Below are 144,179 nucleotides of genomic sequence, written 5' to 3' on the forward strand. Positions count from 1 at the left end.
ACCTTGACCTTTGACATACTGACCTCAAAATCAATAGGGGTCACATCTGCTGGTCATGGCCAACCTAACTATCAATTTTCCTGACACTAGACCCAAGCGTTCTTTAGTTATTGCCTGGAAACCATTTTACTGTTCCTGGTCACTGTGACCTTGACCTTTGACATACTGACCTCAAAATCAATAGGGGTCACCTGCTGGTCATGACCAACCTCCCTATCAACTTTCGTGATCCTAGGCCTAAGCGTTCTTGAGTTATCATCCGGAAACTGTTTTACTGTTCAGGATCACTGTGACCTTGACCTTTAACATACTGACCTCAAAATCAATAGGGGTCATCTGCTGGTCATGACCAACCTCCCTATCAACTTTCATGATCCTAGGCCCAAGCGTTCTTGAGTTATCATCCGGAAACCGTTTTACTATTCAGGGTCACTGTGACCTTGACCTTTGACATACAGACCTCAAAATCAATAGGGGTCATCTACTGGTGATGACCAACCTCCCTATCAACTTTCATGATCCTAGGCCCAAGCGTTCTTGAGTTATCATCCGGAAACGGATAGGTCTACATTCCGACCGACCGACCGACCGACCGACAGACCGACATCTGCAAAACAATATACCCCTCCTTTTTCAAAGGGGGGCATAAAAACCTATTCTATGTTATTTCATAATGCAGATGTGGATAGAATTTGAAACCATTTGTTCTAGCAGTTTGCATTCAAAACTTCCACAACATTACTATAACTTCAAATCACTTGACCCTCACCGATGTGGGTTCGAGCCTAACTTGGGGCGTAGAATTCTTCATGTGAGGAAACCATCCGACTATTACATTAACAACAGTATGTATACACATTTTAAAGGGAGACTATCAAACTGACAATTAGGGAAACAGTCCTCAGTAAAAGTTACCGTCCAGAAATGGTTTAACTGTTCTGGGTCACTGTGACCTTGACCTACTGACCTCAAAATCAATACTGCTGGTCATGTACAATCTCCCTACCAACTTTCATGATCCTAGGTCTAAGCATTCTCGAGTTATCCGGAAACAGATTGGACCAACCGACTGACATCTGCTTAAAAGTGGTACAATTTTAACAAGTGTTAGAAGTTATTTAATTTGCCCTTTGGGGGTCAACACATGACGTTGAAGATGCGTGTTGAAGGTTTAGTCTGTTAAGGTTTTGAGAAACCTACTTACACGTAAAACTTTTCAAGTTGAAAAGCATACAACTGTGGCAAAATAAAAGCTAGATATAGAACTTTTCCTGTGACATTACTAGTATCTCATGATGTCTAAGACTTGTGTGAAAATTGAAAGCATTTGGCCTTGTTAGTTTTGAGAAATCTGCTTACCAGTACATGCAAAACTTAACCAAATTTTCTGATTAGTAAATAAAAGCCACTTATGTAACTTGTCCTTTGAGCTCATCTCAGTATACCAGAGACATGTTTAAGTTTGAAGGCATTTGATCCTGCAGTTTCTAAGAACATAAAGATCTTATGCACGAGTTTTCCCAAATCTGATAGACAGCGTGGAATGGACCCCCAACCCCCCTCTCCTCCGCCAGGTGCCCCCATTTGAACAAATTTGGAAGAAGACCTAATACAGATGCTACAGACCAGGCTTGCTGAAAATCCATCTAGCTGTTCATGAGAAGAAGTCGTTTAAAGATATTTCTAATTTTAGCTCTAGTGGCCCTTCAAAGGGGTCAAGTGTCCCAATTTGTACTAAAATGGGAAAGGTCCTTATAATGATACTACAGACTAAGTTTGATGAAAATCTATCACATAGTTCATGAAACTAAAGGTTTTTCTCAACAAACTTGGTATTGGTCCATGCCAGGTTGCTACTGACCAAGTTGGTGTAATTCTGACCAGTAGTTTCAGAGGAGAAGAATTGATGTTCAAGTAACAAGCAGTGTTCCAAGAAACCCCCAAATGGGGGGTTTTCACCCCCAGAATGGTACTTTGCACCCCCAGTTTTGGAGACAGCTGTTATATATCTCTTAGTGAGGGGGTGCAAATATGCAAGAAAAACTCAATTTTCACCCTGAACTTTAGATGCCAGTGAGAACACTGACAAGTAAAAATGTTGACGCAGGACAAAGGACTATCCGCCTTTACTAATAGCTCATCCTGAACAAAATTCAGGTCAGCTAAAAAGTTTGCCATTTCATACTTGTACAAGAAAGAAAATTAAGCATCTGTATACAAACTGCTGTATACAAGTAAATCTCCATGTTGAAGATTTAACATTTATGTTTTACAAGAATGTTCTGGAGAGTGCATAGATAATTGTCAGAAAATTGTAAGATTCTGCATTTTGAAACATGTAACTCAGATGTTTATAGAAATTATGAAATCCTACATATTATGTGTACTTGAACAAGTATGTAATCACAACCTACATCTAATACGACCTAATACAGGTAGTAACAAGTAACAGAAACTCAATTTTTCCATTTTTTTTATTACTTCCTATTTCAAGTTATGATAAAACAATAACTTAGGGATAAAATTTTGCCACTTCTCAGCACATTGGACAATTAACAGTCTCGGCTTATTTATAAATACAAAAATTAACACAACATCATAGCTATATTATATAAATGAACATCGAAACCCACTAAACAATTTAGGGTGTGGCACGTTACAGAACCACGCCCATTTCCACCAGATCCCCATGCTTTGTCCCTGCACAAGCATAAGCAAATCAAATGATGAGTTATAGATAAAAAAAAACATTTCCTACAGTGGTGTGCTATTCACATAAATTAAATATCAGTAGTTTTTAAAAGCAAATCCAATCTCCGCATCAAATAAACTGCAGCCATTTAATTGCAAAATACAAATTTCCAAATTTAGAAAAATATAAAAAAAATCTTAAGATTTCCCACCATCACTTCTTTAACTGTTCAACAATTCCACAGTATTATCATTTCTTTATCAATTCCCTATTAGTGTCATTTCTTTTTAAAGGGAAGACTATCAAACTGACAATAAGTTAATAAGGGAAACAGTCCTCAGTAAAATCAATCATGTTATTCATTATGTTTTACGTTAGAACAGTGAAACATCCAACAGTGATTACTTCCCCTACATTACCATCGAAGGGAGACCTCTGTGTAAGAGACTGAATTGATTGTCTCCCAAGATTTAAAAGTAGGGTGTCCTCTGCATACCATTTTAGCTTTTCATTATACCTTTGTAAATATCATTGATTTCTGCTGTTGACCAAATAAACTATCTATCTATACAGCTACCAGGAAACATGTCTACATTTCAGCTGCCACATTTAAAAAGACCATTCAATTAGACTTAACAAATTGTGTAATCTATTTTTTTCTACTTAATTGTTGGGTCTAAGTTTTGAGTAAAAATTCTGCAAAAAAAAAAAAAAATTAAATAGTAAACTATCTCAAATCTTTTTCCAATACAATCACACTTATGAGTTATTTAAAGGTAGAGAATCTGTAGAAATTGGCTATCAGCAATTTCCATGCAATTATATATTTCTCTGTATGTGAGTTGTTACAGACAGTTTACGCTAATGGGAGAAGGATACATGCCCAACATAACTGCAATGAAACTGCCAATTGTCTTTATACTCTCACTACCTTAAACAAATTCTTCGATGTACAACAGTGTAATTTGTCTTTTTTTCAAACAAAAACTCTTACGACTTAGCAATGAAAAACAATAGAAAATAGGTCAACAATACACGAATAAATACTAAACACAAAGAAACAACAGAAAGTACAGTATAAGTACTGTATTACAGTTTTTGATTTATCACATGGCAACCAAATAAAAGACAAAATAGGCAATAAGTGTTTGATACATTTTTAGTATCACCAGCTGAAATATTTCAAGTGTACATGCAGGAACTAATGGATGGGAGCATTTGTTATCATTCTTAATACTTATAAATTGATATATAGGTCAACAGCCAACTGTTTAAGTGTTGATGATTCAGAAGCTCTTAGTACTCAGGACTTGACCCCTGCATAAATACAGACAAAATCTACTTTAACTAAGGGAAATTTTTCAGAAAAAACCAAAACAATGTTCATTTATGTTTATGCAAACAATTATAAAAACATGTGTAATATTGCCTCAAAAGGAAGTCAATGACTCTAACATTACTCTCTCTCCCTTCCTTTCTGCTGGAATAATCTCGCAAATACTGCTGGAAAGAATGCTCTTGAAACGCTCTAAAAATGCCCATCTTCAACAACATAATTTGTTGTTAAGTTCAATTTGTTAAATGTCAACAGGATACACTGAAACTGTGCGAGTTCAGGTGAAAAGTTCATCGTCATAATCTTTGATAACAATATCTGGTACTGTTTGATCATTATATTTATTACTGATAGCGATAAAACCAGTCGTGTACGATCCCCGGTTCAGCCACGGATGACATAAGCACTCTTCTGCTGTGAGACGTAAGTTTGGATCTTGACGTAAAATACTTTTTAGCAAACATTTCGCCTTTGACGACAATGATGGAGGTAATGTATACTGGCCCCTTCGTATTTTTGAAAACAAAACTGTTGGTTCCGCGTCATGAAACGGATAACGTCCGACTAATATTGTATAAAGCATGACTCCAAGACTCCACATATCTGCAGCTCTGCCGCTGTAAGTAGGAGTCCCATTTAAAATTTCCGGACTGACATATGCCGGACACCCGTGTTTATCCGATAGACGGTCATCATCTTCATTATCAAGGACACATGCGTCTTCAAGACTATCTAGTCGCAATTCGGTCCTGAAAATAGACAAAACAATTCATTGTGAATGGTGAGTAATAAGCACAACAAGTGACTAGCACTTGGTTCAACTACACTGGCTGTAAAAATACAAAGCAACACTCAGTGCTAATGAAATCTTACACGATTAATGTGAAATAATGAAATAATCAACAACAGGTTTTTAATTTTACCCCTAAAGAATCATGTGGTACAATGATTTCACACTTAATGTCCTGATTTTTTTTAATTTGTTTTGCGTCATGTGAGACCATAAAACTCTTTCATGCAAATTCATTCAAATCATGTATATGCAAATTTTACTTGTCAAGTACGTAAACTTACAAACAAAAAACCTGCATAAAGCCTTTAAATATCAGTCGGTAAGGACAAAAACCTACAAAACATACCGTAGGTATAATCACCCTTATCTCTTGTGATTTTCAAAAAAAAGAAAAAATAATTTGTATATACTTTATAGCACAGTGCTTCTATATATTTTTTGAACAATCAAGAGTCGTTCAAGCTTAAAGGGAATACTTGCCAAAATATTTTACCTACAGTCATATCAACAATATTTTGCGTGCCTGCTGTATTATATCAGCTAACCCAATTTTTTTTATTACGAATAAACTCGGTGAACACCTACATGCATAGTCAGACTTCCTAACAAAATAATTTGACTACTAGTCAGTTTAAGATTTTTTCTTCTTTTGTAATATTACTCATTTCCTATTAAATTCAATATATGAACTAAACCATGTTCATAATAAAACTATGAGGGGAAACTTAGCTTTTTTTTTTCTTGTTAAACTTAAAATTGTTTATCAAAATTTCTTTATATTACAATATTTTTCCACAAGGTCTCTGGCATGGTGATCCTTAAGAATTTCAGTATTTCATGTTAATGCAAATTTAATTTCACTTACATACGTATTAGATACAATAAAGTTATCTACGTCGTTGAGCAATGCCCTTTTATGTATGATCTTTCACTATATTGTTGCAAACGTAATACTGTACTGTTATGTATTTAGGACATACTGCGTTGTTGTACTATCCTTTCACAATCAAATTTAGCCTTTACATAATGGCTATGGGCAGAATGTGTATTTCACTCCATGTTGAAATTTCTCAAATGGCATGCGTAATTTGCCCATGGGTTATTGACATACAAGTTGTGGAACAGCCATTATCAATATCCAGGGTACTTAAACTTCAACCTTTTGACAACTGGCTTTATTTTGTACAATATTATGAAGTAATAAACCATGAAAATATTTCTACAGCTTGGTTCAATTTTATGACTTTAAAACATTGACCACTTTCTGACCATTTCCTTCAATGTTACTTTCAACCAGAACAAAGTGTTTACAAGACCTTAGGCCTCACTAAATCAAAACTAATATTCATTCCTTTTTTTCATCAATATATATAAATTTGCAACAGAACTCTTGCTTCTGCTGTGATATATATTTTACGCCTTTTTAAACCAGTTCATTTGCCATGCTATAATTATTTTTAAACACATTTTGTTCAGGGTATGTTTAAACTATTTTAAGCCATACAGATCATGAATCTATACAACACCAGACTATAACTAATAGATCCGGCATTGAAGTCACGATACTGTATCAGGTTAACCAACTTCCTGAAATATTAAGATCATGTGAAGGAAGTAAAGTTACCTTGTGTTAACAGGTTATTTGTTCTGAAATTCTGGTTTACAACTTTAAACAAAAATCATGACTTTGTTTGGAGCACAATAAACATTCTAAGCTTGTTTTCACTTTCCTCAATTAAGAACAAAGAACACTAATAGACATTTGAACATGCACTCCTTTGCAAATTGTGAATAAACTTAGTCACATTCAAAATCTTACCATACCTTTCCTAATGCAAAATAATCAATGAGGATTCTAGTTTTTATTTTGATCTTTTTTTTCTGCAACAGATTTTGAACATAAAATATACCGTATAGCATCAATTTAAAAGGATGATTGGTATGGCATTGATATACAAACGTATTGACGAAAATATCTCCTAACATTTGACCCAAAGAATTCTTATTAGACTAAAGAAAAGAGATTTTTTTCCTCCAGATTAGAATTGGTTAAATTCAGGTTCAAAATGGGCGTGTTTTTGTCATTAAAGGCTATAAATAGTACAAATCAATAGCAAAGTTAAATAAATTATTTAAATTTCAGCTGATAAAACGAAAATACTGGAAGGTAGGTGATCCGGAGATAACATGTTTGCACTGTACATGAGTTGATACATTCTTACAACGCCCAGTGTTTAAACTTTATACGTATATCATCTTTAACTAGCGATGTGTGCAAAAATGGGTGGAGTACAATTCTGTTTTTACATATTTATGATGTTTTTTGCTGAACACCAGTAAGCTTTTATGCTCATTAAGTTTTACGTCAGTATCTGATTTGTATGCATGAAACAAAACATCACTCTGGTTTCACGACTGTTGGTAATTTGAGCCATGAGAAAACCAACATAGTGCATTTGCAACCAGCATGGATCCAGACCAGCCTGCGCATCCACGCAGTCTGGTCAGGATCTGATTTATACTGTTCGCTTTCAAACCCTATTGCAATTAGGGAAACCGTTAGCGAACAGTATGGATCCTGACCAGACTGTGCGGATGCACAGGCTGGTCTGGATCCATGCTGGTCGCAAATGTTGGTTTTCTCATGGTGCGGCTCATTTGTAGTAAAAGTCCTCCAAAATATCATCACTACAAACAGTGATGAGCATAAAATTGTTGGTTACAAAAGTGGAAATTCCTTAACATAGAAATTCCTGTTCAATTCTTGCTTTTCACACTTAAACCCACTGTCTTAAAAAATACGTGGTAACAAAATTAGTTCAAATTTAAAAGTAAAGTAGATCTACCAAAAAGGTATTTATTACAGTCGACATGAATGGTTTAAAACATTGTATAAACTTACAACAGAAAAACATAACAGTATTTAAAAATATACAAATAAAGTAACTACGTTTAGAAGTGACATTGACCTCTGGAAGAAAGATTTTGCAAGTGTGATCAAAATAATATCATGACAAAGGTCAACTGAAATTCAGTACACGGTTTTTGAACCACGAATTCGTTCTGAATTAACTAGGGTACATGCATACAGTATTCTAGACTTTTCGAATGACGTAAGAAAAAGATAGGACATTTAACTCATTAAACTTCAACTGAAATATTTCATTCAATTTATTTCAAAGATAAAAATGACTGTCATATCAACCTGTACATATAACAATTATCCAGTCTTTTTTTTATCAGGAAGGTTAGACAGGTGGGAAAATATTACTTTATAGTGTTGAGCAGTCTTATGCAGATATGCAAAAAAGATCATTTTTAAGAGGAAACAGAAAAGGCTATGCAATGCATGGTTTCCTATTTGTTCAAATAGAGTGACATACTATAATTTAGACTTCCTTACATTTCTAACAGGTATATGAAATATACAATTTTCTTTTAGTATATAATTGAAACCACCCTTAAAATGTATGAACAGGATATTACTGTTGACACTCATGACATCCAAATTTCTCTTATCAGGATCTTAGGTAACCTTTCAAACGACGGGAAGTATTTGACAAGTTGAAACACAGCACTGGTGTAAAAATAACTGCCCAATTTAGTTATACATAATCTATATACTTGAAAAGAAACATTCTTTCTTCTGGCTATCTTAGTAATAAACATTTCAAGACTATTTGCTGAATGAATGGTCTCGATCAGTTATTTTGCTGACGCAATACAAGTTACAACAAAGTTGTTTACAACAAGCGGCTTAACCTATATTTACTCCTGTACAGTTGAAAACAGGAAAGGCTGTTATGAATCAGTAGTTTATATCCCACACAGTTTTATAGGAACATGCAATTACATAAATTAGTTTTAAGTGGGTTTAAAGTTACATGTAAGCTTACGCAACTTTGAACAAGTGTCTAAATTTATATAATTTATTAACATAAAACAGGATCAATGCATTATAAATCAAACACAGTGACTTCGTTAATTTTGTATATATGCCATGCACGAACACGTGATATCAGCCTGGTATTGCATGTTGCCAGGAATGAAGTTAAAAAAAATAAATTGTTCGTTATGACACATTCAGTTTTTCATATTACTGTATTCTATTTTGGAAAAACAGCAGTAACAGAAACTGATTTAATGGTAAAAAATTATAACAGGTACTACACTCGATCAAAATTAATTAATTTTTCATATAAGTTGGAAGGTTTTTTTTTAACTATACCCATACAATCAGTACTTTAATGATATTGAATAATATTGGATGAACAACTTTCACTGCACTACTTTGTATTCTGACATGGACTACTTTTCTCTGTTCTGTGAAAACAAGAAAGTTTGAATGTACTGGAAAATGATGACAGTTTATGTCATCATCTTAAACTATCAGGTACTGGGTGACTGGGTATGCTATACATACTATATTATACTTGATGATGAAATTTTCACAGTTTGATGTTTACATGTGCATTGCATCATACACTAAGGATGGCATGAAAGCAATACTTTTCCCTTTAAATCAATACATCTCACTTCAGATCAATACTCAGGGCTCATTGGAAAAATGTTGTATCTGCTTACATATATATTAATTCACATAAACACCATAATCTCTTCTACATATATTAAAAATATATGAAATTCACACACTGAATTATAAAATATACATGTACATGTATTTTATCTGATTTAATAAAATTTAACAGTTCCTTTGCCAACTGCAGGATTTATATCTGCTTTGCTTCTACAACAACTAATTTTTACTGACAATTCATATATGGTTAATATGGAGGTATGACAGTGCAATACTGCTATAGGGGCAATCTCAGCACAAAGAAGTAATGGATGACAGTGCAAAAACCTCATATAATACATGGTAACTTTAATGAAGAGTATTCAGGGTGTATGTTTCCATTAAAGCACAGTCATGCAGTTCAATATTATACATTTACTAGCTGTTAAAGGTATGAAGACATGCTGCAACGGGCACATTAAAAATTCACAAGGTATACACATTATTAATATAAGTCATAAAATGTCACGCCCCACCAAAAGGGAGTACATTCAGGATTAATATTGTCGTATAATTAAACTAATTATTACTTGAACTAAAATTCCTTTTAATTGAAATGAGATAATTATTCAAATTAATGAAATCAATCACACAGCTAATTTCCTCCTGATTTGAAGTCATGACTTCCTTTAGAAGTTCCGAGTAAGTTCACCTTTAGCGCATTTCCTCCACTGTTTATGTATATTTTGAACATGTTAATTTTTGAGCAGGTTTTAATGAGCTATTGGCATTTCAAACTTCTGTTTTTAGAATATGTATCATATGGTTCAAAGAAAATGTATTTTTGTGGTATATGAGAATTTAAATCCTCATCCATACAAAGTTCAAATAATCCCAAAAGGAACCTCTATAAATCACTATTGTGTTATTATATACACGCTCTGTTCGCGTTTATCAAATAATTAATTAAACACCAAAACGAAATAGATGCATAATTTACATTATAATTTTTTGAAATTGGTTGAATGTCAAATGTCAAATTTCAAAATATGGCTGTCAATGATGATACAGTCACGACATATAAATTAAGTTTAAAAGACAAACAAAAGTAATCAAGCAAACTGTCAGATCTCGAACTATTTGTGAAATTTATCGTTGCAAAACACAAAGTGTAGGTTTATTTTACATTTTGTTTGGTTCAAGACCAGTCCTATTTCTGTTATATCCCCTTTCCCCAGACCCTTAATGAAACCCTAAAGTCTTATCTGAAGTTGGATGATAATTAGAGCAAGACTGAGACGATAAAGTGGAACTGAGAAGCCTGCAAAAAATAAAACTCTGATCACAATTGAAACGGCAATGCAGAAGCCAAGGCGAGTACAACAGCCCATCTTATTCTTCGGAAAGGTTTTGGACATTACAATAACAAAAAATATCATATGCCATTGTTCTTTTTTATACACACCTTTCTTTGTTTTTGAAGACAAATTTGCGTAATTTGAGATCACGTAGAATCACACCACTGTCGTGGCAATGTTTGACAGCTGCAATTATCTGTCGGAAGAGTCGTCGTGCCTCGTCTTCCTTCAGCCTTTTCTTCTGTCTAACGTAAGAATGTAAATCACCATAGTGACGATCGAAGAACACATATGCCTTCGTTTCCCCGAGAATTATTTCAGAAATACTGCTAATGTTCTCATGTGCATCAACCTGCCAATACGCGCCCAGAATGTCACGGTATCTGTTTATTTCAAATACCTGAAATGGATGGAGGAATAAGACTATTAATTCCTAATTAGGTTAAAAACTATAAATTTCTAAATTAGAACTGTATAAGTATTTAGAAAACACCCAGTGCAATGTCTTCATATTATTGCACTATTGGTTTTTCACAGAGCAGATCAATCTTCAATTCATTCAATGACGTCAATTCCATTCACATGCTTCTTTGCATGGTCAAAAAATAACAGACATTCCCTTAAAGCCTCTCTTAACACATCATTCTTGCTGTTATTAGCTGGATGAGAGAGGGAAAAATATGAAACGAAGGAGTGTCCTTACAGCTTGTAGCATGTTCAATAAAATGTGACAAGATAATCATGAGTTTCTAGGTGCAGATAATAATCAATGAAATTCATACTGACATAAAATACAGTCACATTTATAGCAGGGCTGCTGTCTAAGTTACATTGTTTCTATAAGATGCCTAAAAAGTGAAACCTGACAGACAAATTTAACTACATACAATCTCAACTTTTTATCATCCTCATATTTTCAAAGGTCAAAATCATGTTGGCATAAATGCCATTTCTGCTTTAAAATGCTATTCAATTAGTTATTTAGCTTATTGCACACTTGATGATTGACAGCCCTTCAATAACTTTTGAACTTACTGACCTAAACAAAAGTTGCTCAACCTCTGTCCAAATCTGTATTTAACGGAAATGAAATCCATCTACTTTAAAGGTCATTGGGTCCTAAACACTTAACTTACCCTAATACACCACTTGTACATTTACCAGCTAAAAAAATCATCTTACACCTTTCTTTTGAACACCAAACCCCTACATAATCCCTATGTTATTTCTTTATGTATCTGATTTGGCACAGGGTCAGTAATTTGCTTGTAAAACATCATTTCATATATAAAAATAAGAGAAACAGCCTACCTTAAAATTCTTACTCAGCATCAATTCCAACATATTTTCTAAGTATTCATAATACAACTGAGTAAACAATAAAGTTATATTCAATATTAATTATATTTACTTCCTATTATATGTGAACATATCTTGTAAACACTGAAACACTAGTGCACACAGAAAAGTGACATTCTGAAAGGCAGGAATACTGCAACCTTCACTAGATTGCCTGTTTTTGTGTGTACATGACAATTCACACATCCTTGGAAAAAGATACTGTGATGCAATATAAACAGATCTAACTTCTGTAAAATGACTAAATAAAGGTCATGTGGGTCATGAAATCAGCTGGGTTGCAAATATACATGAATGTAAGCATGTAGGCAATTTTTTAAGTATCATTATGTATCAAATCATTTTTCTCTTTGTTTATGTGTTATGTACACTTCAGCAAGGTTCACGCATTGGACATTTTACAACATACTTATCATGTCCCCCTAGGGCGGGTCTCTGTATAACATATCATAATAAAATTTGCATGTTATCAACAAATAGATGTAATGTTTGCTATAACTTTATAATGTCCGTTAGATTACTTTGTTATGACCAATGCAGAGAAATTTATACATATGCCAGGTCAATATTTAGACCCCTAGGCAAATAAGATTTTTCTGATATGATTTAAGTCGTAAGAAATTTTAAATTTTAACAGGTACATTCTTAAAATTAACAAAAAACAGGCGAGTCTAAGGGAGTGATCATTTATGTTGCATAACATTTCAGTGAACAGGAAAGTAAACTTCAGTTATTTTAAGCTGTATCAATATAATTCTAGAATGTTGGATAAACCTTGTAATTCAATATTAGAAGTTCTTCTTCTAGGACTAAAACTTCTACATGATTTTTCTCAGGAGTGTGTATTTTCCGAAAATTCTAATGTTATGCAACTAAAAGCTTACAAGCATTAATGAGTCATGTTTACTCCACTTTCTCTTCTAGTACGTCCATTAATTGACATCTGATGCTTATAAATAGCTCTGTTTCAATTTTTTATCATACATGACAAATAACATAATTATTTGCTTAACATCGCAAATAGTAGTATATCCCTGCAATGTCACCTAGAGTAACACAAAATATGTATGAGTAATACATTAATAACTGAACAAAAGAAATATTCATTGGCCCTAACCACATGGCCCCTAACAAAGGGCCCAAGTGAACAAAGGGTTCTGTCCCTTGCATGTCTTTGTTCACTTAACTGTAGTGCAGTAGTTATAAGGCATACCTGTTCATAATTCCAAACAATAAACAATAGAATTTTTTAATAAGGGTACAAAGAATGCAAACCCTATAACTGAATACGAGTACTGTTAACAAATAAATTTGTAATAAAAGCTAGCTAGCACAACCAATGCATTGAAAAATTTATTGTTACATTACCCTGCATATTTTTTCATCCCTGGTTTGGCAGTCGCATGCTTTGTAAGTTTCAGCTTCAATATGTTCTAACAAATATCTTCCAATCTTGTAGATTTTACACTGTTGCTCTGGCTTTGCTGGAAAAACTGGTGGATTGGGTTGAAGATCTGGAGTTAAACATCCTCCATTTGCAACTAAGTCTTTGTCTGATTGTTCAAGATTTCTTTGTTTTGGCCCATGACTAAGGATATGAAGTCGGGGCCTTTGTCTTACTAGACTCATAAAGAAACAGTTATCACAGATTATATGTTGAGAATTGCAACTCAACAACTTTCGCTTTCCATTTGATATCACAGTAAAGAAAATTAAAATTAAAAATATTTCATGAATTTGTTATTTCTGGTGAAAATGTTTATATGAACTCCTAAATGATCAGTTTCTTAGCAATCAATCACGCCACGATGATCAGTTAAAAGTTGCGAAACAAAACAATTTCGTGAATATACATGTACAAGTTATGACGTCACAGTCTTCGAATTATTTCTGAAACAAAAAGAAATGTTCCAAAATTCACGTGCGAGTGAGAACATTCAAATGAAACAAAAGCCGAGTCTGTTAATGATACAATGTGCTAGAGATACGTGACAAAAGCCTTATTCAGAAGTATTTCCATACCAAGTGTAATCGAGTGGTTTCAAAATATGACGAAATTACGCCGTACGATGAAAGTAGGTTAGAAATCGACCGGTTACTCACACACTGTCCTCTTTTTCGCAAAATTATATCTCTCTTTCAGATTATTTAAATTCCGTTTCTTCCAAAAAATATTAACTTCAATCGTTGATGAATTCCTTTTGCTAGTTGAAAACTCTCGATGTACACCTGGGAAGGGAATCCTCCCCCTCTTAATTCCTTCCGTACTTCGCAGTCGTGTAAGCCGCCATTGTGGAGTTGGCAACGTGTGAAGAGTGGAGATATTGGAGACCGAACAACCTTGGCGTATTTATTTTGTGTAATTAACTTTTGCGCAAATAGATTATAAAACATTTGTTTAATATATGCAAAGTCTGTATTTTGCAATAAACTAAAAGGATAACAATATATTATGTTACTAATCTCTCTAAACATGCATTGTTTTAAAATTACTGATGTTAAATTTGAACTACTTTGCGAATGTATAACATTTGTAAGACGAACATTCGGTTTAATGAATGAATCATGCAAATTACCTGAATGTGATTGGCGAAAACTGGAATATACCTTTGTGACGTAGTAAATACATTTACCATATATGGAATACAGTTAATACGAATCAGCATTTCATTGGATGATAAAACACTGGTATGTAGTTTTCTATAAATAAAAAAAGGCATTTCCTCATATATTTTGTCCTAATTTATGACGAAATAGGCCGAATGGTTCGAGAATTGTAAACATATTGTTGTGCAACTAAGGGTTAATAAGCAGACCTGTTTACACAAAAAACTAAAAAAATATTCTGAATTGCCATTTATTAAATTGCCAAAATGATATAGTGTTCGTTTACCTGGGATTTGTGTCTCAATGTGTGTACGAGGAAGCAAATTTTTGTTATTTTTGAGATATTCGCATGGTATATACTGGGTATACCAATTACCGTGAGTCTTATATTCAGTGTACTCTATTTATAACAAAACGGATGTATGAAAGGATAAATTTTGTTCTGTTTAATTAATTTATATTTTAGCTTTAGACTTTTGGCAAAAAAATCATCAAAACACCAGGTAAAAGTTCCACTATTGTCATTTAAAGAACAGAGGTGGGCAATTTTAGCATTTTCTGGCATATACCTATTACCGTGAATTTCAACTTTCAATCTAAAGAAGTTGTTAAATTGATCTAAGACAAAGAAAGCAGTTCTATTTTACAATAGGCCAAACTAAATATGAAACAGATATGGCAGAAAAAAGCAACTTCATTGAAAAAATTGCGGAGAAAAATTGCAAAGTTTAACTATAATGACCAGTCAATTAGCTAAATTCCTTATTTTCTGGGATCATTGTGAAATAAAGAGAAAGACACTCCAATTTTCAAAAATAGTTTTGCTAAAAATCTAAGCACATTGAGCATGAATAATGAGAGAAAAAATATAAAGCACTTTTCATGTTAAGTGTCAAAATGGGACATTCGCGGTAATATGTATATCCCGGTAATTGGTATACCCAGTATACAGACTGTGAGTGCTAATCTGAATCAAATAATTATTGAAATACTTCATATTTAAAGGACAAAAAAAAAACATGTTTCATATTGCTTATTTTCACAGAAATGTTTTAGGATGAATTTCAGAAATATCGACCGAAAACCAAAACGCAACGCCGTTTCGAGTGGGTCACTAGTCTACGCAACTCGGTGGATACCGTCCTCATACTTGCCGAACCTTTTCCCTCATCATGGAAAATGTCATTGATATGGCCCTCTGACACACAAAATAACCTAAGAACATTCTAAATATTACGATGACGACCATGCTATTCTACTTGTATTTGCATTTTTTAAATAAAAAATAAAAAGGATAAATGTCGATATACCGAAAACACAGCCTGCAGAAATTGCAGCTCTCAGCATGTGCACGTGATCATTCTCATCCATCAGAGGGTCGTCAAAATCCCGAGACGAACGGGGAACCACGGTAGACCTCTGGTATGCGAGAATGGCACGTGATAAGATAAGATAAGTTTTATTTTATGTCGGCAAGACATATAACAATACAACATAAGCTCTGACCACTACTGAAAACAAGTGCAAACAACTAGCAACAAACAGAATCTATATAAGAGCCTGTAAATAAAATAATTTCATTAGTACATGGCCTAAAACAAATTACAGCATATAATAATCTGCATAAATTCATAAAATGTAGTTTTTAAATATCGGGAGTTTAAACAAATAAAATAAAACTTTGTTAAGATTACATCTATCCTTAACTACACTACTAACATAAACGAAAAGCTAACAGACAAGGCAAAATAAAAGATGTTTTTTTTTGTTTTGTTTTAAAAAAAAAAAGCAAGCATCACACGAGAGCTTATTAAATATTAACTTCTTATCAACTCTATTACTGGGTATAGTTAGCAGTACCGCCACAAGAACTTGGCCATTTTTTTTAACAAAATGCACAATACATATGTTTTTAAGTACAAGGAGGATACTGTATAATTCACTTTTTTAAGTACATAAATATGTCTTAAGCCAGAAGCTAACTTAGTGATCAAGCAATCATATCAATCATATCACAGGGCTCTTACTGACGTTTGTATGTCTAATCTGTCCAACCAGTGTACTCGTCCAGTTGACAACAGATAGGCTTTCCTGTGGTAAATAGAGAAAGCACAAAGGGCGCCAGTGACAGAAGGAGATAAGCAATAACTTAAAAGCAACATGAAAAACATTACAGGAAACACAAAAAGCAAGTGTAAAAAAAGTTGAACTGAATAAAACAGGCAGCAACAGAAGGCACAATACATGCTGGAAAGGACAAACATATACCAAATATTCAAACGTAAACGTGCACACGACAAGCAAACGTACAAGGACAAAACGAGCAATCAAAGGAAGTGCTTTGCCTTTTCTCAGTCAATATTGAAAGTATGGAACAGAACATATGCAATATCGTCAACTTGATATAACTTAAAAGTTACATGATATAACAATTATCGGTCATATCACACTTTCGAATTAAACATTTCGTTCACTTTTACACCGTTAAAACAACACATCGATTTAGTGTGCCATTATGAAATAGATAAAATGTGACCCATGGTACATTTGTTTGTGGCGTCAAGCATTTTCTTGCTTTCGAAATAGAAACTTTAATGTATCACCGATGAAAACAGGTTATTCTTGCCACCAGCTGTCACATTGATAACATAGGACACACGGCATTAGCATGATGTCACACTAATGTGCATAAAATTATATGCATGCGTAATTGTGTTATCATAGAATTGTCAGAATGCCGCAACTACCTTCTGAATGTTACTGTTTTAAATATTGGTTCTCATTTAGAAAAAAAAAAACACCCACATTTTCGAGCTTACTTTGGTTTAAATGCTAAAAAAAAACAGCAGCAACAGTAACAACAATCAAATACATAATACTTATTTGTATCAACCCTGAGTGTACGTGGTTTTTATTAAAGATCCAACGTTTCCCCCAATACGGTCGTAAGAGAACATATTTATGCATATACAAACCAAATAGCACCAGATCTAGTGTACAAATAAGATTTAATTTCGTCGCAAGTAATGACCGAGTTTAAAAAAAAGGAAACCAGTGCAACCTCCGGAATGTTTGGACCGTATACTATAGCTTTTTCTTTTACAAAGCTAAGCTTGTCCATCTATAAGACAAAAACAGTATACATTACATACCAAATATACAACCATAGATAGGTAGTGAAATACAGATTTCCTAAAATAAATGTGGTGGATTGTATAAATTAACCTGCACTTGCTGACAAAAAAAAAAAAAAAAAAAAAAAAAAAAAAATGTGTTATTATTTAAATACTTTCTGAATACATATCAAAGTCATAATTTTCATGAACACAATTTATTAAAGAAAAACCTTTACTTTTAGTAAAAAGATATTTTTCTTCAAATTCTCTCATATTCCTAATCTGCGGAACTTTCAATCTTTTCTTATACATGATTCATGGAGTAAACAGTTCAGATTCAAAAAGCTTGTTTTGGATATAAACCCATTTCTTCTCTTACATCATTAATATTGGCTGTTATTTAAACGGAAATGCAATGTCGTTCTTATTTTAATTCCATCTGCTAGGATTTCTTATTTCATTTAAAGAAGTGAAAGAATTTTCAAAATCGGCTTCAAAATGAGAAAGTTATCAGCATTTAAATATTTGATCAAAATGGTGGCCGTTTTGTTTCCATGGCAATAAAAAACAAAATGGCGGATTTCTTTAATTTCTAGGTACATATTTGAACTGTATTTACTTATTTCTGTAAAACGATTTCTCAACTGTTTTCAAGATATAATGAAAGGGATTACCACGTTTTACATCTTACACTCAAGAAACAATAAATTAGTCTACTTAAAAGGGTTATTTGGTAGATAAAGAATTCAGCAATGTGTAAATGACGTCATAAACACTAAAATGGCTGCCTTCATGATAAGCCATTTTCTTAAATTTCAAACTGCCATATCTTTTTCAATAGTGGTCCGATTTTCAGCGTTATGAAAGGCTTGAGAATGGCTTTCATATAAAATTAACTTAATTTCAGGCTTTCCTTACCCTTTAAGCACCTAAAGTGTATTTAAAGATTCTCTCGTACTTCCATATTGCATGAGAAATAATAATATAATTTTTGTTTTACTAGTTTACATTCCCCGAGAGAGCCCACACCCTGATACGGGCACGCTGTCTAGCATCGATGCCCAGAGTGAGCAAGAACTTTGATAGACGATCCTTCCTTTGCGCGTTTGGAATAGTCATCACTGCGGTGTATAACGCGTTATCACCATCGTACCATCGCGGTTTCACCATCGTACCATCACGTTTTCACCATCGTACCATCGCATTTTCACCATCGTACCATCGCCTTCCGGTGGTCACGCACAATGGTACAGTATATGTGTCAGTGAAATACAGGCTTGATACAATCTCATTTTCACATTGCACTGTGTACCTTCTACATCCTAACAAGAATAAGCTGAGCTTAAATAATACCATGTAACTATTACATCCAGCTTTTTATTTACTTTCATGCATACATAAAATACAAAGGACGTGGCCTTGAAGATTTTACAGTTTTAATGAACTGAGCACTGAACATTCAGTAAAACATTTTGCGAAACAGTAGAATCTAAATGGTAAGTTTCGTCTCACAAAATACATTGAGATACATTCATCTATTGTTGACAAAAATAACAAGTGTACGAAACTACGCATTTCTAACTGGAAGACGATGGTACGATGGTGAAAACGCGATGGCACGATGGTGAAACCACGATGGTACGATGATGATAACGCGATGGCACGATAGTGAAAACGCGATGGTACGATGGTGAAACCACGATGGTACGATGATGATAATGCGATGGCACAATGGTGAAAACGTGATGGTGCGATGGTGAAAACGCGATGGCACGATGGTACGATGATGAAAACGCGATGGCACGATGATGCGATGGTGAAAACGCGATGGTACGATGATGAAAACACGATATTACATCGACATTTCACCATCGTACCATCGCGATTTCATCATCGTGCCATCGCGTTTTCACCATCGAACCATCGTTGTTTCACCATCGTGCCATCGCGTTTTCACCATCGTACCATCGTTGTTTCACCATCGTGCCATCGCGCCATCGCGTTTTCGTCATCGTACCATCGTGCATCGCGGTACAATATTAAATAAAAGGTCAGGACTATCCAAACGGAACACCGTACATTTCAAAGAAGAAACGACATTTTATATGGTATACGTGAATAATATTTCCAGACATGAATAAGATTTCACTACAATAACGTTTTTGTGTAAAAGAAAATAACTATCTTTAAGTCAGTCACATTATCTTTACTTTATGTATAGGTTAGTGTTTATTAATGTGTATTTACAAAGTTTAATCAGCTACGAGCGGCGCAGCCGCGAGGCTGATTAAGTTTTGTAAATGCACATTAATAAACATTAACCTATTTAATGTTTGAAATTATTTTTTGTTTTCGGACGACGTCAGAGCAAATAAAATCAATAACACACCTCTTGTCCCTTCTATACACATGACTAACCTGATAAATAAACGACTGCAAGTTAATGCTGATTTACTAAATTAAATTTCCTGAAAATTTGAAAAGTACTGCAATGTCATTGGACAAAAAATAATTTCAATCACTGAATGTGTTTAGAAGAAATTTATCAATGCTATCCGTCTTGCATTTTCGTTTATGTAAGATTGATAAATCTGTGGATATAGTATATTGATGTTAAAATAAGTAGCCTTTCTTACATTTCGTTTCGGTAAAATCGGTCGCTTAGCCACAGTCAGTGTTGTTTTTTATGTGTCTATGTATATTAAAGTGTTTATCCGTTTGATAATATAAATGTTACGCACCTGCGTAACTGTCAATCACAATTTTCACCAAGATATGCAGAATTTATAGCTGTATAATTCCTTAAATCTCTTGATATTCTTTTCTCTTCATCAGAATGTGTCTACCATATCAATATTGTATATACAAATGTAGTTGATGTAATTAACAGAAACATTGTAACATAATTTAAATCATTTAATATGTTAAATGAAAAGGTTGTAAAAATCATTTGTCAGACCTTCTCCACATTGAAGTGTATGTAATTATATATATGTTTTCACTGTTCGTCATATCTGTATGTATGCTTGTTATGCCATGATGGGCTAATAGCCTTATGGAATAAATAAGATAAAACTCAACTCTATGAATATTCATTCATATTTAAAATGAAAACAACGTCGGACTTAAAATACAGCCTTGTTCACCCCAGATGATGTTTTTAAAAGTTTCACTTCAGTGATTATTGCATTTAACCGAATAGGACATTTTCTATACATGTCCTCTATCAATTTTAAGAACGAACTGTTTTAATTTGTGTACTACAAAAAACTCTGTTATATAATCAAAGATCAAATCCACAAAACTTGTAAGCTTTAAATGCATTATTAATGGGAATCTTAGCAATTTAGGTTTCATTATATGGTCTCTCCTTTTTTTTGGGTTAAACGGGAAAGTAGAAACACAATAGTCTTAATTACGCTAATAAATAGTTGTTTTTTTTTTTCACAAAATTATTAATATATACCATAGTAACCTAAAAAATCAATCATTTTATACATTTCTCTTGATTTTTTAATGTGTTTTTCGGCTTTTCTACGAATTTACGAAAAACCGTAAAACACAACTGTATCACGATATCAGTCTTTAATACGCTAATATATAGATTTTTTCCCAAAATATTATTCATATTTATGACATTAACCTAAAATCAATCATTATTCACAGTTTTCTTTATTTTTTTATATGTTTTTTGGTGTTTTCCGGTGTTTCCGGTTTTTCGGTGTTTTCCAGTGTTTCTATCAACCGGTTTTTTTTTCTGGATGTAAAATATTTTTCGGCTGGGGATAACTTTCCTAAAGCAACTAGATAGGGACCTCCGTGGCCGAGTGGTTAAGGTCGCTGACTTCAAATCACTTGCCACTTATCGATGTAGGTTCGAGTCTCGTTGAATTCTTCATGTAAGGAACATCGCCCTGACCTATACCTAAATTCTCCACGCTTCTAAGTTAGTTTAAACGTATTTATTCCTAAGATTATATAATATATATTTGTAAAATTACAAATTAGCACCAACTGAAGTAAATCTTAAGGAAAAAATAAGAATGAGAAACATGTCTTATTGAATTATTCTCAGGACAATGAGGTTTGTACAAGATTACTGACGTCATTGCTGAATAATCTCAATTTTGGTTGCGGGTTTATCCCGCTACCAAAGTTAAAGTGTATTTCTGACAATCATAGCATCTTTATTTGATTCCAAATTACAACCAAAGGATGTTCATGTGCCACACAAAATAGTCCCATTTCATGAACAATGCGGAGAAATAATCAATGAATAAGCAGTTCTTATTCAACCTGTATCTACTCGCACTGACCATTTAGATTATATAAGATCTATCAATGATACGTTATTCCAGCCCAAAGTTACATCACAAGCTGGGTCAGGCAGAGTTCATCTTAGATAAGAGTTTAAGAGTTTAAGAGTTGATTTTATAAACAACCAGAAGGTCACAAGACCCATGAGGCAACATTTACATGATAATATGGCGTACAATTGCACATGAAGTGTTCAATATAAATACAAAGTTGTAATAATATTTCCAAAATACGAAATAGCAATGGCTAATGAAGACAATAGCAGAAAGTTATATCAAAGCTAGCACTGTCATTAATAAAAATCAGCTCAACAGAAAACGTATAGTTTCCCTTAGACCGTATTATAAATTGCACTTGTCATTACTGATAAAATCATACGTTTACATATATATATATATATCGTGCATAGTTATTCTTGCATTTTTTATGGAATATGACCATACTAAATATCACAAATCAATAGCGAATCAAGTGATACAATTATTATACAAAGGGAGGGAATGAGCAGACTGAGACTTGAAATTCTGTTCCCCTGTACAACATAATATTCACTTTCATTGCCGGTATGATACACTTACATGGATATATTATAGCATTTTTATACATCTATCTAATTACACAACCGATTCTTAGATATGAGGCACATTAAAGTTGTATTTGTTTCTCATTCATGTATATTCATAGACTGGCATTTAAACAGAATAAATCTACCAAAAACCCGTAACCATCAGACATTTCAAGGCTTCGAATACTTTCGTCATGCGAAGAAGTCATCCACTAGCCTTGCCTTGTGGAAGGTTGGTAGTTATAAGCTTGATATGCACCCGAGCCCAATAAAAGGACTACAGGTGTTTTTATTTTCAGCTTTGCGCATTAAAGTTCCTGACCAAACGAAAAACTGGCAATATCTGCACCTTCATATAAAAGGGTTGTTTGTTTACTCTTTTTGTAATTTAGTGTGTTAAAATATCCATGTTTAGAACTGAAAGTAATTGTGATTTAAGCTTTTTTTCCTTTTAAAAATACGAATCATCTTTAGTTAGTTTTGGTCTATCATCTTGACTCACGTTGTAACCTTGCGTGTACAACACACACTCACAATGTCGTTTTATAAATAAACTGGCTTCATAGTAAAGTCAGTTGTTTGCCATACTTCAGAATGCGTGATGATTGTTACCATTTTTAAAACTTACTAGATGTTAATGTGATGAAATTGCATTTTAAATTTGAGAATATGATTTTCTCTCCTTTCACAAGTATTTTCTACCAGCTGACCTAGAACCGAGATATTGAAGACAAAAACTGTTTCAAATCTTTTAAATACTGGCGCCAAGCAAATTTTATAGAAAAATATCGTCAAAAATGCTTTAAAGTATTCAAAAATGTTATTAAACAAAAGACTGCAACTTTGAATGTAATTCATGCGATAAATTACACGTTCTTTTATTTGGCAGTTTAATATTACATATAGCCGTTTCTTCACAATTAAAGTAAAATAGCAATATTCCTCTAAAATAAAGAAAATAAAACAACCAAAATAAATCCTTTTCAGTGTCACAACACCAGGATCTTTATTCTAACCCATTTTATTCTAACCGTTGCTAAAACCGAGACATCTATCGACATCAACTGATACTTAACTCGTCATCCAACCATTCCGCGTGTTACCTTGTACAGCCTATGTCCTGGTCAGAAATGGTTGGGTTACTAAAGAGAACTTCAATTTAGTAATCTTAATTATGTATGCTGACTAGTGACATTGTATAATTTACGTTCGAGTAAGACACAATTTGTCGACATTTGCATAATATAGGTCTGTTGAGAGCACTACATTTAGTGCAAAGCCGAGTGTGAAGATTTGGAGTTTCTGTTTCCATCGTAATAATACATGTATAGTGGTGTTGGTGGTTTTGCTTTTGTTTATGAGAGTTCGGTTAGTTTTGGATATCTGCTGGAGGCAAAAGGAGTTGTAGTATAAAGTAGATTTAGCATGTATATGTAACACGGATGTCTTCTGAGTTTCTTCTAAAGAGAGTATTGTGAGCTACCAGCATCAGAAACCAAAGATGAGAGAAAATCAGGCGTTTAGTTTGCATGCATTTTATAGAGCAAAGCGAGTTCGTGTTAGTATCTTCTGTCTGTTAGTGGTTTCCCGTTGATTCCCTTTGTAGATTGTGCAGTGAGTCCAGCTTCGTTGCTCCAGCGGTAGTACATGCACATTTACTTTATATTTCATCTAGTTGGCCAAATCTTTACTGAGCACAGCTGCTCTAATCAAGGTTAGTATACTCTAAAACTGTCGGATAAAGATGCATTAATACCTTATAGGGATTTACGGCTGAAAGGCTGAACATTCGCAGGGGTTGATGTTGCTGACTGTTACATTTTCTGGTTCAGATGTCGATGGATTAAAGGTCACTAACAGCTTATCGTCCAAGAAGGAGATTGTCTGAAAGCGATACGGCTGTATTTAGTTGTTCTGCTATTATCTGCTATTATATAAAGGCTAGTGCCATCTGCAAAGATTTATTCAAGGTCGTATTTCGTCTACTCTGTTAATAAAAAAGATTATGAAGAGAAAGATTAAAAATGACCCTTGGAGAAAGAGCCCATGTTGACTACACACTTGGATGTAAATGTATTGACGTCTGTCTGAAAGATAACTCCGATGATAGAATACCGTTGCCAAAGGCTTTACATATGTCAAAGAAGACGACACGGACTTCAAGCCCGACGTCAACAGCTTTAAAAAAATGTGTCATAAATGAGTACCAGTTGATTAACGGTAAAGTCACCTGGATTAAATCCAAACTGGGCTGGTGTTAGAAAGTTTAAATTGATTTTATGCTTCATTCTAACAAATTTTCATCGCTTTCCCACAGCACTGTATTTACAGTACAATTAAATTGTTTATTAGCAATTAGGAGTGACCTGTCGCTTTTATTTTTAGATTTGGATTTTCCAGACTGTTCCATTTATTAAATAAGGGTTTGAAAGATATTTTACTTATCTAAAACTATAAATATATTTCAAATACCGAACAGATTCACATTGCATTGATAGTTTATTTGGTAGAGTTGAGGAATCTTGCTAGTGATTTAACTTTTGCGATTAAGAGGCTGTGGGTTCGAAACCCATACAAGGCGACTTTTTTTATGACTGAATTTGTTTTATTCTATTTTTCATGTTTTTTTTATTTCATTTTATTTCATCATTTCAATTTCGTTTTTAATTTCATTCAAACAATTTCAATACATTCAATACATTTCAAACACACGCGCCACATGGAGCATCCTCACACTCGCTGGCGGCGTCGGTTTCCTCCTAATAAGTGTCATCAGCTAGTTGAATGACTAAATCGTCAAGAGCTATGTCAACCATGTTGAATAATTCACAATCATAAAGATATTTGAAAAACCTGTGTTATATGCGAAAATAGCAAAATGATACAAGTAATGCAATTCAAATACATCTTTAACATTATTATCATTTTAAATGTATGTTACCAAAATATAAAATGAAACAAAAAAAAAATGTAATATATATATATATATATATATATATATATATATATATATATATATATATATATATATATATATATATTGATCTCCGTTGGAATTCGAACTCACAAAAGTTAGATTCTAGAGGCGTCACGCTTACCACTGCACCACGGCGTCTAATTGTCGAAGAGGCAGTCATTTAAATATTTTTTATAAAAATAAGTTATATAAAGGTAGGGTACCCCTTTACTGAAGTGGTTTATTCCAGTAACCTTTCAAATCTATTAATAAAAGCGACAGGTCACTCCTAAATGCTAGTATATTTGGTTAAAAGTCAAAGGTTAAACTTTGTTTTTACGTAAAATTAAGATTAGGGAGTTAAAAGTGTCCTAAAACCATCATAATCAATTCTTCTTACACTAAACTGTTGCAGTACGCTGGTTTTGTACTGTTGAAACTGGAGATAACTTTATCTGAAATAAAACTGCACCAAACTGGCCTGTTTCCCTTTGACCAGTTGGGTGTCACGGGTATCACGGGAAATCGTACTGTTTCACATAAAACGTTAATGAAATACTCGCATACATAAATTTGTAAAGGTAAGAATTTTAACACAATGAACTTTTATTCCTAATGAATGTTTTTAGTGGATCTAATTTTTGGTTGCGGGTTTATCCCGCTACCAAAGTTACAAGTGCATTTCTGACAATCATATAGCATCTTTATTTGATTCCGAATCATATCCAAAGGATGTTCATGTGCTACACAAAATAGTCCCATTCATGAACAATGCGATGAATTATCAATGATCAAGCAGTTCTTTTTCAACCTGTATCCATTCACACTGACCATTTAGATTATACAAGATCTATCAATGATAAGGTATTACAGCCATTAGTTACATCACTGACTTCCAGCTGGCAATTTAGATAAGTTCATGTAAGGTCAGGCAGAGTTAATCTTAGATATGAGGCACATTTGTATTTGTTTTCCATACATGTATATTTATAGATTAGCATTTAAACAGAAAATAAATCTATCAAAACCCGCAACCACCAGACATCTCAAAGCTTTGATTTATGTATATATACATCATCCACTTTGTCCACTATCTTCTATCTAGATACTGTCAGTGAGGATGTTAATACTAAAGTCTGTATAATCTCGATGACGCACTGCACTGCATATATACTTATTACATACTCGTTTCTTTACACTGGTATACTTGAAACCTGAAGTCTGTGAAAGCTGTATCTGTAAGTGCCGAATATACTATTTTAACTATAGATCATCTGCTGCTGTTATCAGTTAAACATAAAACAATAATATCGTTCTCCCTAAAAATGAAAAAAAAATGTTTAAAGGGATTAGCCTACAAATAGTTTCTCTTAAAAATCCATAAAATGTGAGCACTCTGAATGTAACTAGTGATACAAACCAAACTTATTGACATAAGATTTTTGCAAGATATTCTTATAGATAACAAAAAATTATGTGCAGAAGGTAGTAAACCGTTGCAACGCTTTTGAAATAATGCAGAAAATTTATTTTCTAACATTACCAATATCTAACTTTTATTTCTATCCACTTTATCACTTTTCCAGTGTCATATTCTATGCCAAAATTGGTGGAAACGAACATGTTGAAAAATTTCACCCAAGGTTTAAAAAAATTACATTGCAATTTATTTGTTGATTTTGTAACATGAAACTTCTCCATTATTTTCGGGTGCACCAGATTTTCCAGCTGTTGCTTTTGGCTGAACACCACTAAATCCAGCTGTTCTTTATTTCATATAAAATTCCCTCACTTCATAACGGTTTTTCGACATTTTCTAGCATATCAGATTTTCAGAGACTTATATTCCCATAAAGAACTAGATCGCTACTTTAGAAAAACAAAAAGAAAATGGGGTGTTAACTTTTATATAAGAAAACTACAGTTCGTTAAATACAACCCGCTGAATTTACTACTTTTCGCTTCTTTCAATTTCTCTTTTCGTGACATTAAATTCTTACGCCGCCATTTTATATCTAGCATGCAATAGGAACATGCTGATTTCAAAAGAATGCAAAGTGATACATACTGAAACGCGGTAGGGTAAAAGTAAGCACGTTGCTGCCGAGAAAATGCACTAGGAAAGGAAAAAAGATTAGTACTATTTATATTTGGACTACTTGTGACTAGACCTGCGGAGGCTTACATTCTATTTGGTAGTGATCAGCCTATAAGAGAAAATTTTTGTTTGATTTTTCCATGAATTCGCATTCATTTTCAAGGTACACCTATTTTACAATGATTCTGCTTAGTTTTGGTGCAAAATATTGAGAAAATGTAGAGAAATGACAATTCATTACAGGTCACCCCCATCCCTAAAAATATGCAAAATTTAGGCCTGTGCAGGCAATATTTCAATTTATTTTACCTTATTCGTGGAATTTACATTTAACATCCATTTAATCGTTACGATGTTTGTCATTTTCATTCAGAAACATGCTAATTTCAATATTATTCAGGCAACTGAAGTGCTAAAATCGAGAATAGACATTTACTAGGTCTTAAAACGAACCAAAATAGTGCCACCTGGTCGAAAATTTGATCTTAATTCCAAAAACACAAGAAATTTAAGCGTTTATAGCCATTTGTTACCGTTTTACATCATATAGAATAGACTAATGGCATTTCCATTCATTTTCGAGGGGTTTCAGAAAATACCATGTATTGCCCCTTATAGGCTGAACACCACTAAATCCAGCTGTTCTTTATTTCATATAAAATTCCCTCACTTCATAACGGTTTTTCGACATTTTCTAGCATATCAGATTTTCAGAGACTTATATTCCCATAAAGAACTAGATCGCTACTTTAGAAAAACAAAAAGAAAATGGGGTGTTAACTTTTATATAAGAAAACTACAGTTCGTTAAATACAACCCGCTGAATTTACTACTTTTCGCTTCTTTCAATTTCTCTTTTCGTGACATTAAATTCTTACGCCGCCATTTTTATCTAGCATGCAATAGGAACATGCTGATTTCAAAAGAATGCAAAGTGATACATACTGAAACGCGGTAGGGTAAAAGTAAGCACGTTGCTGCCGAGAAAATGCACTAGGAAAGGAAAAAAGATTAGTACTATTTATATTTGGACTACTTGTGACTAGACCTGCGGAGGCTTACATTCTATTTGGTAGTGATCAGCCTATAAGAGAAAATTTTTGTTTGATTTTTCCATGAATTCGCATTCATTTTCAAGGTACACCTATTTTACAATGATTCTGCTTAGTTTTGGTGCAAAATATTGAGAAAATGTAGAGAAATGACAATTCATTACAGGTCACCCCCATCCCTAAAAATATGCAAAATTTAGGCCTGTGCAGGCAATATTTCAATTTATTTTACCTTATTCGTGGAATTTACATTTAACATCCATTTAATCGTTACGATGTTTGTCATTTTCATTCAGAAACATGCTAATTTCAATATTATTTAGGCAACTGAAGTGCTAAAATCGAGAATAGACATTTACTAGGTCTTAAAACGAACCAAAATAGTGCCACCTGGTCGAAAATTTGATCTTAATTCCAAAAACACAAGAAATTTAAGCGTTTATAGCCATTTGTTACCGTTTTACATCATATAGAATAGATTAATGGCATTTCCATTCATTTTCGAGGGGTTTCAGAAAATACCATGTATTGCCCCTTATAGGCTGAACACCACTAAATCCAGCTGTTCTTTATTTCATATAAAATTCCCTCACTTCATAACGGTTTTTCGACATTTTCTAGCATATCAGATTTTCAGAGACTTATATTCCCATAAAGAACTAGATCGCTACTTTAGAAAAACAAAAAGAAAATGGGGTGTTAACTTTTATATAAGAAAACTACAGTTCGTTAAATACAACCCGCTGAATTTACTACTTTTCGCTTCTTTCAATTTCTCTTTTCGTGACATTAAATTCTTACGCCGCCATTTTTATCTAGCATGCAATAGGAACATGCTGATTTCAAAAGAATGCAAAGTGATACATACTGAAACGCGGTAGGGTAAAAGTAAGCACGTTGCTGCCGAGAAAATGCACTAGGAAAGGAAAAAAGATTAGTACTATTTATATTTGGACTACTTGTGACTAGACCTGCGGAGGCTTACATTCTATTTGGTAGTGATCAGCCTATAAGAGAAAATTTTTGTTTGATTTTTCCATGAATTCGCATTCATTTTCAAGGTACACCTATTTTACAATGATTCTGCTTAGTTTTGGTGCAAAATATTGAGAAAATGTAGAGAAATGACAATTCATTACAGGTCACCCCCATCCCTAAAAATATGCAAAATTTAGGCCTGTGCAGGCAATATTTCAATTTATTTTACCTTATTCGTGGAATTTACATTTAACATCCATTTAATCGTTACGATGTTTGTCATTTTCATTCAGAAACATGCTAATTTCAATATTATTTAGGCAACTGAAGTGCTAAAATCGAGAATAGACATTTACTAGGTCTTAAAACGAACCAAAATAGTGCCACCTGGTCGAAAATTTGATCTTAATTCCAAAAACACAAGAAATTTAAGCGTTTTTAGCCATTTGTTACCGTTTTACATCATATAGAATAGATTAATGGCATTTCCATTCATTTTCGAGGGGTTTCAGAAAATACCATGTATTGCCCCTTATAGGCTGAACACCACTAAATCCAGCTGTTCTTTATTTCATATAAAATTCCCTCACTTCATAACGGTTTTTCGACATTTTCTAGCATATCAGATTTTCAGAGACTTATATTCCCATAAAGAACTAGATCGCTACTTTAGAAAAACAAAAAAAATGGGGTGTTAACTTTTATATAAGAAAACTACAGTTCGTTAAATACAACCCGCTGAATTTACTACTTTTCGCTTCTTTCAATTTCTCTTTTCGTGACATTAAATTCTTACGCCGCCATTTTTATCTAGCATGCAATAGGAACATGCTGATTTCAAAAGAATGCAAAGTGATACATACTGAAACGCGGTAGGGTAAAAGTAAGCACGTTGCTGCCGAGAAAATGCACTAGGAAAGGAAAAAAGATTAGTACTATTTATATTTGGACTACTTGTGACTAGACCTGCGGAGGCTTACATTCTATTTGGTAGTGATCAGCCTTTTGTAACAAGAGAAAATAAATACATCACAGCGCAATGCAAGTGAAAAAACATTACAACAACAACTAACAGAGGTATTCAGACAAACAATGTAATTACTATCGACTATATTAGTTTAGGTGATAATTGTCTAAATCATATTGAATAATTGATACTTCTGTTAACGTTATCATTATATGTATAGGTTTTGTTAACTTGTTTCCATTAGGCAGATATTAAGCATGGACTTTCGGTTTCGGACAAAGCATGTCATTTGGTAAGAAATATTTATTTTTGCACGATTCATTATGTTTATATTTCGCTAAAGATATTTAAACGATTTGCCATTTCAAAAGGTTTGTATACAATCATAAGTTTAGATAAAAAATAATAGTTATTATTAACATGTATATTTTGTGTACTGTATTTCTGTCTATCCGATTACATATTGAACATGATATAGAAGTTAAGATATTTTTACCACATGTCATATACATTTTCCTTTATAAGTGTGTTAAAGTGTGATATACTAAATAAATGAAAATAAGAAATTGAAATACATGTGTTTAAGTCAACTACCAAAAAAGAGAGTAGTCTCTCCGAAGAATAACAGATCTGTTATTTTCTTTCAGCATTAGAACTAAATAAAATAAAAAGCTAAGGACATTTGGAAAAAAAGTATACACTTTCATAACCTTATAACTTTTGTTTTTACATGAAGTGGCCAATGGGTGATACTTGCTCTAATACTAGCGGTGATGATTCTCGTGCAAACTTCGTCAGATGTTGTAGAAAAACAAGGTAAGATAACTCACAACGTAATTAAAAGGAATGCAGTTCGCATAAAAGAGATAGATGGTACAGTAGATATGAAAAGATTTAACTTATACATTGTAGGTTACTTAACAAATTAAAGCCTTACTTAGTACAAGATCGGTAACTTTGAAAACTTAATATATGTATTAGTAAATAAAAGATGTATATTACTTAGTTAATATATATCAATGTTAGTAACTTTCGTAACCGTAACACTATCTTCAAATGTAACATACTCCTGTTTAGTACGTCTGTTAGAACAGTTCTATCATAAACATACTGATTGTAATTCTAATAAAACTATTATCAACAAGGATTTTGCTACGTTTTTATTTCACTGAATCCAAAATATTTTTAAGGTATATTTTTGCTCTGCTTGATATTTCTTCTTTAAGAAAGATGGTTAAGTTTAATTCTGTTAAAATTCAAGCTCAGTATAAGACACGCAATGGAAGCACATCAGGAAGTGGCAACAACATCAGAAAAATACGAATCCTTTGCCTCATTCTCACATCTCCTTCCGGTAAAAACAAAATGGACGCCATAAACGAGACATGGGCTAAACGGTGTCACAAGCACCTGTTTATTTACGGTAATTTTACTTACATTAAATATGACTACAAAAAATTTGCAATAGAAAGTACTTGAATAAAACTAACTATGCAGTATCTGTTTCTACTTTTTGCATTATTTTTCAATAGAATATCCACCATTGAGTTTAGCACACATATACAAGCATTTTGACAATTTTTTAATGGAAATATGAAGGAAAATGTCTTCTTTTTAAAGATTTGTTTTCTTAAATACACAAGTAAACGTTCTTTTTCAAGGTCAAACCGAGCGGTCAATGGAGGCGGAATCCATTTTATATGTTCCGGTTCTGGAAGGGCGGAAACATTTAACTGGGAAAGTCCGACATGCTCTAGAATTTGCTTACCGGACATACAAGGACAGTTTTGATTGGATATTGAAATGTGACGATGATACCTACATCATTATGGAAAACTTACGTTACCTTTTATCACAAGCCGATCCAAAAAATCCAGGATATCTTGGATTTCATATGAAGGTGAAAAAGTAAAACATTTTGTGTTGAAATCTTCAAAAGCTTCTGCCTGTTGATGGCAGATTATTTTCAATGCAATTTATATTTGAAGGTCTGAAATGTTGACGATTCTTCTAGTTTGTGAGAGACACGATACTTTAATTGTTTAGTCGAGGCCTATAACCAAGGTAGGTCTGAAGACTCTTTTCAAAAGGGTCAGTTGTAGAAGCGTTAAAACCATTTAAGTTATTTATAAATAAAAGGTATTACAGGAAACTGAGTCTTTAGACCTGGGCTTGCAAATAGTCAATTTACAGATTTATCTCAAAATCAGCCGGTCAGACGCTTGATATTTGAGACTTGTTTCAATACGCTGTTGTATACTCATTTTATCCTGGAAGCCCTCATTTAAAATTTTGCTCCGACTAAGGGACAGTTACAATTGCATATTGGAAGCAGGTGTACATTTGTAATAGCATGTTTTATTTGGGTAAAGATTCTGACTCGAGGAATTAGATAATTATAAACATATCTAATGATGATTTGTACCTGTTATAGACCGGACAGACCAAACGCACCGGATACATGAGCGGAGGAGCAGGTTACGTCATCAGTTCACAAGGTCTAGATCAGTTAATACACGGTGGGTTTGAAAATGGCGGTTGCAAACAAGATGGCGGTAATGAGGATGTTGAAATAGGCTTATGTTTAGCTGTAAGTAAAGTGATTAATTTTCTTTTGGCTTTTGCAAGCTTACTTAAATTCACATGCTTATGTCTGTTTTAAACGTAAGCTCCTTGATAATATTACGTCTGGTTTTAACCCGTGTGTTAATTTTGACCGAATACGCTCATACTTCATACAGTGTTCACAGTGTTTTTGAGGTATCACTCTAAAAGAAAATAAAGTAAAATTTTAAAAATAGATGAATCATCTGCGTACAGAACTTTGCTTATGTATCAACAGAAATCTGGCGTTCCTGTCTTAAACTCGTTGGATACAGATGGACGAGAATCATTCCATCCGGAATCTTTACAACGTCATTTATACCCTCCGCATCCAGTGTGGCTTCGTCAATATTCTTGGAACCAAGTCCCCAAATTTGTAAGTTATTCTATACAGATACAGGCAGTTGGCAAACACGATTTGTAAAACTGTGACAATATAGAGATAGAACCTAATTTTTTAAAGATAGAATAATCTCAATTTAAGTCTAGAAATTGATTTCTAAGTCCTTCCGATAACCGAAAATAATTTAACAAATGTGTTATTTTTGAAAGTTTTGTTGATATTAATAACTGAAGTTGTAGTGACCACAAAGGATGACAACACCTGCTTTAGGCAAGTACTTACGAGCAGAGATATTTATTACTTTACCTCCCTTGCAATTACACAACTGAGGGTTTCAGACACAATATCATATTTTTACAACAAAGACGATTATGTTATTTTCATATATGTTTGATTTACCATTGAAGGACTGCTTCACTGTTTTTATCAGCTTATTTATGGTAAAATATTAATTCTTACTTACTGTGCTGGTTTGTTATATGTCAGTATAGTTATTTTCAAGGGCAAGACCAAATTAGACATTGAAGGATTACCAGTGGATAAAAGTCAAATATTGTTTTCATGCGATAAAACAGTTATAGGACAGGGGCGTACCCTGATGATTTTGAACTGTACGCCAAATATGAGTAGCATAGCTACGAACCAAGCAGAGATGCTGCGAGTGTGGGGTAGGTGGGGGAAGGGGTCTCCATCTCCCGGCGGATTGGGTTTTTGGGGCCTCCCCTTGGAAATGTTGAAAAATTTTCGGCAAGAGATGCGTTCTCTTGCTATATTCCAGCGTTAATATAGTTTGTTTGTAACATTTGTACTGCATATTACAAAGATAATCATTTAAATTCATAGTTTATCACACCGCTCATGCTTACTGGCAGGGATCGTGACAGTGTCTAAAATTGAAACTGGCGCAGCCCCGGATATTTGGAGGAATATAACATTTTTTCGTATAGGGTCATATGTAACTTTACCCTTGAATAGGTGTATCGCTCTGGCACGATACTTGGCCGTAATAATATTCATTAATAATTTTATCTAAGATTTTAAAATGTCTAATATCTATTTCGCAGAGCTTTCATTGAATTACTTCGATACAACGATAAATAACAAAATGAATTATGCCAGACTTAGAATGTTCTGTGAATTGCTATGATCAAATCGCATATTCGAACCGTGTGCAAAGCTGTTATTATCATTATTTATTTATTTATTTATTTATTTTATATCCTCTGTAATGTTAAGATTACATAGGCAATACTCACACATTATGGATATACTAGTTTTTTGTTGTTATCGTTTTTGAAATCTTCGTCAATTTAATGCCTGACTTCTGCTTCCGCATTTTGACATATTTTTGATAAATATATCTATCCACACATTGCAAATATTTCAAGTTTTCTCACGCGAAACGTAACTTTTTTCTAGTTAACGTAAACAACATCTAATATTGGCAAACGCAAATTCAAACTGCGTAACTTGCTATATTCAGATTTGTGTATGGATTGATAGATTTTTGTGCAACCATTACAAATTTTCATTATCACGGCAAGAGTATTATATTTAGCGTAACTTTTTTCTTTCTCGAGACATCGACTGATCATTTTGTTCTCCTGCTGCTCTCTTGATTTACCAATAAAACACAATGTCATGTCATTTGAAACTTGAACAGCAAAGTGAGACGGGTGATCATTTTGTTCTCCTGCTGCTCTCTTGATTTACCAATAAAACACAATGTCATGTCATTTGAAACTTGAACAGCAGAGTGAGACGGGTGTCCTGTTTTTGTGCAAACAAATTTTCCGACATGCCCAAATTGAGTACATCGAGATTCAATGGACATGTATAGTGTAAAATTGGTATGTTTGTAGAAAACGAGCGCTCGGTCTTGCATGTACAACAGATTTGTTGGGTAAGGACCGACGCACCGACACAAATCTATGTCATATGGGAACTTTTATGATGGAGGAAGACCCCAGGTCCCCCTCCGTGCATTATTTCATAACGGGCGGCCACGTAGGTAGAACCACCGACCTTTCGTAAGCCAGCTAGATGGCTTCCTCACATGATATGCACAATAGAATCTCTTTTTTTTTGAAAGAGTATCACAATTTGGAATTTGTGGCAAAATGATTTCCCTGAAATGGTGCTTTAAATATAAAACATCCAGTTAGTATACATGTATATTAAATATAAATCATTGGCTAGACTTTTTGTACTAGTAATAAATATTTATACTGCGTTTAGCTATACATGCATTTTGTCTTATTTTAAACCTGTTGCATAGTACTGTTATTTGTATGTTAACATAAACTATATGTAGTAATTGTTCATATTTTCAAATGTAAAACTCTGATCTAGTATATCTTTGAGATATGGTCTGTAGCTTGTATCCGCTCGTATCTTTGTATGTTCGAAACCCGGCACGAGGTGTCTATTTTTGATAAGAGTAAGCCATCAAGCAGGATTTGTGAACAATTCAAGGCTTTTATCCAGGTACCAGTACATGGCTAAAGTTATGTCCGAAGGAGGCACCCGGGGTCTTCCTCCCAACATTAAACACTTTAAAAATCAGGATAGTTCTTTTGAGACACAAACACGAACTTGTAAATATTTGCAAGTTTACTTTAATTGACCATCTTATACTAAACGTTCTAAACTTTTCAGGGTTCACCTACATATTTTCCATGGCATTAATACACTTTCATTGTTCGAATGTTTCTACTTAAGTTTGCCACTTGAGCACATATCTATGCAAACTTTCTTCTACAGAAAACTTTAACCAAGGGATGCCCAATATACACGTGTAATCAAGATCACATGATATGTTTGTGAAAACCTTTACAAGTTCAATTAAATTTTAAAATACATGTATACGATATTTGAAATAATTAATATACTTTTGTAATATTATCGACACCAATTGTTATGTCCGTACTCGCTATTCGAGGTTTATTCACTTTTGCGCTATTGGTAACAATAATATTGATTCCAATTGATGATCATAATGCAAATATGATATACAGAAAAAACATGTTTCATCTGTAAAATTGCTTGTTTGTAAGCAGTATATGATTTAGAAAGAAGAAAAATATAAATAGATGTACCGTTCGAAGGTGTTGCCACTGGCCCTTCCTGGGCAGTGCCAAATGTGTTCCTTTATCCGTTCGTTTTGTCCTCGCTGTCAGTTTGTGTACTTGTGCGTGCGTGCGTGCGTGCGTGCGTGCGTGTGTCTATTTGTGGCAGGCCTATTTGATGATCTGTGTCTCTGGCTGTGTTTGCTGTGCTCTATGCTTCCAGGATTTTTAAAATTCACGATTATTAAAAAAAACACAAAACAGTCCATTATATCAAAAATGAATTTGATAATCTCATTAAGATGATACTGTTCAATTGAAGAACTTAAATAGCCACATAACCTCCTTAGGCTTTACATTTTATTGCGTTTTTAGCATTTTAAGCCTTTTTATTTTCACGGTGCCGAATTTGAATTGTACGCACAGGCGTATAGGCGAATGCCCAGGTACGCCCCTCTTAGGACAGACACTGTGCATTATCGCAAATATCATAGCATTGGATCAAAGACCTCGATTAATATCTTCGCAGGAAAACCCTTGATTGAACCCCACTAAATTCCATTATATTGACTATAATGCACTCGTATCGGTCATTCAACTATTATAAAGCCGATAATAAAATGATATATCACTTACTCTTTTATAGTGAAAATAATACAGTTTTGCTTTATCAAAATGTCACATTTATGAACATGTGCTGTAATGCCTGACAGGTAGTATGAGTAACGTGTAATCACATTGATTTGTATTCCCTCTGCCTAGACAATGCTGCCCTGTTCATCTCCACAACCGTCTTAAAACAAAGTTAGTTCATGGCTTCTTTTCAAATATCTACTACATTGTATTTCATTAAATTATTATAGCCAGATGTTTTACATCATGTATTATTTATTCTCTGATATTTATATCTATAACAGAATGTCATTTGTGACCAATCAGCAGTTAAAGCATCCGAACCTGTTACATCTCTATTTATTTGTTGCTAACCAAAACATACAATAAGTTGCTCCGATTCTAAGAATTCCGATAGTGGACGGGCTTTACTTCTTTAAACATGCTGAGAGGATTTGGTCAGCGGGAACTGATTCAGTTTCTATAGGCCTACATTGTAATGTTTCCGGTCATGGGCCTTCCTATAATCTAAACTTTTGATGTCAGCTATTCAGGATGACAGAACTATCCAATAAATGTACATGTACATTTTGACCGTCTTCTTGGGCTCATTTTTCTCTTTGAACTCGGTTACCCATAGTCAGACGTACAGTGATTTTTTTTATTTTTCATGAACATGCTCTGTTGATAAAGCATGCCTATTTCTCACACAAAATGCATCATTCCATATAATTTTAGCCAGTATCATGGATTAGATTTTTAATTTATGAAATAAAATAGTTTTCAAATACATCCGACATATTTTACACTAATGGGAGATCACTTTACATGGTAAATACAACCTATACCTTTTCAACCAGTTAGAAGCCTTGTGAGTTGCTTCCAGCTGACCATTTGCCTGATATTTGTATATAACTCTACACTGTGATGCCAATTGAAACGTTAACCGTTTCCAAATTTTGTTCAAACAACACGTATCACTTTGGCATAAACTGTGGCCAATCGTTTGCAATCCACTGATTTGAGCCACGTCAGTTATTGATCGGAAGTACTGCTATTTTGCCGCACAATAACAACAAATATTGAAATCTTTTGAACTAGAATAACAAATATGTATCTATTAAGAACATAAAAGTTGTCTTTCAAGGACGATAACTACATGATTTATTAACAAGTGTTTGAAAAGGTCGTCAATATCGGAGACATTTTGTTTCTCTTCCAGGGCTCAGAGTGCTGTAGCAAATATTCCATAAGTTTTCACCGTGTATCGCCAGAACAGCATTTTCTATTCGAACATCTATTATACAGAACGGAAGTGTATGGATTACAGGGAGATAACCAGGACATACATCCGGTGTTTGATCCTCACCTTGTGAAACCTGCCTATTAGACTCGCCTTGTCGCCACAGTACTTAATGTTCACAAATTTCTGGAATCGTGCAATATAAATTTTACATACACATGAGTTTAATTCAGATTGATTTAGATGTGTATTTATTGACTTTTAAATACACTTTATTTCTTGTGCGTCTATGGTTGTGCGCCCTGGTTGTATCTGAAAAGGAGGTCGTAAAGTATTTCGAAAAAACTGAACTAAGTTCTTTATTACTTGGCTGATGACAAATTTGAAACGTATTTTTGTGCCTATGCCAAGTGACATCCTCCGCTCTATCTCAGTAGCAGTATAAATTTAAAAATACAACAAACAGCGTATGTATAAATAAATGTTTAAATCTTAATTATCTTACTTCACTGATGAAATTTAATATGAAATGATTTTTTAATAGTAAGTATCCTGATGACTAGATATTATATAGGCCCTAATGTCCGTGACCATTTTTAGAATATTGCATGTATATCATTGATTTTAAAGATAAAAGGAATTCGTAGGACGTGTAGTGGGCTGATACATTTCACAGATTGGAGCCCGACCTTTACTCTCGTGTAGTGTCATACTGTTTCTTTGATTCTCGTACTTCTAGTGTCCGTGACTGACAGAAGCCTTTACCACAAACGGTACAAGTGAATGGCTTCGTCTTCGGATGGATGAACCTGTAAATAAACAAGAAGATTGTCCAGATACGCTTTTCGTGAAAAATACCCTTCTTGCATGACAAACTTGCGTAAATAAAGTGTCGGCTTTCTAACTCTTAGACCGTTGGTTCGAACTGCATGTGCTCGGCCATATCTCTTTATAAGGCATCAAGCAGCAATATTTAAGGACTGATGCCAGTCTAAAGTGGAATGTGCATACAACTGAAAATAGAAGGAAGAAAATAAGCCTTACCTGAACATTGTGGTCAAAATTCGTCAGGTTTTCTCGAGCTTTGGCGGTGAAATACGCTCGGCTGACGTAACAACGTGTGGTTAACCACAACAATCAATCAATATGTTTATGTCAGTTGGATTTTGAAAAAAAAAAACTACTTGTTAAACATTTTTGAAAAAATACACGGTTTTCTCGTAACACTCTTCGTAATGATCTTTTATTATTTTAATTGTTTATATTACTTACATTTTTTTTTCATATAAAGCGGCGTAACTCTTTCACTGCAATTGTCTTCTTGTAGCTGTTCAAACAAATTGATACAACACAACACGTAGGCTTATCAATAACACTGCACCCAACGGTTATTTATAAAAGTAAGTAACGTTTTCTTTTCTGCCGTTCAAAATTCTTAAACCAGTCTGCTTACACACGTCCATTCTAACATAGCTTGTTTTTAGTGCAAGTTAAATATCTATGTATATTCTGCGATGAACAACGACACAACATGACGCCCAGTTCATTACGTACATTTTTTGTAGTCGAGAATATTTTTAATCTAAATATTTCAATAAAAACATTCTAGGCTTTCGTTCAGTTTGTTAGGTGAACCACGATGGCGTTGCAATTGTATCAACATCCTTCTGCGTTGGAATCACTTGTTGTTTCAGGCTAAACATGAAAATACATTCACCCAGCCATATCTATCCGTCGTTTCTACTACGAATACTCCACAGACGCGGCATCAGCGAAATACTATTTTCGTCAAGAAATCGTCAACTGCTGTCATCGAGTAAACATATTACAACAATATCGTTCTTCAAGAGAGAGAGAGAGAGAGAGAGAGAGAGAGAGAGAGATTTTTAAGGGACAAGCCCACATGTTTTAAGCGAAAAATAGTTTCTCGAAATAAAAATATAAAAAGTGAGTACTCTGAAAGTGACTAGTGATATAAACCTATTGATATAAGATTTTTTGCTAGGTATTCTTATAAATAACAAGAAATTGTGTGCAGAACGTAGTAAACCGTTGCAACGCTTTTGAAATAATGCAGATAATTTATATTTTTCTTGCATTTTTACCAATATCTAACTTTTATTTCCACAACTTCACCCAAACTGTGGGCAAGTAGCTTTAAAAATCAGGATGTAATTTATTTGTGGTTTTGTAATATGAAGGGGAATTCATACAACGTAATTGCTCGCCTTTACTAGTTGATGGTGATGACTGTCTAAATCATATTGAATAATTAATACTTCTGTTAACGTCGTTATTACACGATAACGTGTTTCCATTTAGAAAATAACATAGGTCATATATTAAAGGTCCATTACTAAGGGAAAGTGAGTTGGCAATTTTTTCAATAGCCAGTGCATAGACTTCTGCAAGACACTAAATAATGAAGATTGGCAGGTCAAAATTTACAGAAGGTCTTTGGAACTCAAAGAAATGTTTCTACAAACCAACTTTCATTTTCCAATAAAATGAAATAGTTTCTGTGCTTTTTAAAAGAAATTAAAATGTTCACTTTCCTTAGTATTGGACCTTTAAGCATGGACTTTCGGTTACGAAAAAAGAATGTCATTTGGTAAGAAATTTGTGATTTTTTGCATGATTTATTCTAAGTAATGTTGATATTTCACTTATAAATGTAAGAATTTTCTTAAATTTATGATATTAAAATGATTTGTCATTTCAAAAGGGTTCTAAAAAATCATAAATTTAGATAAAAAAATGATTTAGTTAATGTAAACATATACATTTTGTGTATCGTACAGAAGTCTCATATATACATATATAGGCCTATAAGTAAAAATATTTGGTTATGTGTCTAGCACCTGTGGATGTAGGGGTCGCTTTTATGAGAAGTTTCACAGGTCATATGCATTTTTCTTTATAAACATATTGAAAAGTGTAGCACTGAATGAATAAGAATAAGAAATCGAAATACTTCTGTTCAAGTCAAATACAGAAAAGAGTAATCCCTCCAAAGAATAACAACAATATCATATCTGTTATTTTCCTTCAGCATTAGAGCAAAACTAAATCATATTTCAGTAATAAAATCTACGAACATTTAAAAAAAAAATAATCATACACTTTTAAAACTTTATATCTTTTGTTTTTATATGAAGTGGCCAATGGGTATACTTGCTCTAATACTAGCGGTGATGGTTTACGTGCTTACGTTATTACAAACTTCGTCAGATGTTGTAGAAAAACTTGATAGCAATATTGCTGAAACAGTGAAACGTAATGTATGTGAATGTATGGATGAAATTTCCGAATGTGAAGAATTTTTGAAAGAGGAATTTGACACTTTTCCAGAAAAGATACGTATACCCCATTTTTACATTTTACCCAAACTACATAAATGTAAAGATAATTCGTTGCCATTAGGATATCCAGGTAGGCCTATAGTATCTGCATGCAATTCCCCTACTGATAACATATCTAAATATCTAGACTATGTATTGCAACCACATATGCAATCATTACCTTCGTATGTCAAAGATACTACGGATTTCCTTTCAAAACTTAAGAACTGCAGTTTATAATCCAACAGTTATTTGGTGACTTTGGATGTAACCTCTCTATATACGAACATTCCACATGATGAGGGTATTGAAGCCTGCAGATTTTTCTTAAACAGGGACAAGAGTCTGTCTGATACTAGTTTGTCCGTAGAAAGTATATGTAAACTTATTGAATTTACACTTAAGAATAACCATTTTCAATTCAATGGTGATAATTACATTCAAACAATGGGGACGGCCATGGGCAGTCCGTTCGCCCCTACCTATGCATCATTGTTCATGGGTAAGTTAGAGCAAGACTTTTTACAAAGCCAGCAGCTGAAACCTACATTGTGGCTTCGATTTCTGGATGATGTTTTCATGATCTGGGATCATTCACTCGACGAACTGAATAGCTTTGTTAAAGCCCTTAATGAATTACATAGCTCTATTAAATTCACGTATGAAAATTTCAACGAAACATGTGTCATTCCTGGATGTTGATCTTACGAAAGATACCAGTAATAACATATGCACCAATGTACATGTTAAAAATACTAACATCCATCAGTACCTTCTCTACTCCTCTAATCATCCAAAGACTTGTAAAGACGGTATTCCCTACAGTCAGGCTAAGCGATATCGTCGTATTATATCTGACGATAATCAATTTGCTAAATCTCTGGACACTCTACGTGAATTTTTCAAATCCAGAAATTACCCAGACAGTGTAATAGATGCTGCATTTAACAAGATGCATAATGTTACACAAGACGAAGCTCTGAAATACAATAACAATTCTGATCAGGTTGATATTGTGCCTTTTGTTACTGAATATAATCCCTCCCTCCCTAACATTGCTAGTATCATACATAAATACTGGGATTTATTTAAACTATCGCCAAATGTCTCAGTCCAACAGTTGCATTCCTCAAGACCCGTGTTAGCATACAAACGTGGTAAAAATCTTAAAGACTTCCTTGTAAAGTCTAGATATTCTGCAATGCCCCCTACCCCCATCAGCGCCCGTTCCAGCAAATGCTACCGACCTAGATGTACACATTGTAGCAAGATAGTAGAAACTGATGAATTCGTTAGTTCTTCTAATTCTTCTATGTATAAACTTAGATTTAATACAGACTGCACATCATCAAATGTCATTTATGTCATAACTTGTAAAAAGTGCAACATGCAATATGTGGGTCAAACACGACAACAGGTTTCTAAACGTATGAACAGTCATAAATTTGACATTAACAATTTCAGCGATCCAGCATATGCTAGCAGTGTGGCTGCCCATTTCAACAGTACTCATCACAATTTAGATGATTTCAGTTTTTTACCAATTGACATTGTCGATAATGATTTAGATAGATTATTACGTGAAACGTCCTGGATTCACCGGTTAAATACCGTGCACCCATCTGGCATGAACACCAGCGTATTGTTTACTGTGTGAATACAGTTAACGAGTAACATTTAATACTGTCTTATATACCAACTTTTTCATAGTATCCCTACAGCTTAAATATTTTCACTGTATAGTATTGTTTTTAATGTATTTTCTAACTTTAAAATAATATTAATAATTTTTGTAGAAGTTAAGAATATATCGGCTCTATTTTCCAGCACTTTGATATTTTATTGCCGTTTTATTACCTCCCCTTATTACTGCTTCAAGGTTCCCTTTTCCGCCGTTTGACTGCATTTTGTCTTTAATCGTATTTTAATGAAAGTTTTTAATTTTTTGATTGTTTCTGTAATTATAATATGTGTGGTTAGCTTTTAAATTAATGTTAATTTACTATTTATATAATTATAAGTAGATCTATCGTTAATTCTCGCTTATGCTTCACATGTATACTTCAAAATTTGTCATGTAGATATGTTGGGTTTTATTTTTTTTCTCTACTTCATATTGAAGAAATATGTTTTCGATAAATACCCGCCGTATCATTATGATCCGTATCTATAAGTACATTAATACAAACATATTCTATATTTGCGCTTTTTGTCACGTTGACGTTCGCGTCCAAACGGACGTGACGTCGTTTGTATTGTACGTTGTTATTTCTGACGAAGACATAAAGGTCGAAACTAGTCAAGAATGTGTTGTCTTGGTCATTTTAAATCCTTTTGATGTAGAAAAACAAGGTAAGATAACTCACAACGTAATTACAAGGAATGAAGTTCACATAAAAGAGATAGATGGTACAGTAGATATGGGTAGATTTAACTTCTACATTGAAGGTTACTTAGATTCAAGGAAACTTACTTTGTTCAAAGTAGGTAACTTTTAAAAACGTAAAATCAGTAAATGAAAATGCATATAAACTATTTAATATGTAACACGGTTAGTAACTTTCTTACGACCACAAGAATAACCATAACATGTTATTTCAAATGTTTCAAACTCAAATTAAGTATGTCTATTTGAGCAATTCGTAATAAATATATTATTAATTGTAAATATAAATATAATCACACGATCATATCCACACATGTATAAAGTGTCAACATTGTGTTTTGCTTCGTTTTTCTTTTCACTGAAACCAAGATTTTTTGCTCTACCCGATTTTATTTCTTCCTTGTGAGAGATGGTTATAATATTCAAGCTCATTATAAGACAGTCAATGGAAGCACATCGGGAAAAGAAAACAACAAATGAAAAATACGTATTCTTTGCCTCATTCTCGCATCTCCTTCCGGTAAAAACAAAATGGACGCAATAAACGAGACATGGGCTAAACGGTGTCACAAGCATCTGTTTATTTACGGTAATTTTATTTACGTTAAATATGACTCGTTAAGTCCAGTAATTTCAAAACTTCCTTTGCAGAAAAATGCCAAAAGTTTGAAAAGTACTTAAATGAAACTGTTTTGATTTTAAATTTATGCTTTTTGCATTATTTCTCAATAGAATATCCACCAATGAGTTGAAAACACAATTACGAGCATTGTGACAATTCTTTTAATCAACTTAGACATTGGAAAAATTAATACAGACGTCTTCTCCCCCCCCCCCCCCCCCCCCAAAAAAAAAAAACACATTTATATGTTCCGGTTCCTGAAGGGCGGAAACATTTAACCGGAAAGGTCCGACATGCTCTAGAATTTGCTTACCGGACATACAAGGACAGTTTTGATTGGATATTGAAATGTGACGATGATACCAACATAATTATGGAAAACTTACGTTACCTTTTATCACAAGCCGATCCAAAAAGTCCAGGATACCTTGGATTTCATATGAAGGTGAAAAATGTAAAAAAACATTCCGCGAGGAAAATCTTCAAATGCTTCTGACTGTTGATGGCAGATTATTTGCAAAATTTAAAATGCAATTTATATTTAAAGGCCTAGATTTTGGCAATGGGCCAAGGGATTTTTGTCTTCACCAGCACAGTTGGGGGCTAATGACCATCACAGTATGGTTCCAATACACAAGGGTCATTGTTTATTGGAGAGTCAGTCTACCTTACAAGTGTATCTATTAGTGAGAAGGGGAAACAGTGTAATTTATTTTAAACTTATGAATAATTGATAACTTTTAAAGTTATACTAGTTGTTGTTTTTTTTTGGCATTTCTATGTAAAGAAAAATATTTGTTGATCAAACACAATAATAAAATAATCAGAAACTTATTTTCACAATAATGAAATAATGAGAAACTAACTTAAAGAAACATGCAAGTTTTTATTTTTTCAAATTCTGTCTGGAGAATTGTGATATTTCTGAAAAATGTGACTTTCGCTCATCTAAAGCTTGCAGAATACTGTAAATAACAATCAATTTCCAAATCGAAAAATATTGTTTGTCAGCACAAAGAACTCAGAAAGTTTTTACTATACTTGTGTTTATTATCATTATTATTTTCAATATTATTACTGTATCTTTTATCATCCTATATATAATATAATAATAATGATAATAATATACTAATGATAATAATATAATAATAATAATATTGATAATAATAATAATTATGATTATGATTATTTCTATTATTATTATTTTAACATTAAAGTAATAGTTATTATCATCTACATAATATCAAAATAATAAGTATTATTATCATTCCACATTTACTGAAGAAAAAATAATTTCTTTCAACTCCACTGCACACATCTTCATGGTCTAGTTGGGGTCCCTGCTGTGCTAATTGCCCTCTAATCAGTTGCTATTACATAATCGCTGATAAGCAGCAGATAAGATGGAAGTTGTATATTGGATTTGGGGGAGGGGGGGGGGGACACTTATATAGTAGTGAATCTAGGCCTTTAACAGTCTACACTATTGATGATTCAACTAGTTTGTGAGAGACACGATACTTTAATTGTTTAATCGAGGCCCGTAACCAAGGTAGGTCTGAAGACTCGTAAGTCCGGCTACCTGAACATTACGTTTAAATGGTTATATAACGTGCAGGAAACTGCGTCTTTAGACTTGCCTTAGAATACAGGCTTGCCAATAGTCAATTTCAAGATTAATCTCAAAGTCAGCCTGTCAGACGCGTGATATTTGAGACTTGTCTCATAACACAGGTGTATGCTCTTTTGACCTGGAAACCCTCATTTAAAATTTTGCTCCGGCTAAAGTGTACACCTGTAATATGTTTAATAAGGCAATGAGTCTAAATCAAGGGATTAGATAATCATAAACACATTTAATGCTACATTTTACCTTTTACAGACCAAGGAGACCAATGAGACCAAACGTACCGGATTCGTGAGTGGAGGAGCAGGTTACGTCATCAGCTCACAAGGTCTAGATCAGTTAATACACGGTGGGTTTGAAAATGGCGGTTGCAAACAAGATGGCGGTAATGAGGATGTTGAAATAGCCTTATGTTTAGCTGTAAGTAAAGTGATTTATTTTGTTTTGGCTTAAATTTACTTATTCATGTCTGTTTTTAATGTAAACTGCTTGATAATACTACGTTTTCTTTTGAGCTGTATTTTGACCGAATATGCTAATACTTCATACACAGACAATGTTTTTCATATAACATCTTGAAAGGAAATAACATACAATTTTAGAAATAGATAAATGATCTGCGTAAGGAACTTTGCTTATGTTTTAACAGAAATCAGGTGTTCCTGTTTTAAACTCGTTGGATAGAGATGGACGAGAATCATTCCATCCGGAATCTTTACAACGGCTTTTATACCCTCCGCATCCAGTGTGGCTTCGTCAATATTCTTGGCACCGACTTCTCAAATTTGTAAGTTATTCTGTACAGATACAGGCAGTTGGCAAACACATTTCGTAAAACTGTGACAATATAGAGATAGAACCTAATTGACCTCAATTTAAGTCTAGAAATTGATTTCTAAGTCTTTTCGATAACCGAAAATGATTTAACAAATGTATAATTTTTGAAAGTTTTGTTGATATCAATAACTGAAGTTATCCGGAGGTCAAATGGGAAATGCAACCATCTTATCAAGTTTAAATTTAATAGTACAATCTATATATTATTATAGTCAAGAGATGGCATTGCTTTGGCCATGACTGACTGACGCGAAAACCAAGACATCGTACACCTGCGTAGATCTATTTCACGAAAATGTAAGATTTGAGAAAAACTTAAAATATGCAAGCAGACATCCTAAGTACCAATAGATTGCCTTCATGTATAGTACCGGGTGGTTTTCGCGAAGACGCAATTGTTACTTAATGATAAACTGCTACAGTGTAAACAATAAGCAGGAAAAAAACTATTATAATAATACAAATGCACATAAATTAGCCTATATGTAGTAAATTCAATTCACATTGTCATAATAATGAGTTATAGGTAACCGTAGAATTGACACATACACAAACCAGTACAATGAGACCATGTCCCAAATCTGCAATAATTGACGTTTGACAAAAACTCATTTTAAACTTGTATGTACTAACGTAGGTCATTCTATTTCCGCATTTATGGTGCGACTTCCAGTTTATATGGTTTCACGCGTGTAACACAATTAGGCCATACCAAATTGATATGTCGTTCGTCGGAACTACCGCACCAATAATTTCATTCCCGAGAAAAAAAAATAAAAATCACCCGCCCGCACGTACATAAAAATCTCCGAAAAAAAATTTTTTTTCCCGATTACGCGGTCCGGAATAATAACGGCAAAGCAGGTTTTATCGCTGTTTTAATGCGTCAAAGTGATATTGATCGGATTTCATGCATCCGTAATACATGTTACTGATGACCAAAACTCAAAAAGTCAGGAATTATGGTGTTGTTCATTATTTGTTTTAAATCTGGAGTGTCTGTGCTAGTGCCACACATGGCCTTCGATGTGTCGGTAGGTAATGAAGTAGGCACGTTCTACTTTTGTTCAATACAGTGAAAGGAACGAAGCACGACTTGTAAGACGTGCACGGGGATGCAGTTAAAAATATTTGGAAATATTGTTCAGATATAGTTTTCAAACCATTTGTTATCAGTTGTTTAGTTCAGTATGTTATATCTAGAGCCCAAAGCTGAGGCCGACTACTATCTTAAAAAAATGTTTGTTCACAGATCCTGACCGACCTATCACATTGTCTAGGCCAAATCTTTTTGAACGTAACTTCTTTAGTACAGCAGTCAGATATTCTATCGAAACGCATTTAGTCAATTTAAAAATTGTTTAGCTTTTCAAATAAGTAGTGTAGATATAAAATCTGTCCTTTTGTAACCCCAATTTTGCCTGTTTGTCTATTACTTGGCTGTGAATTTATAGAACGAAAAAAAAAAACTGGAAAAAAACAGACCTCCCCAACTCTAAATTTCTAGTTCAGTCAAAGCAAAACAAACAACACTTTAAGGGTGGCCATATAACACTTTAAGGGTGGCCATATTGGGAGCATTCTTTGTCAGTCTTGTTATCATTTTTGCCTGACATGAATCTCCACCACAAAAACATAAGCTAGCCTGATCTGTTAAGAAATTATTCCAAAGGGATTCGAGCAATGTCGAAGCATCTGTATGACCAACTCTGTTTGGTCTCACTGGTCAAGTGGTTTGTTACTTCCCTTCACCTCTATGGGTTGGAGTTCCACTAGGGGCACAAAATTGTTCATGTGCCGAAGCAATCTAACTGTGCTTCAGAAGAAATGTTATTCCACACATGTGCCTGTTTTGTCTTAAATATTCCTCATGCTGTGCCGTTAAATAGGCAGGCCTTCAGATTAATGTAGAAAAACCAAAATTAAAAATAAGACACTCATCCCTTAGAAATTATAACTAAAAAAAAAACAAAGTGATTCAGTGAGGTTTGGCAAGAATTTATTTGCAAAATCATTCATGTAGTCTTTAAAACATAATAGAAAAGCTATATACTGTGTTACCCACACTGTAAATGTTTGAATTCTGTGTTATTCTTAAAGAAATGTTAACTTCATGTATAATCATAACCGCCTCCTCAAGGGTCCAAGCTGGGAAAAAAAAATTTAAACAAACCCCGCTCGCTCCATGTAAAATCTACCCGCCTCTGAAAAAATCAAAATTGAGAAAAAAAAAAATAAAAATTTCGCTCGCCCGCTCCAACTTTTTTTGAAAATTTTCCGAAGAACTATTAATCAATTTGGTATGGCCTTATACATTTTTTTTAATATTTAAACTTTGCGTCTATTCTCACAGTAAACCTCGCATACGACTTGGACACTATATACATTTGTACAGTAACTCGTAGTTCTTTGCTGATCTCACATACGACTTGGACACTATATACACATTTGTAAAGTAAACTCGTAGTTCTTTGCTGAACTCACATATTACTTGGCGGCTCTTTCCTGAACTTGCTCTAGTCAGCCATGACGTCAGTACAGAATTTTAAGGCGATTTCACAATGTATCGATTAATTGCACTGTGATGCTAGATCTACCCTGAAATCATAAAGCAGAAAAACGCAGCAATATATCTGACATATGTCATAGGGCATGACAGTGTTGTTCTGAAATTAATTGTTTTACATCTTCTTAAATAAAATATAAAGCATACTAAAATTGTTTTTGTTGTAATTAAATCGAGTACACCCCTTTTAAGATTCAGTGTAACAATTTCACCCAAATATTTTTTACTATAAATCCGTACATCTTTTCCATCCTATAACCCTATACTTGACATAATAAATTACCGTTATCCTTGTCTACCCCGGTCCCCAACCTGAATTGTACTAATCTTTAATCTATGTCTTTGTATTGCAATAATCGAGAGCAAGTGTAAATGCTTCACTGCACTTGCCTTCTTGATGTAAATGCATATATAGAGAGTTTACATAAGAATAATAAATATATTATCTAAGATAATTATTGCTTTGTTTCAGGTTAGTACTTTTACTTCTTTAGTTACAGAGCTTATTTATAAGTGTATTAGTTTTTATGACTTTGATGTAAATTGTTCTAAAATTAGTATTTCATGTAATATTGTTAGGACATCAAGTGTACGTGTATAATTGGAATTCAATGTATTGTATAAATGGTAAATGCTTCACTGCACTTGCCTTCTTGATGTAAATGCATATATAGAGAGTTTACATAAGAATAATAAATATATTATCTAAGATAATAATTGCTTTGTTTCAGTTTCAATATTTGTTCACTGGGACAAACAAGTGATCCCAGGTGTGTAGCACCCAAAGAACCCACATCTACCAGTAAAATATAAATATTTGGCAGAAGGGTCGAGCTAGCCTTCGGGCACGACAAGGAGAGCCCTTCGTCAATTTTTTTTTTTTTTTTTTTTTTTTTTTTTTTTTTTTTTTTTTTTTTTTTTTGTTGTAATTAAATCGAGTACACCCCTTTTAAGATTCAGTGTAACAATTTCACCCAAATATTTTTTACTATAAATCCGTACATCTTTTCCATCCTATAACCCTATACTTGACATAATAAATTACCGTTATCCTTGTCTACCCCGGTCCCCAACCTGAATTGTACTAATCTTTAATCTATGTCTTTGTATTGCAATAATCGAGAGCAAGTGTAAATGCTTCACTGCACTTGCCTTCTTGATGTAAATGCATATATAGAGAGTTTACATAAGAATAATAAATATATTATCTAAGATAATTATTGCTTTGTTTCAGGTTAGTACTTTTACTTCTTTAGTTACAGAGCTTATTTATAAGTGTATTAGTTTTTATGACTTTGATGTAAATTGTTCTAAAATTAGTATTTCATGTAATATTGTTAGGACATCAAGTGTACATGTATAATTGGAATTCAATGTATTGTATAAATGGTAAATGCTTCACTGCACTTGCCTTCTTGATGTAAATGCATATATAGAGAGTTTACATAAGAATAATAAATATATTATCTAAGATAATTATTGCTTTGTTTCAGTTTCAATATTTGTTCACTGGGACAAACAAGTGATCCCAGGTGTGTAGCACCCAAAGAACCCACATCTACCAGTAAAATATAAATATTTGGCAGAAGGGTCGAGCTAGCCTTCGGGCACGACAAGGAGAGCCCTTCGTCAATGGCGCCCAAAACATGGATTGGGTTGCATTAGACACTACACAGATCACTTGAGAAACAGTACTTTCACTTTTGGTTTGGGATTTCCCTTGAGTTTACCTGATAAATCATAGATTTACCTGTGACGTCACTCACGTTTTTGAACAATTTCATTGGATATCATATCCACGTGGTATGGAACACCATTTCGTTTGTTTACTATCGACACGTGCGCACGGATTTTGACAAGTTTGACAGTTACGCATATTGGGCCCTTAACACATCGTTAGCTGATCAGCATCTTTCGGATACTTTTTCTGGATGTCGTCGCCGCCGCGTTGTTGACCTGGATCTTTGGAAATAAGAATGCTTTGACATTCCGAACTTTTGTCTATGCGTTGACATTAGTTAATTTAGTGCTTAGGATATAGTGTGTTAGTGCTGGAATAAGTGTTTCAAAAGTTATTTGGAATTAGGATATGTTTAGTGGGTAAGATTTTTTTCTATTTTTCTGCTTAGTTATAATTAGACTGTGATTGAAATTTTATATTAGCAGAGTTATACATGTATTTTTGACCTTAGGTTATTAGAAGGTTTGTTGATATTATAAACCCTTCGTAGTAATATTCAGTTATATAGTCTGACTTTATTTCCTTAGAAAGTTGCAGTTTAGAGGACTATCTCTTTAACACCTGTCCCGCTCCAACCTGATAAAATCCAATACTCCTATAGTATACCATATAACCTAATAAAATACTGACATTTCCAATAGCCTTGATAGCTCCATCGGTAGCGATGTAGGGTTATGAATGAAACAGATTTTTAACCCGTGGGTTCGAGACGCAAAATTTCCAAATTTTTTTTTCTCCTTACAAGTGTCGTCTTTGTTATAAAGTCATTTAATATAGTCTTTCTATTCTTATTTCTTGCAAAATGTAAGAAGTTTGAATTTGTTTCATAGCATTTATCGGTGTTTTCTCTTTGTAATATTACCAAAGGGAAAATACTTAGGTCTAGCTTATAAAATCCTTGCAAGGTGTTGACAAAAACGTAAAACAGAGGCAAACAGTATTTTATTTCAAGTAGAAAAGTATATCTTCAAGTAGTTTTATTTGAAGTGATACTTCTTTACAGCAAAATAAAATTTTCGCGAAAGTTGATAAAACGTGCACGATTCGGCAATGTACCGCGGCAGCGCATAATTCGATACGGTATAACATATAAACATTCTATAGTGTTACAGCGGAATTAGCTCGGTAGGGAGAGCGTTGGACTTGAGATCTGAAAGTTGGTGGTTCGAATCCCGACAAAGGCTTAAGTTTTTTTTTTCTTTCCAAAAGAAAAGAACAACACTGAACAGTCATTTTTTATTTGTCTTATTGTAAATACATGTGAATGAGAGTTATGAATGCAAGTGTAATAAAGTTTTAAAAACATTTTTTAAGCTATTATACATTATATCTTGCAGTAGGCTATAGAGTGAATGGCTAAGTGAAAAGTGATCTTCAGTGATAAGAAGAAAAAGCAATTTAGTGAAAAGTGAAAACAATAAGTGAAAAGTGAAAAATTAGTGAAAAGTGAAGTAAGAAAAATTTATACAAGCGAACGCTAAGAGAGGAGATAGATGTGAAGTGAAGAAATAATAGAATAGTGAAACATATAAGTAAGTGAATGAAATAGTGAAAATTAGTGAAGATTAGTGAAAACTGAAAGATCAGATACACATATAGAAAATAATTGTGCTTTCAGAAGCTAAGTAGTAAACAGGATAGCAATAAACATAACAGTAAAGCACCGTATAAAATAGTGATGATCATTAGAAAACAGTGAAGAAACGTGAGTAGTGAAGCAAGTGAAAGGTTATTTGACACTGAAAATTAATAGTAAAGTGCAAATTCAGTAACTGGTGGGCACTTTTTAAAGTGAAGAAAAGTGAAGTAGTGAATATTAGCGAAAAGTGAAATTAAGGAGTTATAGCGCTAATATATTGAAACGGAAAGGAACCAAAATCAGAAAAGAGTCAAAAAGTGAAATATGTAGAGAAAAGTAAAAGTGATAGAAGGTATATATGACTGTGAAAGATAATTGAAGTGAAAAGAGTAAACTGTAAAATAATAGTGTTTGAAGTGTGAAGTTTATATGTACAATAATGGAAGATCAAACAACAGATAGAGATATCAGAATGAGACAGCGAGATGCTAGACGACAGGAACAGGAGAGATTAGAGGAAAAACAGAAGCAAAGAGATAGATTGAGACAAGATTTAGCTGAAATAGAAAATGAAAGGCAGAGATTGTTATCTCAGAGAAGAAATCAACAGCGACGTTTAGAAATGATTCATAGTTGTGATCCTTTTTTTTATGAAGTCGAGCGGCCAAGAATAGGTGCAGAAAGGCTTAATATAAGCAACCCTGAACAGCAAATAAATACGGGGACCAGACAAATATTAGACAGAGGAATTGTGCAACCACGTTTCGTGAAGCAACACAATGAGGACCTCGGAAGTTATATGGACCTAATAAGTCCTGAACCAGGAAATATACCAACTGCCACACACGGTATAGGAATAAGTGGAAACGAACAAGAAAGCGATAATGATAGGAGACAAGCAATTGCTCAGACTTATCAAGCAACAAACAGAAATTTAGATTTCGCTTCAGGCAGTTTGAACATGACTGAGGACATACATAGAATGCATGGTGAATTAAACCAAGTCATAGATAGGGATGATATCCGTCAAAGCATTAGGAGAGACGTTTTACATATCGATCAGCCAAGACAAGAGTCTAATTTAGACTTTCATATTGATAGAGAGAGATATAGAGATATAGAATATAATGCAGACGACATTAGTTACAGAACAAGAAGCCGTGCGGCTGAAAGTACTCGCATTGATGCAGAAACTCATGTCATGAGAAAGAAAGATCGAAATGGTGACAAAGTAGATGTCAGTATCGAGACAGATAAACTAGAGGCGAAATTACGGCAATTGAGTATAAGGAAGGACACCAATTTAGATATTAATTCCTTACAAAGAGGCGCAGAACTTCCAGATCATAGAAAAGAACACACGAACATAACTCCCGTAGGTATAGGTATGAATCCTGAAATAAAGGACACAAGAAGTCAACTAAAATTCATCGATAGAAAATTCAGGGAACATTCAGACATCAATGTAAGAGGAGAATTGAATGATGATAATTCAAACACATCTATTAAATCTGAGAAGTTTAGCATCCTGCAGCAGATAGAAAAGAAAAAAATGGAATTGCAAGAGCTACTGTTGATTCAAGAGAACGCAGAGAAACAGCTAAAGATAGATGAAGAAAGGAGACTTATAGAATTAGAGAAGCAACGAAAGATGTTGTATATGTTAACTGAAAGAGAAAGGGTAATGGATGAAAGAGAACAGAAACTTAAAGATGATGAGAGAGAATTGTTATTGAAGTTTGAAGAACTGAAACGGATAAAGCAAGACGTTGTAAAATCAGAAGAAGAACAGTTTGTTCAGTATAAAGCAATAGAAAGAGATATCATCACTAAAAACGAAGCATTAAACAAGAGAGAATCTGACCTTAGAAAAAAGGAAGATATTGTTAAAGAGCTTCAGCAGAAATTAGTTCCAGAAGTAAAGAAAGAGACAATTATTCAGCAAACCCGGAAATTAGTCCATTTCTGGTGACGAAGCGAAACCTAAGAGTGAGGTCACATTAAACGAATGGAAAGCCGAGATAAGAAGTTTAATAGCTACAGCATTGTACCCAGAAAAGATTATTACTCAGGCCGTTAGAAAATCATTGAAAGGTCAAGCCAAGAAAGTTCTGTTAAACTTAGATCCAAATGCTAGAGCTGAAGAAATTATAGAAAGGACAGAAGATATATTTGGAGATATGTCTAGCAAACAGACAATTTACACGGAGTTCTATACTGCATCACAGAAGCCAGACGAATCTATAGCAGATTGGGGCTTACGACTTGAAGAGATTTTGATAAAAGCTTCTACCAAGAAGTCAATAACACCAGATGAGAGAAATGAAATGCTTAAAGATAAATTTTGGAGGTCGCTGTATAGCAAGGATATCAAAAACGCAGTTAGAACATCCTTTGAAAGCGGTGACAGTTTCGAAATGCTCAGACGGAAAGCAAGGGCTGAGGAACACGAAACTAAAATTAGTGCTATAAAGGCTGATATAGCACTGCCTAAACAAGAAGAAACTGCAAAGGTGGCGGATAAGCAGACAGAACTTCTTGAAGCTATGATGAAGCAAATGGCCGAATTAAATAAAAAGGTAGAAGACTATAGAAAAGAAAATGAAAGTAAGCCACAAGATGAGCATAGAAATAGAAGATATGGTGGGTACAATAGATGGAATGGTCCAAGGGATTTCAATAGATGGAATGGTTCGAGGGATTACAACAGAGGAGCAAACAGCTATAGGAATCGATTTGACGATAGGAGTCATAAAGTAAAAGAGCAAAGCCCAGATACCGATAAGAAGCAAGAGGAAAAGAAAGGAGATATGAAAGTCAAAGAGGAGAAGAAACAAAATTCAGAAAAAGAGTTAAACTAGTTGGCGCTTCTGTTGAAGGGCACAGCAGAAGCAGAGAGGAAAATAAAGGCCCAAAAGATAATCAGATAAAGACAAGATTGATCGGGAAAGCAAATGAACATGAAATATTGATTAAAGATCGTGTGACAAAAGCATTGATTGATACTGGTAGTATGATAAGCACAATGTCGGAAAATTTCTATAGAAGTATGACTGATAGGCCAGAACTAAGAAGTCTAGAAGATTTTGATATTGACATATATTGTGCAAATGGACAGGAAGTGCCTTATAGTGGTTATATAGAGCTAGGTGTAAAAGTCCCGTCATTAAGTGACGAAGAAGCTGTTGCTCTAATTTTGATTGTACCACAAACAGAATACAACCAAAGAGTACCGGTTATTATAGGCACAAATCTAATTCGTGAGTTTTCAAAACTAAGTAAAGAGAAGGAAGCTGATGCTATTCCAAATGAATGGAGAGAATCATTTGATGTACTATCAGCGACCACAATTGGTAAAGTTAAAGTCACAAAAAAGATTACATTGTTACCAAGGGAAACCAAAACTGTAACAGGTTTCATACGCAAGCAGAGACATGTAGAATCAGCTGTAACAGAATGTTTGGATGATATAAATTCTACATCTGCTGTAGTCTGTCCACGAGTTGTCTCGTTGAATAATCCTGGTAGAACATCACGTGTGCCAGTACGGTTGTGCAACATCAGTGCTAAAACCATGCATATAACAGAAAAAACTAATATTTGCCAACTGCAGGAAGTCACTGTGCTTAGAAGTATGCCGATCATTGACAATCGTTTGATATCATCTACTTCGGAAGAGACCAACAGTGCGTCTCCTTCCCACATACCAGTAGGAGATGGGCAGAAATATGTAATTCCTGCAAGAAGGACTCGGCGTGATGTAGTGAGATCGGAAATACCAGCGGAAACAGCTTCAACACCATCTAAGAAACCAAATAGGAAAAGACAGAATCCTTATTGGATGAACAGAGGGGACTTTGTTACATATTAATAAGAGGCAGCAGTATGACTGACGATTGTTATCTGTTTTAGTTGTAACTTTTAGTCAGTAATGTTTTATTTCTGTTGACTACATGTATGTGTGCACAATGAGTATATTTCACTTTTGCATTAGTTAATGTTAAAAATGTGTAAGTATATGTATCTATATGTTCTTAGAACATATTACATTGTTATAAGTACAACCATAAGGTAGATACTTACCTTGGATAAATTGTGGATCATGAATAAGTACTTACCTGTAATTGTAAAATTTGCATCTGCAAATGATTGTTGTATTATATGATTGCTACTTACCTGTTGGAAATTCAATGATATTTGAGCTCGATATCACTGATGTTTTTTTTTCCAGCTACCACGTACACCATTGGCATGATATTGTGTACTGTATTTAGCTAGATGTTTTAATAGTACATATACTTACCTATATATAGTATAATTATACTTACCTTCGGTAATTAGTTAATTAGCACTCAAGTACTAGTAGTAACACAAGGCTTAGGTTATGTAGTAATTATACTTACCTTGTATACTTACCTTGATCTAGTTGACAAGTTTTAGGTAAAGTAGTAATTATACTTACCTTGTATACTTACCTTGAGCTAGTTGACCTTTTTCTACCAGTATGTCTTATGTAGATTGCAGCTTAGGTCTCTGACACAAAAGCACGTCATTTTAGGGTACTGCAATGTACTTGTATATGCAAATACCGTAGTAGTGATATATCATGTGTAATCTTATTTGTTTTTAATTATCACATACTTGTACACTTAAGATTTTTTTTCTTTCAGCTCTGGGAGTTAAATGTCGGGGACGACATTTGTTAAAGCAGGGGGAGTATGTCATAGGGCATGACAGTGTTGTTCTGAAATTAATTGTTTTACATCTTCTTAAATAAAATATAAAGCATACTAAAATTGTTTTTGTTGTAATTAAATCGAGTACACCCCTTTTAAGATTCAGTGTAACAATTTCACCCAAATATTTTTTACTATAAATCCGTACATCTTTTCCATCCTATAACCCTATACTTGACATAATAAATTACCGTTATCCTTGTCTACCCCGGTCCCCAACCTGAATTGTACTAATCTTTAATCTATGTCTTTGTATTGCAATAATCGAGAGCAAGTGTAAATGCTTCACTGCACTTGCCTTCTTGATGTAAATGCATATATAGAGAGTTTACATAAGAATAATAAATATATTATCTAAGATAATTATTGCTTTGTTTCAGGTTAGTACTTTTACTTCTTTAGTTACAGAGCTTATTTATAAGTGTATTAGTTTTTATGACTTTGATGTAAATTGTTCTAAAATTAGTATTTCATGTAATATTGTTAGGACATCAAGTGTACATGTATAATTGGAATTCAATGTATTGTATAAATGGTAAATGCTTCACTGCACTTGCCTTCTTGATGTAAATGCATATATAGAGAGTTTACATAAGAATAATAAATATATTATCTAAGATAATTATTGCTTTGTTTCAGTTTCAATATTTGTTCACTGGGACAAACAAGTGATCCCAGGTGTGTAGCACCCAAAGAACCCACATCTACCAGTAAAATATAAATATTTGGCAGAAGGGTCGAGCTAGCCTTCGGGCACGACAAGGAGAGCCCTTCGTCACATATGCAATAATCATTATAGACTAAAGTCTATAGACTATGAATCTGCTTAGACGATGTAGCGAACGATCAAAACATAAAACCATTGTGCAGGGAGGGTGAGTAACAATTTTCATTCCGAAACGACTCAAAAACAGATAAACTACATAAATAAACAAAATAATTCAAATGTCGACCTTCTTGTCCGAATCCCAGAGAGAAAAGAATGGTTGCACGCGCTTCAATGTTTTAACACCAGGCCAAAGCAGCAAGCCCGGAGGAATAATCTCCCTTGTATTACTGAACTCCGTATAACTTTTCATATAATTTGAAAACGAGTTTCAAATAAGGGCATTTGTAGAGACCACAAAGAATGACATCTCTTGCTTTAGGCAAGTACTTTTGAGCAGAGATATTTATTACTTTACCTTCCTTGCAATTACACAACTGAGGGTTTCAGACACAATATCATATTTTTACAACAAAGACGATTATGTTATTTTCATATATGTTTGATTTACCATTGAAGGACTGCTTCACTGTTTTTATCAGCTTATTTATGGTAAAATATTAATTCTTACTTACTGTGCTGGTTTGTTATATATCAGTACAGTTATTTTCAAGGGCAAGACCAAATTAGACTTCCAGTGGGGAACTCTTCTTTATAAAAAAATCTATAGCATTTTGGATAGAAGTGAAATATTGCTTTCATGCGTTTAAACAGTTATAGGATAGACACTCGTGCATTATCGCAAATATCATGACACTGGGTGAAATCTCGGGATTTCATCCGAAGGTATTAATCTCGGTCAAAGACCTTGATTAACATTTTCGCAGGAAAACCCTTGATTGCACCCAACGCCATGATATTTGCAATAACGCTCTCGTATCGGTCCTTTAACTATTATTAAGCCGAAAACAAATTGATATATCACTTAGGCACCTACTCTTTTATAGTGAAAATAATGCAGTTTTGCTTGTTTCAAAATGTCACATTTATGAACATGTGTTGTAATATCTGACAGGTAGTATCAGTTACTCTGTATTTCCTCTGCCTATAGACAATACTGTCCTGTTCATCTCAATAACCTTTTGAAATGTAGTAAGTTCACGACTTCATTTTTTAAAGTATGTATTAGGCCTATTTCACTTATATTATAGAAAATTTGTTTTATCATGTATTCTTTATTCTCTGATATTTATATCTATGACAGAATGTCATTTTTTGTCCAGTTAGCAGTTCAAACATCCAAACTTGTCATATATCTATTTATTTGTCGCTAACCAAAATATGCAATAAGTTACTCTGAGTCCAAGAATTCCCATAGTGGACGGTCTTAACGTCTTTAATCATGATGAGAGGATTGGCCTGATCTTTGTCTATAAATCTACACAGTGATACCAATTAAAACGTTAACTGTTTACAAAACTTTTCAAGCAAGACATATCACTTTGACATTAACTGTGGTCAATCGTTTGCAATCTACTGATTTGGGCCACGTCAATTATTGACCGGAAGTACTTCTATTTTGCCGCACAATTTCAACAAAGTGTATTTGAGGAATCAATTTTGTCTTAGTGCAATATATTTCAAGTCTGCCACATTTGCCAAACGACTGCACGTTGGTTTATTATAGGCTTTTATAGCTATCAAATGGATCTGTAAAATATTGAAATCTTTTGAGATGCATCTATATACAGCATAAAAATAGTTTTCAAGGAAAATTTCGTTGACTTCGGTGACATTTTGTTTCTTTTCCAGGGCTCAGAGTGCTGTAGCAAATATTCCATAAGTTTTCACCGTGTATCGCCAGAACAGCATTTTCTTTTCGAACATCTACTATAGGTTATAACACACACTTTTTTTCGCGCCATTTTTCTTTTTAGTGTCTGTATGCCTATATACAGAACGGAAGTGTATGGATTACAGGGAGATAACCAGGACATACATACGGTGTTTGATCCTCACTGCCTATTAGATTCGCCTTGTCGCCATAGTAAGGTCAGAGGGAAGTAACTAACGAGGCTTCTGATTGGTTGAAAAAGTATATGGTATTACGCGGTGTATATTTACCATAGGCGTAGGAGCAGGGGGGAGGGGGGGGGGCAGCGGGGGCCAGGCCCCCCCCCCAAGCTAGGAAGGGGGGGGGGGGCCAAACTGTAGTTTGGCCCCCCAATATGTTAGAAAAGAGATATAACTTGTAGTCTAATATAACATTTACTTAGCATTATATAATTCTTTTCAACCTGATTTCTGATTTGCATTTGGCCTTCCCTTGTATTCTGACTTGCCTCTTTCCGTAGTGTCAGTACTGAAATATGTACACGCCACGCCAAGGATTGTTTGATTACATTTTATAACGATGTTATATCACTGAGCGCAATCGCTACAGTTCCTGTTTGAGTGTCTGCAAAATCTATGTAGGCCTAACTATTAAGCCTGTTTACGCATGTAAACGTTATGTATTTTTTGTTTTTCATTGTCCATTCAAGGGAAATGATATTTCCACAACTTTATATCACAATTAGACAAATGCAGTGCTAATTAATTGTATGTCCAGGGCTTCAACAGAAGAATGTAAAACAAGAGCTGTCTCCATAGGATGACACATGCCCCCGATGGCACTTTGAATGAATAGTTATGGCCGATGTTAGAGTTTAGGACCTTTGACCTACGGAGCTGGGTCTTGCGCGCGACACGTCGTCTTGTCACACATTCATGCGTAGTTATTTTAGAATCCATGCATGAATGACAATGATATGGACTGGACACGCCCGTCAATGCACTATCATGAAAAATGACCTTTAATGTCTAAGTGTGACCTTGACCTTTGAGCTACGGATCTGGGTCTTGCGTGCGACACGTCGTCTTACTGTGGTACACATTCATGCCAAGTTATTTGAAAATCCATCCATCGATGACAAAGATATGGACCGGACACGCCCATCAATGCACTATCCTTTAACGTCTAAGTGTGACCTTGACCTTTGAGCTACAGACCTGGGTCTTGCGCGCGACACGTCGTCTTACTGTGGTACACATTCATGCCAAGTTATTTGAAAATCCATCCATCGATGACAAAGATATGGACCGGACACGCCCATCAATGCACTATCCTTTAATGTCTAAGTGTGACCTTGACCTTTGAGCTACGGGCCTGGGTCTTGCGCGCGACACGTCGTCTTACTGTGGTACACATTCATGCCAAGTTATTTGAAAATCCATCCATCGATGACAAAGATATGGACCGGACACGAAAATTGCGGACAGACTGACAGACCGACAGACTGACAGACGGTTCAAAAACTATATGCCTCCCTTCGGGGGCATAAAAATGGCACACTTAATTAGAACAATACATAATATGACTAATTAAGACAGTTCAGTGCCTAGTCATATGTGTATCATCAGAATAATTCAATGATTGCTAAAACATAGAGGCTTGAGGGGGCCTATGGCCCATTTGGCCCCTGAGGCTTTGTCATGAATAATGCAACGGGGATACCTTGCCGCCCATTTGGCCCCTGTACAAGGCTTTGAGGCTTTGTCATGAATAATGCACCAGGGATACCTTGCTGCCTGCCCCCCACCCCCCACACCCTCCACGCCGGCCGAAAAGGTTTGCCCCCCCCCCCCAAGTTAAACTCGCTCCTACGCCCATGTTTACAATGTAAAGTGATCTCCCATTGGTGTAAAATATCTTAGATGTGCTTGAAAACTACATGTATATTATTTCATAAATTAAAACTCTAATCCATGATTACTGGCTAAAATTATATGGAATGATGCATTTTTTTGTGAGAAATATGCGTGTTTTATCAGTAGAGCATTTTCATGATTTTTTTTTAAAAATCACTGTCGGACATGGGGTAACCGAGTTCAAAGAGAAAGAAGTGACCAAAAGTGACGGTTAACCTGTACATTTGTTGCAGTTTTTCGATAGTTCTTGGATAGTTCTTTCATCCTGAGTAGGTGGCATCAAAAGTTTAAATGTTAGGAAAGGCCCATGACCGGAAACATTACAATGTGGGCCTATGGAAATTCATTTAGTTCCATCTGACCAATGTTCACAAATTTCTGGGATCGTGTAATATTATTCTCACATATAAATTTATTGCATTCTGATTGATTGATATGTGTATTTATTTTCTTTTAAATAAGCTAAATTTCTGATCCAAGATGGCGTCTATGGTTGTACACACTGGTTGTATTTGAAAAGGAGGTCGTAAAGTAGTTCGAAGAAGCTGAACTAAGTCCTTTATTACTTGGCTGATGACTAATTTGAAACGTATTTGTGCCTATGCCAACTGGCATCCTCCGCTCTATCTCAACAGCAATATAAATTTAACAGGAGCTGTCGGAGGACAGCAACGCTCGACTATTCAACAACTAATTGAATGAATATTAAAGTCGAAAAGGGGCATAACTTTGTAAAATTGCAAAACAGGGCTATGGAACCTGTGCAGTGCATATCAGCTCAAGGCAATGGACAAGTGTGTGAAGTTTCAATCCATTCCCAATAGTGGGTACTGAGAGATCAGCTTACATACAAAACCTTAACATAACAAGAGGGCCATGATGACCCTGGATCGCTCACCTGAGTAATATGAGCTACATGTTTCAAATGTCAAACTGATGCTAAAATATTAAGAAAGTAGGCCAGTAGGTCACATTTATGGTCACTGAAAGTCAGTTTTAAGATTGGTGTGCTAAACTGTACATGTCTTAAAAATTTCAAGGCTGTATCTTAAAAATCAAGTAAGTAGGTCAGTAGGTCAAGGTTACAGTCAAGTGATCCTAATCGCTTGGGGTCATCAGGTAATTATAATTAAGTAGTCTAGAAAATATGATTTGATAATTTTCTGATATTTTTTCCTATATAACTCATATAAAATGTGACCCCCAGGGCGGGGCCTCTTTTCACCCCAGGTGCATAATTTGAATATTCTTGTTAGAGATCCACTAGGCAATGCTACATACCAAATATCAAAGGCCTAGGCCTTTAACTTTCAGACAAAAAGGTCTTTTTCCCTATATAAGTCTATGTTAAACTTGGCACCCCCAGGGCAGGGCCTTTTTTCACCCCAGGGACATAATTTGAACAATTTTGATAGAGAAACACTAGAAAAGGCAACACATTAAATATCAAAAGTCTAGTCTTGCAGTTTCAGGCAAGAAGATTTTTAAAGTTTTTTTTCCTATATAAGTCTATGTAAAACTTGAGACCCCACTGGGCAGGGCCTCTTTTCACCCAAGGGGTATAATTTGAACAATTTTGGTAGAGGACCACGAGGCAATGTTACATACAAAATATCAAAGGCCTAGGTCTTGTGGGTTTAGACAAGAAGATTTTTAAATTTTTTCCTATATAAGTCTATGTAAAACTTGTGACCCTCGGGGCGGGGTCTCTTTTCACTCCAGAGACACAATTTGAACAATCTTGATAGAGAACCATAAGATGATGTCACATGCCAAATATCAAGGCTCTACGCCTTGCAGTTTGGGACAAGAAGATTTTTATTTTTTTTTCATTTTGGCAACCAAAGTTCTGCATGGAATTCAATTATTTGAAATTTTTTTGAAAGGATGCCACCCAAGGAGCATTCCTGTGAAGTTTGGTGTAATTCTGCCCAGTGGTTTTCTAGAAGATTTTTTTAGAAAATGTTGATGGACGGACGACGGACACTGAGCGGACACAAAAGCTCACCATGAGTCTTTGGCTCAGGTGAGCTAAAAACTGCAAAGTCGAAAAAGGAACATAATTTTGTAAATTGCAAAGTAGAGTTATGGAACATGTGCACTGCATGTCAGATCAAGACAGTGAACAAGTGTGTTAAGTTTCAATGTTACATACAAAATCTTAACCGAAAACTGCTTAGTTGAAAAAGTGGCATATTTATGGAACATTTGCGCTGCATGTCAGATCATGACAGTGAACAAGTGTGTGAAGTATCAATCCATTCCCACAAGTGGGTACTGAGATACCGCCTTACATACAAAAACTTGACCAAATCGGGACACCGACGGACGCATGGGCGAGTCCAATAGCTATACCTATTCTTTGACTCGTCGAGCTAAAAATACAACACACAGCGTGTATGATATTACAAATTTATTAATTATATAAAAGTAAATGAATAACTGATACATAACAAATGCAACATACATACATAGTAACAAAATTCAACAAATATAAAACGTTAACAACTAACTTTTGTCATCTCAGTGGAATACGACACTTTGATCAAATCGGACCTGAGATTCACTGTGCTTTAGATTGCATCTGACCTTACACGACCCTGCATCAGCTATGGATGTATTATTCTATATATTCCATATGTTATCAATTAATATCATCTTTGCAAAGTTTATATGAATTTCCATGCACTGAATGGCTGACATGTACTTTTAAAGAAATCCATTATTATCTATGTATTTTTGTCTTCATTGTTTATTTGAAAACTTAACTTACACAATATTTTGAAACAGACATCTAAGGGGTATGAATAATCTTACTTCACTGATGAAATTTAACATGAAATGATATTATTCTTTAAGTAAGTATCCTGATGACCACATAGTATGTAATGTCTGTAACCGTTTTTAGAATACTACATGTATATCATTGATTTTCACGACAGAAGGAATTCGTATGACGTGTAGTGGGCTGACAGATCTTTGGTTTTTCTTTAATAGGCAGATACATTTCACAGGTTCTCGGGCCGACCTTTACTCTCGTATAGTGTCATACTGTTTCTTTGATTCTCGTGTGTAGCTTTATGAACTTGTAGTGTCCGTGACTGACAGAAACCTTTACCACAAACGGTACAAGTGAATGGCTTCGTCTTCGAGTGGATGAACCTGTAAATATACAAGAAGATTGTCCAGTTGCGCTTTTCGTGAAAAATACCCTTATTGCACGACAAACTGATAGGTCTTTTTCTTCACTTGCATTAATAAGGTGTCAGCTTTTTAACTCTTAGACCGTTTGTTCGATCTTTACATGCGCTCGACCATATCTCTCTACAAGGCATCAAGCAGCATTACTTTTTTCAGTTAAGAAGTGGTTACGACAGCGACCAAAAGGGGATACACCTAATCGTGTCAATTCTGATGTTGAGACTGAAACTTTAAAGCTGAGATTATTTCAAAAATGTAATTCCGCATTGAATGACTTTAATTCGGTCAAAGTTCTTAAACTTTTACTTCTGTTTAGAGATGAAGATTGTGTATTGTAAGTTAAACAATGTTGGGTTATCAACCAATCAGTAAAAATAATATAAAAAGATATGTTTATTTTTATTTTCGGGATAAAATTCGGATTTATAATGACCACTATTGGTCCAGCCATTCCACGAAACAGACAGATCTACTTAGAACAATTGAACTTTAGCATTATATCATACGGCGGCTAAATGCACATGACTGTCTCGTTCTTAATTGCAAATATGAGGCTAATTTATAGAACGTATATAATCATATCCTACTGGGATTTTTTTCCGTTAGATTGTCATACGTGATTTTCCTCAAGTCATGTGAAAGATGATATACATTTATTGTGAAAACGGCAATAGAAATTCCTATTTTCTTTTCTTTTTTGCGGTACCTCAAATAATTATGTACTTTAAGCCTTTTAAGTATATTACATATAGTAGTTTTAGTAACCACAAATTTTGGCTTTAATTTTTAATTATAATCCAATCTTGCGTCAACTTTAGATGATATAAATGAGCCGCGCCATGACAAAACCAACATAGTGGCTTTGCGACCAGCATGGCTCCAGACCAGCCTGCGCATCCGCGCAGTCTGGTCAGGATCCATGCTGTTCGCTAACAGTTTCTCCAATTCCAATAGGCTTTAAAAGCGAACAGCATGGATCCTGACCAGACTGCGCGGATGCGCAGGCTGGTCTGGATCCATGCTGGTCGCAAAGCCACTATGTTGGTTTTCCCGTGACACGGCTCAAATCTACATTAAAGAAACAACTCAATTGATAAAACAGATGGCGATATCACTGAAAGCCTTTATTAAAAGTGCGCCAAATTCTTTAAAAAATATGTTTTCGTAGATATAAAAGATTATCGTTTCTGAATCTACCAAAAGTACTAGTGTTGTTGTTTTTTTCTCTAATTTTTCAACCATGCAGATGGTTTATTTTACCGTGACGAGTCACAAATTTAACAATTTAACGGTCGCGCAGCACTGCCAGCTGAAAAGAGGTCACAATAATTACTTTACCTGTGATCTCTGAGATGATCTTGACGCCGGAAAGCCTTGCCGCAAATATCACATGGGAAGGGGCGTTCGTCTGTGTGTGTGCGTTCATGAATTAGCAGATTGTAGCTCTTGGTGAAATGTCGCCCACAGTACTTGCAGATGAACTGTTTCTTTGCTCTGAAAAATACATGGCAAATTCTATAATGATAAATATGTTAGTTATCTGTAAACGGTGGCAATTGTAGCCTACCGTTGCGTCCACAAAATCTGCAACAGTTAGGGCTGATTGCACCAAATAGGAAGTGACTATTCAGTGTTTATACATGTGAAGTAGTCCAAAATGTAGTTCCATGCTGTTGATGAAATCTGGTATAATAAATCATATGAGGATGTTGCAGTTATATTTTTGGCTTAGTTTTATTGCTTACTGTATGGAGAAAATACCTAGACCATTTTCATTGTGAATTTCCAGGTTTTAGTTTCATTCATTGAGAAAATGTCTACATACGCGTAAATTTTCCTTTACAAGTCTATCTAAACCATATGCCACCCGGGGCGGGGCCATTTTAACCTTTGAGGGATAATCTGAAAAATCTTGGTAGAGGACCACTAGATGATGCCATGTACAATATATCAAAACCCTAGGCCTTGTGGTTTTTGACAAGAAGATTTTCAATTTTTTTCCCTATATAAGTCTACATAAACCATGTGACCCAAGGGCAGGGCCATATTTGACCTAAAGGAGGATAATTTGAACAATCTTGGTAGAGGACCACTAGATGATGCTACACACCAAATATCAAAGCTCTAGACCCTGTGGTTTTGGAGAAGAAGATTTTCAAAAATGTTCCCTATATAAGTCTACATAAACCATGTGGCCCCCAGGGCAGTGCCATATTTGACCTTAGGGGGATAATTTGAACAATTTTGGTAGAGGGCCACTAGATGATGCTACATATCAAATATCAAAACCCAAGGTTCAGTGGTTTTGGACAAGAAGATTTTCAAAATGTTCCCTATATAAGTCTATGTAAACCGTGTGAACCCAAGAGCGGGGCCTTATTTGACCCTAGGGTGATAATTTGAACAATGCGGACGACGAACGGATGGCGCCGGACGGTGAGAGATCACAATAGCTCACCCTGAGCATTTTGTGCTCCGGTGAGCTAAAAAGCCGTAAAACCTTGAAAATTGATTTTGTCAAACTGAAAACTGGTATTGTTTTTCATGAGTTTAGGTTACTGGTAAAATTAAAGTGAAAGTTACACTTTCGGAACAGAACAGAACATATACTTTATTCATTTCAGAATAAGTCTGAATGGCTCTTATTCTATACAAACACATTTGATAGTATTATACAAGGTCAAAATATATCATTTACACACACAAATACAGTTTAAATTACAGAATGTTAAATTGCAATACATAAACAAAAAAATACAACATATCTATCTAATTTGTCAATCATATAAACCAATCTAGTAAATCAGTCTAACGAGGTGAACTATCATACTTTTACCTCATGGTATGATAACAGACAGTGACACTAAATTAGAATTAAAATGCTGACATTATGTTCTTACATGAAGCGTAACTGTTCTCATTTTCAACGCCTTTTCAATAAAACTACATAAATTTTTTAAGACTTTGTTATTTTCAGAGCTCAAAAGTTCCAACAGTTTAAACATGTTTGGTCTGATAAAATATTTTTTTGGTATATATTCCTTTCTAATATTTTTGTACTTATCACAACGCAGGATTAAATGATATTCATCTTCAATGTCACCGTTATTGCACATCTGACATTTTCTCTCTTGCCTTTCCAGCCTGTTTCTGCCATAGCGAGCTGTATTCGGAGTATAGAAAGTTTTCCAAAAAAACATGGAAACCTTATAGAGAAAGTATCTGTGCAGTGATCTGCTGTATGAAATAGTGGCTGTTTTGACTTACCGTTTATGTCGCCTGGTTTTCGTACTATCGGTTGAAAGTTGGACAGACTGTTGAATTCTGCTATAAGAACTGTACGGAACAGATAGGGAACTCAGCATGGTATTAAGTCTGCAAATAAAACATTTTTTGCATGTATGTATACTAGATTTATAGCAGGCTTCTATCTTCTTTACATATACGATACTAGTATATAAATTAAAGCATATTTCACGTTTCACGAAAATAATATTGATCTGACTGCCACAATTTGAATGTTTTTTTTCACATAATAAAAAGTTTATTCTTTTGAATATTAGTATATATTTTTAAATATTAGTATATATTTACATGTCGACTTTTTGCATGATTAAAGAAAACAATTCAACTAATAAATGGACTTAGACATTCTGTCTCTGTATTGATTTGTTTTACCTTATTCTTTCCTGGATGAAGGAGGCCACGTGACTCACGATTTGAGCATCATGTGACTTGTTCTCGTCTGCTTCTTCCAAATCTCGTGAGACTGCTTCGGCAAGGTGCGCAAAGTCAAAGCGAGGTTTCTTTTCATCTGTAAGGGACAAAATTCTCAAAGTTACTCGACCATAATTTCATTTACATATTACACTAATCTTCTTTCTGTGAAATGGTATTTATATAATCTCCTATTCTAAAATAAAACATGTTCTTTGTACATGTTCTTCGTACATCTATTTTTATACATGTTGTATTACTTATTCTATCGCAAAAATGGTTAAAAATACCAAGAAATGAAGAGAGCCATTTCCCAGTGATACACGAGGATAGAAATTAAGGATTAGAAATTAAGTATTAGACATTTTTTTCTTCAGCCAAGATTTTTATTCATTAGCACCATGATATGCAAAATAACTCCATCGCACTGTTTTTACAAAAGGAAAAATATCAAGATATACGGGGGTGGGAGAGGGGTGAGGGGTTAGGGGAAGAGGAGGTATTGCAAATTTAGCCTTAAAGGCGTACGCTAGAATTCCCTGTATATGAAACGAGCGAAAATTTTCCCAATAACAGAATTTCTTTAAACTTTGGATATTGAAGGACAATCATCTAAGAAACAAAAAAATGCAAGGGCAGATAACTCTTTTTCGATACCGGTGACCTATGATTTTTATTGCATTTTTTTGTTTCTTAGATGATTGTTGTTCAATATCCAAAGTTTGAAGAAATTCTGTTATTGGGAAAATTTTCGCACCAAATTCTAGCATACGTCCTTAAATAGTTTGTTTTTTTAATTAATTCTATTTCACCTTTTCTCAGTCATGTATGAGGCTTTCTATATGTAACATACACAGAGAAATTTATAAAAATTTAAATGCCAGATGATTTTCAAATGTATTAAAAAAAAATTCCTTTCAATTCTTCAGCGGCTTTACAAAGCCATCACTGGTAAACGGTTAGTGACCAGCAGAATACTTTAATTAAACAGAGAAAATGCTGGTATATGATCTAAATTAGTTTAAAAAATTAACTAAAAAAGAGAGATGAATTTACGCAAGTCCTAGCGTGAGTTAATAATTATCATCAATAGAAATATCGCCGATGCATTTATAGTGTGTTCATGGTGTTGTAATTAATGTTCCTTATTCCTTATTTACCTCTCATCATGGTACATAATTTGAGCCGCACCATGAGAAAACCAACACAGTGCGTTTGCGACTAGCATAGATCCAGACCAGCCTGCGCGTCCGCGCAGTCTGGTCAGGATCCATGCTGTTCGCTAATGGTTTCTCTAATTGCAATAGGCTTTGAAAACGATCAACATGGATCCTGACCAGACCGCGCGGATGCGCAGGCTGGTCTCGATCCATGCTGGTCGCAAACACACTATGTTGGTTTTCTCATGGCGCGGCTCATATGTATAAAACACATTTATAGCGAGACATGCAGTAAAAGAACAGGCTGTTTTTTTTTTCTCTACAATAAAATAAACTTAAACTTAATACTTGTATATATTTAACGATAAACATTGGAACAAAATGTTTTCCTTGTTTGTAATCCACTGACTCATTTTTTTTTATATTCGTTAATAAGAATATAACTTCTTCCTGTTATGAAGATAATGCGCAGCGCAAACATTTTCACTGGCGATGAATTATTATGCGTTTTGCGCATCACGAAGAGAAATCAGATTGAGAAATCAGATTTTTAAAAAATGTTATGGCTATTTGTTGCGTTTTGTGAGATTCAGTTCATTACAAAATACACATTGTCTGTCACAGAAAAGGCTGTGCGCTTTTATCTCGAAAACTTCAGCGCGAGTGTTTCTTTTTACGTGACACATTACTCATATCATATATATATACATTGTCCGTTCATTTTTAAAGCAAGTGGTCTTTTTTTTTAATTTTTTTTTTTTTTGGATTTGATACTCCCAAACCAAAATAGAATGACAGAATGATATCAATACAAAAACTGTTGCATTATATTTGCCAGAATTTAACCTTGAAATTATGTTTATCCGAAACTCATTAGAAAGGAACGTTTGTAAAATTATTATAACCTCGCTTTGCCTATTTTGACTGTGCAACAAAGATAGAGTTCGGAAGTTGTTCACTATTTGAAAACCTGCCTTTCGTTTCAGATTGTTAGTTTAAACAGTATTTTTTTTTTGTTAGTCAACATATCATCAGTCGTACTGACACAAATGCAGTTATGGTGAGGAAACAATTACAAAATAACTTATTTGAGACAGATTATGAAAGAAAATATGAAACAGAATAAAAACTCTTAAATGTTAAATATTCAAATGTCTAACTTGTGCACATGTTAAACTAGAAATTCGCTTTTTAAATACTTTGATAGTAAGGGCAATAACAAAGTTTTATAAAAATAAAAAGTGATGAAACATACATTTCCAACAGGGGTCTAACCCTTTGCAACGGGTTTTCTTGTTCATTGAATAAATCTCTAACAGAATATATGAACACTGTAAAATGAAGCCAAAGTTTTTTAAAGTAATTTATTCACAAATCTACCTTTTCATTTTCTTTTTATTAAATTCTTAGTTGAACATTTCGATTTTTTTAGTTTTATTAATGCAGAAAATGAACAAAATGAAACTTTGATAGAGTGCCGCTAATAAAAAATTCCACGGATTCAGAATGCTTAAAATGAAAGCAACTGGTTAGTCAGTTAAACAGCTCGGAAAGTACATGTTGTTTTAAATAATAAAAGACTTAACATACCGGACTTTTCTGTTTTCGGACTGAAGACCGAATCGGATGAGGAGTCGAGCACAGCACTCTGGTTGCAATCAGAGCCCGGCGAGTGCGGTGAACAAGGCAAAGATGACTTCCGGTAGCGTTCAGGCGTCGACTCGTGATCGGTCCCGTGACTAGCACAATGCTGAAGGTGTTGGAGGTGGGCGAAGTGTGCCTGCGTTGCGTTGAAATAAATGTTGTTGAGGGAGACTGTGTAAGGCAGGGTGAAATTCCGAACTGCTGTCTGTGCCAGGCTAAATTCCGTCGTTGTCGTTGCTGGGAAGTATGGATGCATAAAAGCCGTCGGGATCGTCGGGTAAAGCGGCAGCGGTCTAGAAGGAAATGCTAGTGGAGAGCTCGCCATTTTTTGGTAATATCTGAAAATATAAGATAAATCACTTAATTAAAAAAATTCCCAATACCCATCGTGTCTTTTATCACCTGACTGACACATACACACATACACGCGCATATTCGCATTTGATGAAGACAAAAATATATTAATTAAAAATATTTACGGTTACTTTATAAAATGAAATGAAATGCGTTATTTCATTTGATAAAGAAAGTTTATGTTTCGATGTTTAACTAATAATGATATTATTTACGGTGTTCATTTTTTTTTTGTATATGACAGGCACATATACATGTTGTTACCTCAAATTTCCAGTGTACAGTTTTCGTACAAGTTAAGACTTTTCATGATAAAAAAACAACTGATTTTTTAAAAAAGAAATAATACCTCTAAAATTTATCCAAAAGGTTGTCTCCAAAAATAATGAAGTCCTTTCTTTGCTTTAATTTTTAAAAGTAGAACTAAAAATAAATATAACACAGTGTTCATCTACATTTCCTAGTGTTGTTTTCCTTGTCAAAGTTAAGTGTCTGGTATAACTAGAAGAGGATACTTGTAAGTATTATATATGATTCAGATAAACTTTTATATAAACGAATCGCAGTAGACAAAAACGGCATTGACAAAAGTGATGTCATGTGACCTCCTGTGGAGGCGGAGTCTAGACACCAAATTTGCATAATATATGCATCACCGTCCGAATAACAATGCCATTGCATATTATCAGTGACAAAAGGAATTTACACGAATATACATACTTGACTCTTGCGCAACTGTAATAAAACAAAGATTTTACCTATAATTCCACTTATTCTAAATCCCGTTTATTCTAGCGAGATAATTGTATTGCTCCGCGTTTTATCTGTATCAAAGGTCACCGTGTATATTTAATTAGTGAACTTAATGATTGAATTAACAAATAATTGTTACAACTGTTAAGAATCCTTTATTTGATAAACATTCGTAGCGCTTCTTCTCTATGTACAAAAGTTATCATTTCTTTTTTGTCGGTGACGCCTTATCTGATGGAAACTTAAGGTAGATTAACACTTTCGCACTTTTTTGTCGAAAATGTAAGTAACGGCAATTTTTAAGGTAACACCTGTTTAACAGTCTGTTTTTAATGTCTTGTAAATGGTAGTGTTGTATATTGACCAACGAATCTTCCGCACTTTTTTATTCATGAAATGAATTGGTCGATGAAACAGTCATCTCTCAGAACAACTTCCACACAACCTCAACATACAAAAAGTCGGTCACAAGAAAAAAAATACAGGCAGAAATATTTTGTTTGGTCAGTCCTTTTGTCATATGAAAAAAACGTGTCGTGAAATTTAACGACAATACAACGCGGACGACTTCGCGGCAAAAAAACCCCAACAAACTACGGTACATTCCATTTTTCATAAAAGAATGTAATATTATTTCGCTGGAACATAATTAACAACGAATGAAAGAAGTATAATTATGCAATAATGAGGACGCATGTAAACCTTTCTCCGATACCAAACACCTGTCTGCGTAAGGAAAAGTAATTTTATATAAAAAAGAAAGAAAAGAAAAATGCAACAATCTAAAAAGTTCAGCTTTTGCAGTCCTCGGGAGCAGAACAGCAATAGGTACGTTTACTACAGACATCTTTGTGCTCCATTTTATAACATGATGTCATATGAATCAACAATGGTATTCCATATCGAGAAGAGAACCACGAAAGCTTTTTGGGTGCTTACTCAGTGGAGGAAACCCAACACTTTTCCTGAGTGTACAATGAAACAATAGCGTTTATCTTGTAAAAATCATATGCAATTTTTTCATTTTGTCACAACGTCAAGTGGACATGATTATTTTTCCTTATTTGATATAGATAGTTTTGCAGATAAGTCTAAAAAGATAAGAATAATCGGATTGCTTCCTTTCTTCATTGTCAAACTCTTCAGAAAGGAGGAAAGACGCTCTTCACTTCACAATTAGTCCAACTCATAAATAAAAGACCGTCTATTTAAAAATCAAATTAATGAAATGGATGTAGAAGATTAGATCACTCTATGAATCATATTCTCATTTTTTATAAACCAAGGGATTTACATTTGTCCAAAATTATAAGCTGAAAAATAACTATCAAGTAACTGACATTATAATGTTTATTTTTTTAAGGTAGTAGACTTATAATGAGAGTTGGCAACATCCGTGCGATTACGTATTCTCGTATGACAATTCGGGATTATTCGGACGTAAATATTGTTCATCGCGCATGTCTGAAAAAAAAAAAAAACAACAACGGAGAATGCCAGAATACGTTATTTGTCGATTGTCACTACGGGTCCACTACTTTAAACTGAAGTATTTTGTCTATTTTTTTTTTTGTTATATCATACTTAAAAAATATTAACTTTTATTATACTTAATATTTTAAGGTGGCGTAGAAGTGATTTGTTTCAACTTTACTTCCATTTAAGAGGATATACACCCCCGCCCCCTGCCAATTCACAAGAGAAAACGATAGAATTGTGTGACAAAGTTCCCTAAAAAATGAGTAATGCAAACGTTGAGCATGCGGAGTAGGGGTCACCCCTAGTTATCAAAACAAAACTGATAATGGTAAAACATTTTATTCCCTTTAATGAATAGTTCTGTTTTATTTTTTCTGTGTAGAGATCTCAAAAATCAAAGATAAAACCTTTAAAATATTTAGCGGAATAAAATAGAACATTATACAAATGTATACCACTTTGAAAAGGCTGCAGTTACAGCTTTTTTGAGGACCTGGATGCAAGATATCGAGTCCTTGTTAGCACCTATACCTTCTTTTTTTTTCAATTTTTGATAGCCATAACTTATTTAAAACGATGACATATGTATGGAGTATTTACATGAATTACAAAATTTCAAAAATCAGAAAACCGGATATTGTTCTGTCCTTGTCAAAAAAATGTAAGAAATATACATGCATGAAAAGAAATCAAAACAACACACTGTATTCAAATTGTTTCACGGATCTTCTCTTGCTTACAGGTATACTACATAACACGGAGCCGCCAATTGCAACTGTCGCGTGCGATGGTCACTTTTGTTCTGTTTGCAGCAATTCAGACCGAGTCGCAAAACACACCTTCAGCGATATTCTGTGACACCCGAGTTATAAATAATCACCATTCAGTGTAATAATTGAACTAATTTCATCACTTTTTCCCCTTTTTTCATACCGAATCAAAATCTGTTTGAAAGAACATGTAGCCAATTTGATACTTTTTTGGTTGCTGTTTTTTTTGTTTTTTGTTGTCGTTGTTTTCTTCTTCAGAAAATGTTCAGCATCCGCATATATCCGCAGCGCTTTCTGACAAAATCTCAAAAAGCTAATAAAACTAAGTGGGTACCCGTAATAAATATATATTTTGATATAAACATAATGAACAACTTAAATTACAAGATATTTTGAAAGCCAAAAAAAAGTTTATATTTTGTTGAGTTAGTTTCTCCTAACCGCTCTTCCCGTATTAGTTTCGAATATTAGATCACATCTTCTGAGGTGTCGTCGGCAGAAATTTACTTGTCTTGATACATCATGTCATCAATCAGAGTAACAACGGAATACCTGATCGGTAGAACAGGCTTCTTGTATGCAGGAATAATAAGGTACAGTGAGGTTAGCTAAGATTCTCTCCCCGAACGGCATCCCATGTCTATAAAGGTCTTCATGAAGGCAGACAAATTAGTACTTAAAAATGTTCATGCGTTCCTTATTTTATCACAAAGTATTTTCCGTCCGTACAAAAAGTGTAAAAAATAAATAGATAAATAAAGCGCGTTTTATTTTTTTTTCTTAGTAATAATATGCATATTTTCTTCTACGAAATGACAGTCGAGGTTAAGGTATCAAAATTGAATGAATAAATCATGCACATTACAAAATTGTTTCGTGTTCTTCCATGATTATTTACAGAAATAAGTAATCATTTTTATGATATACAGAAATAATTTTCTGAAATATTTAGCACTGAGCCGGGAGTCTGACCAAGCTTCTTTATCAGACAAAACCCACCCGGTAAGTTTTTCAGGGAGGACAATGGGAAAAGATGTTGTCAAGGGATTTTGGAGTCACTTATCTTATTTGAAACTCATCGTAACTTCCAACAGAGATGTACATAAATAGCAAAGGTGTTAGTCAAGGTAGTAATTTCTCTCCTATCTCATTCTGTGTAACAGCTAATCGTACACAAATACAATAAATACTACAAATATAGATTCTCTTATCAGAATAATTGTTTTATCAAATCCTTTATTTATTCTAATAAGTAGGTGATAAGTCGGGGTTCTTCGGTAACGACTTGATAGCCGTATAAATACGCAAGAGTCAATAGTTGATTGAATTAGAAAGTGTTTAGATATCCAGTCAATTGAGGCTTTTCAAAGAGGTGAAAATCTAATTGTTGTAAATTGGCTATCTAAGTAACGATACCCATTGAATGATCATTGATAAACACGCGCGTGCGATCGGCGGCGTCTTTTATGTTCAATTTCGGTAAATTTCTGATAAATTTTCCTATCGGTGTTATCTTTAGTCAGTAAAGATCAACGGTAAAGGGAAGTAATTCAGTATCGCTGGAATCAAGGAAATTTTCACCGTGTATAGGGAAATAAATCAGTCTTCCACTTAGAATTTTCTTCAGCTTACAAGTCTGTCGGATGTTGTTAAAATGATAAAAGAATATTACTTTTAAGAAAACACTTCATATATATTATTAGATCACTTATTGCGATGTTAAAGAGGGAAAAATACTAAGAGACACCTTCCTCTACAGAATATCACAAAGTAATAAATCTGTATGATGTAAGATGCTATTTTAGGAGTGTGATAAGGCTCAAGAAGAAAGATGCTCTGAAACCTCCACTCCGCTGAAATTTTGCTTATATTTTTTTAAGCCGTACAGACTTTCTTTCAAGTAATACTTATGACTTGTAATTGGTGCACTTTTTTAAAAATGTACATGTGCTGAAACATTTTCAGCACTTTGCCTGGAGAAATACGTTAGACAAACTCTAAAACATTAGCATAACATCTGATATCTTGTACAGAATAGATCATGGACAGCTGAAGTGAAAATTATGATGGACAAAATATATAACAACTTTTGAAGAAAGTCTTCCAACTCTTTTTGAAAATGTCAGAATATATTATGAATGGTCTATGAGATACAGATTTACAAAATTTAAATTCACCTGAGGAGGAGATGTCAAAACACTTTACTTGAACCTTAATTTATTCTGTTTTCTACTTGTTGTACTGTATGACTACCGCTCTTAATACATTTTCTACACATTTTACAGTTTACAGAAATCTGTACTAAATATTAAAACGATCTGCCAAAACCTTAATTAATCACTTCAGTTTTACATTCTATTATAACAATTATACCGTCAAATGAATATAATTCCTAAATTTGAAGCAGAAGACACTTATTTTAAGTCATTGTGAACCACTGTTGTGTACGCACCCCCTTCCCCACTCCCCCTAAATTAGTGAATATTGGTTTAAAGTCTATAGCAGTATCCCACTGTAATGGTTATCTAACATCGCATCTATCCTGCTGTCGCATCTTATTTTATTTCATTTTTTTCTGACATTCGTAGACACTGTATAAATAAGGCATTGTGATGAATTTGAAAACACCGTTTTATATCTTTTATTTGCTTATCGTTATCTCGAATATTGTTTCACTTATAATAAAACACAGAGCGTTTTGTTAGAGAAAATATAACAAAATACTATTAGATATATGATCTGATATCCCACCGTAAGACGTTTATCCCTCCATGCTCATTTCTTAAATGAAACCTTTCAAATTTAGGCGGAAAAAAAAGAAAGAAAAAAAAGAAGGTTATGTTTAGTAAAGGGAGTATTTTACCGCCTTTAAAAAGCAAATATTTTTTTTGTTGATAAAATGGATTGAGTATTTCGATTAAAAAAATGATGCATACTACGCCAAATATACGCTTAAATACAATAAAAATCCACGAAGAACCCAGTTTTACATACATACAATTGTTCATTATTCTAAAAATGACAGCCTGAAAAAAATAACGATAAGTTATCCTTAGAGTCGGGCAAAATAAATAAATAAATAAATAAATAAATAAATAAGCGAATTTTCTGTCTCGACTTCAATATATAAATAAATACATACCTTTTCAATATCAACGAATTTTCTGTCTCGACTTCAATATATAAATAAATAAATACCTTTTCAATATCAGCGAATTTTCTGTCTCGACTTCAATATATAACACAAGCAGTAGATCACATACAACGTAGAAATGTAACATATACAGAAGCTACTTTAAAGGAACCCCTTTTTTATCATTAAAGAAGTCGCACCTGGTAATCACCTGTATGAGGTAGGGGACTTCACACCTTTGATGTGACACCCCGCTGCTGGCAGGACCTTGTGTATTAGAAATACACCATCAATCGCTGACATTTAGGGGTGTCTCTGACACATTGTTTTTATAGAACAGCAATAAAGCAATCAGATATGTTTTTACAAGAAGATTACATTCATTCCCCTCTTTTCACTTATCCCCACCAATAGGCGAAGGGAGAGAGCGCGTGCTGTGGTCCAGTGGTAACACTATATGACAACACTAACAGGGGTCGCGAGTTTTAACACCAGCTCCTCCAACTAAAAATTACTAACACTGGGATGAGAGTCCCGTTAGTGGGTGCGCATTTTTAAAACACAGGATATTCAGAAAAAGTACATCGTATATAAGAACTATAATTTACCATAACCCAAAATTGATTACTCTTTTAATTATTTCCCTTAGATTCTACTTCATCTATTGAACTTTTATCAATAACAAAACTTCAAAGGATTTTGTTAAAACTTCAAATATTGAAAGAAGATGTTCAGAGGAAGTGCAAGGTCTATAACTCTAACATTCTTTTTAAAAATCTCATCTCCCTTTACTAAGTTCAAAAACCTAAACCCTCAAATTCACAGTGAAAATAGTCCGGGTTTTTTTCTAAATGCACTGAATTATCAATAATATAACTACCACAGTCTTGCATGATTCATTATGCCATATATCATAACAACATGGTCCACCTTGGAGCAGTAACTTCCTTTCTATTGTAAACAGTTCTAAAAAAATAACTTTGCCTTGCTTACTTTTCGAATTGTCTCCCTTTACCTAATTTGTTCGTAAATTCATCTGATTATACTTCCAAAAGGATAAAAATAATTTTGTGATAACTTCCTGCAATAGCTAACGGTATTTAGTGTACAAAAACCATATGTCTGCCTTACTTGATTTTTAATTCTCTTCAGTAAATATACCTGAACGAGCGTTGCGAAGAACAATTTAAGGAACTGCAGTATGTATATACCATAACTTGCTTCGTTTCTGCTTCAAACTAATAACATATGATTCACTATCATAAAATATTTCCTCTTTTTTCACCTTTTACATGAAACGTTTGCAACGGCTTTTGAACCGAGTTGTCTTTGAATTCGGACGTATTTGCTTTTTTTTTTTTTTTTTAATGATACCTATAAGGTGGGTGTGTGTCGTGGGTGTGTGTGTGTGTGTGTGTGTTGGGGGGGGGGGGGGGGGGGGGTTCCCCGAGGATTTTCTCTTTTGTCAAATTTAGCTTTGGGGATTTGTCGGTGTTATGTTTTGCTCCAATTTAAGTAGGGGTTTTTAGTCGTATACAGGAATTGGATACTTAATTCATATTTTAACGAGTTAACAATACTCCATTATTCAATACAGAAAGAAGTTGATAAGATATTAACTTGTTTAAAAATGTAATCGATGACAAAAATCTAATCTAACTTTTAAAATTATAGTTCGCAGAAAATGTAATACTGGTGAGGGAAATTTTAAATGATAGTAGATATATTAAGGTTAATGCTCCTTCATCTGATAAAATGTTACGATCTTATCAACAAGTGTTTTAAACAATAGAATCACGTGACATGATGTTTTGTTTACAAGTACTCGTAGGCTGTTATAAAATATCGTTGTTTCTTTTCCTTCGGGTTATTTTGTCAAAATATGTAAATCCTAAGTAGGGGACAGATCATGATATTCATCATCATCATCACCGCCGCCATCACCATCATCAACATCGTCCGTCATTGTCGTCGTCGTCATCATCATAGTCATCATCACCGTAATTATCATCATCATTAGCAGCAGCAATTACAACAACACAGCACACTCACCACCACCACACCACCATAACCACCAGCAGAAGCAAGAAAAACAGCATCATCAGCAGCAACAACAGCAACAACAATAACAAAACCATCATTATCATCATAATCATCATAATCATCATCTTCAACGTCTTATCATCATTGCCATGGTAGTCTCCGCCACCACGAAGAATAAAAAAGAAGAACCGCAACAACAACGATATGTCTGACCAAAAAAACAGATCTGAAGTACCAACATCAGAAACAGCACAGCTAGCAGAAGTAGAATGGACCCGAGAGCAGTAGTTACAGCAGCAACAGTATCAGCAACATCAGTAAAACTTCAATGAAACTAGTGCATAAAGCGTTCTGCTAGGCAAACAGTTGACAGGAAACAAGAATAAAAAGCGAGGCCTAACTATGAAGTAATATTCACGCGGAAAGTGAATAATACAAGCGTGCGTGTTTCACACAGAAGTCATAACGATAGGGAAATACGGAAAAATAATATTCAATTGATAGACTAATAAAAGTATATTAAACACGATACACTAGTGGAGTAGTACTGTTGCATTAAAAAGTCATCTCCCTTTGAATTCGTTTAGAACCTCTGTGAAGCTTTTTTTTTCTAAAAAGAAAATGAGAAAAAAAAGCACAAACAACTAATGATTTTGCAGCCGGTGAATCTTTTATTTTTGAATCGTTCGAGACATTTTCTAATCAAAATTTGTTGTTGATTTTCTTTAAAAGATACTTAAGAACTATAAAATCAAACAGAGTTGGAACGCTCCTAAGAATATTCAGTGAAATCAGGGTAAATCTCAGGATAATCTTGTTTACTGATGAAGACGCTTTTTTACTTTCTACGTTGATCTGGATAAAACGTGATTATTTATGTCTTTAAAACTCTGAAACGTCGGTTCCATCATTTAAAATCATTCTGGATTATAATTTATACCTGAAACTGTGTAAAACTGGTCTTTAGGACATAATATTTACATATGAAGTTTTTACTTTCATTTTGTATGATCCTCAAAAGGAAAGGCACCAATTTTACGATAACGCCGCTTAGTGATAACGTGACGTCCGCGTGTTGCCAGGGAGAACGTTCCTTACACGAAGCCTCAGTTGTTCTGTCTGGTGGACAGAATGGCCATGAAGCAGATTCTTATGTCCAATGTTACGAAATACGTGCACTTTATAAAAAAAAACAACAGACATATAAACCAATGGGAGGGAAACAGAATGTAAATATAAGAAAAAAAAATCGGAGTATATGCGAAATTAACGACAGAATATGGTCAACATTTGAAATGTTGTCGGCAAGGTAAAATCGTTACTTGACCAGACACGGAATTTTTAAATTACATAAAAGGATAATACTTCAACTGACTGGTCGTCAAAATGAAAACTGACAGCCTTGTAGCTTCAACAAAGATATCCTGATAACTTGTGTCCAGGGTGTAAGTAAATGGCAATGGTTTATGTCTTGGTCTCGGGAGCTTTTGAAATAATAAAATCTTCAAGTGCTTTTACAAATTCTAGTACTGGCCTTCACTTTTTTATTGCACAAGTCACTATTACTCTTAACAATTTGATATTTCGACGCACTACCCGAGACTGCTTAAGGGATAACGTCAGTAATTATGTTTCGAAAAAAGGTCCAAAGGTTACATGTCGGTTTTTTTTCATGCAGAAAGGTTGCCTAAGGTGTTAGAACGCATACTGTCTGAAACACGAAGGTGTGTTTTATGTGTATAAGCTAAAGTCAGCTAATACGCGACTCTTTTAGGATTGTGGTTCTCCAGTCCTTGCACTATTCAACCATTTTTTTTCTGATTTTTCAACAATATGAGATAGGAAATTTGCTATAATCAGCGATAGGAAAAAGTGACGTTTTTTTTTTAAAAAATGTGTAAATCAATTCCGAACTGGTCTTCCTGTAAGGATTTTATTTAGTGACCTTTTACCTAAACAGTTTTCTAACTTGAACGTCTATATATTAGTACTTTTGATATGGTAATAATCTAAAAAAAAAAAAAAAAAAAAAAAAAACCACCACTCCCGCCGTATTCAACTTACATGTACCTGTCTGAACATGTTTGCATGAAGTTTATAATAAGTCTTCCTCGTGCATTTTTTTTCACTAATCGAATGAAAATACTTAGTTAAACTGTTTGTGATTTTAAGACAAGGTATGGAAGGTATGAATAAAATCCATGAAAAATCTGTATGCACCATCTGTGGTGCCGGTTGTGCATGTGCATATAGCAAAGACATTTTCACAGCGAAAATGTGAATAAAATACATTAAAGGTTCAACTTTTTCTACTTAAACGGTATAAATTGAAGCAAATACTTTTTCGAATTCGCCTGAAAAGGATTCTTGACCCGCACGCAGCGCCTCAAAGACAGGATTTTAATTTCAAGGTGTATTGTTTATGCAATTAAACATTTGAACAAAACTTTTAAAACAGTTACTTCCTACTTTCTGTTCTGATATTTCTTTTCAGATTCTCATGTGGGAATGATGCTCATGCCTTACTCCTATGGTTGGTATATTTTATGTAAAAAATTCGCATCAATTTACCTTAAAATAGCAGCGCAAAATGTCCATTATTTGCGACAATATATAACAAAATGAAAATGTGTTTTGTGTAGATAAAACTCTATTCCAAGAACACTTGACACCAAATTAATACATAGGTCACATATCATGGCTAAAAACAAAACAAGACTCACCCTATGTCCAAATTTAAGCTGCAAATGGACCCTTTTGCGTGTCCGTGCGTTCAAATTAGATCCGAAAATGATAGAAAAGTCCGTGTCGCACCTATTTCTTAGCTCCTGTTTTCGAACTATGACAGTTTTAAACTTCAAATATTGAAAAATTATCACTTCAATAAAAAAATGGTGGACGATTAGGCATTCACAATCTTAATGAATTAATATCGTCCCAGCTTACACTGCGCATGCGCACAGATTAAAAAACAACTACTCAACTAATTGTCACAGGACTTTTGGAAAACGAATAAGCAAATGATAAAGTTACTGCGATGTAGGTTTTAAGTACGTCTTACAAAATGATTGAATATCTTTTGATCAAAATAATTATGAGACAATGGTATTGTATTATAATGTATCATATGACAAATTTCTTAACGACTTTAAGGCACCCTGCATCTTATGAAGAAGTGTCCTCTATACACACCCATTCAAGTGGTGGAGAAGTATATACACCCTAAGTCATTTAGATACTTAAAGGTGAGTGAATTCCATTATTTTTATGTTCCTCTTCCGTGTGCAGAGTTCATTTATTCCTAGAACCAGGCTGTCCTAGGTCAATGTACATGCATTACAAGTGCATTATGCCTGTGCTGCACGCTTTACTTGTGTACTAACTATAGCTAACACTCTAATTGGCTGGCTTTCTGTATTATGTATAAAATGAACAAACTTAAAAAGGTTGAAGTTAAGACATGTTTTTTTAATGCAACTCTTATTTCTTGAAGCACGTTGTCAGTGCAGTTATGTAGTTATTATACAAATAATGTTTTCAGTTAAATATCCCACAGAATGATTAGTAAAAAGTAGTGATGTTGTGTGAATTAAGTGCACGTGATACTGTAAATATTCTAGCCGCCAGCGATGTGCTTTTTTCTAAATCAATGCAATGAAACTATGGAACAGAGGAAAAAACATGACCTAACTAAACTATTTGAAACCACCATTATACTTTTTAGTTATGCCGTGCTAGGCGACCTGTTGTTTTCCACTTTTTCTATTTTACTGTTTTTAGAGAACTAGGTACATACTCCTTCCTTATGAAAAAGTTTTGGGGAGCAGGAGCAGACCTTGCATAAGCCCCATGTTGTTGTGGTTTTAAAGAATATTTTTTGTGGCTATTTAAGGATAGAAGGCAAAAATATATATATGGATTATTTGTTGCCCATGGCCGTCTTGAAAATTGTTCTGATGACCATGGCATCACTTTGAAAATGGTCTGTTTGATGACCATGACATCACCATGAAAATGGTCTGTTTGATGACCATGACATCACTATGAAAACGGCCCGTTTGATGACCATGGCCGTTCTAAAAGTGGATTATTTGATGACCATGGCCGTCCTGAAAATGGTCTGTCTGATGACCATGACATCAATATGAAAATGGCCTGTTTGATGACCATGACATCACTATGAAAATGGTCTGTCTGATGACCATGACATCAATATGAAAATGGCCTGTTTGATGACCATGACATCACTATGAAAATGGCCTGTCTGATGACCATGACATCAATATGAAAATGGCCTATTTGATGACCATGACCGTTCTTAAAGTGGACTCTTTGATGCCCGTGGACGTTCTGAAATGGCCTGTCTGATGACAATGACCGTTCTGAAAGTGAATTATTTGATACCCATGGCCATCATAAAAATTGTTCTGATGACAATGGTATCACTATGAAAATGGTCTGTTTGATGACCATGACATCACTATGAAAATGGTCTGTCTGATGACAATGGCCGTTCTGACAGTGGATTATTTGATGCCCATGTCCGTCCTGAAAATGGTGTGTTTGATGACCATCGCCGTTCTTAAAGTGGACTGTTTGATGCCCTTGGCCGTCCTGAAAATGGTCTGTTTGATGACCACGGCATCACTCCAAAAATGGTATGCTTGATGACCATCGCCGTTCTTAAAGTGGACTGTTTGATGCCCATGGCCGTCCTGAAAATGGTCTGTTTGATGACCACGGCATCACTCCAAACCTGGTATGTTTGATGACCATGGCCGTGCTTAAAGTGGACTGTTTGATGCCCATGGACGTTCTGAAAATGATCTGTTTGATGACCACGGCATCACTGCGAAAATGGTATGTTTGATGACCATGGCCGTTCTTAAAGTGGACTGTTTGATGCACATGGATGTTCTGAAAATGGCCTGTCTGATGACAATGGCAGTTCTGAAAATGGCCTATTTGATGACTATGGCCGTCTCTAGAGTGGATTGTTTGATGCCCTTGGCCGTCCTGAAAATGGTCTGTCTGGTTGCAAAAGATGGCTATTTGATACCCATTGCCGTTCGGAAAATGGACAGTTTGATTCCTATGGCATGGTCGCTCTGAAAATGAATCGTTTGATGCGTCTGGCCTTTGATGCACTTGGCCGTTCTGAAATAGACTCGTAGATAAACCGGAAGTAATGGCCTCACGTTATTTATCTGAATAAGGTAGAATAAAGCCTGGACTCGGCATACAGCAATGAAAACCCATTTTATTAAATTAATGGCAGTCAACGAGTACATTTATTATAACGACGTTATTACTATCTTTTTAAGACAAAATTTATTTAACCATATTTTATTGCCTATATATACACTCAATACACAACGTTACAACTAAACAAAAAGGCAAATGGGTTGGACAGCAAATTCTTACAACCTTATATTAAGTCCTTCCCAGTAAAGACAAAATATGGTGTTAAGACGTTAAGTCAAAATAATGTCTAAATATGCGGATCTCCTTGGTCATGGACAGATTTCTCAAACACACGAACATGTCAGTTTCATTTCATCGTATTATAGGACATATTTTGTTTGTTGCACCTCAAAACGGTAGCAACGCATATTGGTAGTCACTACTAAAATGTGTTACACTCAACGCAATTTGGTAGTTTACAAAAATGTAGTACCAAAATGCGATGGATATGTACACATCATACGCAAAACGGTATTAATAATAACCTCATGATTTACAAAAAGAATATATTATGACGAATAGACAATATTATTTCTAAGAGAGTCATGATGGAACTTAGTCGCTCATCCGACCTTGACCTTTTGACCTTGAAGATATAACGGCCCAAGATTCAGACAAGCAGGACCATTGGAACACACGCGAGAGAGGTCAATGCAACTCTTACTTTGATATACATCGAGAGATACTGAAGGAACTTGGCACAACTGTTCACTACACTTATTTGATACGTTGTTCGCAGGACCCTGGGACAGGTTTCACAAACGCCCATTAGTACGTATAGACTGTTTGGATTAAAATTCAGGAGATTCACGAGAAAAGGTATACCTAATTGCGAAAGAAGCTTCATTTCTAAGTTAATGATATATTTCTTAGCCATCTAAACACACAGAATCCACCATTTCCAAGCGTTGTCCGGGGAGGACCCAAAATACCACTCGCTTGTATACACCAAAATAAAAATCTAAATCTATAAACGGCGGAGAATTTAGTTTTTGGAAAATTATTCGAGTAAGCCCACGCGCACATTATACCATTCTTTTACTTTGTATTTCAAAGATATCTGTGGTGGACTCTCGAAATCCCTCACTTTTAAAGAGAAAAAAAATCTTTCTTTTAACCGGAATAATTTATCTAAGACCCCTAAAACACGCACAGAATTCACCATTTATGTTTATGTGGGATGTTTTAAAAATATCTAGGTGGAGGACCCACGCGCCATCCTCACATTTATACTTCGTTTTACAGAATTCAACATGTTCGTGCTTTAAAAAATCTCGGTGGACTATCCCTCCGACAACACTAGCACATTGAAACAACAAACAATAAAAGATTATTGCGTAGGAAGCGTCGTTTGAGGCCCCTTTCACACGCCCAGGAATCTACATTTTGGTTGTTTTTATACGAAAACTATATCTCGGGAGGGGAACTCCGAACCCCCTCGGCCTCCCCCGCCATTTGTATAGGAGACATTTCCTCCTTTATAATATCTCTCTCTTTTGTGCGTAAAGTAAAAATGAGCACAGTCCCTGATGTAGAAAAAAACTACCAAAATACGTTCCATTCCATGATACTTAACAGATCATATGTACCATTGCAACGCATTTTGTCGCTACCAAAACTCGGCCGAATTTTGGTAGTGACTACCAAAATGCGTTGCTACCATTTTGAGGTGCAACATTATGTTTATTTACGATTGTGAGAAGTTCCATTAAAATTTACTTTGTAGGCCAATTTTCTATTCGCGAATATCAAAACTGGGATTTTCCTATGGAAACTAGTGTGAGGTTCATTACTACACTATGTTCTTTATTTGCCGAATTGTCTACGTATTTTCTAACGTTTTGAAAAATCAGGGTTTAATCAAATTCTAAATTGTAGATAAAATGCCCCGAACGTGCAGAACTATACCTTAAGATGATCAAACTATTACATGTTAAAAAACTTTCCATTGCATCAGATCAGAAAGAAAATAGTGTAAAGGGTGACGTTGTATACATGCAATCCACTAAGTATAATATAGACATTGGTATATAAGATACTTGTGATTTCTATAAAACATGTAGAAAAACAATCTGCTGCGGCAGTAACACAGTAAATACGCTATGTAAAATAGTGGAAATTCAGTATACTTTCAGTTTTAAAATGTCAACCATGCTGACTTTAAACGATATTAATCTATGAGTTTTGATATTCAAAATTTTGAAATGGTCATGAACATTTAGAGACATGTCCCTTGGAGAAATTTTTGCGGAATGCGTAAGAAAAAAATTTGTTGTTGTTGTTCTATATGATTGTTTTTTATTCTTTTTAGTTCTGTATAAACTTCAACAGATGTTCAATAAAACCAATACAGACTAGATCATCATTCTGATACTTAGCACGAGGAAGACAATATATATCGAAGATAATCGTTAAGACATCGTTTTTAGACATTGAAGTTAATAAATCCAGTATTTTTTTTTCTGTAATGAACATTAAACTCCAGTACTAGTTAGCTTCCCACGTCCGGCATACTATTCCAAGTCTTGCTACTGAAACATAATGATTAGTTCACTATTCTAGCATAAAACTGCTGTTATTGTCACTTTTCGGGGGTGTTTTAACAGGAGAGAAAACGTGTGTTAACAGAGAGATTCTCGCGCTCACGTGCTGTTATAACACCTTTTTATATATCCACGTTCCGTGGCAAAGCGTAAACGCATTACGGCCCCAAAACGGGTAATTCAAAATGAAATGACGTCAACGTGACAAAACAACGTAGACTTTACCGCGCATTTCATGAAAATTCAATGACGTTGAGGGACAATATATTAATTCACCTGTTTTTATGCGTTTTCTGCTAGAATAGCGTTAGCGCATGTTCTTTTCGTGTTATAACATCTTCAGAATCCCTCGGGAATGGTCGTTATCCCTACATTATATCTGAGTATCCTGTTTTTTTTTTTTTTTTTTTTTTTTTTTAAGAGAAAGGCGCACAAGTATAGCCTGTGAAAAAAATGGGTCTGAATATAAGCAAATAGACTGTCTCTCGTCCCTTTTATTGCCCCTGGCTCCGAACATATGTTAATGGTTCAGTCATCAGACAAAATGTGCTATTTTAGAGGCTTAAAAATTTATTATAAAATGTTTGCAATATTTATATATAACCATGCAGCCAGGGAGCCATGCTGATAAACAATTTGACTACCGCCCTTCGTTTCCTTATCTGGGGTCACACCTAGAGCCATTGGTGCGTCCACTCCTCGTTTAAGGGTGCTGGCTTCTAACAACTTGTCACGCACTACTGTCGGGTTCAAGTCGCACCCGTAGTTCGGATGTAGGGATTTTTTCATTACTGGAAGCAATTCAACTGTCAACAGTTTCCCATATCTAATTAAACTCATGCCGGGTTTCTCTATTATGGAAAAAATATAATTGCTGGACAAAGTTCCACTTTCAACTACATAGTTTTAAAGGTCCAGAATTTGCAGACATGTTATCACTTTAACGACGCCAAGAAGTGGAGGAACCGAAACTTTAATTTGATTAACACAATTTGAACATCGGAGAAACTTTTTATCCGGATATTAGTCATTACAACTTACTACATCGACGCCCCAGAATTAGAAGGGCGTAAGTGTTAGTTACGCCCTTTTATGAATCATACATTTTTTGAAACTACACACCAAGGGGCATAATTCTGTAAAAAAAATTTCGTCACAAACTGCTGTGTTGACCAAATTCACCAATAATAAAAGGGCGTAAGTGAAAAGTTTTTCAGAATCCTAGTAACAGAAGGGCGTATCTGCACTTAATTGTTGTACCAGAAAAGTCCACTTACGCCCTTAGAATTAGAAGGGCGTATCTGTCATAGACAGTTTTTTTCGTTTTGCCGAAAAGTATGATTTCCCACTTACGCCCTTCTAATTCTGGGGCGTCGACATGTACTGTATTTGATTATAAACAACATAAAAACAACATATAACCGTCAACATTCATATCTTATCATTGATTAGGCGCATTTCAACCAAGCTAAACACTTGAATAACAATGATTTCTACATAAATTGAAATTAGTCTGAAAAACAGAGTTCTCTTTATTGCCGATTTCAAAACAATCATAAATCTCACCAGAATGCAAATCTAAAAGATCGCTAGAGATTCCAGCCTTCTTAAAAACAATACTGTATAATAGATAAAAAAATGTTTGAAAAATTAAGGTTCCACCGAGACTTGAACTCGGATCGCAGGATTCAGAGTCCTGAGTGCTAACCATTACACCATGGAACCAGTTGAATTAGCGGGTTTCAAAAGATATATATAAACTTTATATAGAAATACGACGAGGAAAAATAATTAAGTCTAAGTTAAATCAGTCATCATTTTAAGTACACAACTTTACTTAAATAATGTTTTATTCATAAAACTAGCAAGAAAACACTTATTATAAGTGTAAATCACATTTCAAAAAAATAAATATCCGATCATGGGCGGAAATTACCGAGTACACTTGAATACGAAGTGTTCTATTTTTAGAACAAATCGTAATTTCTTAAAATAGGTCCCAATATTCCGTGTTTATGCGTGTATATTTATTTGTCATTTTTGCATTGAACTGAAAATTGAATCAAGAAAAAGGTGCTTTAGATATCTTACTTCCATTTCAATATGTTCAAATTAGTTTCTTTTCTTTTGTTACATGAATACTTGTTATATGAGATATGTTAACAGCGTAAGTAAAACAGCTGGTCCCGTGGTGTAATGGTTAGCACTCTGGACTTTGAATCCAGCGATCCGAGTTCAAATCTCGGCGGGACCTCCAAATACTTTTGTTTTAATTGCCTGTCAAAATTTTTTATTCTTTCAGGTCATTAATGTTGGTCTGTCAATTGTAAGAGTTATGAATAAAATATTTCACGTTTACTATATTGTCAAAAAAGTTACAGTAAACAAAGATGTGTTTCCTGAATATGTACGTTTAGATTGTGTATTCCGAACCCCATTTCCTCTTCTTAACGTGCAATAAAAAAGTTTCTACTGGAGTTACTTCCGGTCATTTTATATTATGTTAATCTCTTTTCAATGGCGAAAGAGCCATGAAATAATTCTGTATCACCATAAACAACATGCATGTATTATATAAATTTCGCATTGCGACAACATTTTTCATATAGATTATATAATGCTGAAAATTATGATGTAGGCCTAACCTTGTGATTTTGTTGTTAGTGGAATTCAATAAAAATGGTATTACAAAACACTTGGTTGGTTTTATACTTATTTTGTTATATGACATTTTAGACTTTAGATAGTTAACGATTATCTAAGTTTACATAATTATAACTTATCGTTAGATTATATACTGTTACAGTTATTATTGACAATAAATATGTGATCCTCGATAGTATAGTGGTAAGTATCCCCGCCTGTCACGCGGGAGACCGGGGTTCGATTCCCCGTCGGGGAGCAACATTTTTACATATATTTATAATCATACACTTTTTTTCGTAAATTTCATCTTTTTATACTTTTTAGGCGGATAATCAGCTAACAGATGATCAAATATTTGGTTATATATTATATACATGCATACTTATTTGACTACTGGCATGTATTTTTGTATTCAAACGTTGTTGCTTTTTAATTTTTCATTACATGTATTAAGAAAGACTGATTCAAAATGTCTCCTTATGCCTTTCATACAATAAGTATAAAAGAGAAATATGTTTTCAATGTTGATAATTAGAAATAAATTACTCCCACATAATTACTGTACTAATGTCTATATAAACAATGGTTAAATACTATGGCAGATGGTACAAATAAACTTCACAAAGTCATCTCTTGAAATGCAGTTATGTGTGGTATTTAATAAATAAGAGCTTGACAGAGACTTCTAATCCGTAGAAGGATAACTTCTCCTGGGAATAACGTCCCTCACAATGCATCCGTGTTTTAAAATAAATCTCTAAGTGTCTTGTTCACCAACTGCCTCAAGCTGGTCCCGTGGTGTAATGGTTAGCACTCTGGACTTTGAATCCAGTGATCCGAGTTCAAATCTCGGCGGGACCTTCCTATTTTTATTTTGTTAATGTCGTCAGAATGTCAGCAAAGGTTTTCTCTCAGCTGCAACAACATTACTCAGTTTCACTCATTTTTAGTACGAATCAAATATTTCACGTTGACTACCATTATACTGGAAAACAAGAGCATCGCCTACGGGTGCCGTCGCTCGTCTGTAAATGCTGGACAATATGCAAGAATTCGGTTATGGTTCTAAGCCATCTTACGCATCTTAACTGATGACAAGAAATGTATGAAGTTTTAAAGCTATACTTAGTATTAGTTAGCAGGAGTGGGTTATGGAATTTCTGACCTAATTACTAATCTAATGATAAAATGTAGACGAGTTTACCAAGTTTCAAAGCTTCTTACAGAATTCAAGAAAAGTGGACCTAAATAAATAGAAATTAAAATTTTCTAAGCACATAAAGGAGCATAATTTATATAAAATGTATATGAGAATTATGACTTTTGACCTAGGTACACATCTAATAACGATAAACAAGCTGCAAAGTTTCAAAGCTAGTGTTCTTAAGTAACGCGGACCTAAACAAAGTATAATTTTACCCAAGAACTTCTTGGTCTATTTACTCGTCTAATGATAATAAACAATCGGTAAAGTTTAAAAGCTGTAGCTTTTTTATTGTTTTCGGAAAAAGTGGACCTAAATAAAAATTTTAATTAAGAAAATCAAATTTTCTAAGCACAAAATTGGCTATTATTCTGACAAAATGCTTATCAGAGTTATGGTTCTCTTGGCCTACATGGTCAACTAATGATGATAAACAAGTGTGCAAAGTTTCAAAACAGCAATTGTTATAGTTTTTGAGAGAAGGTGGACAAAACGACACCGACGACAGTGAATTGGCAGTGAAGACAATACCTCGTTGTGTTTTTTTTTTTCAAAAATCAGACGATCTGAAAAAGAAAGTTACATTCAACAACGATGTTTTCCTGGAATGTTTTCTTAATATATACATTTAGATATATACATTTGAGAGATCGAAACAGGTAAATGTGTAGTTTGTATGCACTGTGCAAGTATAATATTTTAATGATCTATGAAATACAATACCATCCCAACAATTTTAGTTTGCAAACATTGTTCTTAATAATCAGGACATCGATTCGGCTTAAAATCTGTAATTTCTAATTAATATTCCCAACGCGCTTACACAGGACGGACCGACCGGCTACCTGACATACCTGTGGACTTTCACTATAAGCAATCCCTCGCTTTTTAGTTACATACTGGTCAGCTTCTGAATTAAGGGTCATTAACAAATGTGCAGTTAAACAATTTCTACTGAGTTACTTCCGATGAAAAATGCTACACTGTCCTAACATGACTTAAATTCCACACTCGGGGTTTCAGCATTGTCCCTGACAACCGCCACTTACGTCTCGGTCATTTTATATTTCAATAGGGTTAATCTATTTTTAATGGCGAAAGAGTCATGAAAATGATTCTGTACCACCATAAACATTATGTATTGCAGTACATAGATATATTGCGCATTGCGACAAAATGTTTCATATATAATGCTGAAAATTCTGTACTGGTCTGAATATGTAACCTTGTGATTATATTTTTAGTGGAATAAAATAAAAATGGTATTACAAAAAACCTATGGTTATACTTTTTAATGATATGATTTAAATTATAATTTTGAGATTAATTATTTAAATTGACGTAAAATATAACGCAAAAATGACAGTATCATGTAACTTATCTTCAAATTATTGGGATCGATCCCTCTACGGTAACATGCGATATACCGAATGAGATATATACTGTCGAATTAAAAAATGTGTACTTCCGGCACGTGCACAGAGCGTCTAACTTCGGCCTATTTTTTTCTTTTGAAAGAATACGCTTTTTCCTTGTGCCTTATAAGCGTCCACATTACTTGTCCGAACCGCAACGTCTTGCACATCAGTACAAATATGGACAGTGTTGTCTTTACCTTTAAATTAATAGGGAATCGATCCTGCACGAGGCGACGAAAAGCGGGATCGATCCCTCTACGGTAACATGCGTACCGAATGAGATATTTACTGTCGACTTGAAAAATGTTTATACTTCCGTCCGTGCCGACTTCAAATGTTATGGGATGAGTTGAAGTTGGATCGATTCCTGATTGAGGCAATGCATTATTTCATATTATACTGTTTAAAAATATTACAGTTTGTTTACTATGCATTCTCGATAGTATATTGGTAAGTATCCCCGCCTGTCACGCGGGAGGTGTTTGATTTCCCGTCGTAATACTTTTTCGTTAATTACATCTTTTTTTATACCTTTTAGGCGGATAATCTGACAGAAGACCAAATATTTGGTAAGTTTAAAATTACATATAGATCTATTTATTTGACTACTGACATTTACTTTTCATTAGTACGAAAGTTTTATTCAAAGTTTCTGCTTATGCCTTTCATATCCTACTGGTAAGGAAGTTTGAACTGTATTGATCCAATTAAGAAGTATAAAAGAAAGATATACACTGTTGATCAAGAATGAGACTGAGTTATTCATGATGTAACTTCTTTTGCTTATATATAGTGAGCAGCTTTAATATTCTTATTTCTTAGCAGTAAGTCGACACGTGAAAAGAGACAGTCTTTCAGTTAACGTCGTGCTATTTTTATACGTTTTAGGAAATTTGCCTGTATCTTTCTTTAAAAATTATAAAACATATCAATACGTGTGTGTGTTTTAAAAGCCTAATGAATGCTTGAATATGTAACATGACACTATATTTTACCGTGACGATTCGCGTCTTTAGATAATTCCGAAAACAATAAGAGCCGCGCCATGAGAAAACCAACATTGTGCGTTTGCGACAGTCTGGTCAGGATCCATGCTGTACGCTTACAAAGCCTATTGCAATTAGAAAAAAAACGTTAGCGAACAGCATGGATCCTGGCCAGACCGCGCTGATGATCGGTAGGTCGGTCATTCGGTCGGTCTGTTGCAAAATACTTCTACGCTTTTAAAATGGATTCCAGTTAATCCCTATACACATGTAGCTTCTGTTCAGGGTGGGTGCACGTATAGGTAAGACAAGTGTGTGAAGTTGGCGGGAAGTTCGACATTCGACATTGAACATTGGATAAGAGAACGGCATTGGACATTTAAAGCGTGAAGTTGGCAATAAGTTAAACATTCGACATTGAACATTCGATTTCAGAACGACATTGGACATTCCAACCAGAACGGCATTGGTCATTCGAATTCAAAACGACATTGGACATTCAAACCCAGAACGACATTGGACATTGGATACCAGAACGACATTGGACACTAGTTACCAGAACGACATTGGACATTCGAACCCAGAACGACATTGGACATTTGATACCAGAATGACATTGGACACTAGATACCAGAACGACATTTCACATTACGTACAAGAAAAACATTGCACATTCAATCTCAGAACGACATTGAACGTTGGAATCCAGAACAACATTGGACATTAGAACCCAGAACGACATTGGACATTGGACATTCGAAACCAGAACGACATTGGACATTCGAACTCAGAACGACATTGGACATTCGAAACCAGAACGACATTGGACATCCGAAACCAGAACGACATTGGACATTCGAACTCAGAACCAGAACGACATTGGACATTCGAATTCAGAACGACATTGGAAATTCGAATTCAGAACGACATTAGACATTCGAATCCAAAAAGTCATTGGACATTCGAATTCAGAACGACATTGGACATTCGAAACCAGAACGACATTGGACATTCGAACTCAGAACGACATTGGACATTCGATCTCAGAACGACATTGGACATTCGAACCCAGAACGACATTGGACATTCGAAGTCAGAACGACTTTGGACATTCGAACCCAGAACGACATTGGACATTCGAACCCAGAACGACATTGGACATTCGAACCCAGAACGACATTGGACATTCGAACTCAGAACGACATTGGACATTCGAAACCAGAACGACATTTGACATTCGAATCCAAAATGACATTGGAAATTCAAATTCAGAACAACATTAGACATTCGAACCCAGAACGACATTTGACATTCGAATCCAAAATGACATTGGACATTCGAATTCAGAACGACATTGGACATTCGAAACCAGATCGACATTGGACGTTCGAAACCAAATTGAATGTCCAATATCGTTCTGGTACCGAATGTCCAATGTCGTTCTGAATTCCAATGTCCGATGTCGTTCTGAAATTGAATGTCCAATGTCGAATGTTTAACTTATTGCCAACTTCATGCTTTAAATGTCCAATGTCGTTCTCTTATCCAATGTCCAATGTTGAATGTCGAACTTCTCGCCAGCTTCACACACTTAGGTAAGACTTAGACAAATATGTACACTAGTTGTTATGTAACACTGGTATCATTGGTTCATGGAAGTTCATAGCCATGACAGTTGTGGCATGAAAATGTGCAAGACATATTTGTTTTGGCATCTCTAGAGATTTTGAAGTTAACCTGTGCATTATAAGGACATGGACTTTTGTTGCGAGAACTTCTAATGGAACTCGTGTGGTCTCTATGTAGCGAAAATGCGCTAACAATTTTTGTCGGATAAGTTGAAACACTGCGCCCTTCAATTGAAACAAACTACATTGTATCTTATTTCCCCTGTAAAAGCGGTATTGCGTGGGTATTAATCACTTTCAGTGATAGCTCTAATTTTGCCAGAATTTAAGGAGGCTTTTGGATTGTTTGACAAAGATGGCGATGGGACGATCACAACAAAGGAGCTTGGCACGGTCATGAGGTCACTGGGCCAGAATCCCACCGAGGCCGAACTCGAGGACATGATTAACGAAGTGGATGCAGACGGTGAGTTTATAAGTGTATTCATAACATAGTTCGTCCGGCAAGAGAAACTGGCCACTGCACTCAAGTTTACATAGACGACAACCATGTCGTCACAAACCTTGATAGCGAGCTCGAAGAGCAGGCCCGAAGGTCCTGCTCGAGAATCGAGCTTTACGGTAACGCAAGTATACTTTCACACATGGTGATGGATTTGAAAAGTTTCGTCGGAAGTTCTTAAAAAGCGCACCCTAGCGGACAGGTGCTCACAGGAAATACTTCTCTCCGGAGTGAATACAGAACTTCATTCAGTTGCTAAAAATTATTCATCACTCAACAATAATGCAAGAAAGATATCCAGTTGTTTGAAAAAAAAATATTATTTTTCATTTAAAAGATCAAGCATCGGCCAGAAAATGGAAAAAAATGTCGTTAATAAGCAGAAAGAAACGGGAACGCGGTAATGACGTCACCGTGACACCGGCTTCCCATAAATTTTGCAACGTATGATATTCACTGTTATAGGTATGGTAACACTAAATGTAAATTTTTTTTTGGTTCTTTCAAGTGAATAGGTTCTCGCGAATTCTTTTGAGTAGTGAATAGTTTCTTTGTGACAAATAAATGATGCATAATATTTTAGCTAAATCCGATTTCTTTGAGCTCGCTTTGAGGCTTTGCCTTATTTCATATTATCTTTTTGCAAACACACAAAATGTCAAAATAAGTTAATACGGGAAAACCGAAGGGTTTTCCGTCTATAGATAATGTGTACGTGTATATGTCAAAGTAAACCTATATACCGATGGACTTGGGAATATTTTTTATACTTTCAGCGTTTTTGTAGTTTTCTACCCATAATTCCCGGAACTGCTGCCGCGGAGTTCGCAGTGAATAATTTTCAGGACGACATTCGATAAAATAAAACTGCTTATGAACAATTATAGATATGTGAAAAAGAAACCAGATTATTCTTATTCTATCGTATTCTAAAGAGTTAAAATATTCGCGGTATCATTGGATTCGGTGTTATTCGGGTTTCTTCATATTGAATCAAGCGTCCCGCTTATTGTTTCCAATATTGAATTACTAATCGCTGATAAGCAGCAGATAAGATGGGAGTTGTATATCAGATTGGGAAGGAGGCGGGGGGGGGGGGGGGGGGGGGCACTTATATAGTAGTGAATCTAGGCCTTTAATAACAAAATCGTCGCCTACTTTATCATTTTAATGTAGGTTTCTTCTTCTTTTTTTTTTAAGAGTTTTTGTGATCACTCGATGTCCGGCGTCCGTCGTCTGTCTGTCTGTCTGTCTGTCGTCTGTCAACATTTAGCTTGTGTTTGCAATAGAGGCTGTATTTTTTAATTGATCTTCATGAAATTTGGTCAGAATGATTACCTAAATAAAATCTGGGTCGAGTTTGAATACTGGTCGTCTGTGGTTAGAAACTAGGTCACTAGGTCAAATCAAATAAAAACATTGTGTATGCGATAGAGGCTGTAATTCTAAATTGATCTTCGTGAAATTTGGTCAGAATAATTGCCTTGATAAAATCTAAATCGATTTTGAATAAGGATTATCTGGGGTCAAAAACTAGGTCACTAGATCAAATCAAAGAAAAACCTTGTGTGTATGATAGAGGCTGTATTTTTCAATTGATCTTCATGAAATTTGGTCAGAATAATTGCCTTGATGAAATCTAGGTCGATTTTGAATAAGGGTTATCTGGAGTCAAAAACTAGGTCACTAGGTCAGATCAAAGGAAAACCTTGTGTATATGATAGAGGCTGTATTTTTCAATTGATCTTCATGAGTTTTGGTCAGAATAAGTGCCTTGATGAAATCTAGGTCGAGTTCGAATATGGGTCATCTGGGGTCAAAAACTAGGTCACTAGGCAAAATCAAATAGAAACCTTGTGTATGCAATAGAGGCTGTATTTTTCATTTGATCTTCACAAATTATGGTCAGAATGATTGCTTTGATGGAATCTAGGTCGAGTTTGAATATGGGTCATCTTGGGTCAAAAACTAGGTCACTAGGTCAGATCAAATAAAACATTGTGTATGCGATAGAGGCTGTATTTTTCAATTAATCGTCATGAAAGTTAGTGAGAATGATTGCCTTGATAGAATCTTGGTCAAGTAATAAGTCTAGATTCTGAGTAACCAAATATTAGTATTATCTTTAACTCATGAACACTATTTTCCATCGTCAGTCTAGTCTTTACACATTTGAAGAAATGATTAGATCTCGTTCATTTAAACCAAACATTTTAAAACATTTTCCTTTGTTCAAAATTTTCATAACAAGAGCAAAAGTCAGGCTTACTGTCAGAGCTCAAATATCACAGATTTCGTATGACTAGGTTTTCCCGTCAGATAGGCAGCGCCTAATTTCATAGTATTTAGACTTAGCATAAATTCATATCACCACATGTAGTACCGGTATATTCGTAGTATTCCATTCAGTTTATTTTAGCTAATATAATTTCACCCAACAGGAAACGGAACTATCGATTTCCCAGAATTCCTCACAATGATGGCGAAAAAGATGAAAACTGATGATGACGGAGAGGAAGAAATTAGAGGTATTCAAATATTAGGTGCCCCTTGCTCAGAAGATTAGTAGAGATTGTATGGCGTGTTTCCATGTAATCACTATACATCTATACATTAATTGTTGAAATGCTACAATTTGAACTTCCTACTTTGACATGTCATTTAATTTCCTACTAAATTTCCCAGATTGTTTTATTGTACTTTTTACGCATGTCATACAATGGTTGCTCCTTTTAATCATATCTTTAACGCTTAGCCGTACATTTTTAGAAAAAAAAAATCAAACAACACTAAATCATAGAAAGAAATGGTTGTTTCACACGAAAATTGGACATCATATAAAGCATGTATAAAACTCTGCAAAACAATTGACAATATACTGATATACATAGAATTTCGGAAAAGGACTGCATAAAAGGGCCATACTACGCCTTAGAAACTCACCATTTTCAAAGAACTGTTGCATTGTTAATCATTTTAAAGGGGGATAACTTTTACAGAATATTTCAAGTATCCACCATACGGGTTAGAACGGAAGAACATGAAATTGTCAGCTAGATTATTGGTAAAGATGTTGTTCGTTTATAAAATATTTCTGTTTTGATGATATACTCCTTAACTTAAGTTTGTATTTGTATATAAAATGTGTTCAACACCTTTCAGAGGCGTTTCGTGTGTTTGATAGAGATGGTAACGGGCTTATTAGCGCGGCTGAACTTCGCCATGTAATGACAAATTTGGGTAAGTTAGCTATCTCACACGCACGACATCTTGCTCCTGCATTCTTATTATGCAGATAGTTTTATCAAATTTATGAGATATAGTTCAAATCCGGCCGCTGTCGATTTCAAGCTTTTCATAGTGAGTAAAGAATTTTCAGCTCTGTCAGGAATTCAGCGAGATGTGATCGGACGGACACATGAAAAACAACCGGACTGGAAGACGCAAACTATTACCCAATAGCGACCAGTCCATTTCCATGAATTTAAGCGCTTTTCGCGCGAAAATTGCTTTCACTGAATTTCGAATAACAGCAGTTTAACATTGACAAATCAATCTGACAAAAATATGCATGGATTTTAAGGTTTATGTCTCTTTGCTCTATCAAAGGAACCTTTACGCTCTACAATTCATAAAGAGCGGACGCAATACTGTCTGGCTACGAAACTAGGGGTGTGAGTTCGAGCTCCCTCTCCTCCAACTAAAAATTACTAACATTGGGATAAGAGTCCCGTGTATGGGTGTTTTATGCCTGGCACGCTGAAGAACCGGAAGCTTCTGGAATTTGAACGTCATCTGTATCTTACACTATCCACCTTCTTATATTACTAACTGTCTTCTGGAGTAGCTGCCCATATGGGTTACCGGTGGCGACTTTTATAAGCTTACATACAAACACATGTACAACCAAAAAATAGGTTAATATTTATTCAGGAGAGAAGTTGACAGATGAAGAAGTTGACGAAATGATCAAGGAAGCTGACGTTGATGGAGACGGGCAAGTCAATTACGAGGGTAATGTATATTATGATCACAAGTCAAATACGTAGATAAGATGTTATAATTGTGGAAAGTAAAATACAAAGATAAGGTGTTATTATGGTGGAAAGTTAAATACAATGGTAAGGTATTATTATGGCGGAAAGTTAAATACGAAGATATGATGTTATTATTGTGAAAGTTAAATACTAATATATGGTGTATTATGTAGAAAGTTAAATACAAAGATAAGGTGTTATTATGGTGGAAAGTTAAAAACGAAGATATGATGTTATTATTGTGAAAGTTAAATACTAATATAAGGTGTATTATGTTGAAAGTTAAATATGACGGTAAGGTGTTATTATGGTGATAGGTTAAATCTAAAGATAATGTGTCATTTTGGTGGCATATCAAATGCGAAGAAAATGTGTTATTTTGGTGGAAATTTAAATGGTTAAATGAGAAGGTAGGATGTTATTATGACATGTCGAATGCGAACATAAGGTGTTTCATGGTGCTAAGTCAAATACTAAGATAAAGTATGATTATCGTGGCAAGTCAAATACGAAGATAATGTGTAACTATGGTGGCAGGTTCAGTACGAACATAAGGTGCTATTATATGGCAAGTTAAATACGAAACACAAGGTGTTATTATGACATGTCAAATGCGAACAAGTACGTATAAGATAAAGTATGATTTTCGTGGCAAGTCAAATACGAAGATAATGTGTAATTACGGTGGCAAGTTCAATATGAACATGTAAGGTGTTGTTTTGTTGGCAAATTAAATACGAAGACGGGGTGTTATTATGGCGACAAATTGAATACGAATATAAGAGGTTATTATGTTAGCAAGTTAAATACAAACAGAAGGATTAGTATGAGTCGTAGGGATGTAGCGATACGCTAGTCTCACAATACAATACATATCATGATACAGATGCAACGATACTGTACATATCGCGATACAAATTGAGCATTCATGTGACAAAGTGCAAAAGACAAAACAAAAGTTCCTACACTTGGAAAGTACTTGAAATTTTGTTTTAAAGTTAAAGAAACTGTTATAAATGATGTTTGGCTGCTATCTTTAACACTGATTTTATGAAAGTCTTCTTTCAATGATTTTACTTTTCACTGTATCGTTTCTGTATCGTGAAAGAGGTCTATGATACGCTATGCGTATCGCCAGACAAAGGTATCGCGATAAAGTGAATTGCGATATATCGTTACACCCTTAAGTATGACTAGTCAGATACGAACAAAAGGCATATAATGGCAAGTTAAATACAAATATGGAACATTTATATTATGTTTGCAAGTCAAATAAGAAGATAATGTGTTATTATATGGCAAGTTGAATACGACCAAAAGGTGTTATTAAAACATGTCAAATGCGAATATAAGGTGTTTGTATGGAACAAAGTCAAATACTACGGTAAAGTATGATTATCGTGGCAAGTCAAATACGAAGATAATGTGTAACTACGGTGGTAAATTCAGTACGAACATAAGGTGTTGTTACGATGGCAAGTTAAATACGAAGACGGGATGTTCTTACGGTGGCATATTTAAAAATACGAACATAAGGTGTTATTATGTTAGCAAATTAAATACGAAGCGAACATAAGGTATTCTTATGGTGGCAAGTTAAATATGGAGATGATTAAAGTGACATGCCTAATACGAGTGAGGATAAGGTGTTATTAGGCTTACAAGTCACATACGGTGATAAGGCATGATGATGACATAGCCTACGACGATAAGGTGTTGTAATGATATGTAAAATACGAAGATTAGATATTAAAGAGGGCATGTCAATTACCAGGGATGTCAATAATAAAATAAAAAAGAACACAATAGTTAATAAAGTGGAACAAAAGTATGGTAAGTCAGCAACGAAAAGAAAGTTAACATGGTTGGCAAGTCAATTACGGAAGTAAAGTAAAACAAGTTGTAAGTCAATTATGAATGTAAGATATTTTGATTGACATGTCAGTCAATCTGGAAAGTATGACTGTACGATATATTATGATGTGAAGATGGGAATCAAATGGGAAGAGGAGTTACTATAATAGAACAATTCAATTAAGCATTTGGGGGCATCATATGTGCATACCGAAGGGTTACATTCAAGATACTGGTATACCGTTTGCCAACTGGTGTGTTTATAGCATTTTATTATAATTACTGTATAGAGTTTTGAAGAGTCCAGTGCTAGAATGATTATAATTTTGTTGTTTTTATTACCTGAATTGTACATAGGCAGTAGACCAAATTCAAAAATAACGTTTAGCTAACGAAAGTTAGAATATGTAGATAATTTGGCATTTGATTTTTCATAGTTATCATCGATATTTAAATTTCCATTTCAGAATTTGTCCGCATGATGGCAGGGGCAGGGGCAGGAAAATTAGGAAAATAACAGAGGAACACGGAAAGGAAATGCAAAACTTTGCACCGCACTGCTGAGCGGTACTCTTTAAAATGAATGTAACTATGCCTGGCTTCGTCTCTACATATAAATACACAAAAGTGTTTGCTTTCTGTTTTTCACTTCTCGACCTGGTAAGAATAATACCCTGATAAGTCTGTCTTGTCACGTTTGCAGTCCCATTTTATTAAGACATTTGGTGGACGGAGTACTAATTCACATAAATAACCGGTGTATCTTGATTCTTGAGTTTACTGAAAAGCGTCTGTTAGAAAAGTAACAGATGTTTAGTAAGTAAGTAGTTATTTAAGAAATAATAAGTATCAAAATAAAGTTTATCGTAGAATAACCCGAGTTTGGAGTTCTTATGCGTATGAGTATACCACGAAGGCCGACAAACGAGGGTTATTATACGATAAACTTTATTTAGATACATATTATTTTGATTCTAACACGACTTACTTCAAATAACGTTAGACGAGAATCAGAAGAGACGTAGCATTTGGCCAAAACACGATGCGCGTGCAGCATGGTTCATGCAGAATAACCCGCGACTGCTCTACGAATATTCTAATAAGCTGTTTATAGTATGTAGCTCTAAAACGAAGATGCTGGATTTTGTGAAACTTAGTGGGAAAGAGAGATTACAGACCAGCGATTTTTGCAAAATCGCATAAATTTGTATTAGACTTACAACAATCTAGCTAAAACCAAACTATACTGATACCCGAAATCAAATTATTAACCTATCTGTATCACACTTGATCACCGGCTATCCTGACGCCCGCTGGAAATGTAACCCAGCTGGAAATGTAACCCAGCTGTAAATCGGTAGGTAAACGTTTTTCATTTATTTCTATTAAAACGAAGCCAATTCTTGCAAATCAACTTGACAGTTTTGTCAAGGAAGGACCATGGCCTATATTTACAATTTCTGGGCCAAATACGATCCTTAAGTTTTGAGATATTCGCTAACAATTTCTTCAGTTTGAAAAATCGAGCAAAAATCCAAAGTTTCTCGCAAATAGTTTTGTTTATGAACAACCTGTGAAAACTTTTATCATCTGGTTTAACCGATGTGTCCTTTCGGAACACCTGTGTAAAGTTTCCGGGTTCTACGTTATTCCTGAAAAAATATATTAGCCGTTAAATAGGCATGGTCGAAAAAAAAAGACTGTCGAAAACGGCCGCTAGTGCTGTCGTTGAACTCGGATGTTAACATTTATAGACTATCCATTAACTCCGATGATTTTGACTACTTTTGTATGTAAAAAGTATTACTGGCAGTGATTTGACGGAAACGTAATTATTTTTTTAAAAATGATACTTTCATTTCAAGAGGCTTTAGGACTATATCTCTTCACACCGGGCTGAATTTTAACCTAGTTCACGCGTTCTGACCATTTTCCGCCATGCGAAAGCCAACCATATATTTTTGCAGTTACACCAAAGCAATATAGTACATGTTGCCATTTTGCCAGCTTTTGATGGTGGAGGAAAACCACTACAGGTGCAACCGGGCTACTACAGAAAGTATTTTCACCTCGGGTTTTGCAAGTGCAAATGATTGCTTCGGTCATCAGTCCTTTGAATTTCGTTTGAAGGGTTCAGTATCTTTAATGAATCTCAAATTCCCGTTCTTGTTTTGAAAAGTGTTCTTTATGGTGGCTGATTTCTGCCATTTCGCGTTTTCGCCCCGCGACCCCGCCAAGCGAAAACACGAGAATTAACAAGTTAAAATGGCGGGGGCGCGGGGCGAAAACTCGCTATTTAGCGGGGGCGTGGAGCGAAAACACGATAATTAGCGGGATCGCGGGGCGAAAAGTCGACATTTAGTAACTCTGATGGCGGTGGCGCTGTGCGAAAACTCGACGTTTGAAGAGCGCTAATTATCGTGTTTTCGCCCCGCGCCCTCGCCAATTTAGTTACTAAATCTCGACTTTTCGCCCCGGGACTCCGACAATTAGCAAGTTTTCGCCCCGCGCCCCCGCCACTGTAATGCTTAAATTTCGCTTTTCGCCCCGCGAGCTCGCTAATTAGCGGTTTGTCGCTCCGCGACCCCGCCATTTTATTTCTCTAATTTCGACCTTTCGCAGCGCGACTTTTTCATTTTCGTTTTTTTTAGTGTTACGCATTGCAATTATCTATGTGGCTGATTTATGCCATTTCGACTTTTCGCACCGCGATCTCGCCGAGCGAAAACACGAGGATTAAGATGGTTAAAATGGCGGGGGCGCGGGGCGAAAACTCGCTGTTTAGCGGGGTCGCGGGGCGAAAAGTCGATATTTAGTAACTGGAATGTCGAGGGCGCGGTGCGAAAAGACGAAGTTTAAGCAGCGCTAATTATCGTGTTTTCGCCCCGCGCCCCCGACATACCAGTTACTAAATCTCGCCCCGCGCCCCCGCTAAACAGCGGGTTTTCGCTCCGCGCCCCCGCTAAATAGCGAGTTTTCAACATCTTGATGACGTCATCATTACACATCGATATGACGGGAGAGGGATGCATAGACAGGGCATAGACATAGGTGGATTTTAGAAAGGTAGGCATTCTACGTAATTTATTTATTTATTTTAGAGAAAATAAGGAAAATATAGCAAACTTCAAGATTTCATATCCTGTACAGTATAGTGTATCGTACGCTTTGAAGTAACTGTAACAATTTACATGACTATTTTTTCATTGTGTTGACCTAGATCTACATATCAAGGAAAGTTCTAGACTAAAGATCTATAGTCAGTTTCTTGTTTGTGTTTTCAGATCAGTATGGACGATATTCTAGACGAAATTGGACTGGGAGACGTTAAAGAAATCTTTAGAAGAAATCGACTAAGTTTTGTTTTTGGCCCATTTCACTCGACTGTACCGTTCGACACGCTTAGGACCTGTTTTTTTTTACATATAAATGTTAGATTCTACATGTCGCATGCTTATGGTGACAGGCATCTATTAGCAAATTAAAACATTAGTACTACATGATCTTGAAAAATAAAATATTAAAATGAATATTGATGCAGTGGTAATTATGGCACACAGTACTGGAGAAATACAGAGGCATATCAAAATTATCCATGTATTTAAGTCGAGCCATGCAATTTGAACACATTGCATGGGCGTAGCTGGTATAACGGCCTACAATCTTTCCCATAAAAATGCCAAAAATAGAATAAAATTGGATGGGAGGGAGGTGGGGGTAACTGGAAAACTAGAAACAAGATATGTTAAGAATAGACAATTCAGGCAGTGATTGTCATTTGACTGGCTTTTTTATTTGGAATCTAAAGTAACATATGAAATGGTTTATAAATGATAAATCCAAGTAAATTGTATTGATATTAATGGCCTAAGAAACATATTAATTTGGACTAAATATACGCCAAATCGCACCTTCGACACTAGTGCCAAATTTTTTACGGGGTGGGGGGATACCCAGACTCACCTAATACTCGGCCTACACATTCATTTATAACAAGGTACGCCCTTGCATTATTGCACAGATCTGAAAAGTCATGCAAAATAGTACTTTTCTGGAAGTCAGGGAAAGTAAGAAATAGCGACTCCTAGATTTATATAAATTAGAAAACAGTCTTTTGAATAAGAAAATCGTTCAAGGAAAGAGAATTTTCATTTAACAAATAATCAAGGCCTTCGAGTGGTTTATCGTCTGATTTACCACGGTTCAGAGTTCAGATGCGTAGGAATTGAACCACGAGGGCGTTAGCCCGAGCGGTTAAATACTGAAGCATCTGAACGATGAATCGTGGTAAATCAGACGATAAATCACAAAAAGGCATTGACTGTTGTCATTCCAACATGCTCATTGACATATTTTAGTAAATATTATGCTTGACTTCATTTACCCGAGGAGTAATGTATAGTACGTCATGTGGCAATTTGACGTTATAATTGACGTCATAATGCTCTCTTACCGGTCTGCGCGTCAACCATTGTTTATCGCAGAATATACAGAGCTTGATTTCCTTCTTTATTTAACTGGAAATCAAACCGAGTCTAACATTTAAAACAAATTTGCTTTGTTATTTTCACTTCTTCATTGATAGAAACGCTTTTCTAATATATTGAAATATGAAGAAGAAAAAACAGGTTACTATAGGGCCTACAGGAAAATTTATACGTACCATTTGGGTATATGGAGAGTCCTATAGGAAATATAAATGTATGTGTGAATTTGCAGAACTTTGCAGAAGATAAAAAAAGATGTAGAATGACATGTTGATATACTTGTAACTGACGTGAAGATGTGACTACTGTTGTATTGACGTAAAGGGTAGTTGCTTGGAAACATTAAAGGCAACAATAAAATTTCTTCTTATTTATTGAGAATTAAGACTATATTTATGGATAAGCGATCTGCATTTACAGAGGTATCACTCATAGAAGCATAGATATAAAATGAACGCGATGTAGTACAACACGTGTTGGGAAGCAAATATTGACTTTGAAACGTGCAGGAAGACTCATTTTCTAAGGGATGCTTTCCGGACCCGTATCTAGAAATATTTGAATTGGGGCACTAGCTAAAAATCGGCAAGGTGCATAGAGTGGGAGGGGTACCTCCAACTCAAAAGACTGAAATAAAGGTATGAAATGGTGGCTTTTGGTGCATAATTAATTCTAAATTTTGACTGCAACTTTGATGAATATACAAAAATGTAGTTCACCTCTCAGCCGACCGTGGGGAGGGGGTGGACACGGACCCTCTGGAACCGTGTCCTGGATCAGAGTCTGTTTTCAATAATTGCCTTTTTTCACAAAATGGGTTCGTTACTGCGTATGCCTTTTTCAACATGTCTTTAGAATGTTATTTTATAGTAGTAAATGACTATATCACTTGTCTCTCCGTATGCATCTGTCAAGTTCATTAAACCTTATTTACAACAATGTCCATGAAAGCCTTATCCGAGTGTTATTAGAATGGATTAATTCTCTCACATTGAACGTACACATGCATTGAATGTACACTTACAAACCTAGGTTAATCCTTATGGACTAAACCTTCTTCAGATTAGAAACACTCAATGTGTGCGTACTTACGTTGGTATGTTTAGGACTTGCATTTTGTTTTGTTTAAGATTGAATTATCTCGTGCGCACGACATCTTATCTTGTGCTCTCGACATCTTATCTCTTGCGCACGGCAACTTATCTCGAGCGCACGACATCTTATATTTGTTCACGACATCTTATCTCGTGCGTACGACACCTTATCTCGTGCGCATGACATCCTATCTTGTGCTCTAAATATCTTATCTCGTGCACAAGACAATTTATCTCGTTAGCACGAAAAATTATCTCAAATGCATGACATCTCATCTTTGCTCACGACGTCTTATCTCGTGCGCACGACATCTTATCTCGAGCGCACGACAGCTTATTATTGCTCACGACATCTCGTGCGCATGACATCTTATCCCGAGCGCACGGCAACTAATCTCGAGCATTCGACATTTTTTCTCGAGTGTACGACACGTTATCTCGACCGAACGACATCTCATCTCCTGTTCATGACATTTTAGCATTTGGAAATTGGCATTGCACACCGGCCATCCAAGCCTAGTTGTGTATATTGTATAATTGTTATGGTTAAATGATTTTCCCTGGAGTCATGGCCCTTACTTTGTGGCAGCTTGTCTGACAAACTCCCAGATGATACATTTCCAGAGCCAACAATAGCCTGCTACAGGGTTGTCACTTCCCTTGAAAAGTCAGACGAAAATGCTGTTTTTTTTTAAGATCAGTGAATTGTCAGGGATATCTTAATAATGGTCAGTGAAAAATGAAATTTTAGAAAAGTCAGGAAAAAGTCAGAGAAAAATGATATTCTGGGTCGATGATTAAAATGCACATATTTCATATTATATGTGCACGTATAAAAACATGTGTACACGTGTAAATGTATACGTCCGCGTGTATATTTTATACATGCACGCGTGAACACCCACATATTTTAAAAGCATGCGTTTTAAAATATACACGTGGACGTATATTTAAGCGTGCATGCACATTCTAGCTGCACTTACATATACGCATGTACTTACACATTTACATGTGTACGCGTAAATATATACGTACACGTGTAAATTAACGCGTGCATGAGTAATTCTGGGCATATTATATTTACGCGTACATCTACATATTTACCATTGTACGCATGTAATTTTATGCGAGCACGCTTGATTCTTGATGCTTGTATATTTGGAAATTTACATGCAAGCGTATATCTATACGTAAGCTTGCAATTATACGTACACGTATATATACATGTGCACGCATATATGGACATGCACGAGTAAATTCTTACACACGTGCACGTCCATATAAGCATGTACCTACATATTTACATTTGCACATATATTTTTATCACATGTTTGATGTCACGGGTATGAAATAAAGCCACTACATGAATTTGATAATACACTAACGTAATAAAGCTTTGACGTTGACGTCGTTTTAAGGTGGAGTGCGACCTTTAAATTTTTTTTAAATAGATCTATGAAAAATTAACGGAAGAAAATTGAGGATATTTCTGATTTATTCCAGTTTTCCGTTTGGCTCTTATTTAAGCCACATTTGTTTGGTGTACTGTCAAACTTGGCCACTAACGGCACTTTTTGGGCGTCATTTCTTGGCGTCATTTTCATTGTTTCTGTACGGTTTTCAGCATATCCCTGTTTTAGCTGGAAGCGGACGCGAATGAAATTTATATATTTTTAAAAGATTTAAAATTTCCTTTCCTGTGATATAAATTTCGTGAATGATCTATGACGTACCTTAAGATTATGACGCATTAAAGCATCAGACTTATACAAAGCGTAACGTAGAGTTTAGCTGAAAAATTGTCCGTTTTTCGAGAATAACATTTTTTCAGGTCGAGGAATTTTGTTTAAATTTCAATCATAAATGCGCAAATATATTTACTTGCGTTTGATTAACAAAAAATTGTATGTCACCGAATTCGTTTTTTCAGCACCACCGATTTTGTTTCCCCACCCCGAGCTGAAATGCGACGTTATTTGGTGGTAGTTTTTAAAATTGTCACAAGTTAGTGGCCTTGAGACTGTTTTTAAGTTTAGTTCAGAATGTTGTATTTAAATTTTAACTGTTAATTGTACCCCTGCCCCCACCCCCTGCACAAACGAAGTTGTAAAGGGGTATACTGGTTTCAGGTTGTCTGTCTGTCCGTTAGTCCGTCCGTAGACGCAATATGTTTTCGCACCATATCTCTGAAACCCCTTGACACAATTTAATGGAACTTCACATAAGTGATCAGTACCAACACAGTTTTGTGCCTAGGTTCTTTAAAAAATGTGGCAGTTATGGGACTTTGTTTTTCTTTGTTACCATGCTTTATGCATAGTCTGCATATGCAATCTTGGCCGCCGAATCTGCTAACCTTTGAACGCAATTTAATGAAACTTCATGCAAGTGATCAGTGCCAATCCTAGTTGTGCATGGTGCATGATAGGTTCTTTCTGAAAAATAAATCTGCAGAGTTATGGGACTTTGTTTTCTGTGACCATATTATTTACATAGTTTGCATATAATTTATTGAAACTTTACACAAATGGTCAGTACCAACCTTAGATGTGCACGGTGCATGTTAGGTTTTTTTTCAGAAAAAAAAACTTGCAGAGTTATGGGACTTTGTTTCTTGTTACTATTTTATATACATGTTTACAGTCTGCAAATTTTTGCAATCTTGTGCGCGTCAAATATCCTATATTTATAATAAGACTGTCTTTTTTTTCCCTACATAGACTTTTTGTGACGTCTTTTAAATGCAATATACTGTGTCAATGCAAGCAGGGGGTATATTCATCACCTTCAGTGAAAGCTCTAGTTAACAGCTGTCATCCACACGTGTGAAGGATTACACATATAACTAATCTTATGTTTCCAGTGGTGTATACATGTCACTTTCGGAGATTTGCAAATTGTCTATGTTAAGAGTTTGTCTATTACGAGACGATATTTGAATCCATTACAAATTTTGAAAGTTTATTGTTTATTCGCCCTAGAAAATTAATGCATGTGTGATTTGATCAGCGTTAGACATGGTATTACATACAGCTGAGTACATTTCTAATGAATATGTTGTCACATAATTGAAACTGATGTACGCGAGTTGCATAGTATCGTGGCATATTTCTGCCGTAATATAACCACTAAAGGTTCGCGAATTAATTCATGTTTAACACATAATAATCACGAAAATTATCTGGTTATCTATTTAGCATTCGTATAAATTGACCGTAAGATAATATGATAACGGAGATAATTGTCATTGCCCAGAACTGCCACCAGTTAAGTTAACTACTGAGAAATCATTAAATTTCGTGGTTTTGGACAAAACGGCAATTTCGTGGGGACATGAATTCGTGGATTATCCCCCAGCAAAGGTGGAGGGGTATAGTTTTAGGGTTGTCCATCCATCCATCAGTCCGACGCCATATCTAGGAAGTGGTTTGGAATATTTAAATAGAACTTCATAAAGATTCTCGGGTAAGAAACGTTAGGCTAACACGATTTTGTCATCATTGAGGAAACGGAGTGGAATGGATTTGTCTGTATTTATGTACATGTTTATTGCGAGATCATTCATTCGAAGATATAATACAACAAAAACAAATTTACCAGCCTTGTATGGCAGCATATAACTGTACAGAGACACAGACAGCCAAACGAAATAACAAACAAACGTTTTATTGCTTTTGAAAGTAGCTTTTTTTGCTAATATTAACTTCTTTGCCATATTTAAGCAAATGTCATTGTATTAGGCTTAGAGTGTATGCTGGGTGACTATGTAGTACAATGATGTTCTGTTGTTTTGGTTCTAAACAGCGGGATTTAAGGCACCAAATACTTCATTTGCTTCATCATGCGCAAATGTTTCGTCTCATTTCCCGTTCAAACTGTGCTTCTGTTTCGCTTATGCACCGTATAGGCCCCGTATAAGCAAAATTCTGATGACACTTGATCAAGTCTCTCTGGTTCAACGTAACCTTGTAATCACACCACCTGGAAAGGGAAAAACATTAAAAATCTGATATCAAGCATCTCTTCTTAGTCGGATTATTAAATACGTAGGATGCTGCGGAAACTTGGATAAGAGTTACTTTGTTATTGATAACTTATTTTCATCAGGAGTACAATCAGTCTGACATTTCGCCAACACTGGCGATGTGACGGCACGGGTCACACGCACATAGAGGTTAAGTAAATGTACCATCCACGTTAGCAAGAATTCACATCGAGGTTGTTTATCAGTAATTCCCAAGTGTCTAGCATTGAGGCAAAAATGCCAGCAGGACGGGTGCATGCATGGTAAGTGATATTTCAGAACTTCATTTCATGTGAATTATCAGATCTTACTAGCGTCAAATAACAGTCATCTGTGGCAGCCTAGCACAAGAAAGAAATATGATTCAGACAAAAATAAACTAGATGCACTGTAGTGCATTTAAAAGCGCCAATGTTCTTTGGAAATCACTATAAATACATCAGGTAATTTGAAAAGTACCACGATTCAATGTACCACTGAACCATAAAAGAAAGAATGACATGCGTAGTTATAAAGAAAAAAATGTTTCAGATCGTTATCCATACGATTAGCCCGCCCGCTTAGTTCCATAGAGACCGCGCAGATCTTCGGATCTAGGGATCGCGAGTTCGATCCCCTGGCGTTGCGTATGTTCTCCATGACGACTTGATAAAAGACATCGTGTTTGACATCATTTGTCCTCCACCTCCGATTCATGTGGGGAAGTTGGCAGTTTTTTGCGGAGAACAATGTTTGTACTGGTACAGAATCCAGGAACACCGGTTCGGTTAACTGCCGGCCGTTACATAACTGAAATACTGTTGAAAAACGGTGTTAAACCCAAAACAAACAAATTATCCATACGATCATAGTTCTTCCAAGTACAGACGCAAGATGAAACGAAGTGCCAGTAAGTTATACAAAATGTATCCTTAGCATTCGTATACCATATCACCCTTGAAACTTCTCACTTTAAAAAAAAAGTATAGGCCTACTCAATTTACCAAACAACTCGGGCATATAGTACATGAGGTCTGGTTTCCCGCTTGGAGAGTCTTCAGGTCCATTTCTCCGTATTGCATGTTGATTTCATTCCATTCGCACTCGGTCAAGCTCTTTCTGTATTATGTCCATGAAGCAGAAACGCACGCATTCTCTGATAAATAGAAATGCAATTTAATGAAGGATATCGCTCAGAAAATCTGAAAGTGTACAGATGCATATAAATATATATACAGTCAAACCTGTCTATAAAGACCACCCTTGGGAAAGCCAAAATTTGGTCTTTATTGAGAGGTGGTCTTTATTCACAGGTTAAAAATACACTGTAAATGTTAGAATGGGAAACAAAACATGTGGTCTTTGGAGCCAGGTGGTCTCTATTCAGAGGTGGTCGTTAACACAGGTTTATATATATATATATATATATATATATATATATAAAAATACAGTGGAGCAATTTATAAAACATACAAATGTAAATGGATTTTCCGTATACCAATGTTGTAGGTAACTGCATGTAGTGGTCTAAAAGTGTTGTTATTTGTGGCTAAAAGTCATTGTGTATTTGGTGGAAAATATAATATTATGGTTTTACTTACTTTACACTAACTTGAATAAGAATAGCAAAACTAACTTTAACGAATATGATGTAGAGTGGTAAAGGCCTCTACCTCTTGCCACCAATGTCAATATTTAAAAGACAGATTAACAATATTTTCACCTAACAATAATTAAAAACGAGAAATGTCACAGTGGGGTGACAAATGCACCCCACACCCACCCACCCCGAAAGATGGTTTCGGTTTCAACAAAGATATGTCTAACATATTGTTTGGAAACAGAATTTACTGGGAGGACCCTGAGACCTTGATCTTTGACCCATCTACTCTATATTCAAACGGATTATCTACCTCATAAGACCACTCATCAAGTGAAATATGGAAGGCTTAAGCACAAATGGTTCTCTAGATACTAACCAGAACGGTTTTATCATCAAGGCCCTGAGAATCTGACCTTTAACCCAGCAAACCCCAAATCAGTAGGGTTCCTCTACTTCATAAGACAATCAATCTGTGAAATAAGAAGTTCGAAGTCGAAGGGTTCTCAAGATATTGATCGGAAACAGTTTTACTATCGCGGTCCCTGTACCTTGACCTTTGACCCAACAACCACAAAATCAATACAGTTCCTCTACTCCATAAGATGAATCACCCTGTGAAATAAGAAGGTTCTAAGTCAAAGGGTGCTTAATACCACGGATCGGAAATGAATGTGTCGGACGAACGGACAATCGACTACAGGATTTTGGCAATTAAATAATGGTTTTTATGAAAGCCAAGAAATCGTGCAATTTGACTGGTTAAAATGCATGGTTTATATGGAAACAATCTAAAATTGTTGTGCGACGGCCCTGATGTTTACAAGATGTGGATAAAATCGAATGATTGTTTCTAGATAAAAACCTTTCATATGAACACCATACTGAAGTGCTGTAATAGTGAAAAATAGGATATACTTCGTTGTTTCTGGATAAATACCTATAAATTGATAATTCGTTTTCATTTCCAGTAGCATGGCGACGGTTTCAATGCAAAAAATTTGATAAAGCAACGGATTTCAAAATTTCAGGCAGAAGTGATAATATACATGTAGCTTTATTAGACATGCCAGAGAGCACGTAAAACGCAAGAACTTTTTCGGCAGGCCGATTTTGTGCTACATCTTTTATGAGGGCAGGACAAAATCAATTTAAAAGACATGTAGCATAGTCCAGTAAGTTGCACGTTTGATTAAAACTATACTGGCCATCTTTCCTGACAGATAGCTTATGTCCTAATATGAAATGGTCCAATTCCAATTGAAAAGTTTCTGGTAATATATCAGTTAATTGATATTGGCTTTATATGCTCACATGTGTAGTTCGTCACTTGTTGAGAGAAGTCCAGCGTTTTCCATATCTTTAAAGAGATCTATCCAGTACTGACATCCACCTTGTCTGTTTGACAGCCACCAACGCTCTATACGCTATAGTGAAAAATAGATTTAGAATTAACTGAAACTTTAATAGTTGTTTTTGGGAACGGTTCTCGCCGAAATAAAGAATTTAGAAACATTGTTTTTGCGACAAGGTGTGTCTTAAAAGTAGTCAGTTATCTGATCAACATACTAGGATTCATTCTCATTACTTTATTCTGTTTTCTCTTCGTTTCAACTGTATATTCTATTGTATAACAGAAGTTTACTGAAGTTTTGAAAATTTCCAGATGGTTCACGGTAAAAGTATACACATTGTAACTGTTTGCTGCAAGCTAGGGGCGAAGCGCATATTGCATTACGCAGAAGCGTCTGTTTACACTTGGTAACTGCATTGACTTGAAAAATAAGTTATGCAATGTTGTAAATGCATATATTCTATGTTAGTGCATGGAGCAAGCCACGTTTCCGTTGTTAATTAGGTATTTTATAGTATTGGTGTACACTCAACAAAAGTTAAAACAGACCACCTATAGGTATTTCAGAAAATTATCAAGAACTATAAACTATAAAATAACTTTTATTTCGTCTCAGAGAAGATTAATTTCCATACAATACGTGAGAATTTCATCGAAATTAAGCAAACATTTTACTCAGTAATAAAAACAATGAGGAGTATCAAAAAGTAAAAGTCACATAATCTGTCTCACTTCAATATCTCGTATATTTTCACAAAGAGATGGATCTTTTCGGACACGAAATAAAAGTTGTTATTCCATAGCTCATAGATAACTTTTGTTGAGTGTATAGAGAAATACATTCTGTGATCAGCGGTCAGACTACCTGATTAGAATGTGAACTCCAAATTATTACACTACGTTCTGCGCTCATGTCATCCGAATGTTCCCATCGAAACGCCATTTGCATGTCTTGGACCAATACATTTTCAGTTCCTGCGTCAGTTCGAATACACCTTGGAACACCAATCACTTATAATGTATACATGCATATATATACTTTTCAATTCATTATCTGGAAATGCATTTCTATTTTTAAGGTCCTTGTAAGACAACTGATCACTTTGCCAAGGAAATAATTTGGTGGAAAATGTTCACGGTCAGTTGTTGACACCGATAGTTATATTTATAAAAGGAAGTAAGAGTACAGTAACTGTTCTGAAGAAATGCCTCTGATAATTAACCCAGTTCAAACCATATCAGTGTGACAGTTCTGTTACGGGTTAACGACTTGAAATAATGGTAATGCTTCCGTAGCCATATACTTTCATCTTGTGTATTGTAAAATAAAGGTAATACAGGTATAACCTAACATTATTGAAACTGAATTAGAGAACAAACTTTAATCAACTACAGCAAAAGACTAAGACAGACATTCTAAGTAAGCCTGCCAGCCAAATGTTTATAGCTCGATTGTGAAGAAAGCTTGTGGCTTATAGAGTCACTTTCCAGTGCGCTTCCTGCTTAAACAGTATATGTACTGTTATATTATTATGAGGCGAGGTCGCCACCTGATAAGATTCGAACCCACAACGTACGGGTTGATCGTCCGACACCTTAGGCTAAACTCTACCGTAGTACGAGTACTTCATGACTTGTATCTCACCATTTATAGCATTTAAATACTCCAGAAAGAAGGTCGCTACTACTTTTGGATCGTTGTTAGATCTGGCAACTTTCAGCCAAAGTATTTTTCTAGAAAATCTGAAGTGGAAAAAGTTAAAGAAACTGTGTCATACCCTCAACAAAATTTATAATTGGTCAACCAGTATTTTATTGAAAAGTAGAAGGCCACACTGCTGAAAATTGTATTAAACATTTTCATTGTGCAAAGAAGGCAAAGTACTCAATTTAAGATCGGATATTCTCAGTTTGATTGCAATCAGTTTTTATATACATTGTATTTTATCAACGATTTCTGGAATTAAGCCACCACTCTTTAAAAAAGTCGCATTTGTAGATTTAAGAAAGTGACCGATTAGAAATTTTGTTGAGTATAGAAATTGGGTGAGACGATTTCGGAAAATATAAACTTGAATCTCATTGGTCTGTTACATACTACCATCAACATGAAATACTACACTTTATATTATATTATGTTAAATATGTACCCAAACAGAATCGGTTCGAGCCAACGAGGTTTGTTTATAAGTCATTTTATGCCCAACATAATGAAGATATTTCGGGATTCTTCTGTATAAACCTGTACACAAGCTTATACTGCTATAAAACATATATACATGTATACTGAAATGCCTAAGGAACTTACCCACATATTGCCCCATGGATGGGAAAACCGTACGGCTTCAGCTTATCGTATCCATCGATATGCACCAAGTAATTGGGTCCTTTATTGATGTAGATTCTACGTGTGAACTGGCGATGTTGCCGAAGTCGGACACCTTCTGGATCAAGTTCTCTTTGAAACTGCAGCCACCGTTTGTCTTACAAAAATGTTCAGTATATAATGAGAATTTTGCCAAACAATTGAAAAGAGGGAAATGTATATCATTTTAACGTATCTTTATCCAGGCTTTATTGAACTGTAGAATCGTCACATGTACTTGTGTTGAAATGCCTGGAGATACACTGGTGTTATTTAACAGAATGCAGACAAACATGGGTAGTTGAAAGCTCTACACAGGGGCTTTTTTGCAATGTGCCTGTCGCAGTACTGTAAGTGTTTGGATGGTAATTAATTTTCAGAAAATGTAATATGAACAGATTATGTCTTTTAGAGCTTTATCAACAAAAGGGGCGATATTATTCCGTTTCTTGAATATAAAATCCTTCATATTCCACTACAATTACATTTTTATTGGTCCTTTTCGTATTAAAACAAATGTTTTTATTCAGTCATATTGGTATGTGTCTGTTCTTTTTAGCCGTTAATAACGTAGTTAACGTGCTAAACACCAACGTAATTTCCGAGTTAAAATGTACTTGAATCTACCGTTCACGAGTTTAGCCTATTTGATCGTTCTATAATGTACTTGGGAGTAGTGGGTAACATAGTACAACATACTTTAACGTAGTGGTTGTCATAGTTAATTAGTACTGGTGAACGTACGTTAAAGGACGACAACATACATAACTCTTATTAATAGCTACTCACGGCTACGTTGAGGTTAAAGTACGTTCAACATTAATTCATTCATTATCATTTAGTTTAAACTGCCATACAGTGCCTTATCTAGACTAAATGAAAACATTTACTTTTAGTACGTTTGAAGGATGGTTTGAAGTTTTCATCTGTACACCTCCGGGGTACAAATGTTTTATACCGTTTTGCTAATTTTTTGATACATTGATTTAGTAAAAATGCATATTTATAAAAAACAAAACAGAAAAAACATGAACATAAAGCTACAGAATTTAAACAAAAAGTAGCTTCTAACTGATATTCCTTTCAAAATGTCGGGAAAATTCATGTTTTCCAAAACATGTTTTCATCATTTTACTTTGTTCTTATTCATTTGCACGTTTTAGGCACGAAAAGGAAAACTAAAACTCCATGATGGATAACCAAGCTACCAAACGTAGCAGAACCGAAGGCACCTCTCTGCATCACATGTTGTCCCTCTAACCAGGGTCAAGTACTGCTTTATTTGATAATTACTACGTGTACGCATGCACCTGTAACATTAATTTCCCTAGCTGACATTAAAACATCGCTTTCCGCTTATGATATCATTGTTTTTTTTGTTTGTTTTTTTTTTTAGTTTTTTTGTGTTTTTGTTTTTAGATAATCCTTACCTTGAAGCAACTATGCCGTGCGAAGACAGTAGACGTCGAGTCATAGCTCTGTATCCGAGTGAGGAGCCGCTTCCCTCAATTTCACGCTATGACATAAATAATTCAAAAGGTTAAAATAGTTTCCATACTACTGTAATGCAAAGACTGAAAGAAACATTTTACCTACTACAGAAGCACGGTCGTGTTTCTAAACGGTCTAAAAATAATAAACAAATATAGTTAATGCGTCCTAAAATGAATCAACATTAACCCCTTCAGTGTCAATTAAACATACTGTAAATGCAAACATTCAGAAGGAAATATAATGCCTACACGTATGCAAGTGCACACCAAATGCAACGTAAGGTTACGGCCATTAAAGGTGGATAATCAGATTTTGGCCATGTAACGGATTTGTTCGAAACTTTAGCATCTGATCATTTACACTCATTTATGTTCACTTAACACTTAATACAAATTAGATTTTCACTGGAGGTATTTTTAAAATTTCATTTTCCTATCCTGGTTGCCCAACCAAGATAGAGTTATTTTTGCTACTTTGCCTAAGGAAATGTATAAATATTAGACATATTGTAATATATTTGTAAAATACTTGCATTAAAAATTATGTAGTTAGATGGAATTCATTAGAAACGCAAGTTTGAAAAGTTATTATTACCTCCCTTTGCCTATCTTGGTTGCGCAACCAAGATAGATTGGAAATAAATGAATTCAGAAACTACACACAGCTTTAAAACTTGCATTCTGGTTCAGATTGTTCAAATAGTTGATATGTCTATCAAATGCAAATGTAAAACTAGACATTGTATCGAAATAAAAAGAAATACCCAGCTTTTTATATACTTTCATATTAAAGGGAGTAATTACAAATTTTATAAAAATAATAAAATAAACATTTCAAATAGGAATCTAACTCTATGTAACCGGTCTTTTGTTCCTTAAATAATTCTCTACCAGAATATAGAAAAAGTAAAAAATGTCATTAAATGTTAATTAAATGTGATTGACCAGCTTTAATACTGACGGTACCTTTATCCTGCGTCACATTGTAATTATCAATTCCATGATATTAAATGTTCGTGTTTTTTGGCCTTTAGGGCCAGTTTTTAAAATAGTTTTTCAACTATTACCCCTGGGAAACACCCCGAACCAGACCCCACTCTTCCGTAAGATATTGCTTACTTTTTCACATAAAGAGCAGTAGTCGGTAGCAGTGCTCAAACATATAGCAAAGATTTGAAGTGACTCTCGCCGCTCGACCACAAAGGTCGTGCTATATAATTGTTATGTGCAATAAACTGAGACAAACTGACCATAAAGACAATGAGCTGAGTAGTCAGTCACCCATATAGGACTCCCCATGTGCGACGATAAATAAACGTAAATACAAAAGACCATTCAACTTCTAACTTACACGGATAGCTTCAATAACTGTGCCTTCATTTCTGGCATATTGTGTCTTCTAAGACCAAGCAACCTTAGGCGCCTGCTAAGCTGTCTGAGGCTGCAATGAATGAATGAGATCAGTTGCACCATTCGTATGTAGGACAGGCTTTTAAATCGTTTAAATTACCTGTTGCAAAATTGAAATTTCAAGCAAGAGATTCAGACAGTTACTAGTATAGTATCGAATATCGAGATCTGGTGATTTCACCGGTGCTGGAAAACTCCATCTTACACCCCGGGTGTAAGATGACTCTCTTGCTGTAAATGACGTATAACGAACTACATATGTACAGAAGATTTGTGTTTTAATAATAATGTTTTACGTAAAACGGGATAAAAGTCAAATACCTTGATAGTTTCTCGTTGTCCCTTATAACATATTTCTAGATTCCAAAAACGTCATTTTACGGAAAAACATAACGTTTTACTGCAGATGATAAAACAAAACCGGAACTATTACGTTGTTTTCGTGTTTGTAACGTCATGACGTACTTCCTGTTTATTGACGTAAAGTTCCCGCGCTTTGTTAATACGCTACTACATTGTTTAAGAAAAAAGTGCTATAAAAATTATTTGTTTGAGTTTATTTTTACTATTATTTGTTGAATATGGCATGCAAGAAAAAGATTCAATCACTGTAGGTAGGTGCAGATGGAAATATCCGGCTCTCGGGTAACTGTTTAAGCCGTAACTCGGCAAGAGCCTCGTTACCGCCAAAAACAGTTACCCTCCAGCCGAATATTCCCATCTGCACCTACCACCAGTGAAAGAATCTTATATGTACCTTACCTGATCGTAGTGCCATGACGTCGATTCAAAATTGTTATAATCTCGCTGTAAGTGTACCCGGCGAAAAAATATTCTCGTATTAACTTGTCTCCTTCAAATAAGTTAAGGAGCATTTTGATAGGGAAAGTATACTTCCGCACAACATCTTCCTAAAAACTCTGATCAGATACTTGTACAACAGCTATATTTCAGGAAAACATTGCTGTAAACTTAGAAAAGAAATGGAGAAACCTAGTGCAGGTTTACAAATAACGTATATACATGTATAATTTGTCTACAAAAGTTATACAATAATATATAAGTACGTCTATTACGTTGCAGGCCCATAGGAAGCATTTGGAGGTGGGTGCGGCACAACCTATGTTTTCATAATCACTGACGCAGGGGGCACATCTAAAATTTTCGTAATTTTTCAGTGTAAAATTAAAAGTTTGGTCAATTTTGGCCAGGATTTGTGGGCTCGTGACCCCATGCCCCCACCCCTGTTCCTACGCTCCTGTATGTCTTTGTCGAAATGCACCAAATGATGTACAGTGTATTTATGAAAAGAACATCAATACGGGAATTGCTATAAAAATAGCCTCTAGTTTCTACCCGTAATGACTGTTCTCTGTAGTTGAAGAAACTGCAATTATTTCACTTAATCTATATCAATTAAAAATTATACATATTCAAAATAAGCGTAAGACAGTCCTGTACTGTAGGCTCTATAAATAAATCGTGCCGTATCAGGCCTATCGGTTATACGGTCAATACTGTCATCCATTTTACGAACTTTTTGAAACAGACTATAGAATCTAATACACATAATCAACTACACTTTAAAAGCAAACAAACATAAACAAGTACCGACTATATTTTATAAAAACAATAACAAGCATTTACTTTGAATGACTAAAACAGAGGATACTTTCCGTGACCGCACTGTGGCATTCAAAGATGTGTAACATCCATCCGACATATTGAAAACACAATCTTGTAAACCCCTACATATGCTAATTCACATACCGGAAGACGAAAACTCGTTATTTAGCTGGGTCGCGGGGCGAAAAGTAGATTTAAACCTTAAAAAGGCGGGGGCGCGGAGCGAAAACCCGCTGTTTAGCGGGGGCGCGGGGCGAGATTTAGTAACTGTATGTCGGGGGCGCGGGCGAAACACGATAATTAGCGCTGCTTAAACTTCGTCTTTTCGCACCGCGCCCCTCGACATTCCAGTTACTAAATCTCGACTTTTCGCCCCGCGGCCCCGCTAAACAGCGAGTTTTCGCCCCGCGCCCCCGCCATTTTAACCATCTTAATCCTCGTGTTTTCGCTCGGCGAGATCGCGGTGCGAAAAGTCGAAATGGCACAAATCAGCCACATAGATAATTGCAATGCGTAACACTTAGAAAACGAAAATGCAAAAAGTCACGCTGCGAAAGGTCGAAATTAGAGAAATAAAAGGCGGGGTCGCGGGGCGACAAACCGCTAATTAGCGAGCTCGCGGGGCGAAAAGCGAAATTTAAGCATTACATGGCGGGGGCGCGGGGCGAAAATCGCTAATTGTCGGAGTCGCGGGCGAAAAGTCGAGATTTAGTAACTAAATTGGCGTGGGCGCGGGGCGAAAACACGATAATTAGCGCTCTTCAAACGTCGAGTTTTTCGCACCGCGCCCGCGCCATCAGAGTTACTAAATGTCGACTTTTCGCCCCGCGACCCCGCTAATTATCGTGTTTTCGCTCCGCGCCCCCGCTAAATAGCGAGTTTTCGCCCCGCGCCCCCGCCATTTTAACTTGTTAATTCTCGTGTTTTCGCTTGGCGGGGTCGCGGGGCGAAAACGCGAAATGGCAGAAATCAGCCACCATAGTTCTTAGTGCGGTGCTTGTACATGCATAATTATTTAATTGCTTCTAATGTAAATCTGCCATTTTATTTTATTCATAAATACCTTTTCAACAAATACCAGTTTATTCATGGTCTAAAATTGCAAGTTGTTGATGTATAGAGTCAAACGACTGAAAATGATTGTTTCAAATCTAAATAAGCAGAACTTTGCAAAATGTTATAATAATAATAATAATAATAATAATAATAATAATAATAATAATAAAGCCTTTATTTAACGAGGAAAACTCATTTGACGAAAAACATCAATCTTCCATGAGGCCCTCAAAACAATATATAACATATACATCTAAAATATTTACATGGTACATTGTAACATATAGAAGACAGACAAGTGCATTTAATACCAGTATTTTGTTTATACTATAACTATACGAAGTGCAATATTAGAAATATTAAGTATTATGATTGTGTGTTGTGCCAAGCTATGTATAGTGATTTGAATTGCCCTACTGATGATGCTCTTTTTATATGACTTGGTAAGGAATTCCAGATAGTAGCACCAGAATAGGTAAAACTTTTTTTAAATAGTTCAGTTTTCGGTCGAGGAAGGTAAAGCTGCAAATTAGAATCTGACCTCAAAGTTCGAGCATGTATGTCATGTATATCACAGCTAAATGTAAATGAATTTCTGAGGTAAATAGGTGCTTGATCGTTTAGACTTTTGTACATTAAAACTGCTTTTTGAAATATTACCCGCTCCGGAAAAGTCATCCAGTTTAATTCTCGAAATAATTCAGCAGAAGGGGTATCGAAGTCTTTATCAAGAATTAGGCGAGCTGCTCTTTTTTGAAACTTAACAATTTTGTCTTCTAATGAATTAGAACAGTTTCCCCATATTACACAACAGTAATCGAAGTGAGGCAGTATGTAAGAGTTATAGAACATTTTCCTCATATGTACAGAAAGATATACTTTGATGCGAGACAACAGGTATAAAAGTGAATTGCATTTTTTCAAAATATTATCAACATGTGTATTCCAAGACGTTACATGACATTTAATCAGTTATTTCTTAACATGGCAGCCACATGTAACTTTAATCAACATTTAACAAGGTAGATCGGAACTCTTCTTTGCTTGTTTACGATCTTACACAGTCAGCTATCAAATAGAACCGCATGAAAATAAAAGTTCTACTATACGACACAATATATTTGAAATCTTGTGTATGCATGTAGGAATTGCCAGTCTGACACAAAATACTTATTTATTGCTCTGTGTTAAAGATCTATTTGTTATACTGACATTGGAGGTGGTCATTAATGAATGGGTATCACTAATACTTGTATCATCGGTAACACATGTTTGAAGTTTAAAAATCAGTACTGAAAAATCAATCCATGCATGCAGAATCAGAGCCCGGACAAGACACTGCGGGCGGACGGACGGACGGACGAAAGGAACAAAGCAACTTCTAGACCCTAAACCAAAAGGACAATGATAATGAAATCAACAAGAATTACTCGGCATGGCAATAAGGACCATACATAAGTATATACAAACTGTTTACTGACTGCAGGTATACAGATTTTACACAAATGAAAGACGGAAAAATCGCAAAAACACAGACAGACTAAAAAGATACAAAATATACATAAAGAAGAGACACTACGGGGCATATAACATGTCTATACAAGACAGTTTTTGTACTTTTATACAGCTGTATTCTCGATAGCCGACAGCTGACTTCAACGACTGCCTATTTCAAATACAGCGGCCGTTTTCGACAGTCTTTTTTTCTCGACCATGCCTATTTAACGGCTAATATACTTTTTCAAGAATAACGTAGAACCCGGAAACTTCACACAGGTGTTCCGAAAGGACACATCTGTTAAACCAGATGATAAAAGTTTTCACAGGTTGTTCATAAACAAAACTATTTGCGCAAAACTTTGGATTTTTGCTCGATTTTTCAAACTGAAGAATCTGTTAGCGAATATCTCAAAACATAACGATCGTTTCTGGCCCAGAAATTCTAAATGTAAGCCATGGCCATTCCTTGACAAAACTGTCAAGTTGATTTGTAAGAATTGGCTTCGTTTTAATAGAAATAAATGAAAAACTTTACCTAACGATTTACAGCTGGGTTACATTTCCAGCGGACGTCAGGATAGCCGGTTATCCAGTGTGTGTATTCTCTTTCGTTGTTTCCTATTATAACCATGACCAATGGCACTGTTTTATTCTGGGACTGACAAATAACGAATAAACTAATAACAAAAAAAAATGGGGAAAAAATGAGTATGGACCAACCGTGTTTTGCTCTGTAGAATGATAAGAACGCCAGTGCGATAATGCGATGCATAGAAGTGAAAATACGATACGGTGGCGTGATAATAGGAAACAGGACGCAAAGACACAATATCGGTATCACAAGCAGAAGGAATGATATGCGACGGTCCGTTTTCGAATAATGTTTTCGCGTTTTTTTTTTTTGTATCGTCACCTTTACCAATCAACAGCATGCATTTTGACCTGTCTATAGCCGCCATTAAAACTCAAATGGGCGACTCTGCCAGAACCCTGTTAGTAATTTAGAAGGAGGATGCTGCACGGTACAGAACACGCTCCTATTTCAGAAATTTCCCACGTTATTTAGCGCTCCAGGAGTAAAGCACCTGTGCACGGGTTTCTCATCATTTAGACAGTGTTACCACTGGACCACTATGTCTTTTCTTCAGTCTACACTATCGAACAGCGACCGTGTAAAATAAAGGGTAAAAGCAAAAGAAACACATTGCTATGTAGAATTAACAAATTTAGTAACTACAATCATGTATGAAATGAAAAAATATAAATAAACAAAAAGACAAATATCAAATCTTAACAGTATTGCACTTAAGTGGGGAAAAAACCGAAGAGCAGGCCCATAGGTCTTGCTCGGAAAGCGAGTGTTGTAGTTTACAAGATGACGAAAATGTATTTATTTTTTTGTTAACACTTTTTAAACACCATTTGACCTCTGTCCCGCACGTCATCAGATTAATGAATATGATTATTTGAAATAAAAATTACATTACCTCCGTTAAATGTATAAAATTCTAGGCTGATGTTAAATTAATTGAAAGTTGAATACATTTTCTGTAGTCGGATACTTTGTTGGGAGAAAATAGAAAAAAATCCCTTTTCTATCAACACGAAGCCAAGTTTTTCGATTTGAAATTCAATATTGCTATATTTGTGTTTTGGTATTTTATTTATATTTTTACTTTTTGTCTCATGTATCTTTTTCTTATCAAATAACAATGTTTGGAATACATTTTAGTGTGTGCATTTTCGAATGATACGAATTTCGTATAGTGTTACAGCTTATGGGATAATAATGATTTTGTGTGATAATTTTTATATGTGTAATAATAGTTTCTTGTAATTCAACCTCAAGAAAGTGACAGAAGCCGCTAGAATCCATATTAAAATGTAAAGGATTTTTATATATCTAAGTATGTTCCGCAAAGTGTATTACATTGCAAAACGCCATGAGAGTTAGGCGTTGTAAGTCTATTTTGGAATAAAATGATCGATTAGGTCAAAAATGTGTTTCCTTGACGTAGTCGGAAGAAATCCTATATAAAAGACATGCCGTAGATCCCAATTTTCCAATTTTTCGGCATTTTCATGCAGAACGGGTGATCTGCAGATATGCGTCTTCTTCAATGTAGCAGACCACCGCTGGCTTGAGTTTCGTGCGGAACTATTCAATTCCTATATTCTTTCTATTTTTTTCATCAATCTGATATTGAACTTTCATGAAAAGTAGGTGTTGGAAAAAGTGGTGTTAATATGTAAATCAGATATGCATATGAAACAAAGGGAGTTGAAATAGTGACCTTTAACCTTTTCTGATCTGTAACCGTTGAAACGGTGAATGGAAAGAAAACAACATTTTACATTGGTATAGATGCGAGGTTTTGCCTTACTCATACATTAATTTCTACTAAAAGACTACCACATGCACCTTACTAAATTATACTCATAACATATTTAAAAGATTTGATGGCACGTGACTTCCGTTTTCCTATATTCCTTCGCAAGGGATTACATTTCCCCGTGCAAATGATATAGGCAGGAATATAATCTCTTTCACGGAAGAATTTAACTGAGAATTACGAATAATAATACTAACAATATCTTGTTATCTCTTCTTTAAAAAGTGCACGTTAAAGACGTTATTTCCACTTGAGATATTCCTTCTATAATTTTAATTCTTTTACTGATCCGTCCAGGTTACGTGCCATGTTGTAAGAATTGTCGAACTCTCTTGTGAACGCCCGACTTCTTTGTCGAATTACCAACGGTTCGGATTCACTGTTCCGCGAAAATGTTCGGCCTTTCTCCCCTCGAACTTGCACGTAGATAAAGTTTATAAGGATCAGTATCAACATTAACCCGAACCACTGAAATTGAAGCAAAACAATATTTAAGAAAAATGTTGGAAGCTTACATGTGTTCTCGAGAAAGTTGTTAAGCCTTGTTTTTACGCTATTACAATTACAAAATGTAGAGATGAATTTACACTTGGTTCGTTACCCGACGTAGGGCAAAAATACATGACCGCAGAATGTAAATTACGTTAAAGTTATATCACATTTCATTCAGTTTTGTCAGTGTCTGTATTATGATAAACTGCATGTGCATGACAAAGAAAAATACTTTAGTATATGTAATCCTTACATCTGCGGTGTTCAAAATGAGAAACTTTGACTCATAAAGAATGGGCAATAAACTAATCTTCAGCCGCACTGACTTAAATTGGGCCAATTTTACGTCCAAGATGGATAGTATCCATCAATTTAAAGCTTATGTTTTATGGACACTGACAAAAGTTACAACCCGTCGCAATTAGCTTACATGATATCATTAAGAATAAAACTTAAAAATTAAAAGTTTAATCAAGAGCAGTTGAAGTAGACATTTCTCTTCAGTCCATGAATAAAGAAATTAAAAAACTAAAGATTTTCAATGCGGTTACAGATTTATCCCATCCGGTGTACAAAATCCTCCGTCCCCCACAAGCACCTAAAAATCCATATATCAAATTTGACAAAGGCGGGCACGATCTGTATAAGAAGATCCTTCCGAAGTTTAGTGGAATTTTCCTTTTAAAATTATGTTTATATTGAAAACTTGAATATCATCCAAAAAATAGAGATCATAGTCTAGCAAACAGATAAACCACAAAAAAAACCCTAGAGATTATGGTCCGACAACAGATAAAGAATGTGAGTGTAGAGCACCATTTTGAGATAAATGTACTTTTGTTATTTTTTGAACCAGCAAATGACTCAATTTTGATATGGCCTTCCCCGTCTTAACCTCGGAAACAGCGTGAAGCGATATTGAGATATTACTGTTAGAACCAGCGTTTTTTTTCATATGAACTTATAATAATCTGTGTTTACCATCCGGCGTTTTTTAGATGAACTTACCTGTGTTATTGTCATGACGAGAGTTTCCCGGCCGTATATGTACCAATCCTCGCCGTCTCCTGCATCCTTCGTTATTAGATCAATGGCCCACCATACTATTAAAACAACTGCCTCAATCGGGGCTATTATCCTAAAGTCATACAAACATATCATAGAGTTTACTGTGATTTATCAAAACAATAATTATACCATCTTAATAAGTACATGTATGTATAGTAGTGTAGCCTTTAACGGCTTTCAAAGCCACACTTAAATTTGAAATATTGCTGTTTTATTACAAAGATGCTTTTTTTTTTTTAACTTTTATAGGGGTAACAAATATCATTTTCTGTAAATTTCAGCGCCTAACAGGTGCTCGATCCTCACCCAGACCTCGCATGATATTTATATTTATAAAAAAAACTTACCGTATGATAATTTCCCACAGTATACTAAGCTTCCAGTCATTCTCGCTGTACTTATTGACAACCTCATCTCGAAACTTTGAAACCCCAAATCTCATTGCCATATACAACAGCATCAGTCCGTTTATTACCAGTGCAAATCCCCAGACAAAATCCTGAAATTGTCAACTTACACACACACCTGAACTTCTAGGAAATGGCAGTCTTAAACTGATACTTTTTAATAAATATTTTAAAACAGGTTTTACCAAAGAAAATATTTAGATCGCATGTATACCACATTTTTACAATCTTATCTTGCATGTATACATTTCCGTATAAAACGATCAAGACAACTGTATTTAGTTTTAATAGAGTAGCTTTCTGTAGTAACCACAGAAATATGCAAATCGCACACACAAAAATATATGTCTGTAGCAGCAGCAACACGAGATGATGTTTTAATTTTTGATTTTTGGTTTCTATTTATTTATTAAAATGTTTGTTGAGTTGATTTTTACAGGGAACCTTTGGTCAGTTTCACGAAGCGTTAGAACTTATGAGTAAGGTGTTTCAAGATACAAGATACAAGATACAAATTTTTATTTATAGTCGGGTTGTAACAATAATAACATTAGCTATGAATAGCTGTTAGCCGACTTGCACAAACAGCATTTTAAGGAAATTCGTTTTAACTGTTCGGCTATTCTTAGAATCTGAGCCCAATAAAAATAAGGTAGATCTGTCATGAAATGGAGTTAAAGGGCAAGAAAAGCCTGACATAAGTTAATTGTATATGAAAGCCATCCTCATACCTTTCATAACGCTGAAAGAATTTTTAAAATCGGACCACTATTAAGGACGGATTACACCAAACCGGAAGTGACTACACAGTGTTACATGTGAAGTAGTCCAAAATGTAGTTCCATGCTATGGATGAAATCTGGTATAATGAGTGACATGAGGCGGTGACAGTTAAATTTTTGGCTTATGTTTATTGCTTATAGTATTGAGAATAGATCTAGACCATTTTCATTGTAAATTTCTTGGAATAAGTTTTATTCTTTGCGAAAAATGTCTACCTACGCGTAACTGCTAAACGGCTGTTTTCATGGGGGCATTTTTAGAGGGTGATGTTGCTCAGAACAGATTATTTTTCTTATATTCAACATAACATGTCAATATTTTTCTATTTTTGATAAGAAGACATGTTATACTAAATGACCATATATGGTTTTCATATCATTGAAATGCTCTAAAGTGCTGAAAATGAGGTCTGAATGTTTTGTTATTAATATGAAATAAATAAGGACTTGAATTGGTAGAGTGTAACCTATAAGTTGTGCAGGGGTAAAAATTTAAACTTGTTTAGATGTTGCTGTAAACAGGCTAGTTTGGCCAGATTATGATAGAAGATGACAATTTCAGTGCAATTTAGCAGAGAAAAAGAAGAAAAAACTAAAAATATTTCAAAATCACTGTTTTGGGTGTATTTTTTTCAAAAAATGCATATTTATTGACTAAATATGGTATGTTTTAGGTGTCAGGGGTAAGTTTGGGTATATTTTACAGTAACAGTGTGTGATTTGAGTGCAGTTTATGGTAAAACTTGATAAAATATGGCAAAAATAAGCTCAAGCAAGGAAAAGTGGTCAAAAATGATGTCGCGACAGCTTTTTTCCAGGAAATTTGGCGCGCTAGCATACGTTACTGAAAAAGCCATAAAACCTTGAAAATTGATTGTATCAAACTGAAACTGGTATTTTTTTCATGCATTTAGGTTACTGGTACAATTTAAGTGAAAATAACACATTTTGAGTATGAAAAATGTTTCTTTAAGGACGGATTACACCAAACCGGAAGTGACTACTCAGTGTTACATGTGAAGTAGTCCAAAATGTAGTTCCATGCTATGGATGAAATCTGGTATAATGAGTGACATGAGGCGGTGACAGTTAAATTTTTGGCTTATGTTTATTGCTTATAGTATTGAGAATAGATCTAGACCATTTTCATTGTAAATTTCTTGGAATAAGTTTTATTCTTTGCGAAAAATGTCTACCTACGCGTAACTGCTAAACGGCTGTTTTCATGGGGGCATTTTTAGTGGGTGATGTTTCTCAGAACAGATTATTTTTCTTATATTCAACATAACATGTCAATATTTTTCTATTTTTGATAAGAAGACATGTTATACTAAATGACCATATATGGTTTTCATATCATTGAAATGCTCTAAAGTGCTGAAAATGAGGTCTGAATGTTTTGTTATTAATATGAAATAAATAAGGACTTGAATTGGTAGAGTGTAACCTTAAAAAAGATATGGCAGTTTGAAATTTAAAAACAAATGGCTGATCATGGAGACGGCCTTTTTATAGTGTGTTTATGACGTCATTTTTAACTAGATTAATTTCATATGTTTCTTGAGTGTAAGATGTAAAAAAATTGTAATTTCTTTCATTATAGCTGGAAAAAGTAGAAAAATTATTTTACAGAAATAAGTAAATACAGTTCAAATATGTATTTAGAAATTTAATAAATCCGCCATTTTGTTTGTTTTTGTTGCCATGGAAACAAAATGACCACCATCTTGATAAAATATTTAAATGCCCATAACTTTCTCATTCTTAAACCGATTTTAAAAATTCTTTCACTTCTTTGAATGATTTAAGAAATCCTAGCAGATGGATTTAACATGAGAACAGCATTTCTTTCCCTTTAATGACCTTTTTAAAATGATGAATGTTATATTCTATGAAAAAAATATGTTTGAAAAGGCCATACTTAGGAGAGAACGTAGGATTAAACCTATGAACTTTTGTGAATCGTGACCCTGAAAATATGTACTTTATGCAGTTTTACAACTTGCTTCTGAAATTCATTCAAAGTTTAAATATATGACAATGCCGTTGTAAAGTTTCTTAAAATCACTGCTAATGAACACACTTGCATAACATTCTTTGTCATAATTGAACTAATCTTACGACTGGAAATATTTTTATTTACTTAGTGGTTACCTGATTAGTGAGGACATTTATGTTTAAGGCTGACGGAAGACCAACTGAAAATGTCAGTATCACAGTTAACGGCATCCCATATTTTCTTTCCACTGGAAAATAGAAATTCAAAACACATAAAATTGTTCATTTACAGTATACTTTGATCTTCCTTACATATACGAGGGTTGTCCTAAAATAACGTGACAAATTGCGTGTTTTGGAAACAGTACACACTATATGAACAAAATTTTACCATCATATAATATAACCTTTTATGAGTAAATACATATATTTTCATATCAGTATCTCTAAAAACGAGATTTACAGAGAACTTCAAACACAATCGCATATCCCTGACTGGCGCAGGTCCCGGCGTCAAAATAACGTCAAAACACCGTCATAGTTATTCCTTTTGACATGGTCAATACGAAGTCTGTGTCTCTTTACCCATGCCGTATACGCACGTTGATACCGGTCTATACTCATACTACGGTTGAACCTCTGTGTCTCTAACATAAGATCATGCAGATCATCGAATCTCTGGTCCCTTAAATGGTGTTTTAACTTCGGGAAATATGCCTAGTCTAACGGTCTACCAACATTCACTTTGTCATCTGTCGCACCGTCTGAAAATCTGTGATGCCATTTGTATACTAAAGTTCTCGATACATTTTTGTCTGCAGTCTTCATCTTCTTGTAAGTTTCAACTGGTGTCATTCCGAGGCCGACACAAAGCTCTATGACGGTTCTGTGCGCCGCCTTGTCTGTTGGTTTAAATATATTTTATTTCCCAATATGTACATTTCAAATGATTATTTACATACATAAATTTCGCCTTGTCCGTTGACGTCGCCATTTTTGCGTAAATCTAGCAGCAGATTAACCTGGGAGAACTGTCACTGCACATGCATAAACACCGTCACATTTTCAAAACTTCTACATTTTGACGTCAATATATGACGTTGATGTGCATGGAACTTTTTGCGTCTAGCGCAGCGGGTTATTAGGAAACTGAGACAAACATCACGGAAGACAGCCTATGAAAACAGAGCATTTTTGAGCTGCGCCGGTCATACCGCTTTGATCATAACACAAGTCCGATATTTTCTAAAGATAGCGTTTTTCGGCATAAACCCTTTATCGAGATCTTTGAAAATAAATTATGAATACTTTCTGTAAATTTCATTAAGTTCCGACGTTGATAAATTATTCAAATAAAATTTGCCACGCTATTTTGGGACATCCCTCGTATATGCAGTTTGTTTCAATGTCTCAGTTGCGATATCCTCAAAAAATTACAAAAATATCTCCTTCCCCGGTCGGACTGTATAGAAGTGTTTGAATAAAATGCACAAACCTCAGCTGCTAAGAAACGGACTAATTTGCTTTCGTTTTCATCCGATTCAGTATACAACGGATAGAAATTTCCTTAAATCATACTTACAAGATCAGAAATGTGTCATTCTGTCCATATTTTCACATTCGTTCTGCGTAAAATTCACCATTCAGACAACGTTGGAACCGCCCAATCTGATGTGTTCAAACGCTCGTTCCATTGCCTTATTTGCAGAAACATCTCTCATTTACCTGAATCTCGACGCTGTACGTTTGTATGTTTACGTCATGTCTGTATCATTTAAACTTTATTTTAATTATGTTTAAACCAATATACTGTGAAATTCTAACCCAAAATTTAAGATTCAACTAGCACGTCTTTTTAATGCGACGACCAACAAATAATTCTGTCCTGGTTTGAAACCCGTATGCTTACCAAATTTCATTTATGCATAATTAACCATTATACCTACACCCAAAATCTGTGAATGTTTTTGTCATAAGCTCAAAATTTGACATCAAGGACGTTATCCCAGCAAAAGACAAACACAAGAAGAACAACACCGCCATTACACGACCAAACGTTCCAATAGTTTCGAACAACACCGGCATCCTAGACGAGTAAAGTTTAGCATCATAAAATGAGATTATTTAATAGTGTTGATATCAAACTGAACTATATGTTAGACGAGCACACAGCAGTAATATCGAAAAAACAACAACAACACTTTTCATTGAATTTTGAATCGAAACCATTATCAACAAATAGAAAATGTTCTAATTAAACAGTTGAGTGCATTTGCTTAAAAATTAGTTATTGCAGTTTACCGCAGTCTATACAAGGGAAGTAATTCCAGTTGACTCTTTATAAGGAATCGGAAGAGTTGTCTTATCCAATATGAAAAAAAACCCAGATTTTTAGACTCAAGTTCAAGTTAAAAAATGTATGGAGTTTTTACTGTAAGTTTTGATGCTGCTCTTTTTCTCTCTTTCTCTCTCTCTCTCTCGATATATATATATAACATTCACAGACCTGAAACAGGAATGTATAGACAATCCGGGATGGATTTATTTGAAAAAGTAGTATCATATTATTACATCTTTTTTCCAAGTAAACAGATCATGCAGTTATTAAATGGTTTGCCGGTCAATAGAAAAAAAAACATGCCGGAGGTCCGACAAGTCATCCAATAAATATCTTAATACACATGACATCAGATTTAAAAAAGAACACTAGAAATAAATACATTACAACAGACGCCAGTCAGCAGCGGAATAATACAGTATTAGTCCTACCCCAGACCCTTCCTTACCATATAAAAGTAAGCCCCGTGCTAGCTGGTCCGCTGTCTTTCATGATCTCAACAATATCTGCCTGAGTTCCTGCAGGTCTACTCTCCATTAGTGACGAAAATACCGTGCCAAATATAGTAATACCGCATATCAAACTGAAACAATAAAGATAGTGCATGTTTATAATCAGTTCTCCAAATTTAAACGAAAATACGTTAGCTGACGAGTTCTTGTTGAAAAAGAAGTATTTCAGTTGGGCAGAGTACTTTTTATTCCATGGAACATTTTTATTTTAAAAAAATATTGTGTTCGAACTAGTAAAATTCATCTATAGTAAAATCCCACGTTTAGATCATAGAGAAAGTCACTCCGTTGTAAAGACCTTTTTTTCCAGAACACATTTTCCCTCTCTTTTTCAGAGTCGCAAAAAGACCTACCCAGTATTTATAGGTTATTAGATTTGTATCGAGAAATACTAGTATGCATGAGTTCTACAGTTGAAATATTGCGCGACTCTAGGAGCGCAATGTTATTCCGCGAAAGAATGAGTGCATATTTCCCATCACTATTATTACATCTTCTATTCCAATGGAAGCGGAAACGTCAATATTTTTCCATACAATGACGCCTGAATTTCATATCGGGTGCGATAATCGCAATATTACCGTTGCATAACTCGTGCATATTTACCGATACAAAACTAATAGCATAAAAAATAACAGCACCTGATTCAGTCCCAGATAACATGAAAACTCCATGATTTCTCCGGAAAAAATCACTAAATTATAATATATATACCTGACTAGATTGTTTATTGCTGGAACGAGATGACCATATTTGACAATACCGTTCTTCTTGGTCATGTAGGCAGAGTACGGTATCATTAGCCCCATCCCTGCCCCCGTGTCAAACGCGTTCTGACTGACTGCATCAACCCATAACCTCGGCTCTTTGAATGATGCTAAACAGTTGACAGAAAAGAAATGTAGGATATTTTTTATAAATCTCACAGGTCAATTTCAGAACAAAGTAATTTTAATACAAGAGGGCCAAGATGGCCCTAGGCCGCTCACCTAAACACACCATAACAGTGTAAACATGTTTGACATAGTGATTTCATGGAAACAAATATAAATATTCTGACCAATTTTCATTAAGGTTGGACCAAAAAATGTGGTCTCTTGATGTGTAAACAAGTATTTTCTTCAATTTGACATAGTGACCTAGTTTTTAAGCCAAGGTAACCTACATTCGAACTTGACCTAGATTTGATCAAGGCAATCATTCTGACTAAATTTCATGAACCTCAATTGAAAAATACAGCCTCTATCGCATACAAAACCTTTTTCTTTGATTTGTCCTAGCGACTTAGTTTTTGATCCCAGATGTCCCGTATTCAAAATTGACCTTAATTTCATCAAGGCTATCATTCTGACCAAATTTCATGAAGATCAATTGAAAAATACAGTCTCTATCGCATACACAAGGTTTTTCTTTGATTTGACCTAGTGACCTAGTTTTTGACCCTAGATGACTCATATTCAAATTCAACATAGATTTCATCCAGACAAACATTCTGATCAAATTTCATGAAGATCCGGTGTAAAATGCAGCCCCTATTGCATACACAAGGTTTTTCTTTGATTTGACCTAGTGACCTAGTTTTTGAACCCAGATAACCCTTATTCATAATTGACCTAGAGTTCATCAAGGCAATCATTCTGACCAAATTTCATGAAGATCAATTGAAAAATACAGCCTCTATTGCATACACAAGGTTTTTCTTTTATTTGACCTAGTGACCTAGTTTTTGACTCCAGATGATCCATTTTTGAACTCGACCTAGATTTCATCAAGGTAATCATTCTGACAAAATTTCATGAAGATCAATTGAAAAATACAGCCTCTATTGCATACACAAGGTTTTTCTTTGATTTGACCTAGTGGCCTAGTTTTTAATTCCAGATGACCCATTTTCAAACATGGCCTAGAGTTCATCAAGGTAATCATTCTGACTAAAATTCATGAACCTCAATTGAAAAATACAGCCTCTATCGCATACACAATGTTTTTCTTTGATTTGACCTAGTGACCTAGTTTTTAACCCCAGATAACCCATTTTCAAATTCGGACTAGATTTTATCAAGGAAATCATTCTGACCAAATTTCATGAAGATCGTTGAAAAATACAGCCTCTATCGCATACACAAGGTTTTTCTTTGATTTGACCTAGTGACCTAGTTTTTGACCACAGATGACCTATTTTCAAATTCGGCCTAGATTTTATCAAGATAATCATTCTGACCAAAATGCACGAAGATCAATTGAAAAATACAGCCTCTATCGCATACACAAGGTTTTTCCTTGATTTGACCTAGTGACCTAGTTTTTTGACCCCAGATAACCCATTTTCGACCTCTTCCTAGATTTCACCAAGGTAATCATTCTGACCAAATTTCATGAAGTTCAGTTGAAAAATACAGCCTCTATCGCATACATAAGCTAAATGTTGACGGACGACAGACGACAGACAGACGACGGACGCCGGACATCGAGCGATCAGGAAAACTCACCTGAGCATTGCTCAGGTGAGCTAACAATGTAGATGTAAATCAATTAGACGTAATAATACATCACAAATACATGTAGTTGAAATTTTATGTGCATGTATGTATTTGCGTATGCATGTATTTGATGCTATTAACTGTATATGAAAAATGAAAATAAAAATAAATCTCAGACGTAAATATTTTCAAAACACAAATTAAAACTGTAATAAGGCATTTAGCGCTAGACAATCATAGCGATTTATAAATAACATTTTCTCCTGAATTTATGAAGAACTGAGGTTTGAACATGCACTTACCCCAATGTGGCGTAAAGAGGAATTTGATGCCGACGTCTGTGTACTTTTGCGTGAGAGACCACGTGAACGTGAACAGAATGATGAGCAGTAACAGGGGAACCAGCACCATGCTTACTTTCTCTATCGTCTTAACTCCTCTTGTTACACACAGAGCACCAAGAGTTATTGCTATAAAATGTGTCAATACTGGCCAGTAGCTTTCCTAAAATATCAGAACTCTGTATGTTAATGAATATATTTGAATATATCAAAATGGCCTTAAATAATATGAATTAAGGCACCGCCTAGCATTGAGATTTATCTTTTATATATCTACTTACGAAGAAATATTCACACTCAAAAGAAAGTGAAACTTCGCTCTAAACATTTAGTGTCATCATACCTCTTACAGCAAATATCATACTTTGCAAACTTTACGGAAAGCCGTGACGGTGACGTCATTCACCGCGTTCTCGCACTGGCTTTAGGATTTTTTTGTTTGTTTGCACTCCACGCAGAAACTTGACGGCCTTTACACTTCCTTACTGTTTTAAAAGTGTTTTTAGTTGCATGTACAGTTTTCAATACGAATAAGAAGTAAAAGAATCATGTTGGCGCGGTTTACGAATTTCTGTGACTGATTTGGGGTGCTCGGATGTTCACGCAGACAACCAGTCTGCGGTTAGTACATAAACCGGAAAACATCGAAAAAATTGCCTCAGTATATGCAGACAACAAAGACAAATAACTATATACGGACGTTAACAGTCTCGGGGATTTTCATCCTCGGCGCTTCGCGCCGTGGATAAATCCCCTATTAAAGTGAGTGTGGCACGCTCTTACCATTCTTGTCAAGACTTGTGTTTTCGTTTATATTGCCAGGCACGAAGCTTGTTTTGGCCTATACTTAAATAGTACAAATTCATCTTTGAGTAAAATTTGGTCAGAGTTTGGCCAAATATTGCTCTGTGTGACGTGGATTTTGGTATCTTCTTTGTGGCATTGCTAAAGCAAGAGTCCAGACAGTATTACATTCCACTAGCAGTCTAGAATATTTTTTTTTGTAAATAACCTCTACCATGGATTGTAAATAGTCTCTACTGCGACATGTCTATACTCTTTTAAGTAAAAAATTCTGCTCCGTTTTGAAAATCTGTACCGTAGAATGTGCTTTGTACAGAAAAAAACGGAACTTTTCCACAAGACTGCGCGAACAAACATGGCGTCTTTCGAAAAAAAATCCTTCAATATCGGCAATCAAAAGAAAAATGATGACTTTCTATAATTAATACTTTTTTCTGATGGTATGATCAATAGTGAATCGAGACAACTGATTTATCACTGGATTCAGGGATATTTTAAATACATCAGGAACTGTGGCGAATTGCATTTTAATGTGGGCGAGCCATTTTGGCTGATCTGTCAAGATGTTGTAAAGATCGATAATCTGGTATTTATTAAGATTTTCTGATACAAATGTAATTTGTAGACACAGCTTTTAAAATGTATATATAAGAAGCGAATGTTTTGTGTGTGTGTGTGTTAAGACGGGGATTGACTACATTTGGACTTCACATTAAGGATAACATGGTGTAATAGCCATATTTCGTATCTTGTAAGTGGATGGTAATATTTAAATGAAATTTGGTAACTTTAAAGACATTCAAAATTAAAAATGTTTCACCGAGAGGTTTTTCGAATTTTATAATTTTTGGGGGAGATAAGCAGTATTTAAATTAACATTGATGCCTATGGGAAATATATAATTTCTTTGATTATGAGAATCTGAACTTGAATTTCGAGAAACTTTTGCGATAGAAAGCTGCATTGTATGATTTTGATAAAAATATCAAAAAGAAATCTAAAATTCCCCGTAGGGAAAAAGGAGAAAATCATTTTTTTCTAGTTTTCAGGGGAGATAATCCATGAAAACCCCAAATTATGAGGGGAGGTAATGTAAAGGAAATGTTTGAGAACTTTTCTCACTATATATCTTGTCAATATGCACCTTATTTCTATCGTCTGACATTTTCAAAGCTTACATTATCAAGTTGTATGTACGCTTTTGGTGAAATTGAGGCCTATTACACCATGTTATCCTTAAATCTTCAATAATCGCTACAGTAATTCATAAAGATCTGAAGTGCCTTACAAACCTCCGCATAATCTCTGAATGTTTGCTGTGACTCCTCTTTGCTGGCAGGCAGATTATGTCCAATGTAGTAGACAAAATAGTAGAAACACCAACCAAGTACAACAGAATAAAAACAGCTGAAATAAGGGGATGAAAGTGGAATAAATAAAACAGTTAAATCTTTGTTACACTAAGACAACAGTTTAAAAAACGGAAAAATGTATTTGAGTTTCCTTTTAAAATACGATTTTATTTTACATTTTTTTAAACTTTAAGTGATGGTCTGCACGGTACTGACTAAATTATATCTATTGCTCTTTGATATATAATTATTACAATGACACATATGTTCATAAATAATCAAAAATGAAAGGGTCTGACAACACGTTCTGCAACAGAACGAGATATTCCTTCTTTTATGAGTACATTAAATGCGATGATTAGATATTAAAGCACACATGGCCCCATTTCACGTCTTGACTGAGAGGTAGACAGTTACCTGATACAAAATGTTACCATGGATATCCATGCACCGCACCATATATGATTGTCGCCAAGGAATTTCCGGAAAGACCCGAGTACTGCCATTTTGGTATATCGACCTGTTCCATATTCCAGCATTAAGAGTGGACTTGACCAGAGGAAGAGAAACAGCAACCACACAATCAGGAACACCAGACCACCTTAAATATAAAACAATTTCCACACAATCAGGGACACTAGACCTCCTTAAATAAGAAAAAATAACCATAAAATCAGGAACAGCAGACTATGAAACAATTAACGCACAAACAGGAACACCAGACCTCCTTAGATATTAAACAATTACCGCACAAACAGGAACACCAGACCTCTTTAGATATTAAACAATTACCGCACAATCAGGAACACCAGACCTCTTTATATATAAAACAATTACCGCACAAACAGGAACACCAGACCTCCTTAGATATTAAACAATTACCGCACAAACAGGAACACCAGACCTCTTTAGATATTAAACAATTACCGCACAATCAGGAACACCAGACCTCTTTATATATAAAACAATTACCGCACAATCAGGAACACCAGACCTCCTTAGATATTAAACAATTACCGCACAATCAGGAACACCAGACCTCTTTATATATAAAACAATTACCGCACAATCAGGAACACCAGACCTCCTTAGATATTAAACAATTACCGCACAAACAGGAACACCAGACCTCCTTAGATATTAAACAATTACCGCACAATCAGGAACACCAGACCTCTTTATATATAAAACAATTACCGCACAATCAGGAACACCAGACCTCCTTAGATATTAAACAATTACCGCACAATCAGGAACCCCAGACCCCCTTAGATATTAAACATGTACAGTTTTCAATACGAATAAGAAGTAAAAGAATCATGTTGGCGCGGTTTACGAATTTCTGTGACTGATTTGGGGTGCTCGGATGTGCTCGGATGTTCACGCAGATGAAAATTGGCCACAAAGAGTATTGCTGTGTTCTCTTGAATAACTGAAATTGTAAGATGTACGTGTTTACCCTTTCATCTGTCAGCTTCCAAGAAAACTGTATTCAGATGTCGCGGGTTCGAATCAAAGCAAGAGCGAAGATACCGCACAATCAGGAACACCAGACCTCTTTATATATAAAACGATTACCGCACAAACAGGAACACCAGACCTCCTTATATATAAAACAATTACCACACAATCAGGAACACCAGACCTCTTTATATATAAAACAATTACCGCACAAACAGGAACACCAGACCTCCTTAGATATTAAACAATTATCGCACAATCAGGAACACCAGACCTCTTTATATATAAAACAATTACCGCACAATCAGGAACACCAGACCTCTTTATATATAAAACAATTATCGCACAATCAGGAACACCAGACCTCTTTATATATAAAACAATTACCGCACAATCAGGAACACCAGACCTCTTTATATATTAAACAATTATCGCACAATCAGGAACACCAGACCTCTTTATATATTAAACAATTATCGCACAATCAGGAACACCAGACCTCTTTATATATAAAACAATTACCGCACAATCAGGAACACCAGACCTCTTTATATATAAAACAATTACCGCACAATCAGGAACACCAGACCTCTTTATATATAAAACAATTACCGCACAAACAGGAACACCAGACCTCCTTAGATATTAAACAATTACCGCACAAACAGGAACACCAGACCTCCTTAGATATTAAACAATTACCGCACAATCAGGAACACCAGACCTCTTTATATATAAAACAATTACCGCACAATCAGGGACACCAGGCCTCTTTATATATAAAACAATTACCGCACAATCAGGAACACCAGACCTCCTTAACTATGATACAGTTACCGCACAATCAGGAACACCAGACCTCCTTAACTATGATACAGTTACCACACAATCAGGAACATCAGACCTCTTTATATATAAAACAATTACCACACAATCAGGAACACCACACATCATTAAATACTACTATTTAATAATTATTATTTTCATATAATTACTATACAATCAGAGACACTAAATTACCTTATAAATAGAACAATCACCACCCAATAAGGGACACTAAATTGCTTTGAACTTCCACACAATCAGCAACTACAGGGCATCTAAATCGTAGAAACAATTTCCACACGATCAGGGACAAACTACCTAAAACACATATTGTCATGAACACTATCTAGACCACATTAAATACAGAAATAATGTTACAGAGCAAGAACACACGTTTAGAATCCAGGAACACTAGCTGGGTTAATTGTCCGCCATAATGTTGAAAAATGGCGCTTAAGAAAGAAAAAAACACAAATAAATACAGAAATAATTGCACACAATTGCACACACTACACGCACATACGCATGTACGTACACATGCGTACACGCACACATTCTGTTGAATGTAAGCAATGTTTCTTACTTGCAGATGCTATATGTAACTTCAATCACCTTAAAACATTAAGTTAACATAGAGACATTAACATTTTTTAAAACCAAGAAAACTATTAGATTTAAGAACTGGCAAGTCTGAAATTTAAAAAAAAAAAGTTTTAGCGTGTCTTTTCACAGTTCTAGCTTTATGTTTCTTACTGACATAGCACATTTTTTTACGGAAATGAAAGAAAAATATACCGACCTTCTTCATTACTGTTTTGAGCAACTATCCTCGGAAATCTCCAGATATTCCCTGTACCCACAACACATCCCATGCATGAGAGCACAAGCCCAAACGTCGACGTGAAGTGGGCACCTCCTTCGCCATTGTCCTCTTCTTTCTGGCTTTCAGCTTCCCGGATCTCCTCACTTATAGACAGGGCCTCCTGAAAGAGGATTGATGTTGAGAGCAAGAATTTAATTCTATGTGTTGGGATCTCAATGGTCGAGTGTTTAAGATAACTTGCCTCTCACTGCTACTGGTTCAAGTTGTGCCAGGGGTTTGAATTCTATGATGTCTGGAAGCCATTTAGCTGGCTTTAGGATGGTAGGTGTCGACTCTATGCCTTTAAAATGCCAGTAGGGACTCTCGAGGCCGCCATTTGACGTATTTTCTGGCGGAGTCACGTCCATTTTGATATTCTAGCGGCTGAAAATATTCTTAAATAAAAAAGAACGAATAAGATAAATCAATACTGGTCTGGGCACAGTTTAAATGGGGGAAAACACAAACAATGAGGTGTGTCTTTAAAAGCTGATGAAAATTGGCAACAAAGAGTATTGCTGTGTTCTCTTGAATAACTGAAATTGTAAGATGTACGTGTTTACCCTTTCATCTGTCAGCTCCCAAGAAAACTGTATTCAGATGTCGCGGGTTCGAATTAAAGCAAGAGCGAAGATACAGAACATATATCTATTTTTAAACTGAGAAATTCAGTCTTTGAGTACACGTTTGAATTCCAGCAGACCTAGTGAAGGAAACGGTATCAATCCTTTTAACTAAGGGGAAAATGACCTTTATAATATTATGCAATATATCAATAATATTGTGGTATATACAGTCAAACTTGCACAAGAGGTCACTTCTCCAAAGGACCACTTGCATTAAGAGACCATTTTTCAGTTCCTTCAAATATTGTTAAAGAACAAAATATGTTTTATTAAGAGACCATTCACTGTTGCCCTTTCCTTAGATAGTCTTTTAATAGAAGTTGTGCTGTATATGTCATTTTCCCCTGAAGTAGGTACCGGTCTCTGTGATAAAATACCGGAACGGCTGTGGAAGCCCCTCATGAGTGGTTAAGACGAATATCACACTAGACAAAACAATACGAATGGCAGAACATGTAAGACTTTGGCAAAAACTTGACTTACCTTTCTATAACGCCTGTCGCTCATACTTCCCAAGTGAAAAGAATCATTATTATAGTCCATTGATAAAACATACAGATAAAAAAGTCACATGTGCACTTCAATACGTCAAGATTTTTTGTTTTACAATCGTCTGCCTATTAGATCATGTTTAAACAGGAAAACACTTTTCTTAACAATTTA

The 144,179-nt window shown here is 34.9% G+C and overlaps 6 protein-coding genes and 4 non-coding genes across 15 annotated transcripts in view; 6 read left to right on the forward strand and 4 right to left on the reverse strand.

Moving 5' to 3' along the window:
- Positions 1 to 2,456: 2,456 nt before the first annotated feature.
- LOC123540471 (tribbles homolog 2-like) lies at positions 2,457 to 14,375 on the reverse strand. Of its 2 annotated transcripts, XM_045325550.2 has the most exons (4): positions 14,158 to 14,375; positions 13,423 to 13,944; positions 10,803 to 11,095; positions 2,457 to 4,777 (listed from the first exon to the last, which is right to left on the reverse strand). In XM_045325550.2, the coding sequence occupies exons 2-4, from the start codon at positions 13,681 to 13,683 to the stop codon at positions 4,306 to 4,308; spliced, it is 1,026 nt and encodes a 341-aa protein (XP_045181485.2). In that variant the 5' UTR covers positions 13,684 to 13,944; positions 14,158 to 14,375; the 3' UTR covers positions 2,457 to 4,305. The 2 variants fall into 2 exon arrangements, with proteins under 2 accessions (XP_045181485.2, XP_045181484.2); XM_045325549.2 differs by having other exon boundaries at positions 13,423 to 14,375.
- Positions 14,376 to 29,217: 14,842 nt separating this feature from the next.
- LOC123540647 (glycoprotein-N-acetylgalactosamine 3-beta-galactosyltransferase 1-like) lies at positions 29,218 to 39,193 on the forward strand. Of its 3 annotated transcripts, none has more exons than XM_053527157.1 (7): positions 29,218 to 30,837; positions 31,447 to 31,526; positions 31,972 to 32,133; positions 32,372 to 32,610; positions 33,145 to 33,300; positions 33,553 to 33,690; positions 38,560 to 39,193. In XM_053527157.1, exons 2-7 carry the CDS (start codon positions 31,484 to 31,486, stop codon positions 38,725 to 38,727), a joined length of 906 nt encoding a protein of 301 aa, XP_053383132.1. In that variant the 5' UTR covers positions 29,218 to 30,837; positions 31,447 to 31,483; the 3' UTR covers positions 38,728 to 39,193. The 3 variants fall into 3 exon arrangements, with proteins under 3 accessions (XP_053383132.1, XP_053383131.1, XP_053383130.1); XM_053527156.1 differs by having other exon boundaries at positions 29,218 to 30,820; XM_053527155.1 differs by lacking the exon at positions 29,218 to 30,837 and adding an exon at positions 30,853 to 31,002.
- Positions 39,194 to 53,718: 14,525 nt separating this feature from the next.
- Positions 53,719 to 55,251, forward strand: LOC123540138 (trichohyalin-like). Its single transcript, XM_045324935.2, has one exon. It carries the CDS (start codon positions 53,719 to 53,721, stop codon positions 55,249 to 55,251), a length of 1,533 nt encoding a protein of 510 aa, XP_045180870.2.
- Positions 55,252 to 64,869: 9,618 nt separating this feature from the next.
- LOC123541246 (protein odd-skipped-related 2-like) lies at positions 64,870 to 83,629 on the reverse strand. 2 transcript variants are annotated; one of them, XM_053527158.1, is made up of 6 exons: positions 83,449 to 83,629; positions 72,140 to 72,531; positions 69,351 to 69,486; positions 68,940 to 69,047; positions 67,011 to 67,166; positions 64,870 to 65,633 (listed from the first exon to the last, which is right to left on the reverse strand). In XM_053527158.1, the coding sequence occupies exons 2-6, from the start codon at positions 72,516 to 72,518 to the stop codon at positions 65,480 to 65,482; spliced, it is 933 nt and encodes a 310-aa protein (XP_053383133.1). In that variant the 5' UTR covers positions 72,519 to 72,531; positions 83,449 to 83,629; the 3' UTR covers positions 64,870 to 65,479. The 2 variants fall into 2 exon arrangements, with proteins under 2 accessions (XP_053383133.1, XP_053383134.1); XM_053527159.1 differs by lacking the exon at positions 83,449 to 83,629 and adding an exon at positions 72,897 to 73,050.
- Positions 83,630 to 83,883: 254 nt separating this feature from the next.
- LOC123541247 (neo-calmodulin-like) lies at positions 83,884 to 103,417 on the forward strand. 2 transcript variants are annotated; one of them, XM_045326663.2, is made up of 7 exons: positions 83,884 to 83,970; positions 94,319 to 94,349; positions 96,717 to 96,860; positions 99,338 to 99,424; positions 100,059 to 100,136; positions 100,830 to 100,910; positions 103,255 to 103,417. In XM_045326663.2, the coding sequence occupies exons 1-7, from the start codon at positions 83,893 to 83,895 to the stop codon at positions 103,302 to 103,304; spliced, it is 549 nt and encodes a 182-aa protein (XP_045182598.2). In that variant the 5' UTR covers positions 83,884 to 83,892; the 3' UTR covers positions 103,305 to 103,417. The 2 variants fall into 2 exon arrangements, with proteins under 2 accessions (XP_045182598.2, XP_045182599.2); XM_045326664.2 differs by lacking the exon at positions 83,884 to 83,970 and adding an exon at positions 93,517 to 93,624.
- Trnaq-cug (transfer RNA glutamine (anticodon CUG)) lies at positions 90,166 to 90,237 on the reverse strand. Its single transcript has one exon. It is a non-coding gene; the product is annotated as a tRNA-Gln (tRNA).
- On the forward strand, positions 90,695 to 90,766 carry Trnaq-uug (transfer RNA glutamine (anticodon UUG)). The gene has a single exon. It is a non-coding gene; the product is annotated as a tRNA-Gln (tRNA).
- Positions 91,343 to 91,414, forward strand: Trnad-guc (transfer RNA aspartic acid (anticodon GUC)). The gene has a single exon. It is a non-coding gene; the product is annotated as a tRNA-Asp (tRNA).
- On the forward strand, positions 91,948 to 92,019 carry Trnaq-uug (transfer RNA glutamine (anticodon UUG)). The gene has a single exon. It is a non-coding gene; the product is annotated as a tRNA-Gln (tRNA).
- Positions 103,418 to 125,983: 22,566 nt separating the features above from the next.
- Positions 125,984 to 144,179, reverse strand: part of LOC123541245 (uncharacterized sodium-dependent transporter YhdH-like) — an 18,304-nt gene continuing 108 nt past the window's right edge. The window contains exons 1-12 of the mRNA XM_053527160.1: positions 144,000 to 144,179; positions 142,828 to 143,011; positions 140,160 to 140,343; positions 139,683 to 139,797; positions 137,548 to 137,749; positions 135,480 to 135,642; positions 134,702 to 134,836; positions 133,862 to 134,001; positions 132,072 to 132,163; positions 129,076 to 129,227; positions 128,669 to 128,798; positions 125,984 to 127,636 (exon numbers count right to left, since the gene is read on the reverse strand). The exon at positions 144,000 to 144,179 is cut by the window's right edge and continues 108 nt beyond it. Of these exons, the coding sequence (XP_053383135.1) occupies positions 127,433 to 127,636; positions 128,669 to 128,798; positions 129,076 to 129,227; positions 132,072 to 132,163; positions 133,862 to 134,001; positions 134,702 to 134,836; positions 135,480 to 135,642; positions 137,548 to 137,749; positions 139,683 to 139,797; positions 140,160 to 140,343; positions 142,828 to 143,011; positions 144,000 to 144,059 (1,761 nt within the window). The 5' untranslated portion in view covers positions 144,060 to 144,179 and the 3' untranslated portion in view covers positions 125,984 to 127,432. The remainder of the gene's footprint in view (positions 127,637 to 128,668; positions 128,799 to 129,075; positions 129,228 to 132,071; positions 132,164 to 133,861; positions 134,002 to 134,701; positions 134,837 to 135,479; positions 135,643 to 137,547; positions 137,750 to 139,682; positions 139,798 to 140,159; positions 140,344 to 142,827; positions 143,012 to 143,999) is intronic.

The sequence above is a fragment of the Mercenaria mercenaria genome, chromosome 16 (genome assembly GCF_021730395.1).
Source record: "Mercenaria mercenaria strain notata chromosome 16, MADL_Memer_1, whole genome shotgun sequence".
Taxonomy (NCBI): Eukaryota; Metazoa; Mollusca; class Bivalvia; order Venerida; family Veneridae; genus Mercenaria; species Mercenaria mercenaria.

Coding starts and splice junctions, on each gene's coding strand:
- LOC123540471 (XM_045325550.2), bottom strand. CDS start 13,683: ATGAGTCTAGTAAGACAAAGGCCCCGACTTCATATCCTTAGTCATGGG. Junction 11,096..13,422: donor GGGATGAAAAAATATGCAGG/GTAATGTAACAA, acceptor CATCCATTTCAG/GTATTTGAAATAAACAGATA. Junction 4,778..10,802: donor GTCTTCAAAAACAAAGAAAG/GTGTGTATAAAA, acceptor GTCTATTTTCAG/GACCGAATTGCGACTAGATA.
- LOC123540647 (XM_053527155.1), top strand. CDS start 30,968: ATGGACTTTCGGTTTCGGACAAAGCATGTCATTTG. Junction 32,611..33,144: donor ATCTTGGATTTCATATGAAG/GTGAAAAAGTAA, acceptor TACCTGTTATAG/ACCGGACAGACCAAACGCAC. Junction 33,691..38,559: donor GGAACCAAGTCCCCAAATTT/GTAAGTTATTCT, acceptor TTTCTCTTCCAG/GGCTCAGAGTGCTGTAGCAA.
- LOC123540138 (XM_045324935.2), top strand. CDS start 53,719: ATGGAAGATCAAACAACAGATAGAGATATCAGAATGAGACAGCGAGAT.
- LOC123541246 (XM_053527158.1), bottom strand. CDS start 72,518: ATGGCGAGCTCTCCACTAGCATTTCCTTCTAGACCGCTGCCGCTTTAC. Junction 69,487..72,139: donor TCCGAAAACAGAAAAGTCCG/GTATGTTAAGTC, acceptor TGTCCCTTACAG/ATGAAAAGAAACCTCGCTTT. Junction 65,634..67,010: donor GATCATCTCAGAGATCACAG/GTAAAGTAATTA, acceptor GTATATTTACAG/GTTCATCCACTCGAAGACGA.
- LOC123541247 (XM_045326663.2), top strand. CDS start 83,893: ATGAAGAAGTGTCCTCTATACACACCCATTCAAGTGGTGGAGAAGTAT. Junction 96,861..99,337: donor TAACGAAGTGGATGCAGACG/GTGAGTTTATAA, acceptor TTCACCCAACAG/GAAACGGAACTATCGATTTC. Junction 100,137..100,829: donor CCATGTAATGACAAATTTGG/GTAAGTTAGCTA, acceptor ATATTTATTCAG/GAGAGAAGTTGACAGATGAA.